The sequence below is a fragment of the Hypanus sabinus genome, chromosome 13 (assembly GCF_030144855.1).
Source record: "Hypanus sabinus isolate sHypSab1 chromosome 13, sHypSab1.hap1, whole genome shotgun sequence".
Lineage (NCBI taxonomy): Eukaryota > Metazoa > Chordata > Chondrichthyes > Myliobatiformes > Dasyatidae > Hypanus > Hypanus sabinus.
Genome location: NC_082718.1, coordinates 58,080,794 through 58,202,689, shown reverse-complemented (window position 1 = coordinate 58,202,689; position 121,896 = coordinate 58,080,794). Strand labels below are relative to the sequence as shown.

At 42.3% G+C, this 121,896-nt stretch overlaps 1 protein-coding gene across 1 annotated transcript; it reads left to right on the top strand.

Moving 5' to 3' along the window:
• Nucleotides 1–11,272: 11,272 nt before the first annotated feature.
• Nucleotides 11,273–64,085, top strand: LOC132403371 (branched-chain-amino-acid aminotransferase, cytosolic-like). The gene is made up of 3 exons (XM_059986787.1): nucleotides 11,273–11,367; nucleotides 63,329–63,439; nucleotides 64,023–64,085. The coding sequence occupies exons 1-3, from the start codon at nucleotides 11,284–11,286 to the stop codon at nucleotides 64,083–64,085; spliced, it is 258 nt and encodes an 85-aa protein (XP_059842770.1). The 5' UTR covers nucleotides 11,273–11,283.
• Nucleotides 64,086–121,896: the final 57,811 nt, after the last annotated feature.

The window sequence follows — 121,896 nt, the reverse complement described above, 5'->3', positions numbered from 1 at the left end:
CACTTCCACAATGAGATGGCAGGGTTGCTAGTCAAAATTGAAGAAAAAGGCCCATTACTTCCTGAAATAACTGAAATATGCTGAAATAACAATGTTAACATAATGTAACCTTGCAAAAATAACAGAAATTAGCCTATGAGTGACTTTTGCTAGTTACATGCTAGAGTTTCTTGCATCAACTGTGCTGACTATGTGAAATATCTGGCCTAAACTTACCTCTGCTTCTCTTCACTGTAAGTCTGGTATCTGCCAGGAAAGGGACAGGTCACATGTGTTCCTTGAATTGACTATGAATTTCCACCTAAAGCTTCAAGTTCTAGTTCAAGTTTATTGTTGTCATGGGAAAATTTAGTTCTGAACGCTATGAAGGCTATAGAGAAGGCAAATGGAATGTTGGCTTTCATTGCTAGAAGATTGACTTTAAGAGCAGGGAGGTTTTCTTCTTTTAACGGTTATTTTTTTTCATATATAATCATATGGACTTGATTGATTAAGGTATTTTCTTTTGTTGATGTTTAATAGGATATTGTTATCTTATTATTAATGTGACTTCAAGTCTATTGTATTCATAATTTACTTATTATTATGTTATGTTTTTTATATGTATATATGAAACTCAATAAAAAGATTGAAAAAGAAAAGAAAAAAGAGCAGGGAGGTTATACTGCAACTACACAGGATACTGATGAGGCTGCATCTGGAGTACTGCATGCAGTTGTGGTCTCCTTACTTGAGGAAGAATGGACTGGCTTTGCAGAGGAGCTTCACCAGGTTGATTCCAGAGATGAGTGGGTTAGACTATGAGGAGATGAGTCGCCTGGGATTGTACTTGCTGGAGTTCAGAAGGATGAGAGGAGATCAAGTAGAAGCATATAAAATTATGAAAGGGATAGTTAAGGTAGAGGCAGGAAAGTTGTGTCCGCTGGTAGGTGCGACTAGAACTAATGGACATAGCCTCAATTTTGGACGGAGGACGAACTGCTTTTCCCAAAGAGTGGTGAATCTGTGGAATTCTCTAGCCACACAGTGGAGGCTACCTCAGTAAATATATTTAAGACAAGGCTGGGTAGATTTTTGCATAAGGGTTATGGGGAAAAGGCAGGTAGGTGGAGATGAGTCTATGGTCAGAATCAGCCAAGATCTTATTGAATGGCAGAGCAGGCTCAATGGGCCAGATGGCCTACTCCTGCTCCTATTTCTTATGTTCTTTATGAAAGCCTGCTTTTAGCAGCAGCAGCACAGTATATTACAAGCATGATGTGCATAACTTACTGAAGTTAAACTAATAAATTATATATAACTTACACAGTGCGTTAAGCAAAGATAAACATAACAACAATAAAGCAAGTTGGAAGGTGGAATTGCAGTTTTTCAGGTCAGTTCATGAAGCCAGTGGCAGTGAGGAAGAAGCTATTGTTGAATCTTTAGGTGTGGTTCTTTAGGATTCTGTATGTCCTGCCTGATGGCAGCAGCAATGAAGAGGGCCTGGTTGATGGTGAGGGTTGCCTTTCTGAAAAACTGAAATATTACCTCTTGTAGATGTCCTTGATGGTGGGGGGGGGGCGGTGTTACTGGAACCAGCTGAGTCCACCACTCTCTGGCATTGGAGTTTCCATACCGGGTTGCTATGCAACCAGTCAGAATATTGTCCACTGTACGTTTAGAGGTTTGTCAGAGTCTTCGTTGGCATGCTGACTCTCCTTAGACTTCTAAGTATGGCAAACAGCTGCTTGCAAATAAAGTTTTCAGGAACTACTTTTCATTTCTGATGTCTGGGACCAAAGTGGTCTTTTATGTATCTTTGTACATGTAAAACATCAGCTTAATTTGCATTATAAATGGCAAAGCTTCAATTGTATTTTCATAAATATTCTGGATGAGAGGAAAATGGAGGGTTATGTAGGAGAAAAGAATTAGATTGATTTTAAAGTTGGCTAAAATGTTGGCAGAGCATTGTAGCCCAAAGGGCCAGTACTGTGTTACAATGTTCTATATTCTAATCTTATCAATGATGGATTCCAACTTTAACGTTCATACACAAAAATATCATGTGGATTCTAACTTTAACTTCCATGCACAAGAAGATTATAGAAAGAATACAGTGTCTGTTCGTCAGTTTCTTTGATCCTGATTAATTATGTAGTTTCTATTTGTTCACTGTTTGGAAAAAGAAAGTGTTGATGAAATTCTCCAAAACTTTGGGTGTAAGTGTCCTAATTATCTGGCTTTACTAGGTTAGGAAATTAAGTTTTTCTTCTGAGAGCTAACATTGGAAAAGTAGAGCCCAAGTTTGGTTTAGTATCTGAACATTAATGAGTGCAGTGTGTAAAGTTCAAGCATTACTATGCAAAGAGGCACTATCCTATTCATCCGTAAAGATTACAGAACTACAGTGCACCATCAACATCTCACTGACAGAGAGAGGAATATATCTCAAAACACAAAGGACTCCTTAGAACCAGTCTTTGTTGATTTTCCCTTGCCACCTGTGGCTCTGTAACACATATATTTACTGAATCATGCTTCCTATGCACCAACACTTTGCAACCATGCAGAGAAAAATAGCAATTAAAAAAAATTAGCAGCATTAAATGTTGATTAGCTCCAATAGCAGCAAGTGGAAAGGCCAAACCACTAGAAACTAGCCACATGTGCATTGACAATAAAAGAGTTATTGGCACAACGGACTAATGGGTTGTTTATATTGCCTTAAATAACAGCCTGCTTAGGACAGTTAGGGTTTAACTTCATCCAATTGATTGTTAAGCGAATGTGTTGAGAGTCTGATAATAGCATGTCATGTGTGTCTGGTGCCTTGGGCGAAACTGCACCTTCACTAATAAGAATTTCTGGTTTATACAAAAAAATATGTAAAACTAGCAATTTGCTCCTTCTCTTGCAAGTACCGGTAATTGGTCAGAAGGGACTACTCACATTTGTGGGTCACAGTACATTAAACAAACAGGTTATTAGGGCCACATTAACAGCTCTGTGCTTAGTCTGAGCAAACTAATGAGATCAAATTCAAAAGATTGCAAAGCATAATTAAATATGAACAATAGAAAATTATTTAGTTGCAAAAGTATATTACTGTACATTTGAGAATCGATGTTCACGTTAGATACACATTTGATAGCAAAGTGTAAGTAACTTTCCATATACGGTAATCAGTTAAATGTCCATACAGCTTACTCCATTCTGTACTAATCATAGACTATACAGCTCCTGTTTTCAGAATTCCTAATGGTGGCGTGAGCTGTGTTTATTAATCCTGCACCATGTTTTCTAACAAAATAACGGTCGAAACAAGTAGCTCTTTCATGAATAGCAGGCAGTACCAAAGTGTGGTGAGTAAGACCAATATTAAAAATACTTTCTAAAAGTATGCAAGTGCAAGACAAAGTAAACACTTAACTTAGCAGCACGTTTCGGCAATATTGGCATCTAGGAGAAACATATATCATGTGATGCCCTAACAAGGAAGATGAACAAATTTGTCATTTCTCTCCATTAATGAATTTGGGATATAAAAAGAAAGTTTCCAGTTAGGGCACAAGTTTTCATCTTGCATAATTTCCATTTTATAATTTCCAATTTCGTCAGCCGGTTTTGTGCTAAAATCAGAACTTTAGAAAATCCTACCAAATTGTCCATACACACCAGCGCTTTTGATCATATTACAGATTGTGCCATGTTGGTTCAATTTTTATTCATTTTAGAGATACAGCCTGGAACAAGCCCTTCTGGCCCTTCATACCAAGCCACCCTTCCCACAACCCGCTGATTTAAACCTAGCCTAATCACAGGACAATTTACAATGACCAATTAACTTACCACCCAGTACATCTTTGAGCTGTGGGAGGAAACTAGAGCACCCAGAGGAAACACACGCATTCCACGGGGAGGACAAAGGGTGCTGGGATTGAACTTTTATTGATGAGCTGTAATAAGGTCATGCTAACCACTGCTTTAGAGTGGCACAAATGAAAGTGGCACATGTTTTTTTCTTCATTTTAATAGAAGGAGATGGCGGTGAAATTATTTGGGAAGGATAACCTCTCGATTCTCTCTCGTGACTTGCAAGAGCTAATAAGAAATCTGCATGTGTGCTGCGCAAGTGAATTAATGTAGTGTGTCTCACCATCTCAAGACCTCCCAAAGTGCTTCGTAGTGAATGGAGTACTTTAGAAGTGGAGTCACTGCTAAAATGGCAGCCTATTTTTGCAAAGCTCTTGAATTGCCAAGCCTGCAGATGAAGAACTCCTAAATGGAAATAATATAGGTAGTGCAGAACAGAGATGAGGAGGAGTTTCTTTGGCCAGAGGGTGGTGAATCTGTGGAAATCAATGCCTGTGAGGGCTGTAAAGGACCAGTCATTTGGTATATTTAAAGAGAAAGTTGATAGTTTATTAATTAGTGAGAGTGTCAAAGGTTATGGGGAGAAGGCAAGAGAATGGGATCAGAGGGATAACAAATCAGCCATGACTGAATGATGGAGCAGACACATTGGGCCAAAGGAGCTAATTCTGTTCTTATGGTCATATAGTATAGTAAAGATGGACATGGCAAGCTGAAAAGCCTGTTTTTGTGCTGTCTATCAACAGCAAGATACTTGTCCATTAAGGTTGTTTTAGAAGGCTGAATGAAAGTTAAATGCTGCCTCTGCTCTCTGATGAGATCCATGTTCTGTCATCAGATTCCTGATGTCCAGCTGAGAGGGTAGATAGGAGTTGAACCATTGCCAGTGCCATGTTGTGCACTCGGCTTGTCTTATCTTCACTGGGCCGTTTCTTACTCTGATTGCAGGAGAGAGGCTTCGGCCTTCCATCTTGAATGTTCGTGCACACTGTGTGCCCTTCCCAATTCAGCATGTTTTGGTACCAATTGAACTGGGCTTTCACAGCCACATCTTTTGAAGTGTCAGGCCACCACATCTGGAGGGTTTATGAGGTCAAGGTACTTATTTCCTGCTTGTTCAGGTGCTAAACCATGACTACTATGTTGCACCTCTGAGTGGGTGGCTTAATTCCCCAAAAAATAAGGACCCATTACTGCTGAAGGAAATTTACAGCAGAGTCAGTCCCTTATTTAACTGAAACAAATCACCCCCCTGTAAAGAATTCACATGTGTGGCATTTATAAGCTTGTCTCTCAGACGTCCTGGCTGGATGGCTATCTGTTCAATATGTCCGATGTAATTTATGAGGCCTTATCTTTGAGATAATTTTCCTTCGAGCCGGATTGGAGAGGTCGAGAATGGGTTCTTCAGCAGTGAAATCCAGGTCCAAAGTGAATCGCTGGGCGCTGTGTTCAAGGCTGTGAGCAATTTTCTGTAGTAAGGCCTGGATCCTAATTCGAGGTACAATCCGTTGTTTGAACAATCTAAATGCCAGCCCAGATAGATTGGATTGGCAGGGTGTCGAAAGTTGGTTGAGGGTGAGCTCTGGGCGCCTAACTGATTTGGAGAGGTCATGAACGGTTCCTTCGGGAGCAAAATCTAGGCCTGGAGCAATTCGCCAGCGGTGGGACCAGGTCCTAGTGCGCGGTTTGGACAATATTAATGCCAGCCCAGATAGTCTGGGGGTTACTCACTCTGCAACACTAAGGCTGTGAGACTGCCCCTAGTTACTATGCTTTGAGTCTGCGAACTTGTCACGATTTGCCATGAGTACCGAGGCTTCGGGCCTACTCCAGGCTGCTCCAGGAATTTGGATCTAAAGACTCAGTTTGGTTTGGAATGCTGTGGTTGTTGCTCAGTTCGATGGTTTATATGATTTGTTTTGTGATTTTTTTTCTCTCTCTTTCTCTGTGGGCACTGGGAGGTTTGGTCTTTCTTTTAATTGGGTTCTTTCAGGTTCCTTGCTTTGTGACTGCCTGTAAGCAAAAAAATCTCAAGGTTGTATAATTTATACATTTTTGATAATAAATGCACTTTGAAACTTTGAAACATCACCTTCTGCCTCTCAGCTTCCTATTATCATTTGAATTAATGTCTAGTCAAGAATTCTGGTGGCAAACTGAACAGAATTAGGAAATGCTAATTTACTTAATTACTGAATACATTACAAAGGAATGTATCGATGTGGAAACAAGGTTGCAAGAATCTCTTCAAAGAACAAATGCTACAGATGTTTGAAATCAGAAACAAAAGCATAATATATCCTGGAAATAATACTGACAAAGTGTAAAATATCTGACATACTTTATTCTGCAGATGCCGTCTCAGCTGTTAGTTGTTGCCAGTATTTTTCATTAATGATTTGTTTTTATTCAAAGTAACTGTTTAGTTTGTTTTTTTGAAAACCTTTGTGTCTCTAATTGAGTGTCCTGGCCAATGTGTGATTTCTCAGTCACATCCCAATTGTCAGTCCAAGCTATTCTATGCCAGGCTAATTGTGTGATGTGCAAAGAAGGTGGTGTGTATATAAAATGAGCTGCCAGAGAAAGTGGTACAATTAGGACACTTAAAAGACATTTGGACATGTGCATTGATAGGAAGGGTTTGGGACAAGGGTTAAACACAGGCAAACAGGACTAGCTCTGTTAGGCGGCTCAGTCAGCGTGGACAAGTTGGGCTGATGGGTCAGTTTTCAGTGCTGTAAAGGGGGCATAATTTCAAAGTTCAAAGTAAATTTTATTATCAGACTACATATACGTCACTGCATACAACCCGGAGGTTAATTTTCCTGCAGGCATACTCAGCAAAGCTCTAGAATAGTAACTTCAACAGGATCAATGAAAGATCAAGTAGAGTGCAGAAGACAACAGACTGTGCAAATGCAAATATAAATAAATAGCAATAAGTAAAAAGAACATCAGATAATGAAATAAAGAGTCATTAAAGTGAGATAATTGGTTGTGAGAACATCTCACTGGATGGGCAAGTGAGTTATCCCCCTACGTCCAGAGTCTGATGATTGAGGGGTAGTAAATATTCTTGAACCTGGAGGTGTGATTCCTGAGACTCTTGTACCTTCTACCTGACGTCAGCAGTTAGAAAACAGCATGGCCTGTGTGGTGGAGATCTCTGATTATGGATGCTACTTTCTTGCGACAGTGTTTCATGTGGATGTGCTCAATAGTTGGGAGGGCTTTACCCATGTGGTACAGGGCCAAATCCAGCAGCTTTTGTAGGATTTTCCATTCAAAGGCGTTGGTGTTCTTGATGCAGCTGTTCAGTCACTGAAGGTGAATGGAGGAAAGGATGGGGGGAGTGTCAGAGGTAAGAGACTGACTGGAGCATGGAATGCTATGCTAGGGTTGCTGATAGAGACAGAAACGTCATAGCCATAAGAAACACTTAGATAGGCATGTGGAAGATAGAAAACTGTAGAGCTATGCAGGAAAAAGGGGATAGGTTGAGTAGGTTAAAAAGTCAGCACAACATCGTGAGCCAAAGGGCCTGAACTGTACTGTAATGGTCTATGTTATTAACTTCTATAGCAAGCAAGTAGGAGCACGAATAGGCCACTTGGCCCCTAAAGCCTTCCCCACCACTCAACCCTCAACTCCTCACCTACATAACATCACCAAAGCCCTCAATTCCCCAGACATTCAACACATTTTAACAGTCTCCGTGCTGCAGGACTGCCTCTGTCCCAGATGAGCTTAATCACTTTTACGCTCAGTCTGATGTCGCTAACTCTGAGCCTCCGAGGAAAGCCACCACTACAACCTGCAACCTGGTCATCTCAGAGGCTGAGGCATGCAGATGTTTCCAATGAGTGGACAGTCACAAAGCTGTGGGACTGGACGGCATCCCGGGGCGGGTACTCAGGATATGCGCAGCATAATTGGCAAGTGAGTTTACAGATATTCTTAATATCTCCCTCGCCCAGTGTAGTCGAGTGCCCTCCTTTTTCAAATTATGTACCATTGTCCATATACCAAAAAACAACAAGGTAACATGCCTGAACAACAGGCGTCGTGTCACACTCATCTGTGTAATAAGCTAGTACTTTGAGAGGCTGGTCAAGGACTACATCCGCAGCATGTTACCACCCACGCTGGTCCCCCTACAATTCACTTACCAACACAACCGATCAACAGATGATGCAATAACCACAGCTCTACTCACCACCCTTACACATCCGGAGAAGGAGGATGCTTACGTGAGAATGCTGTTCTTGGACTACAGTTCAGCAATCAACACCATAATTCCATCCAGGCTCGACAAGAAGCTCAGAGACCTCGGCCTTCACCCTGTCTTGTGTAGCTGGATCCTGGACTTCCTGTCAGATCACCGGCAGGTGGTAAGAGTGGGCTCCCTCACCTCCAACCCTCTGACTCTCACACAGGAGCCCCTCAGGGCTGTGTACTGAGTCCCCTCCTTTACTCCCTGTGTACCTTTGACTGTGTTGCCACAGCTTTAATCTGCTAATTAACTTTGCCGACGACACTACATGGATTGGCCTAATCTGAAACAATAATGAGGTGACCTACAGGGATGACATCATCTCTCTGACACAGTGGTGTCAAGAAAACAACCTCTCCCTCAATGTCGCAAAAACAAAGGAGCTGGTTATGGATTACAGGAGGAATGGAGATGGACTAACCACCCCTTGACATCAGTGGATCTGGGGTTGAGAGGGTGAACAGCTTTACGTTCCTCGGCATCCACATCACCGAGGACCTCACGTGGTCTGTACACACCAGCTGTGTGGTGAAAAAGGCACAACAGCACCTCTTTCACCTCAGACAGTTGAGGAAGTTTGGTATGAGCCTCCAAATCCTAACTTTCTATAGGGACACAATTGAGAGCATCCTGAATGGCTGTATCACTGCCTGGTGTGGGAACTGTACCTCCCTTAATCGCAGGACTCTGCAGAGAGGGGTGTGGACAGCCCAATGTTTCTGTAGTTGTCAGCTTCCCACTATTCAGAACATTTACAAAGGCAGCTGTGAAAAAAAGGCCCGAAGGATCATTGGGGACCCGAGACAGCCCAACCACAAACTGTTCCAGCTGCTGCCATCTGGGAAATGGTACCGCAGCATAAAAGCCAGGGCCAACAGGCTCCAGGACAGCTTCTTCCACCAGGCCATCAGACTGATAACTCACACTGATTTGAGTGTATTTCTATGTTACATTGACTGTTCTATTTATTATAAATTTTTATAAATTACTATCTTTGCACATTGCACATTTAAGCAGAGACATAATGTAAATATTTCTACTCTTCGTGTATGTGAAGGATGAGAAAATAAAGTCAATTCATTCAACATCTAGCAAGTAACTGAGAGAGGCAACAAAGAGTCGATAGTGCCGTTGAAATGGACAAACAATGGTGGTGAATGCAACTGCATTTCTATCCCGGCTGACAGATGATCCCTACGGCTTCTTCAGGGAGTTGATGGTACTCATAAGCTAACTTCTAATTGCCCCAACATCAGAAATGGAATTAGTAGCCCAGGAGAAGTGCACAGTCCAGAATGAGCCTCCATTCAGCAGTGCAGCTCATTAGAATTCTCTGTCCTGGAGACCAACATGGATGCTCGTTCAATGAGAAAACTCAAAGCAAATGGACTGATGTTTGAACATGAAGGGAATTGAAGGGTACAGAGAGATAGAATTTTTTCCTTTGTTAACAGCTGTCCCAGCGAAAGGTGTCATGGGTTGAAGGTCTGGGTATATTGTCATCTCCAGTTCCTATTGTAATAGTTCCAGCTATCTGGGTATTTTTAAATGAGATATACTATACTCATAAACCCAATAGATTCTGCAGATTCCACCTCTCTTCCTCTCCCTCCTGCTAGTTGATGTCAGAGGGAAGTGCAGGAGTTCTGGGACCTGCAACGCTGCAGACTCATTTTGGGGACTTAGAGTTGTTTCTGGACTCCGATTACTCTTTCTTTTTGCCTTTATAGAGTGGTTTGATCGGGGTGATCGATGCAGACTGGGCCCTGCAGCCCGCGGTGAGATAGTGGTGTGGTGTTGAACTGAGCTAAACTAGGAGATTCATAAGGATGTTGCCTGGATTGGAGAGTGTGCTTTATGGGGATAGGTTGAGTGAACTTGACCTTTACTCCTTGGAGCGAGGGAGGAAGAGGGTAACCTGATAGAGGTGTATAATATGATGAGGGAATTGATCGTGTGGAGGATAGCCAGAAAAGGCTAACATGAGGGGGCATAGTTTTAAGTTGCTTGGAAGTAGGTACAGGGGGATGTCAGAGGTAAATTTTTCACACAGAGAGTGGTGGGTGCGTGGAATGAATTGCCAGCAATGGTGGCAAAGGCAGATATAATTGGGTCTGTTAAGAGACTCTTAGACAGGTACATGGAGCTTAGAAAAATAGAGGGTTATGAAGTAGGGAAATTCTAGGCAGTTTCTAGAGTAGATTACATGGTCGGTACAACATTATGGGCAAAGGGCCTGTAATGTGCTGTAGATTTCTATGTTTTGTGTAAACTGAATACGACTGGACTCCTGTTTTGATATTTCATATTCTATGTGTTATTGGCTCACCTTTTTGCCATTCATACAACTTATTCTTTTTCCTCTGTGTCGGGTGTTTGGGGTTTTCTTGAACAGGTTCCATCGTGTTTCTTTGTTTGTGGCTGCCTGAAGGAGGACAGATCTCAGAGCTGTATCCTGTATACTGTACATACTTTGATAATAAATGCACTTTGAGTCTCTGAATCTTTCAATTCTTTGGGATGCTGGAGATCCAGAGCATCACCTACAAAATACTGGAGTAACTCAGTGGGTCAGGCAGCAACCGTGAAGAGAAATTAACAGTCAACGTTTCAGACTGAGACCCTTCATCAGGACTGATGAGATATACTGAGCTTTGCTAGAATCTTGGCCTTGGCTTTGATGTGGAATGTCCATTGTGAACATTTGGGTACACACTCTAAACTGGTGTTGTATTGGTCTCTCGTTGTCTCGTGTACCGAGGTACAGTGGAAAGCTTTGTTTTGCGTGACATCCAAATAGATCATTTAATCGCATCAGCAGTAAAACAAGAAAAAGCAATAATAGACAGCAGGATAAAGTGTTACGGTTACAGAGAAAGTTCAAAGTTCAGATTTGTTATTGAACTATGTATATCAGATACAACCCCGAGATTGATCATCTTGCAGGCATCCAATAAACAAAGCCACAAAAACAATCCGCAACAAAGGTCGGTGAACATCCAATGTGCAAAAGAGGACAAATCACTTTAAAAGAGTAAACAAATACTAAATGGAACATGATCTGCAGAGTCAGCAGAAGTGAGTCCACAGCTGCGGAGTCAGTGAGTGAAGCAATCCACAGTGGGGCGAGGAGCCGATCCAGGAGCCCGATGGCTGCAGGGAAACAACTGCTCCTGCACCTCCCGTTCGACGGTCGTTACGAGAAGAGTACGAGACAGGTCAAACACAAGCAGGTTGTGCTGAATGCCAGTTTGTTTTCTGCTCTCGGGCCTCAAAGCTTTAATTGGTGCAAAGTAATGGAGCTGAGCATGGTTTCCTTTTCTGCTCCTGGGCTTTAACACAGCGTTTACCCCCGGTGATGGCCGCATCTACGTTATTGAGAGTTTGCCAAATCCTTCAGGAAATAACAAAATTGCTAGTTCATTTAGACGATTCAAAAGTACATTTTTTAAAGGGAAATTACAGACTATAGATTGGAGTGATTGTAGTTCAAAAGAAGTATATCTAGTAGAGTATTTAGTAATTTTGTGAGCTGCCCACAAAACATTACTGTATGTTGCCCACACCACCTTGTCTAAGTGTGTAGTCAATAAGCTTCAATGCCATGATCAGGTAGACTGTAATGGTCAATAATCTAGCTTATTGTACAGGAGATCTGCTCAATGGTCTTATAACAGTGGGACAGAGGCTGTCCTTGAGCCTTGTATGTACTTCTAGGCTTTTGTATCCTCTGCCCAATTGGAGAGGGGAGAAGAGAGAATATCAAGGATTTTTAATTATGTTAATCTCCAAAGATTGTGCCATCTCCAAAGGGATCCTACCACTAAACATTCTGGCTTCCTTTACATTGGTGAGACCCATTGTAAATGGGGGGGGGGGGCTGCTTTGTTCAGCGCGTCACACCATCCACCACAGGCAAAACTTCCTGGTGACCAAACGTTTTAATTCTGATCCCTATTGCCATTCTGACATGTCAATCCATGGCCTCTTCTTGTGCCAAGATGAGGCCACCCTCAAGGGGGAGGAGCAACATTTTACATTCCATCTGGGTACCCCCTCCTCCAAATTAATGGCATGAATTTCTTCTTCTGGTGAACAAATATCACCCCCCCCCCCACCATTTCCTTTATTCCCCACTCTGACCTTTTATCTCTTCTTATCTGCCTATGACTGCCCCATGAGCCTCCCACTCCTTCTCCTTCTCCTACTATCCACTCTTGTCTCCTATCAGATTCATCTTTCTTGACCTTTCCCACCCACCTGGTTTCACCTATCACCTTCCAGCCAGCCTCTTTCTCCTCCCCTCACCTTTTTATTCAGGCATCTTCCCCCTTCATTTCCAGACCTGAAGAAGGATACCGAAACGTCAAATGACTATTCATTTCCATAGATGCTGCCAGACGTGCTGATTTCCTCCAGTATTTTGTTTGTGTGGCTTTTTAATTATGTTGGCTGCTTTGTTGTGGCAACAAAAATTCCAGCAGTGTCTGAATTGCTATTTTAAACAGAAACCACATCTTCTCTCTCAGGTAGATGCATAAAATCCCAGAACAATTTTAAGGAAAAGTGGAGGATACTTTCCCAGGATTCTGATCAATATTCACCCCTCAATCAATACTGCAAATCTGATTATGAATTCAATAATCCTATTCTTGTTTGTGGCATCCTGCTGTGTATTGATTTACATCTGCTGTGTTCTAAACTGCATCAGCAACTGCACTACACGACTACCCAACAGACTGTAAAGCACTTTGGGAGATTCTGAAGTCCTGATATGCAAACCTAGAGGCTAATGGCCTTGTCAGGAGGATGAATTTAGAAAATTGCTCATGCTGTTAGCACTTGCTGCTGTATTGTATCCGAAAACAAAGATGGATTTTGCTTATTTAGAGAATCCATTTGATTATCCTCTCATCGTTACAGTTTTATTGTTGCTCTGCCTGACCAGCTGAGAGCACTGTATTAAATAACCAAAAGAACTTTGTCTCTCTCTCTTCCCACTCACGTCTGGTCACAATGGATCAAGTACTCTTACTGAAACCAGAGAATATAAAAACAACATGCTAAAAAAAATTAAATAAGCCTTTTATGATCTGATCATCCTGCAAAAGGAAAGATGTTATTAAAACAGACAGAACTGCAGAAAAGATTCAGCAGGAAGTTGCCTGGAACTTGGAGCCTGAGTTACAGGGAGAAGGTACATTGACTAGGACCTCATGCATTAGGATGGCGATGAGCTGCAGCCTGCATTGAGACTGTAGATCAAACAGATGTTTATTAAGTTTGTAGGTATGGTTTTGGGGACAGGGAGGGAAATGAGTGGCCAGGTTGGGATATAGGTACAGGGATGTGGAGGAGTTAGGGGGTCAGGCATCCACTCTGTACTCTGCATTCAAATGTCAGTAATGTGGGTGGGTGATGAAGGATGTCCACTCTGGCCTCTACTCTGCACTCGAAGACCAGTAGTGTGTCCATGGGATGACAAGCATCTTGAGTCGAGGCCTCCACTCCATGCTCGAAAGTCTGGTGATATGGACATGAGACGAAAGACATCTAGAATCCGATGTCCTCCTCACACTAAAGGCCAGTGATGAGGGACATCCATAATTGCCAGGCAGCCCCAAGCCAGTGCATGTCCATGTAAGCTGGAGGGAGAAGGGGCCATGAGGCCTGGTCAGCTGGCATGCTGTAAGTTTGAGCTGCAGGGCCCCATCATCGTTAGTCTGGGGATGGAAAATGAAGTTGGAAGCCTGAAGGTCAATTGGAAGCCCAGAAGTTGTAGCCCAATGACCTGGAGATGGAGAAATCAGAATCAGATTTAATATCACAAGCAAATGTGTTAACTTTACAGCAGCAGAACAATGAAATACTTGATAAATAAATATAGTGAAAAACTGAGTTAGGTTATGTATATGTGTCTATTAAATAGTTAAGTTAAAATAAGTAGAGCAAAATAACAGAAATAAAAAGTAGTGAGGTAGTGTTCACGGGTTCAATGTTCATTTAGGAATCGGATGGCAGAGGGGAGGAAGCTGTTCCTGAATCGCTGAGTGTGTGCCTTCAGGCTTCTGTACCTCCTTTCCAATGGTAACAGTGTGAAGAGGGCATGTCCTGGGTGGTGGGGATCTTCAATGATGGAAGCTGCCTTCCTAAGGCACCGCTCCTTGAAGATGTCTTGGATACTATGGAGGCTGGTACCATGATGGAGCTGACTAATTTTACAAGTTTTTGCAACTTATTTTGATCTTGCGCAGTAGCTACCCTATACCAGGTGGTGATGCAGCCAGTCAGAATGCTCTCCACGGTACATTTGTAGAAGTTTTCAAGTGTTTTAAGTGACCAACCCAATCTGCTCAAACTTCGAATGAAATGTAGTCACTGTCTTGCCTTCTTTATTGCTCCATCAAAATATCATGTCCAGGTTAGGTCCTCAGAGATATAGACATCCAGGAACTTGAAACTGCTCACTCTGTCCACTTCTGATCCCTCTATGAGGACTGATTTGCGTTCATTTGTCTTACCCTTCCTGAAGTCCACAATCAGCTCTTTCATCTTACTGACATTGAGTGTAAGATTTTTGCTGCGACACCACTCAACTAACTGGTATATCTTACTCCCATACACCCTTCCATCACCATCTGAAACTCTACCAACACTGCTTGTATCATCAGCTAATTTACAGATGGCACTTGAGCGATGCCTAGCTGCATGGTGATGGGTGTGGAGAGAGACGAGCAGTGGGCTAAGAGCACATCTTTGTGGTGTTACGAATCCCGTAACTGGAGAACTTACCAGCAAAGATAGAGCAGTCCGTTGAAGTCTGATGTCACTATTTTCAAATGTTTTTATTGATAAAGGGACACAAAAGTAGGGTTAATACAAACATTCAGATAGTGCACATCGTCAACACTCAATCTAAAGCGCGGGTATAGTAATAATCATCATTAAGGAGTGAGCTCTGCTGGTGTCTAGGGGTTAATAGATTGTCCGTTGGAAATATAAAAGTCACTCAAAGTCTGCAGGCCTCAGCCCTTTGAAAATCGCTGGGTTTTGCGTGGGGCGACCGAGAGAGAGAGATTGGGGGGGGTGAAGAGAAAGAACTTGCCGAGTCTCGATGAATCTTCCGTGAAATCGGGGGACCGTTGGTTTCCTCTCCCCGATGTTAGTTAAAAGTGGTTTTCTGTGATTCCAGCCATAGGTTCCAATCCCGGAATCTAACGCACGTGGCTTCCTTCAGAATGGCTTCCCGCTGCTGCGGGAACACTCTCGTGTCTTCTTGGTGCGTCTGAGGGGGCTGTCCCCCTGAGACTCTCCTTTATACTTCCCCACGGGGTCGCAGGTGTCAATCAGGTTGGGATGATGCAATCTCTCTCTCAACCAGCCCACCTTGCCCAAGGGCTTTTCACGTGGTCTCCATGAGACAATAGTCGCTGTTGTCTTTATTTTGTATCCCTGGTGGGACCTGCAATTTGGCACGTCGCTCTCTCTCTCTCTCTCCGACTGGGTCTACTGACCCCCCCCCCCCCCACACCCCCCCTTTCGACGGGTGCTCTTGCGATTCTCACAAAGGAGGGGGCTGGGATCATAACAGTGGAGTGCCAGTGCTGGCTGACAGCAAGGTGGAGATTTTAATTCCAACCTGCGCATACTGTGCTGTTCTGGTTAGGAAGTTGAGGATCTAGTAACAGAGGGAGGTGCAGAGTCTAAGGATCTGTAGTTTTTCGATCAGGATTGTAGGAATGATGGTGTTAATTGCTGATCTATGGTGACATAGGTACTTGCACTGTCCAGGCTGAATGTATGGCCATTGAGAGCACATCTGCTAAAAGCCCCTGCATGTGGGTGGAGGGAAGGCAAGAAGGAACGGGGTTTGTTTTGCTGGTGATGCTTTGTTGCTTCTTGCATTTTGTTTTGTTGTATTCTGTGTTGTTCTGTTATGCATTGTGGGCAGTCTACGTTGGCACCAAAGTGCATTGGCAACTCTTGTGGGCTGCTGCCAGCACATCTTTAGGTAGGTTGGTTGTAAACACAAGTGATGTATTTCACTGTGTGTTTCAATGTACATGTGATAAATAAATCTGAAATGGGATCTGAATTTGAATTTATTCCCTGGAACGTAGGAGATGAGAGGGGACCTGATAGGGGTAGAGATAGTTAAAGTACATAGTCTTCTTCCAGTGGAGGAGGTGCTGAAAACAAGAGGGCATAGGTTTAGAATCAGAGGAGAGAAATTTAAAAGAAACATTGGAGGCCACTTCCTTATGCAGAGTCTGATGTGTAGTTGGAATGAAATGCCAGACATAGCAGTTGAGCGAGGCACATTAGCAACATTTAAAAGCATCCGGATAAGTACATGGACAGGAGACATTTGGAGTGCTTTGGGCCAATGTGACTAGCTCATCAAGCAGTACAGTCGGCATGGGCGAGTTGAGCCAAAGAGACTGGTCCCATGTCGTAAGACTCTATGATTTGAGCTCAAAGGATGGTGGCTCAGGTCTAACAGAAGCTTCTTTTAAAACAGGATCTGAATTGTATGCTTGAAAAGTTGAAACAAAATGCTAACCTGTGGGAAGGGAGACATGAGGGTTTGAAAAATAATGCTTACAAAGTAGCACAGTGGAGATGAGCCAGGTGATGTGCTTCCATGCAGTAGGACTGTATAAAACTGGATCAATTATTATTGTATTTTTATATAAAGCTCAAACTCTTACCTTTGTACCTGCCACAGATGTTCAAAACAACTGGATATACATGTGTTCTTGAAATGAGGATTCTTTTTCAGAGACCTAGCTATTGCTATGCTATTGTTTGCACTGTTGTAACTATGTGGTTTTGTGCAGGTCTTGTAGTTTTAGTTTTTGGTCTTGTTTTGTCTGATTTGGAGCTCCTTTCCGGGGAACGCGCTAATACGGTAGCACGATATTAATACGCAGCAGCCTCTCCGGACTCTGGATTGGGGATTGCCAAACGTTATGTGGATTTTCTGGTGTAGTCTGTTTTGTCATGTGTTTTTGTGATATCATTCTGGAGGAACATTGTCTCATTTTTTAACTGCATTGCATTTGTGGTTTCTAAATGACAATAAACTGAATCTGATCTGAGCTGCTTGCATCTAATAATGTTAATGTGAGATTTGAATAAAAGGAATGACAGACAGGTTTTGAGTAATGAATCTGCTGACTCAGCCCTTTTCTATACCCTATCCCCTCCTCTCATGCTCTCTTCTCATAATTACCATTGAGAAGGACATACAGGAGCCTGAAGATCCCCATTCAACAATTTAGGAACTGCTACGCCCTCTGCCATCAAATTTCTGAACAATTCATAAACCAATAAATGCTACTATAATGCTGCAGTGAAACAACAAATTTCACAGTGTATGTCAGTAATTATAAAACTGATTCTGATATTTGGTACCAGGATTAATCAATAATAACCCATTTGAGAATGCATTATGTAATATATAGGACATGGGAATAGCCTATTGAGTCTTCATGCTTATTAAGCCATTCATTGAGAACAAGGGTGATATGAGACCCATTTCCCAAATCTGCTTTTTCCCATATTAGATCATAAAAAAGTGGAGCAGAATTAGGTCATTCGGCCCATCGAGTCTGCTTAATTCTTTTGATTATGAATCTCATAGAAACATAGAAAACCTACAGCACAATACAGGGTCAAACATGTCCTTACCTTAGAAATTACCTAGGGTTATCCATAGCCCTCTATTTTTCTAAGCTTCATGTACCTTTCCAGAAGTCTCTTGAAAGTCCCTATCGTTTCCACCTCTACCACCGCCGCTGGCAACCCATTCCACACACTCACCACTCTCTGCGTAAAAAATTCACCCCTGATATCTCCTCTGTACCTACTTCCAAGCACCTTAAAACTATGTCCTCTTGTGCTAGCCATTTCAGCCCTGGGAATAAGCCACTGACTATCCACGCGAAGCCTCTGACTATCTCATCCCTAAAATTAACCTTTGACCAAATACTAATTTCCATTTGGTGCACTGCTTTCCTCAGAGGGTGATTGGTAATTGGTTTATTACTGTCACAGGTCCTGAGGTACCATAAAAACTTTGTTTTGTATAGCATTCCGTTTTCAGCACATCAGCACATTAAGATAAGATAGAGCAAAAGAACAGTAATAACAAAATGTAGAATGTAACGTTACCTTTTAGAAAAAGTGCAGGGCAGGCCATATGAGGTAGACAGGTGAGGTCAAGAAGCCATGTTTATCAAATAAGTGGCCTGATTAGTAGTCTATTGCAGTGAGATAGAAGTTGTGCTTGAAACTGGTGGCACATGCTTTCAGGCTTTTATATCTTCTGCCCAATGGGAGATAGGGAGAGAAAATGTCCTTGGTGAGAGTGGCCTTTTATTATGTTGTCTATGAGAAGCATAGACAGAGTTCATGGAGGGGAGGCTAGTTTCTGTGAAGTGTACACAACTTGCTGTGGTCATGGGCAGAGTAGTTACAGAACCAAGCAGTGATGTGTCCAGATCAGGTGCATTCTATGGTGCATCTAAAAAATTTGATGAGAGGCAATGGGGACATGTTGGATTTCCTTAACTTCCTGAGAAGTCAGAGGAACTGGTGTGCCTTTTAGGTCTTGGAATCCATGCGGCTGGATCAGGGCAATCTATTGGTGCAGCAGCATTCAGATATACTTTGTTCCACAGCACTCACTGAACTTGTGTGATGGAGTACTAGGTTTTCTAGATTACAAACCTCTGGATATCAGCAAGATCATAATTAAGGTATGAATCATATTCAGGTACATCTGATAATTCAGGACATTCTGGGGTGTATGTGTGGTTACACTTCAGTTACAGAGTTAAAGTCAAAGTCACAGTAAATTTATTATCAAAGTACATATATATTACTTCATGCTACCCTGAGATTTATTTCCTTGCAGGCACTTAGAAGAGAGTAATGAAATACAACAGATTTATGAGAAACTATATATATATATAAAGAAAGATTGACAACAACCAATGCGCAAAAGAAAACAAGTTGTGCAAATAAAAAATAAATAATACTGAGAACTTAAGTTGTAGAATCCTTGGAAGTGAGACTGTAGGTTGTGGAATCAGTCCAGTGTTGTGGTGATCTGCACTGGGTTTGTCAGCCTGATAGTCCAGGGTAATAACTCTTCCTGAACCTGTTGTGTGAAACGTAGGGCTTTGCCGGATGATAACAGCAAGAAGAGATAGCCTGAACAGGGGAGGGTCCTTGATGATGAAGCTTGTGATGTCACTCCAGGTAAATGTGCTACGTGGTGGGAAAGGCTTTTCCTGTGATGGGTGGGGCTGTAGCCACAAATTTCTATACACTTTTCCATTCATGTGTCTCCATACCGGGTCATGATGCAACCTGTTAGAATATTCCACACTGCGCATCTATAGAATTTTCTCAGAGTTTTAGGTTGAATAGGGTACTGGTGATACCATCGATGAAGAACTGTGCATGAGATTTGTCTCCTTATTTAAGCAAGGCATTTGTTATGTTGCATTTACCTCAGAAAAGGCTTACTTGACTGTGCATCCTTTGATGAAAGGTTGGACAAATAGATGTGTATGTGATGGAGTTTAAAAGAATATAGGTGATTTGTTTGGAATAAATAAAAATTGAGGGTTTTTGCCAGAGTTGATATGGAGAAAATGTTTTCCAGAACATTACAGCACAATGTTGTGCCAGCCTTTAACCTACTCTAATATCAAATCTAACCCTTTCCTGCTACATAACCCTTAGTTTTCTATCATCCGTGTGCCTATCTAAGAGTTTATTAAATGCTCCTACTGTATCTGCCTTTACCACCACCCTGGAAGGGCATTCCACACACCCACCACTCTATGTAAAGAACTTACTTCTGACATCCCTTTATACTTTCCTCCAATAACCTTAAAATTATACCCCCCTTGTACTAGCCATCTTCACCATTGGAAAAAGTCTCTGTATATCCACTCAGTCTATGAGTCTTTTCATCCTGTACACCTCCATCAAGTCACCTCTCATTCACCTTCACTCCAAACAGAAAAGCCCCAGCCTCATGAGTGAATCTGCAACTAGGGGCCACTGTTTAAAAATAAGAGGGTCACCTATTGCAAACCAAATTGAGACAAATACTTTTCTATCAGAGGGTCATGAGAGTTTGGGAGTCTCTTCCTCAATGGCTGGTTGAAGTGGAACTTTGAACAGTTTAAAGATGAGGTGGTTAGAGACCTGATAAGCAAGAGAGTGAAAAGTTGCCAAAAGTAGACTGCAGTGCAAAATTAAGGTGACTATTAGACTGGCCAGTGTCTTATTAAGAGGCAGAATAAACTCACAACAAAGGTAAGTTGTACTTGTTGTCAGCCAAAACTGAAAAGGGCTTTGTGTCAAGTCAGATACCAGAAGTACTCTAGAGCCAATGGTAATTTCAAAAGAAAGTTGAGCACCTCCTGCAGATTCCCCACCCAGCCACCCAAATAACTGGGCAGCTCCCTCTCTTCTTTGGCCATCTGCAGCTCCCACATTGACCTCTTAAGCCACCTCACAACCCACAGAGTTGCAGTGGAGAGGTCATTATTGGTTGTAAGGGAGTACCAAAGAAGAAGAAATTTTAAAGGAACACAAACAATGAACTTTTACAGGAAATGGGTACCCACTGGTTAGGTAAGCTTCTTCTGCACATTCTTGGTTACACTTGAGTTGCTAATGGTCATCCAGCTTAACGGGATCTACTGTCAATCAGGAGGGAAAGACTTTCCCATGGTAATTTAAGAGTAGGAAATTGCAGATTTTTGTTGCAATGGTGATCAGTAATGTATACCTACATGAGGTATTGCCTCAAGAAGGCAACATCTGCTATACAAAATCTCTACCATCTGGGTCATACCATTTTCTCGCAGCTACCATCGGGCAGGGCACAGAACCCTGAAGTTCCACAGCACCAGGTTCAAGAACAGCTATCTCCCTTCAACCATTTGATTCTTGAATAAAGTGGCACAGTCCTAATCACTACCTCAGTACAGCAACACTATGACCTGTTTCACCACTTTGTCCTGCAATCCACTTTTTTTTAATTCTAATTGTGCCCTTTTTAATTTTGTACAATTTAATTTATGCTTTTATATGAATATGGTGTCTCTTGTGCTATGTGCCTGTGATGTTACTGCAAGTAAGCTTTCCCTTGCATCTGTGCACATAATAATAAGCTTGGCTTTGATTTTGACTTTGGTGTTATTATGGTGTGTGATTTGGAAGGGAACTTGAAGTTGAACATATTCTTTTTAACCTCGTGCCCCTGTCAGTGGAGGAGGTGGCAGATTTGGTAAGGAAGTTAATGGTTGCAGTGTGACAACTAATTTTGGTTCATCTGATTTAGCAGCTGCAGATTGCTAGACATCAGGGGAATAGTCCTCCTACTCTGCAATAGAGCCATGGGGTTATTTTATCATCACCTGAGTTTATCTTATAAAACCACTTAAGTAAATATTGTAGGATTAAATTAGTTGCTGTGCGTATATACCACCACTGTGTCTATCATCAGTTAGTGGAAGCAATTACTATCAAAGTTGTAAGTAAAAGCAACATCAAGTGATATTTTTAGTTGAGTCACTAGACCAAAACCTTATGTACTTCCAAGATTTCTGAACGCAGCAGACATTAGTTCTCTATAAATACCTAGTCCCTAAATCTGACTTCATTTTCCATGACTCAAATCAATGTGATGATATTTCATGATTTTTGCCCATTACCAGACTGGAATAAACATCTGGCTCCAAATTAGCAGCTGAAGTTTCTGGCATCAGTAATCAGTTTGTTGACATATACCTTTCACATTTGAGTTCACTTGGAAGCTGTCTTGACACTGAATTACTCACTGAAAATGGGGTTACGTTGATCAATGGAGACGTTCAAGGTCTCAATGGCTCCTACAGGAAGTACTTTCCCTGGAGAGGAACTGAAGGCTTTAATTACCAAATGCTTAAAATGAAGAAAGAATATGAATTATGTTAAGAAGTTCCCAATAAAATAACTCAAGCTTCCTGTATGGGAACCCCTTAAAAATTTTCACTTGAAAGCCAACAAATTGAAGGTATCCAGGAGTACTGTTCAGATTATGAATTGATTTCTAGAAAGACCAATGCTTTTGGTGGACTGGGGGAAGAGCCCTCCTGTTGCTGCTACTCTCTGGTGTTCGCTCCATGGAAGTCGAGCTGAATTGCATGTGTGCGTGCATGTGTTGAGGGATTGTTCTTGTCGACAATATTCATGTTCCCAATCTACTGGACATGTCACTTAGGGACTTGGGCTATATTATTTGTTTACTTGCTATCTTAAATGTGCTGTATGTACCTTGTGCTGTGTATGACTGATTGCACCTTGGCCCTCGAGGAACACTGTTTTGTTTGGCTGTGTTCATGGGTATTCATTTATGGTTGAATGATAATTAAACTTGAACTTGAACTTGACACTTAAACTTTTCGGTCATTTTTACTCAGGAAGGGTAATCATCCTTTGTCATGTCTTTACCATTGCCCAAGGTAATCCAATCAATTCATGAGTTTACACTTTTGCTTAATAAGGCCATGACTGAACCAACAGTAAACTCAACTTTGCACTCCTCTCTACCCACTGTAAACTTTCATCCTTCTAGTTATCAAGTACCTACTGACTTCTACTTTAAAGATTTTCGACAAATTTGTTTCCACTAACTATTGAGGAAGAGACTGCCAAAGACTTACGACCATCTGGGAGAAAGAAATTTTGCTTCATTTCTGTCTTCAATAAAAAACTTGTTTGTTTTAAGCAATTACATCTGATGCTTTATTCTCCACCTTACAAATATGCCTCAGGATTTTATAAAAAGGCATTTGGCATTACATAAAGGTTTTGCATCTTTAAATGTCACACATGTGGAAATCCATCCAATGTTTTATGAAAATGTTTCATGAATTGGAAGTTCCTTTATCATCTGAATGCATCATTACTTTGAAGGTGTGCTGACTGCACCCACATTTTATGTGGAAAGTGGGCTAATATTGTTTTAACTGTTAATATTTTGTTTATTTATTTATTATTTATAGATACAGCATGGTAAGAGGCTATTCTCACTCAACAAGCCTGCACCACCCAATTACAGCCATGTAACCAATTATCCTATAAACTTGTATGCCTCAGGAATGTGGGAGGAAACCAGAGCACCTGGATGAAACCCATGTGGCCTTGGGGAGGACATAGAAACTCCTTGCAGTCAGTGACAGAATTGAAACTGGATCACTGGCACTATAATAGTGTTACACTGACAGGCATCATGCCACCCTAATACATAATGCTAGAAATCAGTTCTTTACAGTTTTTGCAAAGTTGGACCAAACACTTCCATGCACTGTTGGCATTATTTTACCAAAATGAGGAACAGGTTTATTTTCACTGGCTTATATGTCACAAAATTTGTTGTGTATCAGCAGTACAGTGCAGTTAGTGAAGTCCATGTTCAAATGTCACTGATTTCTTCCTTGTCCAGCATAAACTGGAACTTGAAAACTTGACTGGGCCATTGCACCACTTACCGAAGGCAGTTCAGCATCTTGCAGGGTTGATGGAACCTGCCATCATTGACGAAGAATGTGTACTCCGCCGTTTAGCTGCTGACACGCTCTTTCATTGAGCACACCAGTGTCATAATTGTCTGCAATGTCTTGGTGAGGCATAGATGGTCTGCACCAATATCAGCAGCTGCCACAGTAGGGACACTTATCTCTGCAAACTGCAGAATGTATTTTGCCCCAAATTACTGCTCAAAAACATTTCTAAAAGTACAAAAACAAATCGAGTAACAATAAACCTAAAGTCATTATATTCCAGTCCAAGGTTTAGCACCTTATGTACATTAAAACCAGGAGGAAAAAGAATAGGTTGGGATGATTAGGATTAGAATCAGGTTTATTGTCATTGACATATGTCATGAAATCATACAATACATTAAAAATTAACATAATTTGCAATAAGTAGTAAAATATAAATATTGTAAGTCGTGCAAAAAGAGAACAATATAGTGAGGTAGTGTTCATAGGTTCAAGGGGCTGTTCAAAAAATCTGATGGTGAAGGGAAAGGAGCTGTCCCTAAAACATTGTGTGTCTTGGGCCCTGTACATCCTCCCTGATGGTAGTAATGAGCTCCACATCAAAGAAAGCCCAGCAACATCTCTACTTTCTGCGAAGGCTGACGAAAGTCCATCTCCCACCCCCCGCCATCCTCATCACATTCTACAGGGGTTGTATTGAGAGCATCCTGAGCAGCTACATCACTGCCTGGTTTGGAAATTGCACCCTCGGATCGCAAGACCCTGCAGCGGATAGTGAGGTCAGCTGAGAAAATCATCGGGGTTTCTCTTCCCATCATCACAGACATTTACACTACATGCTGCATCCACAAAGCAAGCAGCATTATGAAGGACCCCATGCACCCCTCATGTAAACTCCTCTCCATCCTGCCGTCTGGGAAAAGGCACCGAAGCATTCGGGCTCTCACGACCAGTATGTAACAGTTTCTTCCCCCAAGCTATCAGACTTCTTAATAACCAGAGACTGGACTGACACCTTACTGCCCTATTGTCCTGTTTATTATTTATTGTAATGCCTGAACTGTTTTGTGCACTTTATGCAGTCCTGGGTAGGTCTGTAGTCTAGTGTAGTTGTTGTTTGTTAGCTAGTTCAGTCTAGTTTTTGAACTGTGTCATGTAATACCATAGTCCTGAAAAACGTTGTCTCATTTTTACTATGTACTGTACATAGCAGTTACAGTCAAAATGACAATAAAAGTGACTTAACTTGACGTGACTTGACTTGTTGAGAAAGGGGTGAGATTAAAGGCAAATGTTGTCTAGCTGATCTGTTTCTGTGTAGTATCGTTCTGTGTAATTCCATGTAAATAGCTTCAATCAATTCTGAAGCAACCAGAATAACTTCAGCTCCTGAAAAGGTTAATGACCCTGAATTCTGCTGACCATTTTAAACTTATCTGAAGGGAATTAATTCACTGAATTTCCAGGAGATTGTCCCATTTTCCCAGCCCAAGTGAATTCTGTGAGGAATATGATGGAATGTTTTTCTCTAATCTTCATTCTTAAGTTGGAGTTTTGTGCATTCTTTTGACTGTTCTCCTTCATGTGTTTGCTACTAAAGACACTGCTATCTCTTCCATGAGGCATTTAAGAGATTTTACATAGGCACATGGATGATAAAAAATGGAAGGCTATGCAGGATTGAAGGGTTAGATTAATCTTAGCGTAGGTTTGAAGGTCGGCACAACATTCTGGGCCAAAGGACCTGTACTGTTTTATCATTTATGTTCTATTCCCATCATCTTTTATCTGAATAAAAGCACAACTAAGTGATTGCACATTGAATAAATGAGTGAGTGAGCAGTCAGAAATGGTTTTTATCCTCGGGCTTCATTCTGCCTGCCTCCCCCAGTATGCTTAAACTTACAATGTGTCTTCATCAGGAAAAGGCTCATAAACCTGGCACTCTACTCCGGTTCTGTCTTGTTTCCTTCTGTTACCTGCTACCATTGTCTCTATTGGGAAACACTGGTGAGAAAGGACTGTCTGCAGTAATATCCAAGTTTTTAATATCCACCGTAGAAAGCATTCTCCTAGGGTGCATCACAACCTGGTATAGAAGTTGTCTTGTCCAAGACCGGAAGAAGCTGCGGAAGATTGTGAACATAGTCCAGCACATCACACAAACCAATCTTCCGTCCTTGGACTCACTTTACACCGCATGCTGTTGGAGCTGTGCTGTCAAGATAATCAAGGACAAGATCCACCCAGCCAACACACTTTTTGTCCCTCTTCCCTCCGGGTGAAGGTTCAGGAGCTTGAAGATTCGTACGGCCTGATTTGGGAACAGCTTCTTTCCAATTGTGATAAGACTGCTGAATGAATCCTGACCTGGACCTGGGTCGTACCTTCCAAATATCCGGACCTGACTGCACTACCTTACTTTCCCTTTTCTATTTTCTAATCATGATTTATAATTTAAATTTTTATTGTATTTACTTTGATTTGTACTCCAGGGAGCGTTAAGCACAGAATCAAATATCGCTGTGATGATTGTACACTCTAGTATCAATTGTTTGGTGACAATAAAGTAAAGTTTTATCCTCCAGCACTGGAACGCTTGCAAACTCATTTCCCTTAATAGCTCATAATCAATATCTCCCGTCTTTGATTGTGACCCCTGATTTCTTGAAGGAGTGGGTATGAATTTCAATGTTACATTTATAACAAAGAGAACCATAATATTACACAAAGTCTTCTTCCTTTATATAGTTGTGTTGTTTGGTCACGTCAAATGCAGCACATCTGGGATCATAATGGGTGTTTAGATCCTGGGACAATTTAAGCCAGTTAATGCAAACACAGAATGAAACATCCTGATAAAGTTGCAGTCAGAATCAGGTTTATTATCACAGGCACACAAGTGATTCTTGTGAAATTTCTTATTTTGTGATAAGAAAGTTGCGACAGTGCAATTCATTTAAAAAAACTAGAACTTACATTAAGCAATGTATAAAAAGTAACTAAATAGTTAAAAAAAGAGAGGAAAAACTGAGATCCATTCAGAAATCTGGTTCTGAAAACTTTCCCTTTCTTTTCCAGTCCTGAAGAAGGGTCTCAGACCAAAATGTTGATAGTTCATTTATTTCCACAGATGCTGACTGACTTGCTGAGTTCCTCCAGCATATTGTGTGTGTTGTCTATCCATGATAGTATTTTTCCTGTAGTACCAAGCTTGTCAAAGGCCTTCTGAAAATCCAAGTACACAGCAGTAACCAATTCTCCTTCGTCTATCCTGCTTCTTATTTCCTCAAAAAATTTTCTAGTCTTTTGTAACCATGCTAGAAATTAGTGATTTGTGTAAAGTCATTACTAATGTCTCCACAATCTCTTCAGCTACACTGGTGTGTAGTCCATATGTTCCAGGTGACTTATCTACCTTCAGACCTTTCAGCTTTGCACTCAAACACCTTCTCCCTCCTAAAAGCAATTGCACTCACTTCTACTTTACACTCTGCATATACTAGTGTTTTCCACAGTGAAGGCAGATGCAAAATACGTTTTAATTTGTCTGCCATTTCCATGTCCCTGATTACTACCTCTGCAGCATCGATTTCCAGCAGTCTGATGTCTACTCTTGCCTCTCTTTTACTCTTTATATATCTGAAAAAAAACTTTTGGTGTCCTCTTTGATATTATAGAAACATAGAAAACCTACAGCATAATACAGGCCCTTCAGCCCACAAAGCTGTTCTGAACATGTCCTTACTTTAGAACTACCTAGGCTTATCCATAGCCCACTATTTTTCTAAGCTCTATGTACCTAACCAGGAGTGTCCTAAATGACACTATCATATCCATCTCCACCACCGTTTCCTGACATCTCCTCTGTACCTACTTCCATACACTTTAAAACTGTGCCCTCTCATGCTAGCCATTTCAAGCCCTGGGAAAAAGCCTCTGACTATCCATACAATCAATGCCTCTCATCATCTTGTACACCTCTATCAGGTCACCTCTCATCCTCCGTCGCTCCAAGGAGAAAAGGCTGAGTTCATTCAACCTATTCTCATAAGAAATGCTCTCCAATCCAGGCAACAAACTTGTAAATCTTTTCTGCACCCTTTCTATGGTTTCCACATCCTTCCTGTAGTGAGGCAACCAGAACTAAGCACAGTATTCCAAGTGTGGTCTGTCCAGGGCCCTTTATACCTGCAACATTACCTCTTGCTCCTAAATTCAATTCCACAATTGATGACGGCCAATGCACTATATGCCTCCCTAACCACAGAGTCAACAGCTTTGACTGTCCTATGGACTCGGACCCCAAGATCCCTCTGATCCTCCACACTGCCAAGAGTCTTACCATTAATACTATATTCTGCCATCATATTTGACCTACGAAAATGAACCACCTCACACTTATCTGGGTTGAACTCCATCTGTCACTTCTCAGCCCAGTTTTGCATCCTATCAATGTCCCGCTGTAACCTCTGTCAGCCCTCCACACTATCCACAACACCTCCAACCTATGTGTCATCAGCAAATTTACTAACCCATCCCTCCACTTCCTCATCTAGATCATTTATAAAAATCATGAAGAATAAGTGTCCCAGAAGTGTCCCTGAGGCGCGCTATTGGTCACCGACCTCCATGCAGAATATGACCCCTCTACAAACACTCTTTGCTTTCTGTGTGCAAGTCAGTTCTGGATCCAGATAACAATGTCTCCTTGAATCCCATGCTCCTTACTTTCTCAATAAGCCTTGCATGGGGAACCTTATCAAATGTCTTGCTGAAATCCATATACGTTACATCTACTGCTCTACTTTCATCAAAGTCACATCCTCGAAAAATTCAATCAAGCTCGTAAGGCACGACCTGCCTTTGACAAAGCCATGCCGACTATTCCTAATCAAATTATACCTCTCCAAATGTTCATAAATCCTGCCTCTCAGGATCTTCTCCATCAACTTACCAAGGTCTGTTAGACCTCAGAGTCTGACACTGAGGTCAGACTCACTGGTCTATAATTTCCTGGGCTATCTCTACTCCCTTTCTTGAATAAAGGAACAACATCCGCAACCCTCCAATCGTCCAGAATCTCTCCCGTCCCCATTGACAATGCAAAGATCATTGCCAGAGGCTCAGCAATCTCCTCCCTCACCTCCCACTTAGCCTGGGGTACATCTTGTCTTCATATTTAATCTTTTTCCTCCTTATAGCTTTTTAGTTCTCCTCTATTGGTTTTGAAAAGTTTCCAAATCCTCTAACTGGCCATTTTTTTGCTCTATCATGTGGCTTTGCTTGTCAGCCATGGTTATGTACTCCTGTCTTTAGAATACTACTTCTTCTTTAGGATGTATCTATCCTGCACATTCCCAAAAACTCCCAAAAACATCAGTCACTACTGTCTGCTATCAGCCCTGCTAGTGTCCCCTTCCAAACAAGTCTCATGCCTCTATAATTCGCTTTGCTGCACTGTAATACTGTAATAGCTGGCTTTAGCTACTCCCTCTCAAGTTGCAGGGTGAAATTTATCATATTTGCCCTGTATCTGCCTGTCCTTCCTGAGAGTCTCACTACATGCTTCCTTTGTTTGTATTTCAACTGCCCCATCCTCAGCCCTATCATTCAGTTTCCCACAACCCTGCTAAATTAGTTTAAACCACCCCCCAACATTTCTAGCAAATATGCCCACAAGGATATTGGTCACCCTTGGATTCATGTCTAACCGGTCCCTTTTGTACAGGTTATACCTTCCCCAGAAGAAATCCTAATGATCCAGAAATCTGAAGCCCTGCCCCTGCATCAGATCCTCAGCCAAATCACATTCTCAGTCTCACTGGTGTATGAGAGGCAGCAATCCAGGGATTACTACCCTGGAGATCCTGCTTTTCAGCTTTCCAGCTTTCCACCTAGCTTCCTAAATTCTTCCTTCAGGACCTCCTTCCTTTTCCTACCTATGACATTGGTGCCAGCATGAACCAAGGCTTCTGGCTGCACACCCTCCCCCTTTAGAATGCTGTGGACCTGATCCAAGACATCCCTGACCTCGGCAACTTGGAGGCTGCAGTCTATCCGGGTGTCTCTTTCATTGCCGCAGAATCCTCTAACTATGGAATCCCTATCGGTACTGCAATCCTCCTCTGCCCCCTTTACTTCTGAGCCTCAATGCTATAGACCTGGTCACAGCAGATCCCCCTATTAGTCCCCCCAGAGGTTTCCAAAGTGGTATGCTTATTATTAAAGAGAACAGCCAAAGGGGTACTCCTCACTGGCTGCCATTTATTTTCCTTTTCCTAACAGCCACCCAGGTACTTGCCTCCTGCAACATAGGGGTGACTACCTCCCTCTGGCTCCTGTCTATAACCTCCTCAGTTTCCCATATGAGCTGAAGGTCATCGAGTTGCAGCTCCAGTTCCTTATCATATTCTCTGATGGGCTGCAGTTCAGGGCACCTGGGGCAGATATCATTATCTGGGAGGCTGGAGGTTTCCCAGGTTTCCTACATCTCAAACAAAGAAGATGACACAGCCCCTGAAGCCATACTCTGTGCACTAACTATGCACTAACAGATGAAGAATGAAGAAGAATAAACTAACTAGAAAGTTACCTCACTCAAGTCTGCTAAGCCACAGCCTCCCCACTCTAACACTGGTCCACACACACAACAGCCACTCCGCCTGCCCCTACATTATTTTTGTTTGTTCTTGCTGAGGAATTACTATTCGATGGTACATCTCTCCATTGTACATCTGCAGAAATTTGCTAGAGTCTTTGGTGACATGCCAAGTCTCCTCAAACTTTTGGTGTCCTCTTTGATATTATAGAAACATAGAAAACCTACAACACAATACAGGCCCTTCGGCCCACAAAGTTGTGCCGAACATTTCCCTACCTCAGAAATTACTAGGCTTACCTATAGCCCTCAATTCACTAAGCTCCATGTACCTATCTAAAAGCCTCTTAAAATACCTTATCGTATCCACCTCCACCATCGTTACCGGCAGCCCATTCCATGCACTCACTACTCTCTGAGTAAAAACTTACCCCTGCCATCTCCTCTGTACCTACTCCCCAGCACCTTAAACCTGTGTCCTCTTGTGGCAACCATTTCAGCCCTGGGAAAAAGCCTCTAACTATCCACACAATCAATGCCTCTCATCATCTTAAACACCTCTATCAGGTCACCTCTCATTCTCATTCACTCCAAGGAGAAAAGGCTGAGTTCACTCAACCTATTCTCATAAGGCATGCTCCCCAATCCAGGCAACATCCTTGTAAATCTCCTCTGCACCCTTTCTATAGTTTCCACATCCTTCCTGTAGTGAGGCGACCAGAACTGAGCACAGTACTCCAAGTGGGGTCTGACCAGGTTCTGTATAGCTGCAACATTACCTCTCGGCTCCTAAGTTCAATTCCACGATTGATGAAGGTCAATACTATGCCTTCTTAACCACAGAGTCAACCTGCGCAGCTGCTTTGAGTGTCCTATGGACTTGGACCCCAAGATCCCTCTGATCCTCCACACTGCCAAGAGTCTCACCATTAATACTATATTCTGCCATCATATTTGATCTACCAAAATGAACCACTTCACACTTATCTGGGTTGAACTCCATCTGCCACTTCTCAGCCCAGTTTTTCATCCTATCAATGTCCCGCTGTAACCTCTGACAGCCCTCCACACTATCCACAACACCTCCAACATTTGTGTCATCAGCAAACTTACTAACCCATCCCTCCACTTCCTCATCCAGGTAATTTATAAAGATCATGAAGAATAAGTGTCCCAGATCAGATCCCTGAGGCACACCACTGGTGACTGACCTCCATGCAGAATATGACCCGTCTACAACCACTCTTTGCCTTTTGTGGGCAAGCCAGTTCTGGATCCATGATCATGGAACATCATGTCTTTCAGCTAGCCAATCTATCTCCTCCTCACTATCAGAGGTTCTGCCAACACCAGTTGTGTCATCAATGAATCTGCTTTCAATAAGGAATAATTAAGACAATGACTGAATGTCTCTGAACTTCCACCTTGGGGTAATAGCAGATTAATTATTAGATGTATCGGTAATTTAAACTGGTCCTCGGGTATTGATGCCTTGTCACAGCTCCAGTGATTTTGGTTCAGTCCTGGCCTCTGATGCTGTCCGTGTGGATACTGATCATTGCTTTGTGGCCGTGTGGGTTTCCCCTGGGTGCTTCAGATTCCTCCCGCATCCCAAAGGTGCAAGGAACATTTATATATATAAAAGGAATTTTCCTGGTGTGTTGGCACAACGTGCAACAAAAACAACATTCAACATTTATGAAGAATAAAGAATTATATAAAAATAAAGTTAATGTTAGAGGTAGAAGTACAGATATGGAATGAAATATGCATAAATAGATAAATATTGTTATGTATTTACAAAGAAATGACAGCTGTCCAAGAGACCACTGTAACATTAATCCTACTGTAGGTGGGTGATAGGAAAGTCAGGATCGAGTTAATGGGCAGAGGTTACAGAGAACCAAGTGGGACAATGGGATCGATAGGCTTACTCTGCAAACAAGGATAAATTCCATGGGTTGATTGGCCTCCTTCTATGCCATGAGGACTTTTAAAAATATAACTTTGGGTGACAGTAGAAGTTTCTGTTATATTTTCTTGTTAAAATGTCTCCCAATTTTTCACACAGTGAGTGGCAAGTCCAAAAATATACTACCGATGTGATGGTCACATTTTTAAGAGACTCTTGGATAGACACATAGATGAAAGGGAAATGGCAGGTATGGGCTCTGTAAGATGGAAGGATTAGTTTGATCATGGAGTAGGTTAAAAAGTCAGCACAATGTTGTGGGCTGAAGGGCCTGTACTATACTGTGCTGTTAAGTGATCTATATCCGCATTTTCAATCTGTGCATTAAAATTGACAGGGATGTATATCGGGGAGCAGGATTCCTATCATTGGCTAAAGACCATTACCTAGAGGGGCAACCTTTGGGGACAAACACTAAGTAAGCTTACTGATGCCTGGGATTTCGATTCTCAAAAGCCAGCACCTCATCTTAAATCTTTCCAGCTTGGGCTCACGCCCGACCTACATAGCAAGCAGCAGGGAGGCTCTGATTTGTTCAGATTCTTCCACAGCAGATCTGGTTTTGAAAGGTTCCAGTTTCACCTTCCAAGTGAACTGCTCGCTTGCTACTGAGTACCACCATTGCCAGTGTAAAAGTTGATTCTGCCTGTAAAATACTGACAGGCTGGCTCATGGGCTTAAAAGCTGACTGTCAACTCAAGCAGCCGATACTTGGCATATGAGTGTCTTAATAGCAAATAGTCTGTGATTTTGACATGTGCTGTATCAATGTAGTGAAAACAACTTCCTCTCCTGTACGTGGCATGTCATAACACTCGAAATTAACTTCGAGTCAGAGCAGATGTCTGATAGCTCCTGATCTCTCTTTTCAAGTTTAAAGTCATCTGATAGCTTAGAAATGCGTGGATTTATGGTTTTTCAAATACAATGTCAATTTTCCAGTCAGTTTCTCGCCACAACATTTTGCAGTCTGTTTTTCAGCTGTCAGCTGAACCCACAAACAATTGTGTAATCTCAGATACGTTCACCGTTCTTAAACAATTGCCCTACAGCCAATGAGATGGCCTTGTGTGCTAAAGAATGTGCGAGGTTTCATGGAACAGGATCCCACAAAACAATGAGATAAATGATCAGACAGTCTTACTTAATGTGCTGCGTCATGGGGGATAACTTTGGCCAAGACCAGAGGAATTTCCTCCCTCCAGTAGAAGACCAGGTCAAGAACAAGTTCTTCCCTACTGCTGTCGGTCTTCTGTACCTATCACCTATTCACACCCTCTTCCTAGCGATTCTGCCACATTCTCAAAGTATTAATTATATCTCTTCCTTTAGTGGCACTGTGTTGCCTTTATGGCAGTTATTTAGTTTATAATATTTTCGCTTAGTAATTTGTTTGTTAGCATTTTAGTTAAAGTTAGGATTGTTTAAATTCGTTGTCTGTGATATATCGCGGCATGTGATGACGTCACATCCGGTTTTGCTGCGTCCTGTGGGAAAATACTGGTTTGGAGAAACGGGAAGGAGGGGGCCACAGCAAATCCAGTGCAAGAAAAGTTGTCTTTCTACGCACTAGAAACATAGTGGAAGCAACGCCGTAAGTCATGAGATAATCGATATGTTGAATTAAAATGTTAATGCCGATCCTGTTAAAAGTAACGACGGTTGATAAGGTTTAAGTTTTCGTTAGTTAAAGAGTTGCGGATAGTTTGTGTTGAAGTGTATATAAAGCAGTCAATGGTGTAGGTAGATTCTGACTGTATGCTGCACTTTAATGTAATGTAGTTTTACTCTTGCAAGTATTTATGAAGTAAATGTAATATCAAGAAGAAAACAAATGCTGTACAAATCTTGTATTGTTTTATCAACAGTTTCCACCATACGTTAATGAGGAAGAGCGAACAGTAAATGGTTAATCTTACTGTGACCCTGTTTTCACTGACTACGGTTTATCTCGGTGTTTAGTTCGGCGTTCCATTACACCTAAGCGAGAACACTACAGGCACTTTTAGTATTTGCTTTGCAAATGCCTCAGTCTATACCATCCTTTGTTCTTTAACTCTTTGCTGTATTTATTGTTATACTCATTATATTACTATTAAATTTTGGTTCCCTTGTCTAAGAAGGGACATGCTGGCTTTGGAGAGAGCCTAGAGGAGGTTCACAAAAATGATCCTGGGAATAAAAAGTTAACATATGAGGTGTAGTTAATGGCTCTGGACTTGCACTCATTGAAGTTAAGAAGCTTCTTTAACTGGAAGCTGATGAACCTGTGGAACTCATCACCACCGATAGCTGTGCAGGCCCAGTCATTGGGTGTATGCATTAGGGACATTTAAAATACTCTTAGACAGGCACATAGGTGAAAAAAAATTGGAGAGAAGTGTTAGAGTGATCTTCAAGTATGTTAAAAGGTCTGCAGAAATTTGTGGATTAAATGGTCTCTACTGCTCTGTACAGTTCTGCGTTCAGTTATCACTAAATAGCTCCAAGTTTTCTCTGTAACTCCATAAATCCAAGGCCTCAGCAGTGCTGAGCCGGTTATAGTGTGGAGAACATCAACGGCTGTTCCAATGGGGAGTACAATGTTGCAGCAGGAATTTCTTGTGATTTCCACTTATTCAAGCAGGGGCTAATTGCCTTGTGCAAATCCCATTCCTAATTTCCTGTGAAATCCCACCGACATTGTACTGAACAGTATTTGTAAGTTTCTTGTACCTTTCATGGGTATAGTGCAAGTCACTGAAGAATAAATCACAACTGTTCTTTCTCAGTCAATGAAGATCTTTCCGAACCATTTTTCCATAATTGAAAGGATGCCTGGAGCACTGTCACAACTAGTTCATCTGTAATCTGTGATGTGAATCGTTGCAATGCAAGTAATCACTCTTAATGTGATTCTTTCCTTTCTCTATCATTGTCACTTTCCGAATGATGAGGCAACCAGGCCACCTGTTCCAAAGAGTCTCTCACACAGCATGTGTAGAGAGGAGAACATTTGCTCTAGTCTGGAGAAGTAGGTCATTTATTCTCTCAAGCTTGTTCAACTAGTCAGCTCATGGCTAGTTAACCACCCTTCAGCCATGCCACTTTATGCTCCTCTCAATAGAAACGTTGCTGCCAGTCCTGAATTTCAGATTCAGATTTATTTATCATATGTACACCAAAACCTACGGTAAAATACACTGATTGTGTTAACCACCAACACAACCTAAGGATGTGTTGGGGGACAGGCCACAAGTGTCGCCAGCATAGAATACCCAGAATGCTTGGCAGGACAATGCCAGAAAGCCATCTCACGTGCAAAGTGGCCATTCTGGACCAAACCTGAGAGACTGGGGTATGCTCGACAGCTGTGGCTAGGCTTAAATGCTATTCCATCTTACAAAGTGAAATCAGTTGATGTAGGTGACAGCAAAGCTTTGCTGCCAGATGAGTTCAATGCCTTCTATGCTCGCTTTGACAGTCAAAATTTGGAGGAACCTACACGAACTCCTGCAGCACCTGATGACCCTGTGATTTCAGTCTCTGAGGCTAATGTAGGAGCAACTTGCAGGAGGGTGAACCCATAGAAAGCATCTGGCCCAGATGGGGTAATTGACAGCATACTAGAGACCTGCGCTAATCAGCTGGCTGAATATATCTTTAACCTCTCATTTCAGCAGTTTGAGGTACCCACCTGCTTCAAGCAGGCTTCAATTATACCAGTGCCTAAGAAGAACATGGTAATTATCCTCAATCACTATCATCCAATAGCACTTACATATAACCATATAACAATTACAGCATGGAAACAGGCCATCTCAGCACTTCTAGTCCGTGCTGAATGCTTACTCTCACCTAGTCCCACTGACACACACTCAGCCCATAACTCTCCATTCCTTTCCTGTCCATATACCTATCCAATTTTGCTTTAAATGACAACACCGAACCTGCCTCTACCACTTCTACTGGAAGTTCATTCCACACAGCTACCACTCTCTGAGTAAAGAAATTCCCCCTCATGTTACCCTTAAACTTTTGCCCCCTAAGTCTCAACTCATGTCCTCTTGTTTGAATCTCCCCTACTCTCGATGGAAAAAGCCTATCCATGTCAACTCTATCTATCCCCCTCATAATTTTAAATACCTCTGTCAAGTCCCCCCTCAACTTTCTATGCTCCAAAGAATAAAGACCTAACTTGTTCAATCTTTCCCTGTAACTTGGGTGCTGAAACCCAGGTAACATTCTAGTAAATCTTCCCTGTACTCTCTCTATTTTATTGACATCTTTCCTATAATCTGGTGACCAGAACTGTACACAATACTCCAAATTCAGCCTTACCAATGCCTTGTACAATTTTAACATTACATCCCAACTCCTATACTCAATGCTCTGATTTGTAAAGGCCAACATAGCAAAAGCTTTCTTCACCACCCTATCCACATGAGATTCCACCTTCAGGGAACTATGCACCATTATTCCTAGATCACTCTGTTCTACTGCATCCTTCAATGCCCTACCATTTACCATGTATGTCCTATTTGGATTACTCCTACCAAAATGTAGCACCTCACACTTATCAGCATTAAACTCCATCTGCCATCATTCAGCACACTCTTCTAAATGGCTTAAATCTCTCTGCAAACTTTGAAAACCTACTTCATTATCCACAACGCCACCTACCTTAGTATCATCTGCATACTTACTAATCCAATTTACCACCCCATCATCTAAATCATTAATGTATATGACAAACAGCATTGGACGCAGTAAAGATCCCTGAGGCACCCCACTAGTCACTGGCCTCCAAACTGACAAACAGTTATCCACCACTACTCTCTGGCATCTCCCATCCAGCCACTGTTGAATCAATTTTACTACTTCAATAGTAATACCTAACAATCGAATCTTCCTAACTAACCCTCCATGCGGAACCTTATCAAAGGCCTTACTGAAGTCCATATAGACAACATCCACTGCTTTACCTTCATCAACTTTCCTCGTAACCTCTTCAAAAAAATCCAATAAGATTTGTCAAACATGACCTTCCACTCACAAATCCATGTTGACTGTTTCTAATCAGACCCTGTCTATCCAGATAATTATATATACCATCTCTAAGAATACTTTCTATTAATTTACCCACCACTGACGTCAAACTGACAGGTCTATAATTGCTAGGTTTACTCTTAGAACCCTTTTTAAACAATGGAATCACATGAGCAATACACCAATCCTCCAACACCATCCCCGTTTCTAATGACATTTGAAATATTTCTGTCAGAGCCCCTGCTATTTCTACACTAACCTCCCTCAAGGTCCTAGGGAATATCTTGTTAGGATCCGGAGATTTATCCACTTTCATATTCCTTAAAAGTGCCGTACTTCCTCCTCTTTAATCATCATAGTTTCCATAACTTCCCTACTTATTTCCCTTACCTTACACAATTCAATATCCTTCTCCTTAGTGAATACCAAAGAAAAGAAATTGTTGAAAATCTCCCCCATCTCTTTCAGCTCCATACATAGCTGTCCACTCTGATTCTCTAAAGGACCAATTTTATCCCTCACTATCCTTTTGCTATTAATATAACTGTAGAAACCCTTTGGATTTATTTTCACCTTACTTGCCAAAGCTACCTCATATCTTCTTTTAGCTTATCTAATTTCTTTCTTAAGATTCTTCTTACATTCTTTATATTCCTTGAGCACCTCATTTATTCCAAGCTGCCTATATTTATTGTAGATATCTCTCTTTTTTCTAACTAAGTTTCCAATATCCCTTGAAAACCATGGCGCTCTCAAACTTTTAACCTTTCCTTTCAAACTAACAGGAACATAAAGATTCTGTACCCTTAAAATTTCACCTTTAAATGACAGCCATTTTTCTATTACATCCTTCCCATAAAACAATTTGTCCCAATCCACTCCTAAATCCTTTCACATCCCCTCAAAGTTAGCCTTTCTCCAATCAAAAATCTCAAACTTGGGTCCAGTCCTATCCTTCTCCATAATTATATTGAAACTAATGGCATTGTGATCACTGGACCCGAAGTACTCCCCAACACATACCTCTGTCACCTGACCTATTTCATTCTCTAATAGAAGATCCAACACTGCCCCTTCTCTAGTCACTACCTCTATGTATTGCTGCAAAAAACTATCCTGCACACATTTTACAAACTCCAAACCATTCATCCCTTTTACAGTATGGGCTTCCCAGTCTATGTATGGAAAATTAAAATCTCCCACAATCACAACCCTGTGCTTACTACAAATATTTGCTATCTCCTTGCAAATTTGCTCCTCCAATTCTCACTCCCCATTAGGTGGTCTATAATACACCCCTATAAGTGTTACTACACCTTTCCCATTCCTCAATTCTACCCAAATAGTCTCCCTAGACGAGCCCTCTAATCTATCCTGCCAGAGCACCACTGTAATATTTTCTCTGACAAGCAACGCAACACCTCCCCCCCTCTTGTCCCACCTTCCTTGGAAAACTGCCCAATTATCTATAATTCTGAAGCCCTCCATCCTGCACCATGTCTTCAGCCACGTGTTGATCTGCACTATCTTACTATTTCTAAACCCACCTGCATGTGGTACTGGTAGCAATCCTGAGATTGCTATCCTGGAGGTCCTGTCCTTTAACTTGGTACCTAGCTCCCTAAACTCACCTTTCAGGACTTCCTCACTCTTCCTACCCACGTCATTGGTCCCTACATGGACCACAACATCTGGCTGCTCACCCTCCCTCTTGAGAATATTGAGAATTCGATCTGAGATATCGCGGACCCTGGCACCAGGGAGGCAACAGACCATCTGGGATTCTCAATCTCTTCCACAGAAACTCCTATCTGTCCCCCTAACTATCGAATCCCCTATCACTACTGCTGTCTTCTTTTCCCTCCTTCCCTTCTGAGCTGAGGGTCCAGTCTCGGTGCCAGAGACGCAACCACTGCAACTTGTCCCTGGTAGGTCGTCCCCACCAACAGTATCCAAAACGGTATACTTATTGTTAATGGGAACAGCCACAGGGGTGCTCTGCACTTCCTGTCTATTCCCCTTCCCTCTCCTGACAGTCACCCAGCTACCTGTCTCCTGACTCCTAGGGGTGACTATCTCCCTGAAACTCCTGTCTATTTCTGTCTCTGCCTCCCAAATGATCCGAAGTTCATCCAGTTCCAGCTCCAGTTCCCTAACACGGTTTGTCAGGAGCTGCAGCTGGATGCACCTTTTGCAGGTGTAGTCATCAGGGACAGCTGTGCTCACCCTGACTTCCCACATACTGCAAACGGAGCACTCAACTGCCCTAACTGCTGCCTCAGTTACATAGAACATAGAATATAGAATAGTACAGCACATTACAGGCCCTTCAGCCCACAATGTTGTGCCGACCCTCAAAACCTGCCTCCCATGTAATCCCCCCACCTTAATTCCTCCGTATACCTGTCTAGTAGTCTCTTAAACTTCACCTCCAACACTGACTCAGGCAGTGCATTCCACGCATCAATCACTCTCTGAGTGAAAAACCTTCCTCTAATATCCCCCTTGAACTTCCCTCCTTTACCCTAAAGCCATGTCCTCTTGTACTGAGCAGTGGTGCCCTGGGGAAGAGGCACTAGCTGTCCACTCTGTCTGTTCCTTTTAATATCTTGTACACCTCTATCATGTCTCCTCTCATCCTCCTTCTCTCCAAAGAGTAAAGCCCTAGCTCCCTTAATCTCTGATCATAACCCATACTCTTTAAACCAGGCAGCATCCTGGTAAATCTCCTCTGTACCCTTTCCAGTGCTTCCACATCCTTCCTATAGTGAGGTGACCAGAACTGGACACAGTACTCCAAGTGTGGCCTGACTAGAATTTTATAGAGCTGCATCATTACATCATGTTTCTTAAACTCTATCCCTCAACTTATGAAAGCTAACACCCCATAAGCTTTCTTAACTACCCTATCTACCTGTGAGGCAACTTTCAGGGATCTGTGGACATGTACCACCAGATCCCTCTGCTCCTCCACACTACCAAGTACCCTGCCATTTACTTTGTACTCTGCCTTGGAGTTTGTCCTTCCAAAGTGTACCACCTCACACTTCTCCAGGTTGAACTCCATCTGCCACTTCTCAGCCCACTTCTGCATCCTATCAATGTCTCTCTTCAATCTTCGACAATCCTCTACACTATCTACAACACCACCAATCTTTGTGTCGTCTGCAAACTTGCCAACCCACCCTTCTACCCCCACATCCAGGTCGTTAATAAAAAATCACAAAAAGTAGAGGTCCCAGAACAGATCCTTGTGGGACACCACTAGTCACAACCCTCCAATCTGAATGTACTCTCTCCACCACAACCCTCTGCCTTCTGCAGGCAAGCCAATTCTGAATCCACCTGGCCAAACTTCCCTGGATCCCATGCCTTCTGACTTTCTGAATAAGCCTACCATGTGGAACCTTGTCAAATACCTTACTAAAATCCATGTAGATTACATCCACTGCACTACCCTCATCTATATGACTGGTCACCTCCTCAAAGAACTCTATCAGGCTTGTTAGGCATGATCTGCCCTTCACAAAGCCATGCTGACTGTCCCTGATCAGACCATGATTCTCTAAATGCCCATAGATCCTATTTCTAAGAATCTTTTCCAACAGCTTTCCCACCACAGACGTAAGGCTCACTAGTCTATAATTACTTGGACTATCCCTACTACCTTTTTTGAACAAGGGGACAACATTCGCCTCCCTCCAATCCTCTGGTACCATTCCCATGGACAATGAGGACATAAAGATCCTAGCCAGAGGTTCAGCAATATCTTCCCTTGCCTCGTGGAGCAGCCTGGGGAATATTCCATCAGGCCCCGGGGACTTATCTGTCCTAATGTATTTTAACAACTCCAACACCTACTCTCCCTTAATATCAACATGCTCCAGAACATCAACCTCACTCATATTGTCCTCACCGTCATCAAGTTCCTTCTCAGTAGTGAATACCGAAGAGAAGTATTCATTGAGGACCTCGCTCACTTCCACAGCCTCCAGGCACAACTTCCCACATCTTACCTACTCCTAATCTAATTAGATTAATTAAAGGAGCTTACCCGACCTTACCTCACCTGGAGTGAAGCTTGTACACAGCCTCTGCTTGCTATTTAAATTCTCCCGCTGCCTCACGGGCCGACTTTCACGCGCTTGTGCAGTTGTGCCCCGTTCAAACCTTGCCTCTGTCTGTTCTCGCCGAAGCCTGATTGAGCCAACGCTGACCCACTCTGCCTCAGTCCACTCTGACGATGGCCGCTGTATATGGCGGTCTTTCTTTTTAAACCTTTGGCGCGCTAAGTCACACGCCTGCGCAGTCTAGCCTCTTTGCCGTGATCAGTTAAAAAAAACAGCTTCTCTCCGAGCTTCTTTTACTTCTTCCCTCTCCGCCTCCTGCTGTGAATTAAAAAAAACATCCACTGTGATGAAGTGTTTTGAGAGATTGGTGTCGAAACAAGACAACTCCTGCCTGAGCAATGACTTAGATCCACTCCAATTTGCCTACTATCACAAAAGGTACAAGGAAGATGCCATTTCATTGGCTCTTCTCTCAACTCTGGAACACCTGGACAACATGGACAACAAAGGTGTATACATCAGGATGCCCTTTGTTGTCTAAAACTCAGTAATAAACACTATCATTCCCTCAATACTAACTAAATAAGCTTGAAGACCTTGGCCTCAATACCTCTTTGGACATTGGATTCTTGATGTCCTTACTTGCAGACCTCAGTCAGTTGATTGGTAACAGCATCTCCTCCATAACCTCCATCAGTACAGGTGCACCACAAGGCTGTGTGCTTAGCACCCTATTCTACTAGGTTTATACTAGTGACTATGAGGCTAAGCACATCTCCAATGCCATATTTAAATCTGCTGACTATATAACTGTTGTAGGCTAAATCAAAGGGGGTGATGAATCAGCATTTTGAAGGGAGATTGAAAATGTGGTTGAGTGGTGCCACATCAACCTCTCACTCAATGTTGGCAAGACTATGGAGTTGATTATTGACTTCAGGAGAAGGAAACTAGAGGCCCATGTAACAGTTCTCACTGGGAGATCAGAGGTGGAGATGGTCAGCAATTTTAAATTCTTTGGTGTTATAATTTCAGAAGATTTGTCATTGGCCCAGCACGTAAGTGCAATTACGAAGAAAGTACAGCAGTGCTTCTACTTCCTTAGAAGTTTTCGAAGATTTGGCTTGAAATTTGATAAATTTCTATAGATGTGTTGGAGAGTTTATTGATTAGTTGCCTGGTATGGAAGCACCAATGCCCTTGAACAGAAAATCCTACAAAAATTAGTGAGCACAGCCCTCCCCATGATTGAATGCTGTCACAGGAAAACTGGATCCAACATCAAGGACCACTACCAGTCCATGTTCTCTTCCTGGCTGCTGCAGTAAGGAAGAAGGTACCACAATCCATGGGCTCACTTTCAAGGACATTTCATCTCAAGTTCTACACACACACACACACACACACACACACACACACACACAATTATTTCTTTTTCCGTTTGGTTGTTTGTTTGTTTATCTCCCTTTCGTATTTGCAAATGTGTTGTGCTTTGCACACTGGCTGTCCATCTGCCCTATTGCAAGTGGCATTCATTGATTCCATTACAGTGTATGGCTGTAAGAAAACAAATCACAGGGAAGTGTATAGTGACGTATATGTACTTTGATAATACATTTACTTTGAACAACACAGAAGACAACATAACAGAACACAACAACCAATAAAACAACAGCGGCAAATGAAAGTCCCTTTCTCCCTCCAACCCATCCACATGTATTCTCACACACATACAGACAGTCCTCGAATCCCAGAACAGGCCTCTGGGCTTCCAGCCTCCGTGAGACTTGTGGACTTGCAGAGTCAGACCACTGCTTTTCCCAGGAGACTCTCAGACCCACTTGGCTACAGCACCCACAGTCCTTTGGATGAGAGACACCTAACAACTGGGGCACCACCCACCCCCACATGTTCTAATCCACACATCACCTTGACTTGGAACTGTATCACCACTCCTTCACCATCACTAAATCCCTTCAGAATTCACTTCCCAACAACAGTGTAGAGCGGGGGTCGGCAACCCGCGGCTCCGGAGCCACATGTGGCTCGTTTACGTCTGTGCTGCGGCTCCCTGTTGCTTTGGGAAATAATTGGTCAGTATTTAATTAAAATGTATTTTATGTTAGTTTGTTAGTTTTTGAAATGTAATTCTAAATTTGAAGATTATGGTGATCTTGTACAATCTAAATAAGACATTGTGGCGACCCATTTCCTGACACATCCGAACCGGCTCACAATTAGCCAGCGTTCAGGCTAAGGGAGATAGCCTACGGGGGTTTGTGAGTACGTGTCTTTTGCAGCATCCGCGCCCATGGGCGGCGGGTTGAGGGAGTCTTAAAAGCAAGGCTGTTTAGTTCGAATAAAGCTATCTTTGACTGCAGTTTACTGACTGCGTGTAGCACACCGCTACAACGTGTTTTTATCGCTGGCTGTCCAGAGGGGAGGTGCTGAAACGCTTTGTCGCGTGTCTGGAAGAAGTCGAAAACTTTCCTGGGCAGCAAAGGGCTCACCTTTCCTGAGCTGGAAAAGCTACACTTCATGGTAGACATGACAGCGCACCTGAACACGCTGAACACAGCTCTTCAGGGGTAAGGACGTACAGCCCTGCACATGTTGGAGGATGTTTTGGCATTCGAGCGCAAGTTGACAGTGCTTGCCAGAGATTTACAGAAAGGCACATTGTCTCACTTCCCCAATTTGAGAGAGTTCAAACAAGGTCACGACATGATAAATTCGGAGTATTTACATTCTGCAATCATCGCAATGCAAACATCGTTTGGGAAACGCTTCTGTGAGTTCAGAGAGGAAAAAAACACATTATACTTCCTGGTCACTCCCCTAAGCATCGATCCATCCCTGCTGAATACGACTGCATTGTCAGGTGTGAGTCAACCTGACCAAGTATGATAAATATTTTAATTGCCTATTATTTTACATATATTCATATGTTTTCATTGTTCAGTGAAATAGTCCTTTTATTTTTCAGGTTGACAGCTGGCTGACGTTATTTTTGGTTTGCTGCTGGCAGCAAATTTAAGTTTGGCGTTTTTCATAAGTACAAGAAGGACTCAAATAGACGTTGAGTATTTTACTTCAAAGTAACCTTCAACCCAACGTCTTTTTTTCAGAGTTCAAAATGTTTTTGGTGCATGCAGAAATGTAATTTCATTTTCTCTGCAGGAGTTCATCAATTTCATAAATGCAACACATTATAGTTTGTTTATACATAGCATAAAGGCAAAACAAAATGTTGTATGCAGTGTTATTTCATTTTAAATGTCAAACAGGTTTTGCGGCTCCCAGTGTTTTCTTTTCTATGGGAAACGGGTCCAAGTGGCTCTTTCAGTGGTAAAGGTTGCTGACCCCTGGTGTAGAGGCACCTTCACCAAAAGTTCTGCAGTGGTTCAAGAAGGAGGATCATTACAACCTTCTCAAGGGCATTTAGGGAGGGGTGATAAATATTTGCCTTGCCATTGATTTCCAGATCCCAAGTACAAATAAAAAAAACAATAAATTGAAATAACTGAGAAATAAGAAAGGTATGGCCATGCTATTGGGGCTATATTACAGACTACGCAACAGACCTACGGATTTAGAAAATCAAATTTCTAAAGAGATCACAGACTGCTGCAGGAATCATTAGGTTGTTGTAATAGGTGATTTTAACTTTCCACATATTGACTGGGAATTTCATTCTGTAAAAGGACTAGATGGGATAGAGTTTGTCAAATGTGTCCAGGAAATTTTCCTTCATCAGCATGTAGAAGTCCCCAAGAGTCTGCTGCTAAGGTATGAGTCAGTGGTGGTGATAGAACATTGTGCAGATAAACACTTTGCATCCAGTGATCATAATACCATTAGTTTCAAAGTAAATATGCAGACAGATAGGTCTGGTCCACAGGTTGAGAGTCTAATTGGAGAAAAGCTAATTTTGATGATATCAGAAATGATCTGGCAAGTGTGGATTGGGAAGATTATCTTCCGGCAAAGGTGTACTTGGAAAGTGGAAGGCCTTCAAAAGCAAAATTTTGTAAGTACAAAGCTTGTATGTGTCTGTCAGAGTAAATGGTAAAGATATCAAGTGTAGGGAACCTCAACACATATTGAGGCTCTGTTTAAGAGAAAATAGGAGCTGCATAGCAGGTATTGGAAAGTAGGATCAAATGAGGTGCTTATGGAGTACAAGAAATGCAAGAGAATACTTAGAAAGAAATGAGGAAGGCTAAAAGATGGCATGAAATTGCTCTAGCAGTCAAGGTGAAAGAGAATCCTAAGGGCTTCTACAGGTACGTTCAGAGCAAAAGGATTGCTAGGGACAAAATTGCTTTTCTGGAAGACCAGAAAGGTAATCCATGTTTGGAGCCAAAACAGATGGTGGAGATCTTAAATGCTTTCTTTGCATCTATATTTATTCGGGAGACAGATACAGAGTCAGTAGAAGTGAGACAAAGCAGCATCAACTACATATACCCTGTACAGATTACAGAGGGGGAAGTGTTGCTAACCTGAGGCAAATCAAGCTGGATAAATCCCCTGTGGCTGACAAGGTATTCCCTCAGACCCTACAGGAGGCAAGTGCAGAAATTGCCAGGGCCCTAGCAGAGATATTTAAATCACCCTTAGTGACAGAAGAGGTACCAGAGGATTGGAGAATTGTCAATTCCGCTGTTTAAAAAAGGCTGTAAATAGAAATGAGGAAATTACAGGCCAGTGAGTCTGACATCAGTTATGAGTTGATTATTGTAAGGGACTGAATATATACACTAAATATTTGGATAGATATGGATTGATCAAAATAGTCAGCATGACTTTGTTCATAGTAGGTAATTTCTAACCAACCTTATAGAATTGTTCAAGTAAGCTACCAGGAAAATGGATGAAGGCAATGCTGTGGATGTTGTCTGCATGGACTTTAACAAGGCATTTGAGAAGGTCCTGTTTGGGAGTTTGGTCAAGAAGGTTCAGTCTGGCATTCAGGATGAGATAATAAATTAGATTAGACACTGGCTTTGAGCGAGAAGCCAGAGAGTGGTTGTAGAGTGTTGCCTCTCGGAGTGGAGGCCTGCGACTAGTGGTGTGACACAGGGATCAGTGCTGGGTCCTTTGTTGTTTGTCATCCAGATCAATAATCTGGATGGTATTGATATTAACTAGATCTGCAAATTTGCAGATGACGCTGAGAGTGGGTGTGTGGTGGACAGTGAGGAAGGCTATCATGGCTTGCAGAGGGGTCTGCATCTGGTAGAAAAATAGGCTGAGAATTGGCTGGTGGAATTTAATGCAGACAGGTGCGAGGTTTTGCATTTCAGTAAGACCAACAGTGAAAGGTCGGGTACTGAGGAGTATGGTAGGATAAAGAGATCTGGGAATACAGGCATATCATTCATTGAAAGTGGTGTCACAGCTAGATAGGGTTATAAAGAAAGCTTTTGGCACATTGGCCTTCATAAATCAATGTATTAAGTACAGAAGATTGGATGTTATGTTGAAGTTATATAAGTCATTGGTGAGGCCTAATTTGGAGTATTGTGTGCATTTTTGGTCACCTACCTACAGGAAAGATGTAAGCAAGGTTGAAAGAGTGCAGAGCAAATTTCTAAGGATGTTGGGAGGTCTGGAAGACATGAGTTATATGGAAAGATTGAATAGATTAGAAATGTATCTTTAGAACATAGAAGATTGAGGGGTATAGATAGGGTAAATGCAGGCATGCTTTTTCTACTTAGGTTGGGTGAAACTACAACCAGAGGTCATGGGTTAAGGGTGAAAGGTGAAAATTTTAAGAGTAACATAAAAGGAAACTTCTTCATTCAGAGGGTTGTGAGAGTGTGGACTAAGTGGTCCATGCAAGCATGACTTCAACATTTGAGAAGTTTAGATAGGTACATAGATAGCAGGGATATGGTCCCTGCGCAAGTCTTTAAGAATAAGCAGTTTAAATGGTTTTTGGCATGGACTAGATGGGCCAAAGGGCCTGTTTCTATGCTGTACTTCTCTATAACTGCAAGTTAGCCTTTTCGTTTATGAGCTAAACATACAGCTTTTAGTTTGTTAAGTAACCATCAAATCAAATGGTGCAAAAAATGGGTAATTGGAACAACGCATTGATTTTCATTCCAAAATATGTTGTTAAAACTTGCCAGTATTTTGGCAAACTTTGGCAGCCATGCTATTGTTACTTTGAGGCAAAGTATGAGATCAGGGCATTGAAGAACCTGTCATAGTGCTGTGGAAATGACAACGTAGTTTACACCCATACCAAACTACTTCGAGCACTTATGCATCACACAGGCTGGGATGCCAATATGAATCCATGCTGTGGATAACAGAGAAGAAATGCTACAAGCTATGGGGCACCCAGCACCGTCATATGGAGCAAACCATCAATAACTTTGCTGACAATACAACCATTGTTGGTAGAAACACACACAAAACGCTGGTAGAACACAGCAGGCCAGGCAGCATCTATAGGAAGATGCACTGTTGATGTTTCGGGCCGAGACCTTTCATCAGGACTAACTGAAAGAAAAGATAGTAAGAGATTTGAAAGTAGGAGGGGGAGGGGAAAATCCAAAATGATAGAAGACAGGAGGGTGGGGGGGTGAAGCTAAGAGCTGGAAAGGTAATTGGCAAAAGGGATACAGAGCTGGAGAAGGGAAAGGATCATGGGACGGGAGGCCTCGGGAGAAAGAAAGGGGGAGGAGAGCACTTGAGGGAGATGGCGAACAGGTGAAGAGTGATGGGCAGAGAAAGAGAAAAAAAGGAGGGGGGGGAATAAAAATAAAAATAAATAAATCAGGGATGGGGTAAGAAGGGGAGAAGGGGCATTAATGGAAGTTACAGAAATCAATGTTCACACTGATGAAGGGTCTCGGCCCAAAACGTCAACAGTGCTTCTTCCTACAGATGCTGCCTGGCCTGCTGTGTTCCACCAGCATTTTGTGTGTGTTGCTTGAATTTCCAGCACCTGGAGATTTCCTCATTGTTGGTAGAATCTCAGGTGGTGACGAGAGGGTGTACAGGAATGAAATATGCCAACTAGTGGAGTGGTGCCGCAGCAACAACCTGGCACTCAACGTCAGTAAGACCAAAGAGCTGATTGTGGACTTCAGGACGGGTAAGATTCCTCATAGAGGAATCAGAAGTAGAGAGAGTGAACAGCTTCAAGTTCCTGGGTGTCAAGATCTCTGAGGATCTAACCTGGTCCCAACATATTGATGTATCTATAAAGAAGGCAAGACAGTGGCTATACTTTTATTATGAGTTTGAAGAGATTTGGCATGTCAACAGATACACACAGATTTGGCATGTCAACAAATATACTCAAAAATATCTATAATTGTACCATGAAGAGCATTCTGACAGGCTGTATCACTGTCTGGTATGGAGGGGCCACTGCACAGGACCGAAAGAAGCTGCAGAAGGTTGTAAATCTAGTCAGCTCCATCTTGGGCACTAGCCTACAAAGTACCCAGGACACCTTCAGGGAGTGATGTCTCAGAAAGGCAGCATCCATCCAGCACTGAGGGCATGCCATTTTCTCACTGTTAACTTCAGGTAGGAGGTACAGAACCCTGAAGGCACACACTCAGCAATTCAGGAATAGCTTCTTTCACTCTGCCATCCAATTCCCAAATGAACATTGAATATTTGAACACTACCTCATTTTTCTAATGTACAGTATTTCTGTTTTTGCACATTTTTAAAAAATCTATTCAATATATGTAATTGATTTACTATTATGATTATTTATTTTATTTACTATTATTATTTCTTTCTCTGCTAGATTATGTATAACCACTGGTGGCATAGTGGCATCAGTGCTGGACTTTGGGGCGAGAGGTCCTGAGTTTGAATCCAGCTGGCTCCCTTGCACGCTCTTCATCCATGCTTGGGTAGAGTGTTGGAATGGGCTCCGCCAGGTTACAGATGCCCAGTTTGTTTTTTTAAATTCATCTTTATAAACACAATTTGTCTTTCGCATATTGGTAGTTTTTTTCCCATCTTTGTATAGTTTCTCATAAATTCTATTGTATTTCTTTATTTTCCTCTAAATGCCTGCAAGAAAATGAACCTCTGGATAGTATATGGTGATGTATACATACTTCGATAATACATTTACTTTGACTTTGATTTCATTGCACTAGAGTGCTCCCTAATTTCATTCAAGAACAACCTAGCCCTGAGTCTAATTCAGTGTCCCCAACTTTTGTCGTATTCTTAGCACCGGAGAAAACAATTTGTCACCATATGCCTCGTTTAGCCTTTTCATAAGACAAAAAGAGAAAAATTTGGCAGGTAAGGCAGTATCTGTGGAAAGAGAGAAAGTTAAGGCTGAAGGGCTGAGGCCTGAGAAAGAAGGGAAGTGAGTCAGTCTGGATAGTAGAGAAGGTGGGAGAGGGTAAAGGGTGGAACAGAGGGAATGTCTGTGATAAGTGAAATAATGATTCAGATTTATTTATCACATGTACATGGAAACATACTGTGAAATGTGTCATTTACAACCATCACACCTAAGGATGTGTTGGGGACAGCCACAGATTCCAGCGCCATTGCATGTCCAGAACAACACAGAGCACGATGAAACAGGACACAACAAGCAACAAAACAAGCCTCATTCCTCCCTCCCACACACTTACTCACACAGACAACCCTCCAACTCCAGAACAGGCCCCTGGGCCTCCAAGACTCAAGGCATTTTCCATCGGGTGGCAGCTTCCGGACTTCCAATTGACATTTGGACTTCTATCTTGTTATTTACCCCTGCACTAATCCATAACAGGACAGCATGGCTCACACTCTGTGGCCACTGACTGACAGGTCCTCAAGCCTCTGGCTTGCACGAACCTGGGAAAGCCCAACAAACATGAATGCTCATTGTCCCCATGTCCACATCCCTATCCTTCAAGCACGGAGCAGAGGACACAACTGCGCATGTCCTCAGTAACTAGTTCATCTCACTAGTTCAATCGTGGAGTGTACTGCAGAGGCCTGACGCTTAACTCCTCCAACTCCCTGTATCTAAACTCTAATCTGATTCAAACTCCCACATCACTGCCCAGCTCCCCTCTCTATCCCCCGAACCATCCCGACCCAAGATCTCAATGGCGATCACAGCTCAGTGCTATCTAAAGCTATTGCAGGCATCTAGAAGTTTAATGCAGACATTAAATGGATTGTTAATCTCCTTTGTCTATGTGATGACTTTGCCAGTGTTGTGAAGTTATAATAATGTTATATAGTCTAGCCTCCTGCAGGTCTGAGTATACAAACGAAAGGGGAAAATTGGAAGAGGGAAATGGTGAGCATAAATGCTCACTGTTGATATGAAGGGAAAAAAAGAGACAATTACCTAAGGATGGAGAATCAACAGGCAATATCTGGATTTTTTTCCCTGGAGCAGCAGACCTGATAGAGATTTGTAAGACTATGCAAGGCATAGATAGAATAGACAGTTGGTATTATTTTCCCAGGGCTGAGATGTCTAATATTAGAGGGCTTGCACTTAAAGTGAGAGAGGTAAGTTCTATAGAGAAGTGCGAGTAAGTTTTTTACACAGAGAGTAATGGGTGCCTGTAATATGCAGCCAGGGTTGGTAGAAGAGGCGTTTAAGAGCACAAGAAATGAAGGGATATGGGCATTGAGTAGGCAGAAGAGATTTATTTAGCTACATATTTCATTAACTTGGTACAACATTATAGGCTGAATGGCCTCTTTCCCTGCTGTACTGTTCTCTGTTTTACTTCCTATCTAAAATTAGAGAATTTAACACTGTCTTATTGGCTGCAGACTGCTCAGATGAAAGATGAACTTCTGTTCCTTGAACTTGCAGTAACATTACAGAACTCTGTTAGATCACTGGCTAACACTTACCATAGAGAGGAACACCAGTTTAATGATATTAATATGTTGTCATATTTTAAGGTGAACTGGTCCAGGGCGTGCCACCTTCAGGATCTGTGGGTGGATTCTGAGGTGTAATAGCAGAGCTGGATGATGGGTGCCAGGTGAGGGTATCTGAGCTCATCAATCCGGGATTACTCTCAAGAATCAACTGCTGCAAAAATCTGCTTCACGGGGACTGTGGTTTCTGATGAGGTATTGGTATTGTGTGGCTGTGCTGAGGCAGCAGGAATGGTATGCTGGGCAATTAGTGTCTGCTTGCATTAGGCATGCCATATTGAGCTCCAGCTTCTGATGTTTATGTTGAATGAACCTGCCACTGCTAACTCGGAACAGTTGGGTTGAGGTGGGGCTGGTGTATATACACACACACACACACACACACACACACACACACACACACACACACACACACCTTGCACTCAACCCAAGCGACATCTAGCCTTCCTACCACCTACACCCAGTTGCCCTCCACAACTCCTGACACCTTGACATCTTTGAGTCTACCAGTTCCCCTATGAAGTGTTCCTAGAGTCCAAGAGTCATAGAGAAGTAGAGCACATCTAGTTCATGCCGAACCATTTAAACTGCCTTAACCCATCAACCTGCACTGGCACCCTAGCCCACCATACCCCTACTATCCATGTACCTATGCAAGTTTAGCTGAAATGTTGAAATCAAATTCACAGGCACCACTTGTGCTGGCAGCTCATTCTACACTTGTCTAACCCTCTGAGTGAAGAAGGTTTCCCTCATGTACCTCTTAAACTTTTCACCTTTCACCTTTAACCCATGACCTCTGGTTGTAATCCCACCTAACCTCCACAGAAAAAATCTGTTTGCATTTACCCTATCTATACACCTCATAATCTTATATATCTCTATCAAATCTCCTCTCAATCTTCTATGTTCTAAGGAATACATTCCTAACCTATTCAATTTTTCTTTATTACTCAGATATTCCAGACTTGGGACATCCTTGTAAATTTTCTCTGTACTCTTTCAACCTTGTTTATGTCATTCCTGAAGGTAGGTGACAAAAACTGTACACAATAGTCCAAATTAGACTGCACCAATATCTATACAACTTCAACATAACAGGGGCAATGTACCAAAAGCTTTATTTACCACCCTATCTACCTGTGGCAGCACTTTCAATGAATTATGGACCTGTATTCCTAGATCCCTTTGTTCTACCACACTCCTCAGTACTCTGACATTCTCTGTGTAAGACCTATCTTAGTTGGTCCTACTGAAGTGCAAAATCTCACACTAGTCTGCATTTTTCCAACTGATTCAGATCTCTCTGCAAGCCATGATAGCCTTCCTCGCTGTCCTCTACAGCCCCCATCTTGGTGTCATCCACAAGTTTGCTGAACAGTTAACCATATTCTCATCTAGGTAGTTGTTATAGATGACAAACAACTACACACCCAGCACTGATCCCTGCAGCATGCTACTAGACGCAGGCCTCCAGTCAGAGAGGCAACTCTCTGGTTTCTCCCACAAAGCCAATGTCTAACCCAGTTTACTACCTCATCTTGAAACCTTCTTGACAAAACTCCCATATGAGACCTTGTCAAATACCTTGCTAAAGTCCATGTAAACAACATTCACTGCCTTACTTTCATCCACTTTCCAGGTAATTTATTCAAAAAACTCTATAAGATTGGTTAGACATGATCTACCATACACAAAGCCATGCTGACTTTCCTTAATCTGACCATGTCTATCCAAATACTCATATATCCAGTCCCTTAGAATACATTCCAATAACCTTCCCACAACTGATGTCAGACTCACTGGTCTATAATTTCCTTATTTATGTTGGGAGCCTTTCTTTAACAGCAAAATAACATTGGCTGTCCTTCAATCCTCTGGTACCTCTCCTGTCACTAAGGATGATTTAACTATCTCTGTTAGGTCCCCGGCAATTTCTGCACTTGTCTCTCGTAGGATCCGAGGGAACACCTTGTCAAGCCCTAGGGATTTACCCACCCTGACTTGCCTTAGGATAGCAAACACCTCCTCCTCTATAATCTGTACACGGTCCATGAAGTTGTGAGCTGAATTCCTTACTCTGGAATCTAAGTATGTCACAAAGCAGAATGCACTACTTGCTTTTCTTGTGACTGCGAAATAACAGCTCCGGCCTTATGAGCTGCGGTTTATGTTGAGAATGCTTCAAGGGTGCATCTCATGATCACTCACACTGTGCCATGCTGGGTAAAATTCAGATTCAGTGCCGTGAACTCAAAACTATCTAGTCTCAATTTTACCCAGAATTTACCATTAATGTTATTTCCTCGGTTTTAGGTTACACAGCATTGAAAACTACTAGTGCCATGTGAGCAGCATTTAGACATGGGGAATGTTTCTGCTGAAATGGAGCAGATTGACAAAAGACTCAGTTGAAGTTTTTTTTTTCAAATCAAAGTATGTTTTGAGAGAGTGAATGCAGAAAAACTGTTCTTTCTGTAGGAGGGGCTTTTAATTTGAAGCTGTCACTGAGACAGTGACCAAGAGAACGTGCTCAATGTAGAGGACTGCTTCTACTAAAGAACATGGTCTATGGTGTGGTTGTGCCACAGAGACTTGTTCCTTGTAATAGTAGATTTTGTAATATATTTGACATTGAGAAATGTGCAAGAATAAAAATGACAGCAAGATGGTTGTGGATTAGTGTAGCACAGTGAACCAAATTGCTTCCTTTTGTATCAAAAATGAATGTGAAACAAACACATTATAAGAAGATTTAAATATCTGGGAAAAACTATTGAATTTTTGTATTTATCTTTAAAGAATAAAAAAATGAAATGCTGTCATTGATTTAAAAGCTTGTGAATCATTGCTTAACTACTCTTGTTCTTTTCAATGAATGACTAAGAGTTAAGGAACAGAAATTACATTTTATAGCACCTTTCACTGTCTCAAGATATGACAACTAATTTATAACCTATACTGTGTATTTTGATTTCTTGATGACTAGTCATGTTTGCTAAGTCGAAAGTTACTTCCATTTCATAAATAAATGTGGCATTCATTGCGTCCACAATCTAGACAAGACATCCAAAACCCCTCCTTATACTTCCCAATATTTATCAGACAAATGCCTGTTTCCCCTGCTGAAAGGTGATTAAAGTGTTCCAGACCAGGACCTTATCTCATGAAAGTTTCAAAGCAAAACGCCCAAGTTTTGGTTCAGCTCTGGTTGGACTTTATCCAACATGTTTTCACCAAACCTCAGGAGGGATAAATGGATCTTTGAGGAGTATGATGAGATTCATATGTCACCAAAAGTCATTAACCAGTCCTCATCAGTGGATCAGAGATTGAGAGGGTTAATGACTTTAAATTTTGAGATGCTATCATTTCAGGGGAGCTGTACTGGGTCCACTACGTAAGTGCTATTGCAAAGAAAACAGGGCAGCACCTCTACTTGCTTAGAGATTTGAGTGGATTTGTGATGTCATCTAAAACTTTGACAAACTTCTACAGATCTGTGGCAGAGAGGATATTGACTGGTTGCATCATGACCTGGTATGGAAACACCAATGCAAACACCAATGCCTCGAATAAAAAAGCTTATAATAACTTGTGGATACAGCCCAGTCCATCATGGGTAAAGCCATTCCCCCATCGAGCGTGGAACATTTTTGCAGCATCCATCATCAAGGATGCCCTCCACGCAAGCCAAGCTCTCTTCTCATTGCAGACATTGGGAAGGAGGTACAGGAGCTTCACGACTCAAGGACAGTTATTAACCATCAGGCTCTTCAATCAGAGGGAATAACTTCATTCACCCCAACATTAAACTGATCCATAACTCATGAACTTACTTACAAGCACTCTTCAACTCAAGTACTCAATATTTATTTCCTATTTGTTATTATTATCAACATTATTATTTTCTTTTTGTATTTACACAGCTTGTTGCCTTTTGCACAATGGTAGTCCATCTTGTTGGCTGTGATCTTTCATTTACTCTATTGCGTTTCTTTGTATTTATGGTGAATGCACAGAAGAAAGTGAATATAAGGGTTGTATACCGTAACATATATGTACTAACAAATTTACTTTGAAAGACTCTATCAGATTTCTATATGTACCATGAAGAACATTTGTCTGGTTGCATCACAGCCTCGTATGGAGTCTCTGGTTCACAGGATCATAATTGAATCAGCCAGTTCCATCATTGGCCTAACACTCCCCACCACTGAAGATACATTCAAGAGGCAGTGCCGCAAAAACTCAGCATTCATCACTAAGAACCCTGGCTATTTGAGTAACGCCCATTTCTCGTTTCTACCATTAGGGAGAAAGTACAGGAGCCTGAAGACCCACACTCAGCAATTCAGGAAGACATTCATCCCATCTGCTATCAAATTTCTGAACAGTCCATGAACCCATGAACACTACCTCATTATTCCTTTTTTGCACAATTTATTTATTTTCCAAAAAGTAATTTTTATGGCTTTCCACGGTACTGCTGCTGCAAAGCAGCACATTTTTCATGATCACAAACACAAGAGATTCTGCAGATGCTGGAAATCCAGAGTTACACACACACAAAATTCTGGAGGAGTTCAGCAGGCCAGGCAACATCTATGTAAAGGAATAAGGAGTCAACGTTTTGGCTGAGTCGCTTAGTCTCGACCCAAAACGTTGACTTTTAAATTTAACCTTATACTGTATAGTAAGTCAGTGATAATGAGCTTGACATTAAATATCATAAAGGTTTATGATAATGAACCTGATTCTGATTCTGCGGTCAATGCCTTAATGATTTTGGAATAATTTGGGGGTTAAAGAATTAATTGGGTGAAGTTGCATTATCATTCTGTGCTTCACATATGGTTTCTTCATTGGTTCTGTGTCCAGATGCCCAGACTCTCTCTCTATCTCTCTCTCCAGTGCTGTGAGACTATCACCACTGGTAAACAACAGTGGTTGAAGAAGATGGGTCACCATGACCTTATTAAAAATAATTTGGAATGCACGATAAATGATTTGCTCATTTGTCATATGTATGTCAAAACATCAGAACATAAAGTGAAACACGTTGTTTAGTTCAATGGCCAACACAGTCTGAAGCTAAACTGATGGCAGCCCACATAGCATGTCCACAATTTACTAATCCTGACCTGTACGGCTTTAGAATGTGGGAGGAAACCAGAACCCCTAGATGAAACATTGCTTCTTGAGGATAATACACAAAATGCTAAAGGAACTCAGCAGTCAGGCAGCATCGATATGGGGGAATAAACAGATGGCATTTTGGACCAAGACCTCTCAATTCCCCTCCGTAGATGCTGCCAGACTTGTTGAGTTCCACCAGCATTTTGTGTGTGTTACTCTGAATTTGCAGCATCCAGCAGAATCTCTTGTGTTTATAGTTCATAAGGATATGTATTTTTCAGTGATTAAGCTATTTTTGCCATAACAAATATTGTATCATTGTCCATGCACAGGATTACACTACATCACAATACCAATAGTATATTTTGCTTAGCCTTAATGATACATGAAATTTCACTGAATAAACCAGTTTTCAGAAATGGTTGTATTTATCTTAAGGGGAAAGGAATGCAAAGCTTTTTTACAGTTGTATAAATATTCAATCGTGCTTTTTTGTGGAGCTGCCAGTGCCTTCAGGGAAGTTGTCCTTCACTGTGAGAATATGACACTTCACTGTCAGGATGTAGCTAGTAGTGGCTTTCTGTTAGTGGCTGCTGCAAACCTCTCAACCATGACCATTAACAATGGAGAATGAGCATTCAGGACAGTACTGAGAAGCTTGAGGCCGAGCCACAGTCACAGAGAGAGCAGCAGAAGGAATAGACCATCCACCCATCTCTCCATCAGTCACCTCCTGTTCCATCAGTGGGAGCATCGGCAGTCCCCTCCCTCCACACCCAACACTGGCATCATCAGTCACCTCCTGTTCCATCAGTGGGAGCATCGGCAGTCCCCACCCTCCACACCCAACACTGGCATCATCAGTCACCTCCTGTTCCATCAGTGGGAGCATCGGCAGTCCCCTCCCTCCACACCCAACACTGGCATCATCAGTCACCTCCTGTCCATCAGTGGAAGCATCGGCAGTCCACACCCTCCACACCCAACACTGGCATCATCAGTCACCTCCTGTTCCATCAGTGGGAGCATCGGCAGTCCCCACCCTCCACACCCAACACTGGCATCATCAGCCATCTCCTGTCCATCAGTGGAAGCATCGGCAGTCCCCTCCCCACCACACCCAACACTGGCATCATCAGTCACCTCCTGTTCCATCAGTGGGAGCATCGGCAGTCCCCTCCCTCCACACCCAACACTGGCATCATCAGTCACCTCCTGTTCCATCAGTGGGAGCATCGGCAGTCCACACCCTCCACACCCAACACTGGCGTCATCAGCCATCTCCTGTCCATCAGTGGAAGCATCGGCAGTCCCCTCCCTCCACTCCCAACACTGGCGTCATCAGTCACCTCCTGTCCATCAGTGGGAGCATCGGCAGTCCACACCCTCCACACCCAACACTGGCATCATCAGTCACCTCCTGTTCCATCAGTGGGAGCATCGGCAGTCCACACCCTCCACACCCAACACTGGCGTCATCAGCCATCTCCTGTCCATCAGTGGAAGCATCGGCAGTCCCCTCCCTCCACTCCCAACACTGGCGTCATCAGTCACCTCCTGTCCATCAGTGGAAGCATCGGCAGTCCCCACCCCTCCACACCCAACACTGGCGTCATCAGCCATCTCCTGTCCATCAGTGGAAGCATCGGCAGTCCCCACCCCACCACACCCAACACTGGCATCATCAGTCACCTCCGGTTCCATCAGTGGGAGCATCGGCAGTCCCCTCCCTCCACACCCAACACTGGCATCATCAGCCATCTCCTGTTCCATCAGTGGGAGCATCGGCAGTCCCCACCCTCCACACCCAACACTGGCGTCATCAGTCACCTCCTGTTCCATCAGTGGGAGCATCGGCAGTCCCCTCCCTCCACACCCAACACTGGCGTCATCAGTCACCTCCTGTTCCATCAGTGGGAGCATCGGCAGTCCACACCCTCCACACCCAACACTGGCATCATCAGCCATCTCCTGTCCATCAGTGGAAGCATCGGCAGTCCCCACCCTCCACTCCCAACACTGGCGTCATCAGTCACCTCCTGTTCCATCAGTGGGAGCATCGGCAGTCCCCACCCACCACACCCAACACTGGCGTCATCAGTCACCTCCTGTCCATCAGTGGAAGCATCGGCAGTCCCCACTCTCCACACCCAACACTGGCGTCATCAGTCACCTCAGAATTCGACAGTATTGGGGTGGAAGTAACTTGGCCTCAGCGCCAAGGGACTGCCTAGGAAAATGCAATGCCAGAGAGCATCATCATTTAACTTAAAATTGGGTGCTGTCTTCCATTTGTGGTAGGCTGATTTAAGTTAGTTATTAAGTTTTCCATTGTGAGATCCTAGCATTGCTTTATTTGTGTTAGTTTTGGGGTGTATAACCCCACTTTTGCATCCTTTCATATAGATCTTCGTACACTCTCTTCTCAAAGATGATAGGTATATGGACAGGAAAGGAGTGGAGGGTTATGGGCTGTGTGCGGGTAGGTGGGACTAGGTGAGATTAAGAGTTCGGCACGGACTAGGAGGGCTGAGATGGCCTGTTTCCGTGCTGTGATTGTTATATGGTTATATGGTTATAAGACTTCCCCTCCTTTACCATGACTGCAGCTCTCCCACCTATTCCTGCCTCTGATCCTCCTCACCTCTTTGATTCCCCAATGTTCATTCATATGCCATGCTTCATAATACCATTGAATAAATCATGGTTGCGTCATCATAAAATAATTGTGCACTTTGATTTCACAGAGCTTGAGGGAGGAAACTGTTGACACGTCTCTTTTAAAATTCTTAATGCCCAAAGCCTCAGTTAATGCAACAAATAAAAGAATCATTTAATATTCATATATTTCAGTCTTTGACTTCATTTTCATCACTGTGATTCATTCACATACCTGTACTTCATTTTAAAATTAGCAGTGCAGGACAGGACAAGACTGAATTATTCTGCTGTTGATGGATACCAGTAGGATCATTGGGAAAAACATATGCTTAGTTTAGATTTAAATCCCTTAGAATTACAGAGCTCAGAAAAAGTTATTAAAATTATCTGTTCTCATAACCTGGAAGATAATGATTTGAAATGTCTGAAGAGAAGTAAAAGTTAATTCACACAATAATATAAGGGAATTCAATATTAAAATTCTGCTGTTTAATTGATAACTTAAATATATTCCATTGACAATGTTCAAGGGAAAAGTTATTTGGAAGTTGTTTTCTAATTGAACAGCGTCTGTACTATTTTGAAATAGATGTTTATGGGCTCAAGCTTTTCTTCAGGGTCTAGACTCATGACATTTAAGTGCAGTACGCACTGAGCGCTATATTATCACTTGGAGGTAATGTTAAATTAGCGCTAGTTTGTTCTCTTAGCTGGACGGTTTGAGAAAGAACTGCTGAATTCATCTGCTAAGTCATCTAATAAACAACATCACTAACCTGAATTAAACTAGACCTAATCTTCTGCGCTCACCTTACCCACTCCATCCTTGTCACTTTCGAAAGCACTATGCTCGGCTCACTACATACCCAATACCCTCCTCGTCATCAAACTGCAGATAAGGGAGGTTCCTTTGTTCCATTGTGGAACACTGACAGAAACAGAAACTCCTTACAGAAACTCCGAAGCTCTCAGATGCTTCCCCATACCTTCGTTTGGACTATGACCTCATGATTGAACACCAAACCTCTATCTCCCAGGCCATTACAAATCTCTTCATATCAGGAGATGTTCCCTCCATAGCCTCCAACTCGGTAATGCCCAACCCCATCCTGCTTGTTTTTATCTTTTACCTAAGATCCACTAACAGGACTGCACTGGTAATCACATTATGCTGCCTGCTCTTGCTTCATCTTGAACTTATCTCCTCAAATAAATTTAACAAATAAACTATTTCCACAGATGCTGCTTGGCTCACTGGGTTCCTCCAGCAGTTTGCTTTTCACTCCATATTCCAGCATCTGAGGTCTTCTGTGTCTCCTCTCTCTATGCTAATGTGAACTGCTCACTTGTTTTATTGATGTGAAATTTTACTGTGTGCAAATTAGCTGAACCTTTGGCTTCCGATACTATACTTCAGAAGGGCTTTTTTGACTGTGAATCACTAGGAGACATTTCGATGAAAAGAACAAAACAGTCTGCATTTCGTGCTCATGCTGAGAAAATGTATGTCACAAAATTTAGTTATATTCATGAATTCAATTTGATCTGGACAAACTTTCACATAGAATGGAGGCCATTTGACCCTTCAGGTCCATGTCAGCTTCTAAGAGAGCAATGCAATCAAGGCCATTCCTTTCTCGTTACCTCTTGTAGCCCTACAACCTACTCTCTTTCACAGGGCAATCTACTCCCTTGTTGGATTGTTTTCTCAGGCTAGGGTTGTTTTCTCTGAAATGATGGCAGCTAAAGGGACAGCTGATAGCAGTTTATAGAATAATGAGGAACATAGATATTTCTCATAGTCAGAATATTTCTCAGAGTGTAACAGTGTGAAGTATTTGAGGACATGATTTAAAGTGAGTTTAAAGGAGTGCAGAAGATCCAATTCAAATCTAGACCCAGGAGCTTACAATGAGGGCAGTAGACAACAAGAATACTGATGCAAAACCTACAGACATACTGTAGTTTTCCATATTGCTATAAAATGGCATGCTTGTTTAAATTGTACCAACTATTCTCGACTGGTTGCTTCCACTACACTTGTTGATTTATTTTTAACAGGTAACTGAGTGGCTCAGAGAGTCAGAAGGCAACACCAGACTTTATTAAATCAGCATTAAATGTAAATGTGTATGGCAGCCACTGTCTCCCACAGTTCGGATAGGAGCCAAGTCTGCCCATTGGGAATGTTTCTGGGTTGCTGCATATACACTGTAAGGCACTGTGCTCACTCAGCCCAGTACAGCCACAGTACTAAGAAGCAAGAAGCTAATTATTTATAAAACAAGGTTAACTGATAATAGAGCCGGATTCCTACAGCACAGAAACAGGCCCTTTAGCCCATTGAGACGGCACTCACAACCAACCATCCATTTGCACTAATCCTACACTATTCTCTTTTATTCTGGCCATGTCAAGATTCAAGATTGTTGGTTGTCATTTGTCAGTACACAAGAATAAAGGAGAATGAAATTATTGTTACTCCAGCACCGAAGCAGCACCAAAAAAGACACAGTAAGCATAGTGCTGTTGTCTTGTGGTGCATCGGGCAGCACACTTGCTGTTTCCAGAGCACTTGTCTATTTTTAATGGGGTCGACCCAGCACGGATGGAAGGTATGCAAGGAGCTGGCAGGATTTGAACTCGGCTCCATTTGCCTCAAAATCCAGTCCTAATGCCTCTGCACCACTGACCCACTACACAATAAGCATAAAGAGCATAATAAATATAAATACATAAGCTTAACTAATATATTAAGACTGGTCTCATTACATCAAGCAATGCTAGGTACTGGAGTAGCTGTACATAAGGTAACTTTGACAGGATTTAATGAAGTAGTGGTGGTGGAGGTTGTGGTGGCGAGGTGTTAATCAGCCTGATGGCTTGGAGAAAGCCTCTTCCCTGATGGGAGTCCATGAGCAGGGTTGGTGGGATGCTTCATGACATTGTTGGCCTTTTGCCGGTACCTTTCTCTATATATGTCCTTGACGGCAAGTAGGATAGTGCTGGTGATATGATGGTCAGTTTTAACAACCTGTTGTAAAGCGCAATGCTGCCCAACCTGCCGAGTTCCTCCAGTGTGTTGTACGTGTTGATTTGACCACAGCATCTGCAGAGTACTTTGTGTTTGTTGTAAAGCCCTCCTGTCAGCCACAGTGCAGTTTCTGTACCACACACCCATGCAGCAGGTTAGGATGATCTCAACTGCACATTGGTCGAAGGATGTACATAGTCCAACTCTCTTCAGCCTCCTCAGAAAGTTGAGGAGTTGGCAAGCTTTTGTGACTGTGGAGAATGTGTTCTGGGACCATGCTAAGTTGTGTGAGATGTGCGCTCCCAAGAATTTGAAAATACTCAGTTTCCACTACACTGCTGCTGATATAAAGAGGGATGTTAGTGGTATGGGTTTTCCTGAAAACGATAACCATCTCCTTTGAATTGTTGACACCGAGGAACAGATCATCATTGTAGGTCATATCACTTACTCATTAGGGCAATTTATATGGTAATTGGGAATTGGTTTACTATTGTCACATTTACTGAAGTACAGCGGAAAACTTATTCAGCCTGCCCTTCCTTAGATTATTTCATCACCAAAGACACTCTTAAATTTCTACAGATGTACTGTGGAGGGGAGGCTATGCACAGGATGGAAAGAAGCTGCAGAAAGTTGTGAACTCAGTCAGCTCCATCATGGGCCTTTGTAGCATCCAAGACATCTTCAAGGAGCGATGCCTCAAAAAGGTGGCATCCGTCATTAAGGACCCCCATCACCCAGTACATGCCCTCTTCTTATTGCTACCATCAGGAGCCTGAAGGCACACACTCAGCAATCAGGAACAGCTTCTTCCCCTCTGTCAGCCGATTCCTAAGTGGACATTGAACCTGTGAACACGACCTCACTTTTTAAATATATAACCATATAACAATTCCAGCACGGAAACAGGCCATCTAGGCCCTTCTAGTCCGTGCCGAACGCTTACTCTCACTTATATATATTTTATATATACACAGCTTCTGTTTTTTGCATGACTTTTAATCTATTCAGTATATGTGTACTGTACTGGATTTATTTATTTATTTATTATTAATTTTTTCTTCTGTATTATGTATTGCATTGAACTGCTTGCTGCTGCTAAGTTAACAAATTTCATGACACATGCCGGTGATAATAAACCTGATTCGCATTCTGAAAATTTTCCACTGATCTGATTCTTATTTGATTGGGTGTCTTCCCTGCAGGTGTTTGAAGGTCTGAAGGCATTCCGAGGGGTGGACAACAAGATTCGGCTATTCCGACCCATGATGAACATAGACCGGATGCTGAAATCAGCCATTAGGGCTACTTTTCCTGTGAGTACTGTGAAATGGTTGTGCTGCTATTTACCTCTACCAGATGATTCTTTCAGATTGTAACAGTGCTGAATAATTCTGAGGAATTTCTCTGAGTCCACAATATCAGTTGATATTAGACTTGATTCTGATTCTGATAACATTGCATCACGGTAGTACAAGTGAAAAGCAATAACAGAATGGAGAAAGTGATGTTACAGTTAAGTGCAGGCAGACAATAAGGTGCAAGCCCATGATGAGGTAGATTGTGAGGTCAATGGTCCATCTTAGTGTACAACAGATCTGTTCAATAGTCTTAGATAGAAATACCTATCTGAGATAGATATATCAAGATAGAAACAATCCTTGAATCTGATGACCATTTAACCTTCCACTTGGCACCTCTTTGGGATGTGGGAGACAACCAGAACTGGTGGTGGGGTGGGAGCTCATGTGGTTACTGAGAGAAAGTTCAAGCTTCACAGAGAGTGCATCAGAGATGGGGATTGAACCCAGGTCACTGGGGATATGAAGGTGCAGCAAGACCTAGTGTGCAATTGTACAGCCCTATAATACTCATTTCTCCCCATTACTTTCTTTACAGCTCTTAAATGTCTTACTAAAGAGGCAGCGGGCTAGTGGAAAGATATTACTCAGAAATAACTAGATGTTCTTTCTGAAAGATTTCTGGATATAAGGTACTTAAGTAACTCCTTGAACTCATACTGAGCACTGTACCAAGATTTTGCAGCTGTTTTTTTCAGAAAGTATAATGTGATGCTAACAGTTCTCCACAAAAAAAGGTGTGTGGCGGTGTGCTACACGCAGCGCTGTAATAACGACACGGAGTCCGTGAGCTGCAGTTGCAAGAGAGATTTATTCAAACTTCACGGCCTCGCTTTAAAGCCTTCCTGATCCCGCCCTCCCCGGGTGGGAATGCTGTAGGGGGCGCGTATTCACAGTCCCGTCCCGCGCGCGGGCTTTTCCCCTTGCTGGTGAAGCAGGCTTGGCCCCCTTTTTGGGACCGGCCTCTATGCCGGCGGGCGCCACTTTGTGAGCCGGTTCGAGTGCGCTGGGGTCGCCACAGGTGGTCAATTTAAGGTCCATTTCTGTCCTGTGGGTGTCCCAGTTTAGGGTTAGGAACATTGAGAATCTATGAAAATTGTGATCACCATTGAGTACAGAGAACACTATTCTCTAAGCAGACCATACAGCAGCAAAAGGAATTACAGGTTGGGCAGGTATGTTATTTCTACATTGTGTGTGCAAGAGTATTGGGTTCCTCTCTTGGACTCCAACAAACTTCTTACTGCTACTCCAGCCTCCAACACCTCATCTTGTTCACTCTGCCAGACGGGCCATTCTCCAGTCGGTTTGCTGGGTTAGATAACATAGATTCAACATGTCAGGCAGTATCTGCACAGGAGAAATAGAATTAACATTTCATTTGATGTACAACCAAGGCAAATTTGTGTAGGTTTTTAAAATTTCCTTGATTCTGATAAATTCTCATTCCCCAGGTGCTGCCTGGCCTGCTGACTATTTCCAGCACTCTCAGTTTTTTATTTTAGAATTCCAGCGTGTGCAGTCTTTTCAAAGTCCAAAGCCTTGAGATTCATTTTCTTGCAGGAATTTACAGGAGAATAAAGAAATACAATATAGTTTATGAAAAACTATACATAAACGAAGACTGACAAACAACCAATGTGCAAAAGAAGACAAATTGTGCAAATAAAATAATTCCGAGAACATGAGCTATAGAGTCCTTATAAAGGAGTCTGTAGATCGTGGAATCAGTTCAGAAATGAGGTGGCTGAAGTCATCCACTATGATTCGGCAGCCTGATGGTTGTAGGGGAACAGCTATTTCTGAATCTGGTCACGTAGATTCAAAGGCTCCTGTACCTCCCACTAATGATAGTAGCCGGAAAAGAGCAAGGCCTGGATGTTGGAGGCCTTTTATGATGGATGCTGCTTTCGAGTGGCAGCGCTCCAACTGAATGTATTATGAGTGTGATTAAAAGCACTTGCTATTAATTATCTGTGGAACTGCATTACGCCCTTCAACTTCAGTACAAAGCTTTCAGTGGAAAAGTTTTTTCCCCTCTGTCTTGTGGCAGTGAGGAACACGGTGGTGTGGAGGAAATGGCTCACTTGCATGCCTTGGCCTTGTGGATGTCTGGTGGCAGGTGGAAAAGTTGGTAGGGACAGGAAGCAGGTTTGTTGTTGTATGGCCCTGTGGTGTTTGGTGTAGGGGCAGTGGTTGTCTGGGAGGAGTGAGCTGTGAGCCAAGATGTTGACCAACACATTTACTCCATTCACAAGTACTCGTCGATTTATTGTGTGTTCCAGTGTTCCTGCTAGAGGCACTGAGGGTTACCAGCAGTTCCAAAGATAACAGTATTTTCAAATTAATACATGTTTACTAATTATATGATGACTTGAAATGAAATAGAGCAATCTATGATCATATTGCAACTTTCACTGCTGAAAGAACATCACTGAGTACTTCACAACTATTGAAATATTCTTCAAGTGTGATCATTACTACAATTTCCGTAGAGAATGGATAATGGGCTAGAGCTCAATAACTGGCACTGGAATAAATAACCTATTTAGATGAGGAGGAATTTATTTAGCCAGAAGGTGGTGAATCTGTGAATTCATTGCCACCCACAGCTGTGGAGGCCAAGTCATTGGGTATATTTAAAACAGGAGTTGATAGGTTCTTGATTAGTAAAGGTGTTAAAGGTTATGTGGAGAAGACAGGGGAATGGGATTGGGAGGGATAATAAAGCAGCCATGATGGAATGGCGGAGCAAAGCCAATGGGTCGAATGGTCTAAATCTGCTCTTGTGTCTTATGGTAAACCAAAAAGCTGCAGATATGTCAAGGAGTCCCAGTCCTGAAAGTGTGGACAGCTGAGAGGTAAATCAAACAACTTGAAGCTAGCAAACTGAAACAAATTCAGATAATGCTGGGAGCCACTCACAAGGTCGAGCAGCATCTGTAGAAATAACAAGCTGAAGCATTAAGTGTTTCTTCTTGCCCACCCCACAGTCACTTACTCACCAGCTGAATGTTTCCAGAATTTTTTTGTTTGTTCTGATATTCAATGTCAGTGTAGTTCATGGCATCTAAAACTATGACAAACTTCTATAGATGATCAGATCTATAGAAGAGACTTGAGCACGTCTACATGAAACGCTGTCACAGGAAAGCAGCATCTATCATCAGGGACATCCACCGTTTTTCTTTTTGTATTTGCACAGTTTGTACACTGGTCGAATGTCCAAGTTGGTGCGGTCTTTCATTGAATCTATTACGCTTGTTATTCTATTATGGATTTATGGAATATGCCCAAAAGAAAATTAATCTCAGGTTTGTATATGTGTATTTGGATAATAAAGTTACTTCGAACTTTAAAATTTGAATGCCATCTCTGATCCATGGAGTGGGGCTTGAAGCCACAACTTTCTCAATCAGGAGAGAATATTTCAAATGTTATTAAAATTCAAATCTATTAGTTCTGTCTTCCACTTGGATCGTTGCCTGAGTCATCCTCAATGTGTTTTCTCCTCCCAACCTCAACATATTGTCTGGTCTTGAAACCCAGGACAACCACCTTCCCACACTTAGATATTTACATACAAGCATTCACACACTTGAACACTTCAGTCTAGTAGTTGGGACACTATGTAACCAATGTACATAAAGTTGGTAAGACCGTACTTGTTTTGCACTGTGGATGGATGATGGAGAACATCACAGTCCAGGCCTCCAATCCACACTCGAAGGCCTGTGACCAAGAGGCATGAGGAGGCACAAGGGCCAGTCATTCACCATTCTCGGTGTTCAAACCTACAGTTTGGTCCACCACTGGCTAGTCTGGGGTTTGATACTGAAGATCAGAGCTTGATCATTTGGAATTTGAAGCCTAAGGCTGGAGGACTGTCCATGTGTGTGGTTGGGTGAGAGAGATGGTGGCAGGGAGGAAAGGTGTTTGTTTTCCTGTTATTGTTTTGATGCTTGTTGTGTTCTGTGTTTTCTGACGAGCATTGTGAGCCTGCTATGTTGGTGACGCGGTCTGCCCTCAGCACATCTCTAGGCAGTGTTGGCTGTTAACATAAACAACGCATTTCGCTGAATGTTTTGATGTACATGTGATAAATAAATCTGAATCTAGAGTACTGTGTATAGTTCAGGTCTCGCTGCTTTTGGAAGGATGTCATAAAAACTGAGGAGGGTGCAGAGAGGACATGTGACCAGGACTGGAAGGCTGGATAGCCTAAGACTTTTTCCCCAGCATAGGAGACTGATGGAGGCTTATAAAATCATGAGCAGCAAAAATAACGTGAATAGCTGAAGTCTTTTCCCTTAGGACAGTTATGTGGATATGAAAAAGATGTTGCCCACACACAGTTAAATGGGACTAGTTTAGCTGGTGACTTGTTCAGTATGGATGAGTTAAGCTGAAGGGCCTGGTTTTGTTTTGTACAGCTCTACAACTCCACAGCTCTGTCTAGAGAAGACGGTTGGAAGATTTGACCCCAACATCATTGCAGGATATACACACTGACTAGGTCTCAACCAATCTCCACTGAGCTTTTGCCCTAGAGAGTACTGATGCTCTGTGTCATCTCATCAACTGTCAAAGGCTGGGAAAGACCTTCTTAAATACTGGATGTCATTGAGAGAGGGAGACACATAAAAGTATTACTGTATATTTAAACATCACTGTTTAAAATAAAACGATTATAAAGAAGTAATTAAAACTTTGAAACCTGTCAACTTAACAGGATTGGAAATCAAAACATGAGCTAAAATTAAAATTGGGAACACTACTATGATGCCTTCCTAAGGAAGCTCACAGCACTGTGACCAAGTGAGTAGTGCAATGCTTCACAGTGCTCGTGGTCAATGTTCAGTTCCTGCTGCTGTCCTGTGACGGTGTGGGTTTCGTCCGGGTGCTCTGCTTTCCTTCCACATTCCAAAGATGTGCAAGTTAGGGTTACAGCTAATAAATTGTGGGCATGCTAAGTTGGCGCTCAAAGCATAGCCACCCTTTCAGGCTGCCCCCAGCATATCCTTGGACTATGCTGGTCATTGATGTATATGATGCATTTCACTGTATGTGACAAATAAATGTGACAAATAAAGCTAATATTTTTTTTTCTTTCTCTTTATAAAAAATTATATTATAAGAGCAATTATATAAAAGAGGAAAGACAATTATGAGCTAGAAAATTTCAGACTTGCAATAAACGAAGTTATTTTTCCAGCAGGATCTTCAAAAATAAAGGCTTATTAGTTGCTCTAAGTTTATTCTAACAGCAAGCTAAAATTACTAAAGGGTGTACGTTTCTTATTCTACTTGTCAATTTCCAAAGAAACTCTTTAAGTGGTTTGCTAGTTCACATTGTGGAACCACACATTATAGTAGAACTAGCTGTATTGGGACTGCTGAAAGATTCCGGATCTGAGAGGTCCTCTCTCCACAGATGCTACCTGACTTGCGGAACATTTCCAGCATTTTTGCTATCAGTTGAAATAAATGGGCTTGCCTTTTTAACCCTATCCCTCCCTGGTGCAGAGCTGATGGCCAGATGTGAAGCACATTGGGAACCATCCTTCAGGGAATCTTTGATCTACTACTGAGTTCAGTGAAGATCCCATGAGTGGAACAGACAAACGGGGCTGTCATCTGACCTTCAGGATATTTGAACAAGACTTCCCGGAGCAAAGAAGGTCAGAGAATATCAGAATCGCTATCTGTTGGTTAGTATGACCCAACCCAATGAGTGTTAAAAATCATTATCTGAGTGCAAGAATGAGCCCCTCCATGAACTACATAAGAGCGGGCTGCTGTTAAAATTAATGATAAAAATTAGAAGACCAAGACAGCATTGACATTTGCCATTCCTCACGAAAGAAAGGACAGATAAAGATTTTTAAATAACCCTTTGACCAGAGGTTGCCTTTCATAATGCTTTCCAATGTGATTGGAGACTCCTTTTTCAAGCAGAGTTAGACGTTGGGGAGCTGCATCTTGACAACTTGAAAGAAGATTTATCTTGACATTAAAGTACTGAAGGTTGTCTCAGATGCACTTTGTTGCTTGACTTTGTTCAAAATCTCCAATGTTTGTCCAGTCTTTGAAGAGTATTAGGATGAAAGTTTTTGTTTGTACAAATTACCAAGAGACACTCCATTGCGCCTTAACTACGGGATTGGAGCAAGATTGTGGATCCCTTTCTGATTTTAATGGTGATGTTGATGTTCTTGCAGAGATCAGAAGAATGTAAATAATTGGAACAGTTGCACTGATCAATTATTGACTAGTGGAACTTTGTGTTTGACATCCATCTGATCTTCATGAAGTCCCGTTGGAAACCAGCTGCCTCTTAAATTCAGTGGAGATACTCAGTGATGTTGCCAAGTGGAAGCAATCTGTTCCATTTCAATGACAAATCTATTGCATCATTAATATGCCACCTTGATCTGGTTCTTTCATACACAATGTTGGTTTACAGAACCTTGAATCTGGGCCGACTGCTTTGTGTCCATTAAATAACCTATCTCCTGAGTCTCAAATCTCAACAATCCTGAGGCTTTACTGTATTTAAATTGGCTACATGTCCTATATTAAACATCCACAACAATAATATATCCAGAATGTATTAAAGCAGCTCAAGACACTGCACAGGAATGTTGTCAATCAGCATTTGCCACTGAGTCACTTATAAGGACTAATAAGCAGAAGGCTAGTCAAAGAAATGGTTATAAATAACTGTCAATGAGAAAGAGAAGCAGATCTAGCAAGATGAAATTTCAGAGCTTAGAACCTTGAAGAATTAATGATGAAAGAACAATGGAAATAAGGACGTTCGAGAAGTAAGGTCTGGAGGAGAGTAAATAGCTCAAAGGTTTTTTAAGAATGGAGGAGGTTACAGAGATAAACATCAAGATTTGAGAATATGGTGGAGCTTACAAACCAGTTTAAGAAGGTTAAAACCTTGAGTGGCTGTATATGTAGGAGAGAAAATATCTGTGTGCAAGTGAGCAGATGTTAGTGTGGTTTGGGATGTGAGCAGCAGGGTGTGGATGTGCTCTGTTTGGTATATGATGGCAAGATGTGGTAGTGACATTACTTCAGAAGTACATGATTGGGTGTGAAGTGCTTTCTGCTCTCTTGAAGTTAAAAAAGACATTCACAACCATCCAGGTCACGCTCTCTTCTCACTACTATCATTGAGTATAAGGTACAGGAGACTTGGGTCCCACACCACCAGGTTCAGAAACAGTTATTACCCTACAACCATCAGGCTCCTGAACCAGCATGGATAACTTCACTCACCACAACTCTAAACTGATTCCACAATCTACAGATTCACTGTCAAGGAGTCTACAGTTCATGTTTCAGTGTTATTTATTTCTTTCATTTGCATAATTTAGCTTCTTTTGAAAATTGGTTGTCAGTCTTTCTTTATGTAGAGTTTTTCATAAGTTCTATTGTATTTTGATCTCGAACACACTGCTGCTGATTGGTCCAAGTGGCAAAATCTATGCTCCAAGGCAGCAAACAACTTCCAAGCCAACTGGTGCATGCAGCGCCTCAAGGCGAGTCGAGAAAGACACAGGAAGGCGTCCGCTCCTGCCCCAACAGGCAGTGCTCCTTGCCCCATCTGCAACCATATCTGCGCTTCTGACTTCAGCCTCAGAAGTCATATGCATACCCACAGACATTGACTGCGCAACACATTTGTCTTCCGCGGACTTCGAGAGACTACTACTATTCTATTTCTTTATTTTTCTGTAAATGCCTGTATGGAAGTGAATCTCAGGTTACTATATGGTGACACATGTATACATTGATAATAAATTTACTTTGACTTCAACTTTGAAATTTCTTCTTTTGTTTTCTAATGCTTGAACAAATCCTAATTCTTCATCCACCTTTGAGGATGGGGGGGCCTCCAACTGATTTGGACCTGCAAATATCACAAGAGTTCTACCTTTGTTTGACCACCACAGGAAAGAAAGTGTAATGCTATTCCTCAAGATGATGATGCCCTTACATTTTGTAACTCTGCAAAGAGGGAGTCAAATCACTCCTTTCCTCTACTGCTGACAATCAGCTGGGAATTGGGTGTAGAAATTGTTATTTTTCTTGTTGTTTAACTTTGCTGTGTTGCTTGGATTGGTATATAATCACCTATGTACATATAATTGTTTAATGAATTTTCTAGTGATTATGGTACAGTTGCTTCTCTATTTTTCTAGAAATTTCCCTGCTTTCAGTAACAAATGTCACGCTGAATGAATCTCGTTCTTTTATAGGTAGTTGTTACCACTGGAAGTTTTGTTTATCTCTAGTGAGAGTATGAAAAGACCACAGTTACTTTTTTAATTTTGTCTTTCCTTTCTTTTCTAGGATCTCTTTCTTGTTCATTTTCTGCTCTTGTAATATTGAATAAAATGATCCTAAGCAATAAGTTTTATGGCTCATTCTTCACTTCCAAAGAATCTTCAGATGGCAAAACCATCAGGATGCAGGTTCCCAACTGTCTTTGGACCCCCTCAGTTGGTGGTAAGGCTCCATGGCATGAAGAAGTTTGGGAACCCCTGAACCATCCCTCAGTTTACAAACCTCGTCAAGTATCAATGTGGCTGAATGTCCTGATGACACACATTATTGTTGTAATTTCTCAAGGAAGTGCTCAGAGCTTCCTTGAGAAATGCAACACCCACCCCCACAGGCTCACAGTGGAGAAAGAGCCATCTGGGTGGTGTTAAGTGTGGAAGGAGCAGACCTCATCAGCTACCCTCTTGCTCACCCATTCAGTCTTCCTCCGGTTTTGGCTGCCTCAGAATCTACCAGACCAGAGTGAAAACAAGTTATCCTCAATCCTGAGGGACCATGTAGGAAGTATAAAACATATCCAGAATTAAATGTACAAATAGCGTCAGATTAAAACACACAGCACTTTGAAAAAAAGATGAGTTTATTTTAAACAGCAGCTGACTGATGTGACTGTCAATTGCATTATTTATAGAAAGTTATTCTGATGAGTTCATTCTCTCGGCTCAGTCGTAATTGGGTCTTAATGCACTGAACAATTGTGCGATGATGAATACCCAGACCAGCAAAAGAAAATGCTTGTCATTCTACAGTGCAGGGATATGTGTGGAATATGTAACATTAATGAGCAATGTTTGACTGTTTGCACTCATATGGACAAGTGTGACACAAAGCATTCAAAGTCAAATGCATTGTTACATCCAACAAGTACAGGGTCCAATGAAAAACTTAGTAGCATCACAGGCACATAGAATGAGATAAGCAGCATTTAGAAGGAAAACATAAATTAAACTTAAATCATACATAATTCTTACAAGATAAAAGAACAATTAGAATAAAAGCAGAACCAAAAAAATACAGTCAGTCCTTTATGGTGAAAATGGTCTAAGTGCAGCTACACTGCCATGGTGGTTAGGGCTGTGCAGCTTGGTTTAAGAAGTGGATGGCTGAAAGCACTGACCTGAAACTGGGCGGTGTGAGAAGATGGCATGGCCCAGATGATGGGATTGTTGGTGACAGATGTTCCCTTCTAAAGGGCAGCACCCTCTGTGGATAAGTGGGGAGAAACGTGCATGTGATGTATTGGGCTACTCTCTGCAGCTTCTTAGGCTTTTTATATCAAAATAGACTTTATTCATAAGAAAAAAGATACTTACAAGAATAAACCTTGCCATATCTTTTCAGTTTTGCATGTACAATGTGTTGAGTAATGTCCTATTACATTTCTTAAAACCAATAGGACTGTTGCCACTCATGTGGCCCCTGGGGTGGTTCACTACTACAATAGCTGAGGGGCTTCCTCACCCAACCAGGCTTTTTCCTGTTCAGTAGCCAAAGAACTGTAGGTAATGTAGAAAAAATGAATACAATACAATATTCTATTTTTTATCATTGTATATACCATAATGTTCTTACGTATATACCAGAATCAGGTTTATATCACTGACGTGTTGTGAAATTTGTTGTTTTGCAGCAGCAGAACGTGCAATATATAAAATATACTATAGATTGCAATAATAACAATATATTAATATTAAATATAAATACAATATAAAGATAACTAAATAAATAAATAGTTTAAAAAGAGCAAAAACAGTGAGGTAGTGTTCATGAGTTCAATGAGAATTCTGATGGCAGAAATTCCTAATATGTTGTGTGTGCACCCTTCAGGCTTCTGTACCTACCCCCATGGTAGTAATGAGAAGGGGGTGTTTTCTGGGTTGTGGGACTATTTAATGATGTGCAGTATGCTGTCTTTTTGAGGCATCACCTTTTGAGAGGGAGCTGGCTGAATTTACATACCTCTTCAGCCTTTTCCGATCCTGTATATATTTCTTGGGGGGGCGGGGGGTGGTGGGAAGTGGTTTCCAGTATGTCGCTGCAGCCAGCCTTTACATCAGGGGATTGGAAATGGACCAGGTCTGTAGGGACGTGTTGTACATCTAGAGAAAGAGGGAAAAATATACCCAACATGGCCATCAATCCAATGGCTACGTCTGTCTATGTCTGTTCCAACTTGTATATAGACACTGGGTGAGTAAACTCCAAGTGGTTGAAGGATGCTCTGGCATTTGGTGCAGCAGCCATCAGCATCTGTAAGGGTGGATTACCTGTTAGGACCTTCCTACTATTGTATTTTGTGACCTTATGCAGGCTCGTGACCTGAAATTCCAGCAATTCCTTGGATTTACAGATGCTTGACACACTCAGTTCCTCTAAAAGATTTTTTTAAACTCCTCAATTTGACTTATTGCTCATGAAATATAAGTGAAACAAGTACGCTGGACACAAGGAAATAGGAGGGTAGGCCACTTAACTCCATAAGCTTGGCCCGCTATTTAGTGTGATCACAACCACATTTCCACAGCCCTCAATCCCATGATCCTGCAGAAACACATTTGTCTTCACTTTAAGGTCACCTGTGATCTAGCTTCTACAACACTCTGGGGTGAAATCCAAAGGCTCACTCCACTCTGCAAGAGAAAATTCTGAGATGCATCAGAATCAGAATCAGGTTTATTATCTCTGGCAAGGGTTGTGAAATTTGTTGTCTTGTAGCAGCAGTACAGTGCAAGACATGGAAAATTACTGTAAGAAATTACTTATTGGTATTACCTACAATAAAAAATTACTTAGTTCAATTATTTATAATAAAAATAACACTGGAGAAAATATCTTGAGATCTGTCATATCATGGTTAAATAGAAAGACAGCACAGAAACATGACCTTTAGACCAACTCGTCCATGCTGATCACAATGCCCATCAAAGTCAAGTCCCTTCTGCCCATGACTGGCACACTTCCTTCTATCCCGGTAACCATCCAAGTTTCTTTTAAATGTTGTTAATGTATCTGCCTCAACCCATGTCTCTGGCAACACATTCCATATACACACCATGCTCTGCATGAAGAAGTTGCTCCTCAAGTCCCTTTTAAAGGGTGGCAGAGTAGTATATGGGTTAATAAGTTTTGAAGTTTTGATGAACTGGTGACAAATAAAGCTTAACTTAAAATTTCAAAATATATCTTTCCTCTCTCACATTAGACTAATACTCTCTAAACTTTTATTCCACCTTAGGACCTTATATGCACCCCCAGCAAATCTTTTCTACTGTAAATAGTGACACGTGGGTGTACCGTATATTAACAATTTTTATCATAAAAACATATTTTTTGCAGATAAAAACTTATTTCTCTGTAGGAAGGTTACAGTACACAGGTGGCAATGCACACTCAGAATCAGGTTTATTATCACCAGCATCTGTCGTGAAATTTGTTAACTTAGCAGCAGCAGTTCATTGCAATACATAATCTAGAAGAAAAAATAAATAGATAGATACATTACAGTGTATGTATATTGAATAGATTCCAAAGACAGAAATAATATATACTTAGAAAGTGAGTTAGTGTTCACGGGCTTAATGTCCATTTAGCAGAGGAGAAGAAGCTGTTACTGAATCACTGAGTGCGTGCCTTCAGTGTTCTGTACCTCCTACCTGAAAGTAACAGTGAGAAAAGGGCATGCCCTGGGTGCTGGAGGTCCTTAATAATGGACGCTGACTTTCTGAGACACCACTCCTTGAAGATGTCCTGGGTACTTTGTAGGCTAGTACCCAAGATGGACTAAATTTACAGCCCTCTGCAGCTTCATTCGGTCTTGTCCAGTAGCCCCTCCATACCAGACAGTGATGCAGCCTGTCAGAATGCTCTCCATGGTACATCTATAGAAGTTTTTGACTATGTTGACATACCAAATTTCCTCAAACTCACAGTAAAGTACAGTCGTTGCCTTGCCTTCTTTATAGCTGAATTGATATGTTGGGACCAGGTTAGATCTTCAGAGATCTTGACATCCAGGAACTTGAAACTGCTCACTCTCTCCACTTCTGTTCCCTCTATGAGGATTGGTAATTGCTCCTTCGTTTTACCCATCCCGAAGTCCACAATCAGCTCTTTGGTCTTACTGATGTTGAGTGCCAGGTTGTCGCTATGGCACCACTCCACTAGTTGGCATATCTCACTCCTGTAAGCCCTCTTGTCTCCATCTGAGATTCTACCAACAATGGTTGTATTGTCAGCAAAGTTATTGATGGTTTGCTCCATATGACGTTGCTGGGTGCCCCATAGCTTGTAGCATTTCTATTCTGTTATCCACAGCATGGATTCATATTGGCATCCCAGCCTGTGTGATGCATAAGTGCTCGAAGTAGTTTGGTATGGTGTAAACTACGTTGTCTTTTCCACAGCACTATGACAGGTTCTTCAATGCCCTGATCTCATACTTTGCCTCAAAGCAACAATAGCATGGCTGCTGAAGTTGAGGGTAGTACTGGCAAGTTTTTACAACATGTTTTGGAATGAAGATCAATACGTTGTTCCAATTACCTGTTTTTTGCACCATTTGATTTGATGCTTACTTCACAAACTAAAAGCTGTATGTTTAGCTCATAAATGAAAAGGCTAACTTGGAGTTATAGAGAAGTACAGCATAGAAACAGGTCCTCTGGCCCATCTAATCCATGCAAAAAACCATTTAAACTGCTTATTCTTAAAGACTTGCACAGGGACCAAATCCCTACTATCCATATACCTATCTAAATTCTCAAATGTTGAAGTCATGCTTGCATGAACCACTCATGCGGGCAGCTTAGTCCACGCTCTCATGACCCTCTGAATGAAGAATTTTCCTCTTATGTTACCCTTAAATTTTTCACCTTTCACCCTTAACCCATGACATCTGGTTGTAGTCCCACCCAACCTAAGTAGAAAAAGCATGCCTGCATTTACCCTATCTATACCCCTCAATCTTCTACATTCTAAAGAATACATTTCTAACCTATTCAATCTTTCTATGTAACTCTTACCTTTCCTGAAGTCCACAATCAGCTGTTTGGTCTTACTGATGTTGAGTGCAAGATTGTTGCTGTGACATCACTCCACTAGTTGGTATTGGTATATCTTGCTTCTGTACACCTTCTTGTCTCGATCTGAGATTCTACCAACAATGATTGTATCATCAGCAAATTTATAGGTGGTGTTTGAGCTATGGTAGCCAGACAGTCATAGGTATAGAGAGAGTCGAGCAGTGGACCAGGTACACACCCCTGAGGTGCACCAGTGTTGATCGTCAGCGAGGAGGAGATATTATCACCAATCCACACAGATTGTAGTCTACTGTTTAGAAGGTTGAGGATCTAATTGCAGAGGGAGGTACAGAGGCCCAGGTTCTGTAACTTATCAATCAGGATCGTGGAAATGATGGTCTTAAGTGCTGAGCTATAGTTGATGAACAGCATTCTTACATAGGTGTTTATGTTGTCCTGGTGATCTAAGACCGTGTGAAGAGCCATTGAGATTGTGACTGTCTATTGTGGCAATAGGCAAACTGCAGTAGGTATAGGTCTTTCCTGAGGCAGGAGTTTAGTCTAGTCATGACTAACCTGTCAAAGCATTTCATCACTGTAGATATGAGCGTTACTGGGTGATAGTCATTAAAGCAGCTCACTTTATTCTTCTCAGGCACTGGTGTAATCTTTGCCTTTTTTAAAAGCAAGTGGGAACTTCCACCCATAGCAGTGAGAAGTTGAAAATGTCCTTGAATACTCCCACCAATTGGTTGGCACAAGTTTTCAGAACCTTACTAGGTACGCCTTTGGGTTTAAAATATTTTCACATCATTTACTAACGACAGAAACGGAAAGTCCTCGAATTTCTCCAGGGTGTTCCAAGCTCCAGTGTAACCAAGGAGAGAACAAAATCAGGGACTGTAAATATACTTAAATTATTCACTAATCTGGTAAGTAAATTAAGGGTTGTGTGCTCAGCCCTCTGCTGTTCACACTGATGCACATTTTTTTTTTGATATCTTTTTTTTTCCCTTTCAAGGTTCTTCTGAAGACCCTGATCTGGAGTTACTCTGACTGGTACTTTGTGATAATGGGACCCGCTCTCAGGGCCTCATGACCGGCTGCTTATTGATATCCCAAGGACACGGCCTGGAAGGCTAGAGCACCTTCAGGGTGCCAGTTTCTTGTGGCTCTGGAGGTGGGCTGATTCAAGTCTGGTGCCACTGCCAATGACTGACGCGTTGTAGGAAAACACGGAAGATCAGAAGCAGCAATCTTGCTGTTGACCGTGTGCCCAGAGACGCGGAGCTTAGAAAAAGCGATGCAACAGACTTTTAACACCATAAATCAATGAGTTGTTTTGTTATGTCTCCCCTCTCGCTGTAAAACGGGGACACTTCTTTTTCCCTTATTAGGGAGAGGTATGTCGAATTACCGGGTGAACGAGTAGCCTTTGGGGTACTGCAAGTCTGTGTCTTTATTTACAGAAGCACCATTGACCAGCTGCCTCCCTGTCTAGTATGAGATTTGCAAGACATGTGACTGGAAGACCTGACAAAAGATTATGAGGACTACTGAGAGGACCATCTTCCAACCTTTGAAAATGTTTATTAGGAGCAGGTCCCTCTGCATTGCTAATGATCCCTTCTATCTGTCCAACAATTTCCTTGACCACCTACCAACAGGAAGGAGGTACCATAGCATTAGGACGAGGGCTGTTGGATGGGTAACAGCTTCATCCCCCAGACTGTGAGACCACTGAACTCCCTGCCACCACCCAGATCTCATCATGTACAAAGTGCTAGTAGTGTTATGGTGCTTCCTTTTTAAATTGTGTGTAAATGCATCTTACTATTTGTTAATTTCTTTGTGGTTATATTACTTTATGTGTTGTTTGTGAGCTATAGTATATGTACTGGTTTGTGCATCTTCATCCGGAGGAGCATTGTCTTGTTTGGCAGTATACATGTGCAAGGTTATATATGGGTGAATAAAAACAACCATAAGCTTAAATTTCAACTTCACAGGAGAGTGTGGAATGCACTTCCACAAAGAGTGGCTGGGCTGTAAGCACAGGTACATTTAAGGGTCAGGGAGAAGGTAGCTGAGGAATTTATAGAGAGGCTTGTGCAGGTTAGAAACAGTGTGTACCAATAAATTGTAAATTGTGAATTCCCTGTATTGTAAGCTCTATTTTATAATTATGCAAGTGTTCCAAAGCTATGTATGTCAAAACAAAATGAACATATGAAGTCCCTCTCAGAGGGATCCATTTGTATCAGAGGGTCAGATACCAATCCCTCTGTTGATGCTCAGCATCGAAAACTAGCTGCATGTTTTCTTGACAACTGGGATATAGGGTGGGACAAGGTAACTTTAGACCAGCGCCGTTTTCGCCACTGACAAGCTCAGCAGGATGGCATCAAGCCTAACTGTAACACATGTGGTACTGGGAAGCCGGGTGGCTGTGAATAATACATATGAGAAAAGGAAAGATGAGGAACAACGTGTCGCTGTTTCTTTTACTAACCAGAATGCCCTCTCACATCACATTCTGTACATAACATGCAGGAAGATCGACAGAAACCCACAAGGGTCAAAATATACATGAATATATAGCATTTCCCTCTCCCCTGATTTAAAGTTTCACCCCCTTCCCATACACAGACCAGTTGCTGAACTATTAACATTCAATGGAGTAATCTTTAAATTCAACCAATAACATTTTTTTCTAAACTAGGGTAAGAGTGTAGACTGCCTCTATTCCCAGATATGACCCTAGGGATTATTCTGTCCCATGTGCTGAGAATTAGTCACTAAACTAGAGATTCAATCTATCTGGAGGCTGCACCTTCCTGTGAGGGTACCAACGACCTGGTGATGACACCAAAGTCATTTTATCTTTTGGTGGTGCATATGTACATTTTGGTTTGTCAGTAGAAAGTACCTCAGAAAGGTGATGGGGGGAATGAATGGCCTTGATGATTAAGGACTGGTGGGTGGTGATTCTGACTGCAGAGCGAAGGGCCTTGGTGTTATTATATGCCCACTTCCAATTCTCTGCTGGCAACACAACCTACAAGTATTTTCATTTTCTTTATTTTCCAATGGGCTTCCAAATCATCAACAATTGGAGGTATTGGTCACATGACAGCCACCACCAAAACTTGGGTGCTGCCAAATGAGTACATCAAGTTCCTCTTCCTTTATTCTCTCTCATGGATCTGAAATTCTTCATTTGAGAACTGCTCTCTCCAAATCAGATGTATAGTCCTTGTTCGTTCCATCCAGTAGCAAACTCCTGCCAGAACTGGGATGCAAGGATGCATGTCACTTTTCAGGGTCCCAGATGTCTTCACTGTCATATTTTTCTAAAATGCATGCTGGTCTCTGTTTTGTATTTGGTCTAGCAGTTTTTCCTTGGAATATCTGTATGGTTTCTTCATGCCACACATTTGTATTGTATCACTTAATTATTTTTTTTCTTTAATTCATTCTTTTTGATTCACCACTCCACTAAGAACCCAAGGTGAACAGCCTTCTTATCAGCAATTCCTTTCATACTGCCCAGTTCCCTGTTGAGTACTTCTGCATCTCTCTTGAATATCTATTGTAGACCTGTGCTCCCATCACCAACTTTGTGCCGTTTGAGTTGGAGCTGCTCCAACCACGAGCGACCCAGAAGCACTGGAGAACTAGCTTTAACAATGTACCTTGGAACCTTCTTTCTCTGTTTGTTAATCTCCACTGTAACATATACTACTCCTCTCACTGGAACAACCTCACCAATGTAAGTGAGGTTAGTCTTTGAAGTCAGCCTTGCCCTTTCTAGGGTGAGATGTTGCAATTTCTCTTTGTAAATTGTCTCTGGCACCAGTGATCCTGCAGTACCCGTGCCCACTGCGTCCTCCCACTGTAGCCCTATCCAACCACGGGCTCACCCAATAGCCGCCTTGGTGTCCTGAAACAGATAAAATATGCAAAGCATCTTCAACCACAGAAGAGACTCGCTCAGTCTGTCCCCAGAATGCTCTATCTTGTTCACATGTTTCTTTTTGTTTTTCAAAAGTCATCTTTTTTATTACAGTGTTTTTGGTTGACAGTGTCTTTTTACTTCTGCAGGTGTTCAATATGTTCCTTTTTGCCACAGCCTTGGCAATCTAAATCCTTTACCAACATTCTTTTGTTGAATGCCCAGTTTTGCCATAACACTAACATTGATTGCCAATTAGTCTCTTATTCTTAAAGTCAGTAGAAACTTTATGAACTTGGGAAGATGTGCTTCTTTAGCTGCCATCTCTATAGATTTTCTAATCTCAGTTGCCTTTTGTAATGTTAGTCAGTCTCTGCAAGGAAACATTTTTGAATTGTCTCTCTACACAGACCACATACATACTAGGTTACATGTCATTCAGCGACTGCCTGAAATCAGTGTTCAGCATCACCACAAATAATGAAATAGACTCACTTCCCTTCCTCTTGACTCCTCTTATGAAATTTGAACCTCTAAGCAATAATCAAAGGTTTAGGTGAATAGTGGTCCTTTAAGACTTTCACTATGCCCTCACCAGGCTCAGTGCCAGGCTTAGCAGGTTGCATTAGACTGTGTAATAAATTAAATGATTTTTCTCCCATCACAGTCAGAGAATTTGTTAGCATGCCTTGGGATTCTCTTTAATCCTACTTTTTTTTTATTAAGTGCAATCGTGAACAATAGCCAGATCAGAAATGCTGATCAAGTCAAATAGTTCCCAAAGAGAACTCTGACAGGCCAATCAGATGGTTCACTGCTGCTCAGCGATAGAACATAAAAAAATCATATGTACAATTAAGAAACATTTAAAAATAGTAGAAATTCTGGAATCATGATGATCATGATGAAGTCTGCTGGAGAGATACATTTATACACATGCTGTCTTCCATAATTCAGAGAGATTGAAGGATAAAGTTACAGGGTGACAAAACATGACAGGAGCACTTGGAACTAAAAACTAATCCCTACCGGGAGAAATCAGTTCCTGGTCTTGCCAAGGACTTTTCATGAACCCTCTTGACTTTCCTAATTTCCTTCGTAAGTATTTTTCTGGCTTCTTTATAATCATCAAGGACTCTGATTCCAGCTTCTTAATCTTTATGTACCTTTCCTTTTACTTCTTGACTAAATTCATCACCTCCTTTGACATCCGAAGTTCTCTTACCTTGCCATCCTTGTCTTTCTTCTTATTGGGACATACCTGTCCTGTACACTGTGCAGTTGCTCTTTAAATGCCCTCCACGTGTCAGATGTGGACTTGCCAAAAAGTAGCTGTTCTCAATTAACTCCCTAGTTCATGACTAATGCTCCCATAATTTGCCCTGCTCCAATTTAATACTCTCCTGCAGGGTTCATATTTATCCTTATCAGTAACTTCCTTAAAACTTAAGGAGTTTTGGTCACTGTTCCCTAACAGCTCACCCATTGAAAGGTCAGCCACCTGGTCAAGCACATTACCCAACACCAGGTCAATACAGCCCGTCCTCTTGTTGCAATCTCTGTGCAGTACAAAGCTTGGTAGTCTTTCTCTAGATTAACCATAGTATAAGCTGTCACCTTAAGGAAAGGTGACCAATAGTTAACATTTAGAATAGTCTGTGCTAGAGGAGAATGTTCTGTTGAAATTCTCAAGTCAGGTCAATAAATTCTCATGAAATGAAACAACCTTAATGGTTAGGAAACAGAATAGGAAGAAGTGTGAGATTCAGTGGATGGTAAGACTTGACCTTCAGCATCCAGGAGATTCCCTCTTTGTCTTACTACCATTGGGAGGATGTACAGGAGCCTGAAGACATATACTTAGTGCCTTAGGACCAATTTCTTCCCCTCTGCAATCAGATTTCTGAACAATCCATAAACCCACAAACACTACCTCACTATCTGACTTTTGCATTATTTATTTATTTTTGTAATTTAGAGTAATTTTACATCTTCGACTGTACTGTAACCACAGAATAACATATTTCATGACTTATCTCTGTGCTAGTAAGCCTGATTCAGCTTTTGACTGAGGGGATCATGTGATTAAGAGGTTCATGGATAGGAATGTTTAGAGGGATATGGGCCAAATGCAGCCAAATGGGATTAGCACAGATGGACAAGTTCACCCAAAGAGTATGTTTCCATACTGTATGAGCCTATGACTCTATGTGCAAGTTTAATAATCAGACCATTTGGTCCATTGAGTCTGTGGTGACCATCAAGCACCAATTTGCACCAAAACCTGTTTTATTCTCCTAAATTCTGATCAACTCCCCAGATTCTACTTCTCACCTGCAACACTGGGGGCAATTTACAGTGACCAAGTAATCCACCAAGCCACAGGTTTTCAGAATGGGAGGAAACCAGAGCACCTAGAGGAAACCCACATGATGACAAGCAGAACATGCAAGCTCCACATAGACAGCATTAGAGGTCCAGCCCATGTCGCTGGGCCAGTGGGGCTTCCAGGACTGATAGATATTCCATAATTCCACAAAATGTTGTGATATTTTTCAAAATGAGAAAATAGAAGTACCCATTGGTATTTCTGAGCCCAGCCAGAAACCTGAGTTAAGACACAAGAGACTATAGATGCCAGAACATGGGGCAACAGACAATCTGCTGGAGGAATTCATCGAATCAAGCAGCATCTATGGGGGGACAGGGGAGTGAAGGAACTACAAACAATCTAACCCATCTTCATTTCCAATGCATATATTAGCTATATTGGATTTTATTTATCTGTCCTTTAATATTGAGAGCCCCCTCCTTAGCCAAACAGAACGAGATGCTCTGACATTGAGCTATCTTTCACAATTGTTACAAGCATCCTATTTAAGAATGCTGCCATTTTGTATTCAGTAATTTTAATTCATTTAGATGATTCTGACTGAAGGGTTTGGCCTGTATCCCCCTAAATCTTTCCTACCCATATGTCTGTCAGAATGTCTTTTTAATATTGGTGTCACTAGGTCTGACCGAGTTCAAGTTTATTATCATCTGACTGTAGAGATATACAACGAAACAAAAAAATGTTCCACTGAACGACAGTGCACCCACAAAACAAATATCATACACAGCACATAAAACAAAATATTACCACAAATAAGTTAATAAAATATAATTCAAAATGCAGTTGGTGCACAGCACAGGTGAACAGTAAACAGTAATTAGCTCGCTGTCCTAGTGACGAGACCTCAGCGGTGGCAGGGTATTTAGCCTGAGGGAAGAAGCTGTTACCCAGTCTGGCAGTCCTAGTCCTAATGCTCCTGTACCTCCTTCCAGATGGCAGTGGGTCTAAGAGGTTGTGGGATGGGTGGTAGCCATACACACAAAATGCTGGAGGAACTCAGCAGGCCAGGCAGCATCTATGGAAAAAAGTCCAGTCGACGTTTCAGGCCAAGACCCTTCAGCAGGACTGGTTGTGTGGTATGAATGGTAGTTATCCTTAACAATGCCTCGAACCCTTTGTAAATTTCACAAGTAGGCGGAGGGAGACCCTGATGATGGCTTTTACTGTCCTCTGTAGCATTTTGCAGTCCATTGTGTTGCAGCTTCCATCCCACACAATGATGCAGCCAGACAAGACACTCTTGATAGTGCTCATGTAGTAAATTGTGTGAAGCCTTTTGCATGCCTCAATGTCCTCAGAAAATGTAGATGCTACCATGCCTTCTGAGTAATAAGGAGGTGTTGTGGTTCCAGGTTAGATCATCCATTACAAATTCTGTGCACTTCTCTCTCTCCACAACAGAGCTATTGTTGTGCAATGGAGAGTGGTTGACCTGTGCCTTCCTGAAGTCCACAATCATCTCTTTTTTCTTCTCCATGTAGAGACTCAGGCTGTTGTTCTCAGACTACTTGACAAGCCTCTCCGCCTCCACTCTGTACGCTGACTCACCATTGTTGACAATGAGGCCAACCACTGTTACATCATCAACAAACTTGATGATGCAGTTAGAGCTGGATCTGGCAGTGCAGTGTGAACAGCAGGGGGGCTGAGCACACATCCCTGGGGGCCACCAGTGCTCAGTGTGAGGGAGCTTGCCAACTCAGACTGACCAAGGTCTGACTGGCTGAGACTATTCCAATGTCTACCAGTTGGTACTGGGTAGAAGGGCATTCAGCCCAAGAAGTCGGTGTTAGCTCTCAAATATTTGCATTCATAAGAAAATAAGAAGAGGAATAAGCTACCCACTGGGCAGAGAATTCCAGAGATACACTGTCCTCTGCAAAGAGAAGCTCCTTGGCACCTTGGTTTTAAAAAGATAAAGATCTGTTTTATTTATCTGTTTTGTCATAACAAAGGTTCGCAATTTGGTTCAGTAAGACAGAAAGATGCAGATTCCAATTAGTTACTTAAAACTACAGAGCTATCTTTATTAGGACAGAATAGCAAGCATTAAAATATTTATCTAGGTATGCACGGGTTTCTCTCACTACAACACGCCACGCACCTCAGGGACTGCAGTGGTTCAAGAAGGCAGCTCATCACCAACTTCTCAAGGGCATTTAGGGATGGGCAATAAATGCTGGCTTTGCTGGTGATGCCTACATCCTGTAAATGAATGAAAAAAACGCTGCCCAGTCCATGGCACCATTTCTGACCAGCCCATTGGGGAGGCCTCAAAGAACTACCCCCAAAGCCTCAACTGCTCTACTTTTATACCCATTCCACTGATATGAAATGCTGCAATAAGCGGACCAATACATTAGCCCAGGTCAAACCACCAAACCAGAACCAATCATCACTTGTCACCACACTTCACGAGTACCACATCTGTATTCAGTTAACGTTCATGTTCCCATGGCTGTACTCTCACGGTGGCTGCATCGTATTCCCTCAGTATATTGCATTCTCATGGTATGTTCAAAGCCACAGTGGTGGTGAAGACATTCAACAAGCACAAAAATGATCCCTGTACATCGTTACATGTATATCAAAACATACAGTGAAATACGTCATGTTGCATCAATAAACAACAGTCTGAGGATGTGCTGGGGCAGCCCACAAGTGTCACCACACTTCCAGCACCAACATAGAATGCCCACAACTTACTATCCCTAACTTCTACATCTTTGGAATTTTGAAAGAAACCCTCACAGTGGTGGGGAGAACATACAAACAGTGGTGGGAATTGAACCCCAATCCCTGGCGCTGTAAAGTGCTAGACCACCATGCTGCCCCCAGTTTGAAGTAAAACCTCGCCCTAATTCTTGTAACATTAAAGACTGCGACAATTGGAAAATATCCATATAATCTCCAAGTGAATGATGAAATGTTAAAGGGAACATGAGGCAAACTTCTTCATTCAGCAGGTGGTGAGAGGGAGGAACGAGCTGCCAGCAAAGTGGTGGAAGTGGGTTTGGTTTCAACATTTAAAAGAAATTTGGATAAGACTTTGCCAGAGTGTTAGGTGACATACCAAGTCTCAAACTCTGAATGAAATATAACCACTGCAGTGCCTTCTTTGTAATTGCATCAATATGTTGGGTTTAGGATAGATCTTCTGAGATGTTGATGGCAGGAACTTGAAGCTGCTCACCTTTTCCACTGCTAATCCCTCGATGAGGACTGTTGTGTTTCCTTGACTTCCTCTTCCTGAAGTCCCAATCAATTCCTTGATCTTACTGACACTGAGTGCAAGGTTGATTAAGGACACAGCTGATGATGAAAGAGTAAACCAGTGGGCCAAGCATGCATCCTTAAGGTGCGCCAGTGTTGATTGTCAATGAGGAGGAGATATTATTTCCAATCCACACTGGCAGTAGTCTGATGAGGAAGCCACGGTTCCAGTTGAAAATGGAGGTACTAAGGCCCAGGTCTTGAAACTTGTTGTTTAGTACAGAGCTGTTGAGCTGTAATCAATAAACAGCAGCTTGACATAGGTATTGCTATCATTTAGGTGATCCGAGGCCGAGTGCAGAGCCAGTGAGATTGCATTGGCTGAGACCTATTGTGGTCATAAGCAAATTGCAGCAGGTCCAGGTCCTTGCTTTGGCAGGAATTGCCTCTGGCCATGACCAACCTCTCAAAACACTTCATCACAGTAGATGTGTGTGTAACTGGGCGATAGTCATTGAAGCAGCTCACCCTACTCTTCTTGGGCAGTGGTATGAGTGTTGTCTTGTCAAAGCAGGTGGGTACCTCACATTGCAGTGGTGAGAGTTTGAAGATGTCCTTGAACACTCAAAAATAGTTACTTTTCCCAAGCTATCAAACTGATCAAGTTCATGTTCAGGTTTATTCTCATTCAAACATACACATCTATACTGCCAAACGAGACAACATTCCTCAGGACCACAGTACACTGTTGCCCTCTTGGGAACCAGGATGTTAGTGCTACCTTCAAGCTAGAAGGGACAATGGACAAAGAGATGTTGACGATGTCTGTTAGAACCTCAGTCCTTCAGCACCAAACCAAGTATGTTAGCCAGCCCCGCAGTTTTATGTGGGTTGAACCTGGCTAGGGTCTTCCTCACATCAGCTGCAGCCAGACACAGTGCCTGCTCCTCGTGTGGGGGTGGGGGGAGAGAGTGGAGGAGAGGAGGGGGGCCTTCCTCACTAACACATCGTTCAAGGCATCAAACTAAACGTAAAAAGATATTCAGTTTATCAGGAAGAGAAGCATCACTGTCATTGACCATGGGGACGTAGTCACATATGGTCTCAATGCCATGCCACATGCACCTCATTCTCTGCATAATCATGATTTGCCTTCCCAATGGTGTGTGAAAGCCCAGCTCTTGCTGACCTGACAGCTGCCTCATCCCCCGATCGGACAGCAGCGTCCTGATCTCTTAGCCATCCCCAGACCTCTGCTGTCAACCGTGCCTTCTGAGTTGCCCTCACTTAGATCTGCCCTGTGATAATAATGTCCTCAGTGCACTTCTCTGCCTAGCTGGTCACATCTTGCATCTTCATCAATGTCGAAAGCATGTTAATGCTAGTGAAATGGTTGCAGATAGCACCACACTGAACATGCTCTAGTCTGTCACAAACAAGAGAAAATCTGCAGATGCCGGAAATCCAAGCAACACACACAAAATGCTGGAGCAATTCAGCAGGCCAGGCAGCATCAATGTAAAAAAAACCCATCCTGATGAAGGGTCTTGCCTGAAAATTTACTGTTTACTCTTTCCCATTGATGCTGCCTGGCCTGTGGAATTCCTCCAGCATTTTGTGTGTGTTGCATGTTCCAGTCTGTTTTCAAAACCGTTCTGTAACATTGAGGTTGCTCCTTCCCGCCAGGGCTTTAGCTCCCTTTGAACTTTAATCAGAGTCAAAACAGTATCATGCAAGGAATGAGCATAAAATAAGGAGTCAGAGAATCCGAAGTGAAGACAGGGAGCAGCTTTGTATGCATCAGGGATGTTGGTATAAACGAGGTCTAGTCATTAGTCTCTAATGTGTTCTCACCTCTGGTAGCAAAGTCAACATGCTGATAGAACTTAGGCGGGACTGTTTGTAAGTTAGCATGGTTGAAGTCGGCAGCAACAATAAATAAACCACCAGGGTGTGTGGGTTGGGAGCACTGATGGCACAGCAGAGCTCACACAGCGCTTCCTCAGCGTTAGCTGGGGTTGGGGTTGGGGAGGGGGATGCATAGAGTCACAATCACAGTCGCAGTGAACTCCCTCAGTAAGTTGAGGGTCTGCAATCCTCCATCAAGAACTCTATCATAGGCGAACAGTGGGTCGTCACTACCGAAGCGTTCACACGCCAGTTATTATACACCTCCACTGCGGGTATTCCTAAAGCTCACGGGAATTCAAGGAGTTGAAAGCCCATGGCCGCTTCAGGGATGGTATCGTGAGCCACGTTTCCGACAGCATGAGCGTGCAGCTGTCCTTCACCTCACGCTGATTCTTGTTTATTTCCTAGCGATTGGACATTTGAAAGCAGAATCGACAGGACAGCTGGCCTGGAGGGTTTCACCTTTAGTCTCGCAAAAATACCAGCACACGTTTCTCTCTTTCGCTCCCTTGCTTCCTCCGCTCCCGATGTCGTCTCCCCGAGTGGCGGCAGCAGGCCATAACACGGTGCGCAACAAGCCCACGCGGTGGAACTAATCCGCAATCCAACAATTCACTATTTGGTGTTCTTAATACCCATCAAACCTTCACCCATTAAGCCAACCCACCACACCATGTTTTCACAAGCCCTGCTGTTACCTAGAGGCGTTCCTCTTGACAAGTCACTTTGTTACCTGATCACTTCCTGTCAGTCACCTTATGTGTGTACAATCAGACTATGTAGAGTAGTAGATAGACTAATCTCATTTATATATGGCCACATTCAACAGTTAATTGAACATTGTTCAACATTCAAAGTCAATTTATTATTGAAGGACTTATATGTCATATACAGTTCAAAGTTCAACCCTAAGATTCTTTTTCTGCAGGTATACTTGGCAAATCTTTAGAACAGCACTTGCAAAATAGATCAATAGACAACAAACTGTGCAAATACAGAAATAAAATAGCAATAAATAATGAGAATGAAATAACAAGATAAAAGAGTCCTTAAATGAGTGCAGTTATCCCCGTTTGTTCAAGAGCCCAATAGTTGAGGGGTAGTAACTGTTCACCCTGAGATCCGTTCTCCTGCGGATGTACATAATAAATCCAAGAATCAATGCAAGACCACACACAATGGGACGAATAACCAACTAATGTGCAAAAAACAACAAACAGTGCAAATACAATAAAGAAAAAAAATAAATGAATGAATAAGCAATAAATATCGAGAACATGAGATGAAAGAATGCTTGAAAGTGAGTCAGTAGATTGTGGGAACGGTCCGTAAAACTGTCTGAAGTTACCCCCTCTGGTTCCAGAGCCTGATGGTTGAGGGGTAATAGCTGTTCCTGAATCTGATGGTATGGGTCCTGAGGCTCCTGTACCCTCTACCTGATGGCAGTAAAGGGAAGAGAGCATGGTTGGTGGGGATCCTTGATGATAACTGCTTCTTTCATGTGACAGCGCTTCATGTAGGTGTACCCAGTATTGGTGAGAGCTTTACCCATGATGGACGAGGCTGCATCCACGCTACCTTTTGTAGGATTTTCCATTCAAGAGTATTGGTGTTTCCTCAGCAGGCCATAATGCAACTAGTCACTACAGTATATGGTCCAGCACACATCTGTAGAAGTTTGCTAAAGTTTTAGATGTCATGCTGAATCTTCACAAACTTCTAAGGAAGCAGAGGTGCTGCCAAAAGACCATAACACATAGGAGCAGAATTAGGCCATTCAGCCCATCAAGTCTGCTCTGCTATTCCATCATGGCTGATCCCGGATCCCACTCAACCCCACCTGCCTTCTCGCCATGATGCCCTAACCAATCGGGAAGGGATCAATTTTGTGCCTTAAATGTATCCACAGACTTGGCTTCCACTGCAGTCTGTGGCAGAGCATTCCACAGATTTACTACTCTCCGGCAAAAAATATTCCTCCTTATCTCTGTTCTCAATGTTTTCCCCTCAATTTTGAGGCTGTGCCTTCTAGTTCTTGACACCCCCACCATAGGAAGCATCTTCTCCACATCCACTCTATCTGGTCCTTTTAACATTTGATAGATTTCAATGAGATCCTCCATATTCTTCTAAATTCCAGTGAGTACTGGTCTGAAGATGCCAAACACACCACATGTTAACCCTTTCATTCCCGGAATCATCCTTGGGAACCTCCTCTGGGCTCTCTCCACTGATATCACATCCTTTATGAGATATGGAGCCCAAAACTATTGACAATACTCCAAGTGCAGCCTGACTAGTGTCTTAGAAAGACTCAGCATTATCTCCTTGCTTTTATATTTCTATTCCCCTTGAAATAATTGCCAACATTCTATTTGCCTTCTTTACCACAGACTCAACCAGTAAATTATCCTTTAGGGAGTCTTGCTCAAAGACTCCTAAATTTGGACCTTCTCCCCACCAGGCCAATGAAGGTTCAAAGGCGACACATGCAGAAAATGCAACAAAGTAAGGCACATACAAAGAGCATGACAAAAAAAATGGTCTACACAGAGAAGAGGGAAAGCTAAAAAGTCAAGTTGCAGTTTCAAATAGAGCACTAATCTACATGCTGTTAATGAAAAAATTGATAATGTTGAGAGTGACACAGGACTGTACAGCCTTTAAACTTACAATGTGAAAACTAACAATAGGCAAGCAATATGTCTTACACCAGAAGTGAACGATAAATTAATTAAAATAGAATTGGACACTGGTTCAGCTGTTTCAGTCATCCCATAATATGAGTATAAATGGCATTTCAAAGATACTGAACTAAAGCCTGCAGATATGCAACTAAAATGTATACTGGAGAAAAGATAACTCCTGTGGAAATGGCATTCATAACAGTGAAATACAAGAACTATGTTGGGCTTGTATGTGGTAAAAACAGGAGGACCAGAATTGTGGAGTCATGATTGGCTGAGATCCATGCCACATTCATACAACTTGGTTGGAGATCCATGCCACATTCCCTGCAATAGAGTCAACTGAAAGCAAATTAAGAAAGGTACTAGATGACACAACATTCAAGGATGGCATTGGAAAACTCAAACATATCGAGGGTAAAATAGTGTTAAGGGAAAATGCCACTGAAGTTTTACAAAGCCTGCCTGTTTTCTTATGCCATCTGTGATAAAGTAGCTGATGAGCTAGATCACATGAAGGCTTAAGGAATTCTCTCCAGGGCTGAGTGGAACATATGGGCAATGCCAGTAGATCCAGTAGCCAAGAAGAATGAGTCTGTCAAGATTTGTAGTGACTTCCAGCTCACCATCAACTAAGTACTGAAAATAGATCAGTACCCTCTGCCCAGGATAGAGGGTATCTTTGCAAACGTTTCTGGAGAGAAACACTTCAGCAAAGTGGACAGCTGAGGCCTACCTGCAGATGGAGATTGAAAAAGAGTCCAAAGTGTTTTTTACCATAAGCACTCTCAAAGGATTTTATCACTGTAAAAAGCTTATTTTTGGAGTAGCATCTGCGCCTACACTCTGGCAAAATGTTATCAACCAGGTGCTGTAAAGTTGTCCAGGAACTCAGTGCTACGTGGATGACATCATTGTTACAAGTAAGGTTGACAAGGAACATCTCAAAAATTTCAAGAGAATGCTAAAATGGTTAGAAGGTTATGGGCTCAGAGCACAATGCAACAAGTGTGAATTCTTTAAACCAAGCATTACTTACTATGGTCACACCATTGACGCACAAGATCTATACAAATGTACTGAGAAAATTCAAGCAGTGGCCGATGTCCCAAAGGTATAGAAAATGCTGCAATTCTGGTCCTTTTTAGGATATGTAAATTACTATAACAGGCTCCTTCCAAACCTGGCTACTGTGCTCCATCCTTTGAACTCAATACTTCGGGTTGAGACAAAATGGCAACGGACAAAGTTGTGTGAGGTGGCTTTCCAAAGGAGAAGGGAAGTGGTGATGTTAGACACTGTACTCACACTTTATAATCCACATCATTCAGTGAAGCTTGCCTGTGATGCCTCACCTTGTGCAGTCACACCACGTGTTATGAGCGATGGAATTGAACATCCTATAGCCTTTGCATTACATTCCCTTGCCACTGCAGAGAAAAATTATGCACAGATTTACAGAGAGGCCTTGAGTCTAGTTTGATGTGTCAAATGTTTCCAGCAGTACTTGTATGAGACAGAGTTTACCCTCATGACTGAACGCCAACTACTAGTGTCCATTTTCAATCCACAGAAGGGTGTTCCACTAACAGCAGCAGCACAAATTCAGTGATGGGCTCTGTTTCTTAGAGGACATAATTATAAGATCGAAATCAAGAGGACCACTAATCATGTAAATACTGATGGATTGTCTTGTTTACCCTTGTAAAAGGAAATAACTGAAAATTTTGTGTAAGAGGACACCCATCTTGATGTAATCTCCCTAATGCAAATCAGAAGTGTTGTAACCACAGTCTCGGCTGCGCAGGAAATTTGGCAATTGCGCTCATGAATATGCAGATGTCAGCTAATTATTACAGTATTTCATTATGGCGGTATTTAATTCCCTTCTTTTCATTGTAGTGTTTCTCAAGAATTGACAAAGCACAGCAACATTAGGATGCCTTCATGCATTTGGCCTTGCCTGAGAAATTGGACTATCAAGTCGACTGACACTGACGACCATCAGATTCCCGTTTATATTTAGATATTCCTTCAGCCACAGTGTTGACATCTAATTTTTCATTTGAGAGTTCTAGTTAATGGCCCTGTTTGGCCTAGCATTTATTGTTTTCTTCTCCCTTAAAATACTGTTGCCATTAAAATCTGTGAACGATTGACCTACTTCAGTGGCTCTCTCTCTCGGCACTTGGACCATATCCAAACGTTCAACAGAAAGTCTCCATTATGGCAGAGTTGATCCAAAGGGAAACCAGAAAGGACACCACATTTTGTCAGGTCCATGTGGCAACTCAAAATCGCTGAAATATGCAGCAGAAATTGTATTTCCTCCATTTTTACCAATGCTGGGATGATCTTGCCTTTGACCTGGGTTGCTTTATGTGGGGATTGAGAGTTGTTGTACCATCCAAGCTGAGAGCTGAAGTGATGGAGGAGCCACATGCCAGACATCTAGCCGTGGTGAAAATGAAAGCATTGGCTCGACACTTTGTCTGGCGGCCTGGGATAGATCAGCAAGCGGATCGAGCAGCTTTCAGGATACTAACACGTCCAGAAGAATTATGTCCAGAGCTGTCAGAACCACTTCCTGCAGTCCCAGAGTCAACTCCTACAACTGCCCCAGAAGCTAAAATTGTTTCACAGCCACAAGTCTCACCTGGCAAGCAGAGTGACTCCCCTTATCAGGAAAGATGTTATCTCAGAACAGTAAGGTATCCTCCACAGGGATTAAATATTTAGGCCTGAATGGAGCAATTTAAATTCTACTCTGCCAGGTATGTCTATATAGTAGTTGTATTATATAGTAAACTGTGTATATGCATTAGTTCAGATGCATTCTATATTGAGTTGGAGTCTATAGCTAAACGGGGAGTGTTGTAAATTTAATATTTTAGTATATTTGAGTAATATTGTAAGTATATTGTTTGGTTCAGCATTCTTTGTTGTTTTCATAACTCATTAGAGGTTATATGTAAAAATATGTGAATGGGATATGAGATAAGCTCATGCCTTGCTAAAAGTAAAACACACTAAGGACATGATATCCCCGGCTCCATTTTTTTCTTTTTTTAGTTTTATGTTTACAAAAGACAACAACCTGTTCAACCTCCTTCAAGAAGTTATGCACTTGGATCCCAAGATGATTCTTGCCCCTTTATGAGAGCAGGTCTTGGGTAAGCCTGTATTAAAGGCAGACTTGTTTAAAGTGGATGCAAATTGGTCAAGGGGTGTTGATTGTTTCTATGTTGGATGGAGTTAATTTTTGGGCTGGTGGTGGTGAAAGTGGGGGAGTGGGTGTATGATCAGAAATGCACAGAGAACAGGCGAGAATACAGACAAGGTCAGGGGGAGAAGATCTTCCTCCTGCTTTTATATCCCACAGGGTTTAGTCTGGTGGAGAATTCACCAACAAAAAACATGAACAGTAATGCAGAGTTTTTCACACTGTGTCAAAGAATAAATCAACAGGTAAAGGGATCCATTGTCTTCTTGATGCATGTCCTCTGTGAAGTACCATGTACTCCATAGTGGGACAGGAATCACTCTGTGTCTGACCCTGGGAGTGTGTGCGTGTGAGTTTTGATTGCATCTACCCTCTATCCCGCAATTTTATGGGAAGGGACTGTGTGTTCTAGAGAGGAGGGTGTGGACGGCATGCCCGCCGACTGTTCCCAGAGATGTGGGGGATGATGATGCATTCGGCACCCATTCCCAGAGGGGGAGATGGCAGTGTGTTTGGTGCCTATTCCCAGAAGGGGAGAGAATGATATGTCTGATGCACTGTCCCGGGAAGTGGAGGAAGACACATAGAAATTACCATCATGGATCATCTGCCTCTGATTCTCTGACTCATTGCCCCTCACTGAGGGTCTATCCAAATAGTTACCCTGTGATTCTCCATGTATATTCATGCATTATATAGCACACTTCCTGCCTCCAAGGGGAAATTGCTGTGAGTTCCCTCTCCCTATCACTGAACCTTGCCCTATCAGCTCTCTGGCATTCCCATTGGTAGTCCCCCACCCCTCTCACCTTACTTCTACACTACAATCTTATGACAGACAGGTGTCAGTCTAATCAGAGATGAGCTTGTTTGCCATAGAATGAGGTGATTTCTAAGATGGACTTCAGTGGTGTGCTGGACAGAGAGGCGTTCTGAGATGCTTCTCTCTGTAACTGGGCTCACCCTGGAAATGACTGTCCTGAACTTCTCCTCACTGTTTGCTGCAAAAGCATGACAGCTATGTGATGTCATGGAGAAGTAGATATCCCTTCGTGAGCTCGCCGGGAGAGGGGAGAGGGGCCTTGTGAATGGGAGGGAGGGGACTAAAGGAGGGGTCAAACACTTCACTTAAAAATTTGTCTGGACCTGTCCTTTGCTCCCCAGCTACATCTCCACCCTATCCATGAGTTGTCCACCCCACAGTTCGGAATAAGGCATGTCTTTCCCTCTTCTCCTCCCTCCCATTAGGCAGAAGATACAAAATCCTGAAAACACATGGTATCAGGCTCAAAGACAGCTTCTACTTTGAGCTGTTATAAGACTATTGAGTGGTCCCCAGTATGATGAGTTGGATTGACTTCACAATCTATCTCATCATGGCCCTTACACTCACTGTCTGTCTGCACTGCACTTTCTCTGTGAGCCTACCTCTCTTCTGCACTCTTTTGTTGTTTTCCCTTGTACTACCTCAATGCTCTGCTGTAATGAAATATGGCATGCAAAACAATTTTTTCACTGGACCTCAGTACGTGTAACGATAAGGAACTATTTAATATGGATTATTGTCTAGGCAGAAGGAACTGGTTTAGTAAAGAAACTAAGGAGTTTGTAAAAACCTTGTGGGCTGAAGGGCCTGTTCCTGTGCTGTACATAGGATGCAGAAATGGCAGATGGAGTTCAACCCAGGTAAGAATGAAGTGATTTATTTTGGTGGGTCAAATTTGAAGATAGAATATATATTAATGGTAAGACTCTTGGCAGTGTGGAGGATCAGTGAGTGCATGTCCACAGGACACTCAAAGCAGCTGTGCAGGTTGATAGTGTTGTTCAGAAGGTGTATGATGTGATAGGATTGAGTTCAAGAGCCATGAGGTAATGTTACAGCTATACAAGACCTTGGTCTGACCCCACTTGGAGTACTGTGTTCAGTTCTGGTCACTTCATTACAGGAAGGATGTAGATGCTATAGAGAGTATGCAGAGGAGATTTACAAGGAAGTTGCCTGAATTGGAGGGCGTAGCTTATGAGAATAAGTTGAGTGAACTTGGTCTTTTCTCCTTGGAGTGACAGAGGATAAGAGGTGACCTGATAGAGTTGTATAAGATGAGGAGAGGCATTGATTGTGTGGATCACCAGAGGCTTTTTCCCAGGGCTGACATGAGGGGGCATAGTTTTAAGGTGCTTGGAAGTAAGTACAAGAGGGATGTCAGAGATAAGTTGTTACACAGAGAGTAGTAGGTGTATGGAAAGCATTGCTAGCAACAGTGGTAGAGGTTGATACAATAGTGTCTTTTAAGAGACTCTTAGATAGGTACATGGAGCTTAGAAAGAAGAGGGCTATATGGTTGGGAAATTCTAGGCAGTTTCTAGAGTAGGTTACATGGTTGGCACAACATTGTGGGCCAAAGGGCCAGTAATTTGTTGTAGATTTCTACGATTCCATCTCCCAGTCCTGAGACCCTTGTCCATCTTGAGATCAGTGGCGATAGCACACAGATCCATCAGGTTCCCGTAGTGCTCCTGACTTGGAATTATGAGGTTTAATGATTAGCTTTATTTGTCACATGTACATCAAAACGTATGGTGAAATACATTGTTTGTGTCAACGACCAACACCATCTGAGGATGTGCTGTGGGCAGCCTGCAAGTGTCACCGTGTTTCTGTGACAACACGACATGCCCACAACTTACCAAACCTACCCGTACATCTTTGGAATGTGAGAAGAAACCAGAGCAGTTGGTATCACACAGTCATAGGGAGAAGGTACAAACTCCTTACAGACAGTGGCAGGAACTTAACCTTGATCCGTGATTGCTGGCAGTGTAAAGTGTTGTGCTAACTGTTACACTACTATACCACCCAAACTATTATTGTTGTTGAATCAATATCCCCGCACTCCAGAAGCAACAGTGTGGTCATTTCACCAGAAGGACTGAATAAGGTCCAGAACTGTAGGAAAATGGTAGAATATCAGTAATGGTAAGAAGCAGCACAGTAGTGTAGTGGTTAGTGCATCGTATTACAACACCAACGCTGTCTGTAAAAAGTTTGTACATTCTCCCCATGATCATGTGGGTTTCCTCTGGGTGCTCCAGCTTCCTCCCTCATTTGAAAAATGTACACGTTAGTAGGATATTAGTCACATGAATGTAATCTGCTGGTGCGGGCTTGTTGGCTGAAAATGCCTGTCACCGTTTGATGCTATCACAGTTTTGGTGTAGGAGTTCAGAGTTCAATTCCAGCATCCTTTGTAAGTGAGTTTGCAAGTCCCTCCTCATGTGCACGTGGCTTTACTTTGGTTTTCTCGCATTGTCCAAAGAATACCGGTCAGTAGGTTAACTGTAAAAATCATCCCGTGATTAGGCTAGGGTTATATCAGCGGGCAGCTGGACAGCCAGCTCAAAGGACCAGAAGTGCCTATCCCACTTCTAAATAAAACTAAAATTACATTGGGAGGGGACAGGGGCATGTTGATGATGTTGGATCTGAAGATGATACTGTTGAGGATGTTCTTCGGAAGTCAAGAATGAGGTGCAAGTCTTGTGGTTACAGCCATTTTATTAGATTCTCATAACAAAGTAGTGACAGTAAAGCACAGCTGCAAGTACCTAACTCTAACAGTAAGCAACGTTACTGTCAATAAGGAGGAAAGAAAAGATCAAAATGAAGGAAAATTAGATAGATTTTTGCATAACAGGATAATGAAGGATTCCTCTTCTTCTCTGAGGATTGTTCCCTTGTCATAGTAGAGAGACTTGTAGGTTTCTGGGATCCTGAGAGTAATACCACCTGTAGCTTAGCTCCTGGTCGGTTCACTCATGCTGGTAAGGTCAAAAGGGAGATTCCAGAGCAAGATCTCAACCGGAGCTGGTAGATGCTGATGACACATCACAATGGCAGTGAAGTCAGATTGAGGCTGCAGCAGTGAAGGGTCCCAGTAATCTCGCATTCCATACCAGTGGGTCCTGATCCTGATCAAGGACCATGCGGTGACTGCCTGTGCATCAGCGTCCCCATGTTAAACAAAGTTACGCACAGACATTCTCAATACAGGAAATTAGATCTTAGGAGAACATCATACTTGACTCAAAGTTCAACGTGCAGAGTAGATTTATTATCAAAGTATGTATGTGTCACCATATACAACCCTGAGAATAATTGTCTTCAGAATCAGGTTTATTATCACTGGCGTGTGTCATGAAATTTGTTAACTTAGCAGCAGCAGTTCAATGCTATACAAAATATAGAAGAAGAAGAAGAAGAAGAAGAAGAAGAGAAGGTAAATAATAAATAAAATGATAATAAAATTAAATAAATTTACAGCATATGTATGTTGAATAGTTTAAAATCATGCAAAAAACATAAATAATTGTATATTAAAAAAGTGAGGCAGTGTTCACGGGTTTAATGTCCATTTAGGAAACAGATGGCAGAGGGGAAGAAGCTGTTCCTGAATCGCTGAGTGTGTGCCGTCAGGCTTCTGTATCTCCTACCTGATGGTAACAGTGAGAAAAGGGCATGCCCTGGGTGCTGGGGATCCTTAATAATGGACGCTGCCTTTCTGAGACATCGCTCCTTGAAGATGTCCTGGGTACATTGTAGGCTATTACCCAAGATGGAGGTGACTAAGTTTATGACCCTCGTCAGCTTCTTTCAGTCCTGTACAGTAGCCCTCCCCTGCAAAACCAGACAGTGATGCAGCCTGTCAGAATGCTCTCCACTGCACATCTCACCAGCATACTCAATAAATCCATAGAATAATAACAATAAATAAATCAATGAAAGACCACACCAACTTGAGTATTCAACTAGTGTGCAAAAGTCAACAAAATGTGCAAATACAGGAAGAATAAAATAATAATTACAAGAATAATAAATAAGCAGTAAGTATCAAAAGCATGAGATGAAGAATCGTTAAAGGGGAGTCAATAGGTTGGCTTGTTTGAAGAAATTCCTAACCAATTACCATCAGAATATAACCTATAGCATCAGAGGTCCCAACACACTTGACCACTGTTATACTGAGATAAGGAGAGCCTATCTATCATTCCATGCCCCGACCACAATTTTGGTAAATCGGATCACTTGGCTGTTCTTCTGCTGGCATACAAGCTGAGGCTAAAGAGCCAAGTTCCAGACAATGAGGTAGTCGCAGGAGGCAGAGGAGCGGCAATGGGATTGCTTCGTGTCAGTACACTGAGCCGTGTTCAAGTGCTTATCTGTGGATCTGAATGAATACACTATGAAAACAGACTATTGAATTGAATTGACTTTATTACTTACATCCTTCATATACATGAGGAGTAAGAATCTTTATGTTACATCTCTGTTTAAATGTGCAATGCGCAATGCATAGCAATTGATAATAAATAGTACGTACAACAGGACAATATCAATATCACATAGAAATACATTGCATCAGCATTTTATTAATCAGTCTGATGGCCTGGTGGAAGAAGCTGATCCGGAGCCTGTTGGTCCTGGCTTTTATGCTGCAGTACCTTTTCCCGGATGGTAACAGCCGGTGCAGTTTTTGGTTGGGGTGACTTGGATCCCCAATGATCCTTTTTACACACCTGTCTTTGTAAATGTCTTGAATAGTGGGAAGTTCACATCTACAGATACACTGGGCTGTCCACACCACTCTTTGCAGAGTCCTGCGATTGAGGGAAGTACAGTTCACATACTTGGCAATGATGCAGCCAGTCAGGATACTCTCAATTGTGCCCCTGTAGAAAGTTCTTAGGCTTCGTCTATGTTAGACTGGATAAACCCATAACCGATACTTCTTCTCTTCGTTTTGACCCTCCGTCCACACTGAAACGGTGTTTTCCTCCCCTGAAAACAGAGCTTTTCTAAAACGCCCTCCAGCGTGTGTAGATTTGAAAATGCCACTTGGGCAGAGTAGTGTGGACGGGGTAACCAGAGATCTTTAAAAACACTGCAATGACATGCCAGAACAGTTAGTGGCAGCAGCGCCACATTTCATTGTTTTCTTGAACACAACCCGCCATACAACCTACCAATTTCAGAAAAGACGGCAACGAGACTGAAGCCAGAAGAGTTAGAAATGCACTCACTATATACTTTGACCCATAACTTACTGAATAAATAAGTATACTCACTTTGCCCTGTTTTCTGTCCTTGCTCGTATGAAGGTGGTTTACCTATTTATGCAAGTACTTCTCAGACAATAGATGTGTAACAGCCTAATGTAACATTGTATGGAAATACAAGATAACACTGATGCAGACATGCTTTATACATTTAACAAGGTGCTTTATTAGTGCAACAGAGTTAGCCAATTTTTCAATGTTCATCGTCAGCCGGGTCATACAGTCCGTGAACTCCCTGTCGGTTGCCTCCATACGCTCCAGTATTTGTTTTTTTTTTAAGTTTTAAGTCCTCCTGTGTGAGAGCCAACAGCTGTCCGTCGTTTGGCAATTTCCTTTTAAGCTTTTCTAGTCTGTAACTGCACAAACGCGCACTTTCACAGTGAGATTCGACACCAAACATGTCACTTGTTTTCTGTAGATGTGTTCTGCACATGCCCAGTAGGAGGAGATTTGCCCAAATACCCGTATTTTCAAAAATGCCTGGAGTGAATGCCTATCATTTTTACGTGAAAACGGTGTTTTCAAAATTATCTGGTCTTGTGTAGATGTAGCCTTTAGGATTTGGGGCCCAGACCACACTTCTTTGACCATCTGAGGTGAAAAAGACACTATTATGCCTTTTTCACAACAGTCGATATGTACAGACCATGTGAGATCCTTAGTGATATTTATGCTGAGGAACTTAAAGCTGTTCACCCTCTCAATCCCAGATCCATACACGTCAACAGGGATGACTCTGTCTCCATTACTCCTGTGGTCCACAACCAGCTCCTTTGTTTTTCTGACATTGAGGGAGAGGTTGTTTTCATGACACCACTGTGTCAGGGTGATGACTTTCTCTCTGTAGGCTGGCTTATTATTTGAGATTCAGCCAATCAATGTAGTATCACCAGCAAACTTAATTAGGAGATTGGAGCTGTGGATGGCGACACATTCATGGCTATACAGAGGGTAAAGGAGGGGGCTTAGGACACAGGCCTGAGAAGCATCTGTGTTGAGGGTCAGAGCGGCAGAGGTGAGGGATCATCTGCTGGTGATCTGACAGGAAGTCCAGGATCCAGCTACACAAGGCAGGGTGAAGGCCGAGGTCTCTCAGTTATAGAAGAGTGTGTCCCCACAAAATCATTCAGAGTCTCTCCCAATTAGAAGCCCTGGATGAACCATGACAACTACAATTTGCTGAGAGGCAGATCAGAGGCATTCAAGTCTGGTAATCAAAGAGGTTACAAGAGGTCCAGGGATGGTCTCTGGAAAGCCATCTCAGGAGTGAAGTGGCAATTTTGGACTGAACTTAAATCAGCAAAGGATGCTTGACAGTTGTGGCAAGGCGTGAGTACTATCAGCTCGTATAAAATTGAATCAAGCAGCATAGGCACAGCAGGGCTTCGCTTCCAAATGATCTCGATGTCTCCTACGCTTGCTTTGAATGTCAAAACATAGAGGAACCAGCACAAATTCCCAGATCCACCAATGATACCTTGATTTCAGTCTCTGAGGGTGATGTGTGAGCATTCTTCAGGAAGGTGAACCCATGAAAAGCATTTGGCCCAAATGGGGTACCTGGACAAGTACTAAAGACCTGAGCTGATCAACCGGTCACCCCTTGATAATACATTCATCCCACTTTTTTATTCTCTCCACATTTTCATTGTTCGATTAAGAACTAAATTGTCATTTTTCTTGTAACTTAACTATCTTTATGCTTGCTTATGTTTTAGTTTTGTCTGGTTATCTGTAAATGTTCAGTGGATTTTTAGTCATCTGTAGTGTAGCTGCCTGTCGTAGTTCCTTTGGCTGTAAGTCTGAAGTTCACAGCAGCATCAATCAAAGCTGGACATTAGTCATAGTTTGTTCTTATCAAAGAATTCCCTTATCTATCCAATCCAAGCGAGCTTTCAGTATAAAAACAGACCAAGAGGCGAGTTCATAAGAGCATTAGAAACAGGGGCAGGGAGAGGCCATTCAATTGGATCATGGCTGATCTGCTGTTGACTCCACTCCACCTACTTGATTGTGATCACTTGAGTCATTTATAAAGCCCCCCCCCCCACCTCACTGGGCTCGTACAGAAACTTGGTTTGTTAGCCAGCACTGCTAACGGTCACTGGACTTAGCGGTCAGAAGGGCACTTTTCTTAAACAACATACGTCTCGGGTTGGTATGATTTGGGTCAAACCAAAGAGGAAAGTTGGGATGTTCCGATTAACAGAACCCCAATTTCAGTGAATGCTGTGTAAATACTACCCTTATACAATTATCTGTCTGCAAGAAATAACAGATTGTACATCATATACAATTATAAAGAAAGTGTATTTACTAACTTCAGCTTAATCAGACAGTTATAAAGAGGAAAAGAATATTGAATAAATAAAAGGACTCATTTGAATTAAATTGATCTGACTGTTACAGCTCATATCTTCCAAAAGCTGGGTATGACTGTTACTCATGGTGCCGAATTCTCATCACCATTCACCGGTAGAGCTTCCCACTTTGGGCTCCTTCGACTCGCTAAGCACCCCTTGCAATCACATTTTCCCGTCGGATCGAATCCTACAGCCGTCTCTCTCTATCTTCCATCAAAAAGACCACGAACCCCACCAGTGTCTGTCACAAATCTCTCTCCACCCAGCTTTCTCTAGAACCTTCTCCCAATTCCACCATCCTAACTGGCTGACACAACATTCCTCAGCTGAACATCATAGCCCCTTATCTCTAACTGAAACCCAAACACTATCAGCAAGGCACACTGCTTCTACAGAAAGCTATTAAATGAAATAATCTACAGCATTAGCAGTAAAAATCTAAACCAGGGCATTACATTCTCCACCCCCCCCCCCCACCAAAACCACACATGTCTTCATGACTTGGAAATTATCAAGCCATTATTAATAATATGGTATTCAAAGGAATTTGATGATTTCAGGACCCCTAACCCATTTGTAAATGGTAGAAACGTATCTCACTGTAGGGATAGATGCAACACTGGTTCCCTGGCGAGTGCTACCCTAGAGTATCTGGGGTGGGGGGCGGTTACCTGACCTTCTTATCTCATCTTCAGCTTCTTCAGCCTCAAGCACGCCTTGGGACCTTTCCTGTCTACTTGGCGATGCTGCCCACTGTCGATAGCTCGTGGCTTCAGCAATTCTGGTCTCCCTGTCACCTGGTTGAGCTCGGCTTCATCCGCAATTACACTGGGGCCAACTTCCCTTCACTGTTTAGCAGTGTCTGCCTGTCCACTGTTAACACCACCACCCCGCCCCCCCCCCCCCCCAGTTATATCTGAGACAGGGTGGAGAGATTCAGGAATCTCTTCATCAATTCTTGGGGAGTTTGCATAGGGTAACGTATACCACACCCCCATTTCCTCATCCTCTTGGTCCATACAGCATTCAGTGGTTGAGTCCTTTTCAGTCTTGCGTTGATTGTCTTTCTGTTCTCCTCCTACACAGAGTTCTCCTACTAGGTATGGGGTCCATGTCAGGCTTTGGGTCAACATGTACCTCCTGCCCTAGGGGTAAAAGGTGATTCTGATGGAGAATCTTGAGAAGACCAGTTCCCTTCTCTGGATTCAACCAGAAAACTGGCAGATTTGGCATCTGGCTCTCCATTACGTAAGGCGTAGACACCCAGTTGTCAGTCAACTTATGCTTCCCTGGTAGCCCCAAATTCCTTATTAAAATTTGGTCTCCAGGTATCAGTTGAGAGAACCTAATCTTTTGATCATTTCTCCTCTTGTTTTCTTGTTTTTGTTTGGTTGCAGAGACCGCTGCTAGCTCATAAGCCTTTTGTAGTTCTTTCCTCATGTCAGACACATAAGATCCTCTGTGGCAAGTCTTCACTGGCGGCCCCAAGACAGAGATCTATAGGAAATCTCACTTCGAGCCCAAACATCAAATAGTATGGTGAGTATCTGGTAGCTTCAATCTGTTTACAATTGTAGCAGTATACCAAATGCCCAATATATAAACTCCACTTGTTCTTGCTGTTGACATCCAGAGTTCCAAACATGTCTAACAATGTCCAGTTGAACCTTTCAGGCTGAGGGTGATAAGGCATGGTCCTTGACTTCTCAACTCCAAGCATGCTTAGAAATTCATGAATGAGCCGACTCTCAAAATCCCTTCCCTGATCACTACATATTCTTCTTGTGAGGCCAAAATTAACAAGGTTTTTTTTCCATGACACTGGATGCTCTCTGATCCTTTATGGGGAAGGCTGGAGGTGTAGTGATCTGTAATGACCAGGACATTCACAGCATTGCTGGAATCAGGCTCTATGGAGAGGAAATCCATACACACTAAATTAAGTGGTCTTGCACTCTGTAAATGGGATAATGGAGCAACTCTCGGAGGCAGCAGCTTCCTCTGAATACATCAAATGTACAACTTATAGTGCTCTTCAACCTCAGGCTTCATCTGGGGCCAATAGAACTGATCTTGGACCAATCTGTAGGTCTTGTCACACCCCAAATGACCTGAATCATGAAGTGACTTCAACATAATCCTCCACTGCTTCTCAGGCAAAACCAACTGGGCACGCTAAAGCCTGCTTGGAGGAGATGTGGTCCTATGTATAACCTGATTCCTCAACTCCACTTTGTTCCATTCTCTCATCAGTAGGGATGTGATAGGATGCTTCATCTTCTCAGCTTGGGCCATATCCCCTCTGCAACAGATGACCAAATGGTACTTATACAAGGGTTGACTCGCTGGGCTACTGCCAATTCCGCAGGACCCAAGGTAGACAACTGTTTGTATCCAGAGCGGTCAAGTTGAAATAAACTTGTGGAATGGTTCCCAAATGATCCACAACTTAACAATGCCATAGCCTTGCCTCTGATTTCCTCACTGTGCAAAACTGCCACATTGCTTTAACACGAAAGCCAGGAATTCTCTCCCACTTGGTCCATTTCCAGCACCTCGTGTGACCATTGACAAGGCATCCACATCAATGATCCGGCTCCCCAGCTGATATTTCAGGCTGAAATCATAAGCAGACAATGCTGCCAACTAATGATGACCTATGGCATCCAATTTCGCCAAGGTTAGGATATAAGTTAATGAACTGTTGTCAGTCCTCACCTCGAACTTGGCATCATATGGATAGTCACTTAACTTATCCACCACAGCCCACTTCAATGGCAGAAACTCCAATTTGTGCATAGGGTAGTCTTGTTTGGAGTGTGACAGATTCTGGCTGATGAAAGCAACAGACCTCAATCTTTTGCCCTGGTCCTGATATAGAACATCCCCTAAACCGTCATGGCTGGCATCAAGTATGCAGTACATACAGCAGCTGAGGGTTTGCAAAGGCCGACGCAGGTGCTTTATTCAGCTGCTCTTTCAACAGCCAAGAAGTCTCTTTACATTTTGCATTCCTTTTTCCTCTGAAAGGCTCTGAAGGCTAAGATAAGCCTTGCCTTCTTCTCCTTTTGTTCACCTCCCTTTCTTCCACAAGGGAGGGTAACCACACAGAAGTTGATTCAAAAGAGTAGGTCTTCACAAATCTCCGGTAGTACCTGCAGAATCCAAGGGATGAGCTTAGAGCACTCACGTTCTTGGGCCTTGGCCATGTGGTCACCATCTTTAACTTGGACAGATCCATAGGAATTCCATCCTGTGAGACTATGTGACTGATGTCTTACAGAACTGACACTTGTCCAGTGACAGTTTTAACTCTTTAGTTTTCAAGTGGTCTAGCACCTTCAGTAGCCTCGTCTTGTGCTCCACCAGTGTGGACCTGAACACTGTGAGATCATCCAAGTACACCCGTACCTCAAGCAGGTTCATGTTCCTAACAGTCTTCTCCGTGACACATTGGAAATTAGCCAATGCTCCTGATATGCCCTGGGGCATTCTTGCAAACGAAAAGAATCCAAGTGGACATATAAATACCATCTTCTATTTGTCAGCTTCAGTTATGGTTATCTGATAACACCCACTCCTTAGGTCCAGCACACTGAACCACATTGCTCCATTCAGGCAGGGCTGAGCACCCTTGATTTGTAGAACAGTATATTGGTCAGGAACTAAACATTGTTTCAGTGCCTGATAATCATCACATATTCGTAACTTCCCATTCTTCTTCCTCACCACCACTATGAGTGATACACAGGGACTCCTTGAGTCAGTGAGAATTCCAGATTTCTTCACTTTTAGCAGATATTACTGAATATCTTCCACCTCCATTGGTGCTAACTGTCAAGACCTTTTTTTCTGTAAGGGGTGTCCTCTGTCACTTAGATGGTGTTGTGAGAACTCCTGGAGCAACCCGCATCAAACTCATCAGTAGAAAAGACATCTTCAAACTTTAACATCTTCTTCGTTGGTCTCCTTTTCCATCCCTCGGTTACCAGAGAGTCTCCAAATTTGAATGACTTTGCTGTTAACTTTCCCGATCCAGGAGGTTGTCTCTCTCCTGAGTTTCTCAGCAGGAAACTAAACATTACAGATACCGGAAAAGATGAGTCATCAGCATCCCACGACTCAGGGTGACCCCTCTCTCCGAGGTGTTCCTGACGATCACTGTCGTCCTGTTTGTATGTACAGCCAAGGATTTTTGCTGATCAGGTCTCATCAGCACCCCAGCAGGTCAGCCTAACTTTTCTTTGTGATGTTCCAGAGCATCCAACAGGAGGATCTCAGCATCAGGCATTCCAGGGAATTTTGGGTTTCCCGTCACTCTAGCTACTTCCCTAGGATGGAACACGATGGGTGTACCACACAGTTCCTCACTTATGCTCATCATCCTGCTCAGGAGGAACTTGCACCTTCTCAAAAACAGCTCTGGACGCCAGGTGAATGGACAAGGTTTTCAAAAGATTCTCTCCATTTCTCTCCTTGCAAGATCCCACAAGCATTCTCAAATTGGGAGTATTTGTTCCTACAATAATAGAAGCTTCACCCTGTTCAACTAGGTTCAGACAGACCAACACTAATTTATCAAGGGCCTCAGCAACTCCAACACCTGCTTCTGAAAACTCCGGCTTCAACGACAAGTAACAATCATATGGGTAGTCATCAGTACTAAGGAACCAGATTTCTAGGACACTGAGTGGTGTCAATGGTAAATGCATCAAATGTCAGTTGTAAAAGGATCTGTAGAGTAGAATAACCTGAGAACCTGTGTTGAGTATGGCTCTAGCATAAATACCCTCAATCCGTATGGATACACTTGAGATTGGTTCCACTAAGCCTTCAGTAATAGGATCTTGTACTTTAGTGTTCCCCTTGATACACGATTGGAATGTGTTTCTCCTGAGATGCCAGGCTGCTCCCTTACTGGGTCTCCCTGAAGTTCCCTGACTTCCTTTTCTGTTTATGTAGACACTTGGTTACTTTCCGAAGATTTCCTTGTCCCTCACACTCTCGCTTTAAATGTCCATCCTCACCACAGATGTAACAGAAAATTCCAGTCTCTCCCCTTGACAGGAGACCCCGATCAGTAACAGCCCTCTGCTTGGTACGTCCCATAGGTGTGTTCGGTTTCCTCTTGTATTTGTCAAGCTTGGTGTCAGCTGAGGTACCTCAGCGTGCAGGTTTTTCACTTCGTCCTGCAAAAACCCTTGCTTGAGTGGCATCAGGGGTCGTTTCTGCAAGAGAGGCTACTACTGAAGACTTTGCCCTGCAGCTGAAGGCCTCCCACTCTTCCATTGTGTTTTCTTCCTCTTTTCCTGCTCTGATCAGCTCAACAAATGGGAGGGGGGGGGTCACATTTTCTGAGTCATTCAGATTCTTAAAGCAATCATATCATATGACAGCACACACTTCAAAACTTGCTCCATCTTTAATCGTTTTATCTCAGCCAGTTGAATGGCCCCTTTATGCCAGAAGCAATGCAGCTGTCTCTCTAGCCTGAAAATATAGGCAGAAAGTTTCTCCCCTTTCTCCTGAATGTGTGCCTGAACCTCAACATAAGCTCCACTGGGCTGTCCATCCTGCCAAAAGGCACTTTCTAATGCTTGCATATAGTCCATGGATGTGACCAATGGGTTCTCTGCCTTTAGACATCTCACCACCTTAGCAGCCTGACCTTTTAGACTCTCTACTAGTCATTGTCTTTCCATATTATCTGAGCACTGCTACTCATCCAGTAACTGAGATATCTGCTCCACCCAAGCCTCATATTCTTCTTCCTTGTTGGGGATGAGCTTCTCTTCCAAAAACATTCTCAGCCTATGATAACTTTGACTCTGGTGCTGGTACACTTTGGCATTTATCTACCAGAGATGTAATTGCTGAAACTCAGAATTTTCACCACACGCTGAAGGGCCCTTTAGACTTTTCACATCAGACAACTCCCTCCCCTCACTTCACGGAAATGAGAACAACTTGTCATCAAATACTTCACCCTCAGCTACATTGCCCCCTGCTCTAAGGGAATGGATGGCCTATGGCCACTCCTCTCCGGGAGTCCTTACCCTATCAGGCAGTGCAACTTCAGTCATGTCTCTACTAGTCTGGACTAACACAACATCCTTACCCACCGATTGCTCAAACCGCCATTCAATCACTTTAACTTTCCCTAATACTTTAACTGAACTTAGCACTCTAATCAGCAATTCATCTGAGCAGCAGATATGCACCCCACTCAGAACATAAGCGTTAGCTGTGAGTAATCTCTTCGAATTGTACCAAAGCTTAATCCTGGTGGCATCGAAAACAAAATATCTTAATCACTTTCCCCGACACTAGTTTAAAATCAGGCTTAAAAAAACAAACCATTTAGTCAATTCTTAAAGTAATTACACAGCATTAAACGAATCCCACACAAGCTCCCACAATGATGCCCCCACACCGGGCGCATATAGAAATTTGGCTTGTTAACCGGCTCTGCTAACAGCCACTGGACTCAGTGGTGAGAAAGGCACCTTTCTCAAACAATGTACATCTAGGGTCAGTATGATCTGGGTCCAATCAAACAGAAAAGTTGGGATGTTTCAATTAACAGAACCTCGATTTGAGTGAATGCTGTGTAAATACTGCCCTTATACAATTATCTGTCAGCAAGAAATTACAGAATGTACACCGCATACAATTATAAAGTAAGTTTATTTACTAATTTGAAAAGGAAAAGAAATAAATAGAAGGGTCCATTACAATTAAATCAGTCTAAATGTGTACAGTGTTAAGAGTTTGTATCTTCCAAAAGCTGGGTATGACCGTTGCCAAATTCTCATCACCAATCACCAGTAGAACTTCACATCTTGGACTCCTTCAACTCATGAAGCTCTGCTTGCAATCCCGTCTTCCCATCAGATCGACTGCTGCAACCATCTCCCTCAATCTTCACTCTCTCCATCTCCCAACAAAAACATCACAAACCCCTCCAGTGCCCATCACAAATTTTTCTCCAGCCACCTTTCTCTAGAATCTTCTCCCAGTTCCACCATCCTGATTGGCTGAAACAACGTTCCTAAGTTGAACATAATTGTCCCTTATCTCTAACTGAAACCCAAACACTATCTGCAAAACATACTGCTCCTTCAGAAAGCTATAGAATTAGCAGTAAAAATCGTAACGAGGATATCACATTTACATCCACAGAGATGAAGTGTTTTCGAGAGGTTGATGATGAAATCTATCAACTTTGTCTGAGAAGTGACTTGGATCCAGTCCAATTTGCCTACTGGAGCAACAGGTGCACAGCAGATAACATTTCATTGGCTCTTCACTCAGCCCTGGAACATCTGGGCAGCAAAGGTGCATACATCAGAATGCTCTTTATCAACTACAGCTCAGCATTCAATACCATTATCCCCTCAAAATTAATCAATCAGCTCCAAGACCTTGGCCTCAATACCTCCTTGTGCAATTGGATCCTCAATTTCCTCGCTTGCGGACTCCAGTGCAATTACAAAGAAAGTACGGCATTGCTCCTACCTCCTTAGGAGTTTCTGAAGTTTCAGCATGTCATCTAATACTTTGTTAAGCTTCTATAGACGTGTGGTGGAGAGTATATTGACTGGCTGCATCACACCCTGGTATGGAAACACCAATGCTCTTGAACAGAAAACATTGATTCAGGTTTGTAGCAAGAGTTTTGTACATTGGACAAAAATAATCTTTCACTATAAAATTGTAAATGCTTATTTAGTATAACACAGGCCATTCAGGCCACTACCTGCAAACCATCAGATAATCCCGATTTCTCCTGTTCCCCCTCTCCTATATCTTTGTACCCTTGCAATACATTATCTGTCTTACAGATCCATCATCTCCCCTTGCACCACCTACCCGTGCCCGGGAGGAGCTTACAATAACCAGCTGACCCACCTGAGCATCCTTGGGATGTGGCAGTAAACAGGAGTACCCAGCGGAACTCTGCTGAGAAAACTCCACCCAGCTATACTAACCACTGCAACACAACAGCACCTACTTAAAGATTAGCTTTATTTGTCACATTTATTGTACATCAAAATATACAATATGTCAACAACCAACAAAATACGCTGAGTCCTAGACTCGCCCGCTATATTGTCAGCTGAAGTGACTATAGTAAAGGCTGTCATTTCCTTCCATAGATGCTGCCTGATCAGGTGTGTTCTCCATCTCCTTTGAGTAGTGCAAAGGCAATATTAACACCAGTGAAAATGTAAATGCTCTAACCTTCACCAAACACAGCTCTCAACTGATTCTACAACCTACAGATTCATTTTCAAGGTCTTTTTACAACTCAATAGTTTTTTTCATGTGCACAGTTTGTCTTTTGCTCATTGTTTGCTTGTCAGTCTTTGCTTACGTATGTTTCTTAAGATTCTACTGTATTTCTTTACTTTTCCTGTAAATGCCTGCAAGAAAATGGATCTCAAGGTAGTACATAAAAACAAAGTTTGTTAATAAATTTACTTTGAAATTACAACTTTGAAGGATGATGCTCAGCACTTCAGTATTCCCAGTTTTTCAGTTATGTTAATACAGGGCCTTTGCTAAATTTATTTCCAGATGGCAATTAGGCAGATCTGCAGTGTACTCCTCCCACAACATCTTAAACTAAGCTGAACCACCATGGATAACTTCACTCACCACAACACTGAACCTACAGACCCACTTTCAAAAATGTTACAACTCATGTTCTCAGTATTATTTTTTTATTTGCACAGTTTGGCTTCTTTTGCACATGGTTGTTTGTCAGTCTTTTAAATTTATAGTTTTTTTTGGTAAATTCTATCATACTTCTTATTTTTCTATAAAATGTCTGCAAAAGGATGAATCTCAAGTTATATCTGGTAACATATGGGTCCATACTTCGATAATAAATTTAGTTTGAATTTTGAAATGTGACCTTTGCACAGCAGTAGAAACTGCAGGCATTTTCAAACTCCTTGGGAGTGGTCTTCTCACGCAACCTCTCATGGTTACAGAACACGTTTCCCAAAGCCTCAGAATAGAAGGATATCCCTTTAAAACAGTGCCCTCTCTTTCTGATTTCACTGCTGACCAGATTATAGAGTTGGTGAGGTCAGATGAACGTCTGACGGCAGCCTCTATTGCCAGTGATGGTCATCTACAGATGTACATAAAAGGTTTAATCAGGGGCAGGCAATGTGAAATATTAGTGGTCACGGAGTCATCAGTATCAACAGCTGATCTACCCCTGCCCATGACTGGAGAAGTGATTTATATTACCAGTGCAGGAGATGAAACAATGAGGGTGAAGAGAAGTCAGTCCCAGGTACTTGAGATTGAGGGAGTGCAGCTTCTTGTAGATTTCTCGGTGTACTATCCTGGGGTACGCACACTAAATAAGGCAGGTGTTATCATAGACTCAGGGAAAGGAGAAATAACATAGACAAGACAGGGACAGCGAACACGTGCGCCCTACAGAGCAGCTAACATAGCCCACAGAACGACAACAGCCCCAAGCAGGGAGGAGAGACAGGGCGATGTGTGGGAATCACGTCAGGAGGTCCAAGGGTAGGGGCCAAGCACTGTCAGGAGCTGTTAGATGTGGTGCAGCTGCCTGAGGAAGGAGCAGAGATTACAGTAAAGGCTCTCCAGGTAGGGGATCGTAAGGAGCAGATAAGGAACAAGTTGGCAGACATCAGTGTGACGAGGGCAGCAGAAATGACAAGAAGCAACAGGAATGACAAGAGTACAGGAAGAAACTACAAATGCCAGTTTAGTAAGATTACATGGAGATGTGAAGGACCACTGTAACCAGGGTAACACATTGAGAGATCGAGCAAAGCAGCAGTGACATATTGTGGATCAGAGAGAGCCAGAGGGAGAGAAGTTAGTCTTGCCACAGCCAGGTGACCGAGTCATGGTAAGGTGGCTAGACCACAAGTGGTGTTCCGGATGAATGACACCTGTGCTGGTGTACAGTCCTGGTGAGTCAGCCAGTGGAAACACTGGACTCAGGTAAACCTTATGACTCACCTTCTTGTCGCCCCACAGACAGAGCGAGAGATCAAGTGTACCCTGTAACAGTGTCTTTGCAGAAACCTAAATGATAAGCACCAGTTGGCTGAATCAGACCTCAAAAGTTCAAAGTTCAAAGTAAAATTTATTATCTGAGTACATACATGTCATCACATACAATCCAGAAATTCTGTTTCAGTGGGCATACGTAGAAAATCTATAGAACAGTAACTGGAAGCTGGATCAATGGACAACAAACTGCAAACGGAAATGTAAGTAAATAGCAAATAAATTGAAAACAGTAAGTAATTCAAAAGAAGCATTGTAGATACATTGTAGTTATAGAACTGTCCTGCTGTTACCTTTCATCTTTAGCATATAAAATGTTATGTAATATTGGATTGAGAAGGCCTCTTCTTGCAAGGCTAGCTCAATATGATGCCTGTTGCTCATTTTTAATGAAAAAAACACTTTTATATCCACTAGCTTCAGCGTCTCTCTGGTGACTTGGTTTACAGCACAATATGTACCACCAGCAGCCGACTATAATCAAGTGCTTGAGATACTGCATGATGCAGTCAGCAAACAAGAAACAGTCCATCCAACACAATTCATATTATAGTCAAGGATTTCAATCAGGCTTGTTTGAAGAAATCCCTGCCCAATTACCATCAAAACATAACCTGTAGCCCCATTTCTTGGAAAGAATGTGTTGTCATTGGAGGGAGTCTAGAGAAGGCTCACAAGGATGATTCCAGGAATGAAATGGTTAACATATGAGGAGCGTTTGGCAGTTTTGGACCTGTACGCACTGGAATTTAAAAGAATGCTGGGGGGTCTCATTGAAACCGACTGGATGTTGAAAGGACTAGATAGGGTGGTTGTGGAAAGGACGTTTCCTGTGGTGGGGGTATCCAGAACTAGAGGGCACAGCCTCAAAACTGAGGGGTGACCCTTTAGAACAGAAGTATGGAGGAATTTTTTTTTAGCCAGAGAGTAATAATTCTGTGGAATGTTCTGTCACAGACTGCAGTGGAGGCCAAGTCTGTGAGTATATTTGAGGTAAGAGTTGATCGCTTCCTGATTGGTCAGGGCATCAAGACAATACACTTGGCATGAAGGCAAGTGTATAAGGTTGAGTGGGATCCGGGATCAGCCATAATGGAATGGGAGAGCAGACTTGATGGGTTGAATGGCCTAATTCTGCTCCAATATCTTACGGTCTTACAACATCTCCTCTGTGATTTCCATCGGCACAGTTGCACCACAAAGCAGTGAGCTTACTCCCCTGCTCTACTCACTTTACACTTATGACAGTGTCACAGCTCCAATGACGTAAGGCTGAGTATATTAAGTATACTAAGTATATATTAAGACATATTGTATTAAGTATGTTTCATGACTGTACACGATCACATTTCCTTTTCCAGTTTCTGATGCTGAAGGTGTTGGCAATGAGGGGTTTGTGATGATTTGTCTGTAGATTTGAGAACTGGCTATTTATACTGTTTTTATTGAAGAAATTACAGATTCACAATGTTGAATTCCAAAGAAGCAAAGGACAAAAGAACTATTAGTTCGTTTAAAACAGAATGGCTTAATGAAACAGTAGAAAGTGCTACAACAAAAGCAATTAACAACAAACTAGACTTGGTAGTTTATTATCCTTAGAATAGCTTCAGGTTTACTTCCCCTTAAAAATTCAGTGCGCACATGATTTTTGTGCACAGTGGTCATTACAAATTAGAGGGAACATTGGTCATAGGCCAAATCAAAGGTGGTGACAAATCAGCATGTAGGAGAGAGATTGAAAGTCTGGCTGAATGGTGCCACAACAAACTCTTACTCCATGTAAGCAAGTTTATTGACCTCAGGAGGCGGAAACCTCATCGGGGGATCAGAGTTAGAGAGGGTCAGCAATTTGAAATTACTCATTCTTATCATTTAAGAGGACCTGTAGAGGTAGTGCCCTTACCTCCTCAGGAGCTTGCGAAGAATCGGCATGACATCTAAAACTTTGACAAACTTCAGTAGATGTGTGATGGAGAGTATATTGACAGCCTGGTATAGAAACATCAATGCCCTTGAGCATAAAATACTACAAAAGGTCATGAATACAGCTCGGTCCATCACGGATAAAGCCCTCCCCACCATTAAGCACATCTACATGGAGAATTGTCACAGGAAAACAGCATCCATTATCAGGAACCCCCACCATCCAGGTCATCCTTTCTTCTCACTGTTGCCATCAAGAAGAAAGTACAGGAGCCTCAGAACTCACACCACTGTGTTCAGCAACAGTTGTTACCCCTCAACCATCAGGCTCTTGAACCAAATGGGATAACTATACTTAACTTCACTTGTCCCATCACTGAAATATTCCCACAACCTATGGACTCACTTTCAAGGACTCTTCATCTCATGATCTCGATATTTATTGCTTATTTATTTATGTAATTATTATTAGTAGTAGCAGTAGTAGTAGTAGTTCTTTCTTTTTGTATTTGCACAGTTTGTTGTCTTTTGCACACTGGTTGTATGCTCATTTGTTGAGATCTTTCATGATTCTATTATGGTTACTGGACTTATTTTGCATGCCAGCAAAAAAATGTATACGGTGACATAAGTATTTTGATAATAAATTTACTTTGAACTTTGAACATGAAAGTTATTGATCTCATTGGAAAGTATTTGATAATTGGCTGATTATTATTACATGGTAAGCTCCACTGCTCCCTGTTGCTGTTGATGAAGAGGACGTGGATGCAGTGAGGACCTACAGGTACCTGGGGGTGCACCTGGATGACAGATTTGAGTGGAACACCAACACAGAAGCCGTGTACAAGAAGCACCAGAGTCACCACTTCTTCCTGAGGAGACTAAGGTATTTTGGAGATTGCAGGACTCTCCTTCACATGTTCTACCAGTCTGTTGTCTCCAGTACAATCTTCTATGTGGTGATGTGCTGGGGCAATGGCATCAACACGGGTGATGCCAACAGGTTCAATAAACTGATTAGAAAGGGGTCAAACTGGACACACTGGAGTCTGTGGTAGAACAAAGGACCCTATGGAAAGTCCTGAGAATTCTGAACAATGTTTCTCACCCTCTGCATGCCACTTTGACTGAACCGAGGAACAATTTTAGTAATAGACTAAGACGACTGTGCTGCTCCAAAGAGTGCTCTATGAGGTCATTCTTACCCTCGGCCATTAGGCTTTATGATGAGTCAACCTATAGCCGGGGAAGTGATAACTCCTCCTCCTCCTGTTAGACTGTTTATGGTAACTTATTTTTTATTCTTTCTTACTTCTCTTCTAATATTTGTGTATCTGTGCACTTGTAGTAATACTGTGACACTGTAATTTCCTTTGGGATTAATAAAGTATCCAGCTATCAATCTATGTACCGAAGTTCAGTGAAACACTTTGTTTTGCATGCAAGTCAGATCATTTCACTGTATCAGTACATTGAGGTAGTACAAGGGAAAACAATAACAGAATGTGGAATATAGTGTTACTGTTATAGAGAAAGCACAGTGCAGGTGGACAATAAGGTACAAGGCCATGATGTGATAGATTGTGAATTCAAGAGCCCATTTTATTATAAAAAATATCCCATAAATAGTCTTACAACAGTAAGGTAGAAAAGTACCACAGTGTCTTTGGTCTTGACAGGCTAGATGCATCAAAAATGTTTCCCTTGGTTAAGGCATCTTGGACCAGGAGTCACAGTTGGAAAATAAGGGATGATCCATTCTGGACTGTGAAGGCGGCAAGCCTTTGGAATTCTCTTCCCAGGAGAGACATGGGACCTGAGTAACTGAGTTAATTCAAGTCAGAGATTGATAGATATTTGAATAGTAAGGGCGTCAATGGGTTAGTGCAAGGTAGTGATACTGGTGTGAAAGGTGGAAGGTCAGCCAATACAGAGCAAGCTGAATGTCAGCTCCTGTTTCAAATTCCTAAGTTCTTACGCTTGCCAAAGTACTGCGGTAGTCCTGGGAAGGGACTTCAGGACCGAGGTCTGCTTGCCACTCCGTTTGCATTCTGACTCCCGGTAGATTTTGGATCGGGTTTATTATCACTGACGTACTGAGTGTCACGCAATTTGCCTTTTTAGTGTGGCATCAGTGCATTAAAAATTACTGTAAATTACAATGAGAAATGTGCAGTCGATAAAAAAGTACAAAAAAAAGTGAGGCAGTGCTCGTGATCCATTCAGAAATCCGATGGCGGAGGGGAAGAAGCTGTTCCTAAAAGGTTGAGTGCTTGCCTTCAGGCTTCTGTACCTCCTTCCTGATGGTAGCAATGAGAAGAGAGCATGGCCTGGATGGAGAGGGCCCCTATTGATGGATGCCACCTTCTTGGGTCACTGCCTTTTGAAGGTGTCCTTGGTGGTGGGAGGCTAGTGCTCATGATGGAGCTGGCTGAGTTTACAACCCTCTGCAACTTTTTCTGATTCTCTCCTTACCAAACAGTGATGCAGCCAGTCAGAATGCTCTCCATTGTATAGAAACATTGGAAAACCTACAGCACATTACAAGCCCTTCAGCCCACAAAGCTGTGCCGAACGTGTCGTTATCTGAGAAATTACCTAGGTTTACCCATAGCCCTCTATTTTTCTGAGCTCCATATACCTGTCCAGGAGTCTCTTAAAAGACCCTATCATATCCTCCTCCACCACCATCGTCAGCAGCCCATTCCACGCACTCACCACTCTCTGCGTAAAAAACTTGCCCGATACCTCTGTACCTACTTCCAAGCACCTTTTGTGCCCTCTTGTGCTAGCCATTTCTGCTCTGAGAAAAAGTCTCTGACTATCCTCAAACTCGTCATGAAATATAGCTTCAGGTGAGCCTTCTTCATAACTGCATCAATTGTTGGGCCCAGGATAGATTATGAGATGTTGACTCCCAGGAGCTTGAAGCAGCTCACCATTTTCACTGCTGATCCCTTGACAAGTACTGGTGTGTGTTCTCCTGACATCCTCTTCCTGATGTTCACAATCACTTCCATGGGCTTGCTGATGTTTAGTGCAACGTTGTCATTGCCCATATGGATAATCTGGCCCATTAAGCTTATAGATTTTATCTTTTACAGACACCACCTTCTCACAGTGCTACTTCTTTCCTGCCATATACAGTGATTCACCATACGCTCTGTACAGTCTTCAAGGGTCCGCCATATTCCCCGGGCAGCATCATGGTGTAGTTAGTAGAGTTATTGTCTCATTGCTCCAGTGTCCTGAGCTCAATCCTGAGCATGCGCCTGAGTATGTGTATGTACTTGGGTTTGCATGCATGGGTGTGTGTGTGTGTGTGTGTGTGTGTGTACGTGCATCAGTAGTTGTGTGTGAGTTTGTGTCTGTGTATGTGTACATGGGTTTGCATGCATGGGTGTATGTATTAAGTATGTGTGTGTTTTTCAGAATCAGAATCAGATTTACTATCACTGGTGTATGTTATGAAATTTGTTAACTTTGCGGCAGCAGTACAACAAAATTGATGACAAATAAATATAGAGAAAAGACTAAGTTACATTAAATATATATTCATGTCTATTAAACAGTTAACTTAAAATAAGTAATACAAAATTACAGAAATAAAAAAAGTAGGGAAGTAGTTCAAGGGTTCAATGTCCATTTAGAAATCAGATGGCAGAGGGGAAGAAGCTGTTCTTGAATTGCTGAGTGTGTGCCTTTAGGCTTCTGTACCTCCTTCCTGATTTAACAGCAAGAAGAGAACATGTCCTTGGTGGTGGGGTTCCTTAATGTTGGATGTTGCCTTTCTAAGTCACTGCTCCTTGAAGATATCTTGGATACTATGGAGGCTGGTACCCAATGATGGAGCTGACTAATTTTACAAGTTTCTGCATTTTACTTTGATCTTTGCAGTAGCCACCCCACCCCCCTCACTGCTGATCCCCAGCAATACCAGATGGTAATGCAGCCAGTCAGAATGCTCTCACAGTACATGTCTAGAAGTTTTCAAGCGCTTTAGTTGACAAACCAAATTTCCTCAAATTCCATTGTCTGGCCTTCTTTATAGCATCTAGGTTAGGTTTTCAGAGATATTGACACCCAGGAACTTGAAATTGCTCACTCTCTCCATTTCTGATCCCTCTTTGAGGATCCCTCCTTCATCTTACCTTTTCTAAAGTCCAAAATCACTCTTTGATCTCGCTGACATTGAGTGCAAGGTTGGTGCTGTGACACCACTCAACTGACTGGTATATCTCAATCCTGTACGCCCTTCCATCACCATTTGAAGTTCTGCCAACAATGATTGTATCATCAGCAAATTTACAGACAGCATTTGAGCTATGCTTAGCCACCCAATCATGGATGTAGGGAGAGTAGAGCAGTGGGCTAAACACACAACCCTGTGGGGCACCAGTGCAAATTGTCAGCAAAGTGGAGATGTTATTTCCAATCTGCACATTTTGCGGTCTTCCAGTCAGGAAGTTAAGGGTCCAGTAGCAGAGGGAGATGCAGACGCTTAGGTTCTGTAGTTTTTTGATCAGGACAGTAGGCATGATGGTTTAAATGCTGAGTTATAGTCAATGAACAGCATCCTGACGTAAGTACTTGCATTGTACAGGTGATCCAAAGTTGTGTGGAGAACCATTGAGATCGTGTCCTTGTGTGTGCAAGTGTGTGTGTGTTTTATGTGTGTCCTTGTGTGTGTCTGTGTCTGTATATATGGTTGTAAATGTGTGTGTGTGTGTGGGGGGGGGGGGGGGTGTTGCACATTCTCCCTGCGACCACCCAGACTTTCTCTGCATGCTCTCATCTCCTTCATTGTAAATCACCCCACTGTGTAGGTCAGTGGGGAAGTCTGGAGGGAGTTGATGAGAGGGTGAGGAGAATATAATAAGATTAATGCAATTAGCCCAAATGAGTGGTTAGTGTTTGACACAGACTCAGGCTGAATGGCCTGCTCCAGAACTGTATGTGAAGAGTGTGCTGGGATATATTTTTCATTCAAGACTTCATAAATTCAAATATTTTTCTTAAAGAGGATATTTATTATTCACCGTACAACCTAGCAACATTAAAAATATCCATTACTAATACTTTGTTTACATTTTGAACAACTAAAAGCAAGTTATAGATTTTGATATTTTTAAAAATGTAAACATATTTTTTTAATTTTCTGGGCTCAGCAGTTGACAAACTGACCACAAATGTATATTTGCTTTTCCAATTCTAGTGACTTTAATACAAGATTGCTTTATCCACTGAAAGTCCCAAGGAAGTGCAAAGCTGATTAGGGAGTAGGTTTGGGAAAATTGATAATGGTTCCTCCTTAGAAGGGGACAAGGTGTACAAAGTGAGGCTTCCTTTTCGTAGAGATCTTTATTATTTAGAAGAGTCAATGCTGACACCTGTGCACCCCTGACCGCTGAAACATCTCTTCGTTCTCAGAGCATGTAAAGAATTGTAGATTCATAGAGTTGCTGTGTACCGGCCCTTCTGACCAACAAGTCCTAGCAAACCCATTTTCACTAATCCTTTACCAGTCTCATATTTTTCAGGGAACCCTACATACATCCTTCCCCATACTCACAACAACGCTGGGTTCAGTGTTGTCAGAAAGCTTGGGAATGTGATATTTTGCCCTCTCAGCCAAGTCGTTGATACAGATTGTGGATAACCATCCCAGTGACACTCTACGGGTCCTGGCCTGCCAACTTGAACAGGACCCAATTATTCCTGCACTTTGCTTTCTGTCTGATAACCAGTCCTCTGTGCATATCCATATATTATTCCAGCTCCATATGTTCTAACCCCTTTGATCAATCTATCACTGGAAGCTTCAAGTTAGCAGTTGCGGATGAGGTGAAGATGGTCAGTGAGTTCAGGAGACAAAGCACAGAAGTGCACATGTTATAATATAGATAGAGGTGTGTAAAATTAGAAGGGGTAATTCAAGTAAATGAACTTGATCCTTTCCCCAGGGCTCAGGATCAAGATCGAGAAGGCATGGGTTTAAAGGATTTGATAGGAATCGGAAATGCAACATTTCTACATAAAGGGTGGTAATTATGTGGAAGGAGCTGCCAGAGGAATTGACTGAGGGAGGTACAACAAAAACTTTTAGAAGACATTTGGCAGGTACATGATGTATACAGTGCATACAGGTGTATGAAATTATAAGGGGTAAAGGCTGAATGAACTTAGTCTAAACACAGGAAAGTTTAAAGGGATATGGGCTGAATGCTGGCAAATGGGATTAGCCTGGATAGGCATCTTAATTAGCAAGGTCCAGTGGGGCTGAAAGAATTGTCTCTGTGCTGTCTGACTCACTGACTTCATGACATGTGTAGCTACTCTCCACAGAGAGTTTTCAGCAACATTCAGGTCCTATCTGAACTCTCTGTGTCAGCTCAACTGTGTCATCACTGAGCAATGAACATTCTGTGGCAGAATCTTCTGCTATGTAGTTAGGCCTCTGTTCTCTGGGGAGGCCAAGATCATGTTAGGTAGCCATATGAGAGACACAAGTGAAGTTGAGCTTATTGTTGTTATCTGTTAGTATATTGAGGTATAGGTACAATGAAAAGCTTGCTTGCAGCAGCATTATGGGCACATACAGTAGGTTCCACCCCACAAAAGTATATAAATTATATTTGAACTATAAAAGCCAATGAAGACAGCATCAAAAACAAGACCTTAGTACAAAAAAAGAAGCAATCAGAAAGAAGACTTCGGTAATGCGAGAGGTGGTCCATAGCGTTCTGTTGCTGAGGGAAGGTTAGGGTTGTGCCAGTCAAAGTTGGAAATAAGTTCATTTTCAAAGTATGTATATGTCACTATACACTAGCATGAGGTTCATTTTCTCATAGGCATTCACATTAGAACAAAGATATACAATAGAATCAATGGAAAACTACACACAAAGTCTGACAAACAACAAATGTGCAAAAGACAAACTGTGCAAATACCAAATAACTAAATGAATAAATACGGTGCATACAAACTGAGAGCATGAGTTGTAGAGTCCTTGGAAGTGAGTCTGTGGGTTGTAAAATCAGTTCAGTGTTGAAGTGAGTGAACCACACTGGTTCAATGATGATTATGCAGGCAGTGGGAAAACCATCCCTCTTGTGCTTCTTGATCTTGTCACTCAAGATTCAGTGTCACATAACCCTGTGACTTTGATCTGG

Coding starts and splice junctions, on each gene's coding strand:
- LOC132403371 (XM_059986787.1), top strand. CDS start 11,284: ATGGCTGCAGGGAAACAACTGCTCCTGCACCTCCCGTTCGACGGTCGT. Junction 11,368..63,328: donor GACAGGTCAAACACAAGCAG/GTTGTGCTGAAT, acceptor TCTTCCCTGCAG/GTGTTTGAAGGTCTGAAGGC. Junction 63,440..64,022: donor CCATTAGGGCTACTTTTCCT/GTGAGTACTGTG, acceptor CTTTCTTTACAG/CTCTTAAATGTCTTACTAAA.